Here is a 141,277-nt window from a genome sequence, read left to right as displayed (position 1 = left end):
TCAGGGCCCGGTGCTGTCCCGTAGCTTTATTTGTTCAAGGCTGGCATTCTATCACTTGAACCACAGATGCACTTGGGTGTTTTTTTGGGGTGATTCATTGGAGCTAAGAGTCTCACAGACTTTTCTGCCTGGGCTGGCTTTGAACTTGGATCCTCAGGTCTCAGAGGCTTCCTGAGTAGCCAAGATTATAGCTGTGAGCCATGGACACCCAGCGCCCAGTTGTCTTTTGCTCCCTCCTCTCCTGTGGGGGACGCAGTGGAGAGGTGCTGGAGACACAGGACAGACACTGGGAAGCCTTTGCAACGGAGCTAGAGCAATCCCTGCTTTGATAAGCAACCTCAGCGCAGGCCCTGCCTGGGATCCGGGGAGCTCATGCACAAGGCTCCTTCCAGCCAGGACCCCCTCAGCCCCAGGGACAGCGAGGGGAAGAGGCCGCAGCCACGCTGTCTGCCGCCTGGGCCGCCCCCAGGTCCCGGCGGACAGAACTAAACAGGCTGGCTTATCAGCTGCCGCCACCAGGTCCCACCCGGCTGAGCTGGGCTCCAGCTGCTGGGAAAGTGGCCCCCTGCCCTTTGCCAGGCCCAGGCTATGTGTGTGTGTGGGGGGTGTGGGGGGGATTAGCAAGGATGTGTTTTCCCAGGGGGTCAGGCTGCAGTGGGGGCATCTGATGGAGAGGAGGACAGGGGAGTCTGCTCCAGACTCTCTGGGTTCTAAAGCATTCCTTTGACATGTGAAAGTGACACAAGCCATCCCAGAATCTTGATCCCTTCAGGGGATCCTTGTCTGGAGCGTGTCTGTGGGATGCCAGGCCCAGGCTGCACTGTGGGCTGTGTGTGGTCTTGTCCTTCTGACCTTCACGAGCGGACGCTGTGCTTCGTGATCGCCTTACAGATGAGCAGGGTGGAGTTAGGGAGAGGTTTCATCCTGGGCCAGGGGCTCCAAGATACCTTCTTGCTCTGTTCATGAATCTCCTTGACAACTGGGGAAACTGAGGCCTGAGGTAATTTCAGTGAAAATGTGTGTGTGTGTGTGTGTGTGTGTCCCACTACTGAGGCTTAAACTTAGGGTCCTGGCTCTCCCTTGGCTTTTTCACTCATGGTTAACACTCTACAACTTGAGCCACTTCATCACTTTCATGGCTTTTTGCTAGTTCATTAGAAAAGGGGGTATCACAGACTTTCCTGCTTGGGTTGACTTTGACTTGGAACTGCGATCCTCAAGTCTCAGCCTCCCTGAGTAGCTAGGATTACAGGAGTGAGCCACGGGCACCTGCCAATTTAAGCCTCTCTAGCTTCTTCCACAAAAACCTCCTCTGGGAGGGAACAGATGTGGGTGGATTCAGGAGGACTCCTCTCCTCTTCCCCCCCCCAGGACTTCCACCCCTTTCATGCCCAACCCCAGTCCTGTTCCAAGGCCCTAGCATTCCTCCCAGGGGCCTGGACACCCCTAATTTCCCTGAGGATGGCTGTGGATCCCAGCGATGGTCTGGGGCTTGAGATGTGGGTGGACCTGAGTCTCAGGGGGGAGAGGGGGGAGTTGCTCTCCTCATGACTCCTGTCCTGGTCAGGAATGAAAGCATTCAGGGACTCTGACCCTGGACGGGACCTGCCAGGTAGTTCTGAAGGTGCATTCGCCACGCTGGTCCAGGCAGGAGGGCAACCATGCCTTGTCTTCATTGGTTTGATTGATCACTTTCTTTTTTTTTTTTTTTTTTTTTGTCGGTTGTGGGGCTTGAACTCTGGGCCTGGGCGCTGTCCCTCAGCTCTTCAGCTCAAGGCGAGCGCTCTACCACTTGAGCTACAGCGCCACTTCTGGTTTTCTGGTGATTTATTGGAGATAGGAGTCTCACGGTCTTTCCTGCCTGGGCTGGCTTTGAACCTTGATATTCAGATCTCAGTCTCCTGAGTAGCTAGGATTACAGTTGTGACTCACCAGTACCCAGCTGAAATTGTTTTACTACTACTACTAGTACTGCTAGTACTGCTAGTACTGGCCAATGTGGGTGTGAGTGATCTAGTAGGAAAGACATTAACTGAGCTCTTAGGTAGCTGCCTGTAGATGCTGAGTGGCTCAAAGGGAAGGCGTGGCAAAGCATGAGGGTGGGTCCAGGTGGTCATCTCTGCTGGGCGTGGCCGGGCAGGGGCATGGTCTTTGGGGTGAAGGTAGGAAGGAGAGGGTGTGGCATGAGGAGAGGCCTAAATTGGAGGGAGCAGACGGGACAGCCCTGATCTGACCCGAGAATCGCCTAGGTCCACCTCCTGACCCTTGACCTTGAGTGAGTGGCTACCTCCTGGCCTTCCTTCTGAGTTTCCTGACTCTACAGTGGAGTCTTTTGAGAGTGTTTCGGAAACTACAGGTGTTTGGCACAGAGCCCACACTAGCGAGGTGTGCGGGAAACCTTTCTGCCTGCGGGAAGAATCAAAGCATGGGTTTCTGTTAGCTTCCTGATCCTGAAAAGTTTTTTTATGCTGTAAAGCAATACATCACTTCTTGTCATTACCAGATTTTAGGTTATAGGCCTGGAGGAGACATAAGCTCAGGGGCAGAGCTCTTGCCTAGCACAGAAGAAACTTTGGGCTTGATCCCCAGCACCATAAACAAACAAGCAAATAAGTATATTTTACTTTTTTTAGTTTTTCAGTAATTGGGATTGAACTGAGCACAGCACTTTCAAGGCAAGTACTCTTCCGTTTGAGTCACACCCCGGCTGGTTTGATTTTATTTTCCAAATAGAGTCTTGGTGCTTTTGCTTGAGCCAGCCTCTAGCCATAATCCTCCTGCCTCAGTTTCCCAACTAGCTGAAATCACAGAGGTGAACCACAACTCTTACCTTGGTTTTGAGATGAGGCCTCTCTAACTTTGTCTCTAGGCTGACCTTGAATCCTCCCATCTCTCCTGAGTAGCTGGGATTACAGAAGTACACTACTATGCTCAGTGTAAGATTTTTTTTTTAAAGCTACTCAAAAACCCTTTGCCAATGATTATTTATGCTCACTAACTATTCATATGAAGTTTTCATGGTAGGATTGAATGCATGACATATGTCAAGGGATCTTTCTTTTCTTTCTTGTTTTTTTTTTCCAGTCCTGGAGCTTGAACTCAGGGCCTGGGCACTGTCCTTGAGTTTCATTTGCTTGAGCCTAGTATACTTTACCAGTTGAGCCACAGCGCCACTTCCAGCTTTTCATGTTTATGTGGTACTAAGTAATCGAACCCAGAACTTCATGCACGCTAGGCAAGCAGTCTATCACTAAGCCACATTCCCAGCCCTCAAGGATTCTCTTTTGTTTTTAATTATTATTTTTTGGGGGGGTCGGCTCTGGGCCTAGGTGCTGACCCTCAGCTCTTTAGCTCAAGGCTAGTGCTCTACCATTTGAGCCACAGTGCCACTTCCGGCTTTTTTTGTTTATGTGGTGCTGAGGAATCGAACCCAGGGCCTCATTCATTCAAGGCAGACACTCTACCACTGAGCCACCTTCCCAAGGGTTCTTAACAGTAGGTTATAATAATGCTAATTGCTGCTCTTTGCTTTCCTCTTATTTTAGTTTTTTGCTGGTCCTGGGGCTTGAACTCAAGGCCTGGGCTCTGCCCTTTACCTTTTCTGCTCAAAGCTAGCACTCTACCACTTTGAGCCACAGCGCCACCTCTGGCTTTCTGATAGCTAATTGGAGATAAGAGTCTCACAGACTTTCCTTCCCAGGCTGGCTTCGAACTATGATCCTCAGATCTCAGCCTCCTGAATAGCTAGGATGACAGGTGTGAGCCATCAGAACCTGGCTTCCTTTTTTATTTTTTTAATTTTTGTGTTTTGGTGGTGCTGTTGATTGAACTCAAGGCCTTGTGTTTACTAGATGCGTGTACTACCACTTGAGCCACACCTTTAGTACCTTTTTGCATTTATTTTGTTTGAACTGAGGGCCTTGTGCTTAGATTTTTTTGTTTTTGCTCAAAGCTGGTGCTCTATCACTTGAGCCACACCTTCCCTTCTAGCTTTTTGCTGGTTAATTGGAGGTAAGAGTCTTACTGACTTTCCTGCCAAGCTGACTTCAAACTTTGATCCTTAGATCTCAGCCTCCAGAGTATCAAGGATTATAAGCATAAGCCACCAGCTTGCACTGGTGAGTTTATTTTTACAGACATTGTTGTAAAAATAATGACATGAACTGGGTACTGGTGGCTCGTTCCTGTAATTCTAGCTACTCAGGAGGCTGTGATAGATAAGCGATAGGTCCCAGTTCAAAGCCAGCCCAGACAGGAAAGTTCATGAAACTCTTACGTCTAACTAACTACCAAAAAAAAAAGCCACAAGTGGAGCTGTGGCTGAAGCGGTAGAGTGATAGCTTTGAGCAAAAAATCAGGGACAGTGCCCAGGCCCTGCGTTCAGAGTTCTTAGAACTCTGGCTCTTGGTCTCCATGCCTCACTCTGGGTATAGCCTGCTGTCCCTGACTGTGCAAGGTATCTGCAACATTAGCATTCCCTCTCATTCCCTTGATTTTATGTTAATATGGAGAGTCAAGCAAGATGATCTGGTTGGAGAAATTCATACTAAAGTGTGAGTGGCTATGCTCTCTCTCTCTGAAATTTGAAGGCAGATATGCTAGCACTGGGCCACACTCAGCCCTTAGAAGAAGAAATGTGCAGACTTGTGCAGAGGGTTAGAGGGATACCTAGGAAGACACAAGGAAAGACAGTATCCACACATCATGGAGAAAAGTCTTAGTAGAAGCCTGCCTGGGCCCTCTGGTCCCCACAACTGTGAGAAATATCCCATGGTTGGGGGAGTTGGTGGTGGAAGCCTGAGCAGCCTGGCACTGTGAGCCACCTGGTTTTGTAAGAACTATTTTGAGCTGGGCGCTGGTGGCTCAGGCCTGTAATCCTAGCTACTCAGGAGGCTGAGATCTGAGGATTGCAATTTGAAGACAGCCTAAAGCAGGAAAGTCTGAGGGATTCCTATCTCTAATTAACTATCAAAAACTTTAGAAGTAGAGCTGTGGCTCAAGTGGTAGAGTGTTAGCCCTGAGCACAAAGGCTAAGAGAGGGGCTGGGAAGGTAGCTCAGTGGTAGAGCGCTTGCCTTGCATGCCTGAGGCCCTGGGTTGGATTCCTCAGCACCACATAAGCAAAAAGAAAAAAGCCGGAAGTGGCGCTGTGGCTCAAGCGGTAGAGCGCTAGCCTTGAGCTGAAGAGCTGAGGGACAGCGCCCAGACCCAGAGTTCAGGCCCCACGACTAGACCCAAAAAGTCTCTTAGCCAAGGCCCAGAGTGATTATTTAAAAAAAACAAAAGCAGTAACAACCCCAAGCCCTATTTTGATTCACAGATATGAGGATCTGTCCAGTACGGGCCTGTGTTCCTCTGGGGTCTCTAGCCCTCAGCACTGGGCCTGGCCCCTGTGTCTCTGAGATGGGAAACCAATGCTGAATGTGTTATGGCTGGTGACACATAAGACCCTGTTAAGCCTAGTGCTGTGCATCTCTTCTTTTGGCAAGGTGCCTGTTCAAAGCCACATTTCCTAGCTGGGGACTGGTGGCTCACGCCTGTAACCCTAGCTACTCATGAGACAGATCTCACAAGTGCAGTTTGACATTCAGCTGGAGGCAGAGAAGTCTATAAGACTCTTTATCTCCGATTAACCAGCAAAAGGCTAGAAGTGGAGGTCTGGTTCAAGTGGTAGACACCTCAGTACTGGCACACACACACACACACACACACACACACACACACACACACACACACCAATGAAACAAAGGTCAGTCACCTGTCTCTCTGAGAACAACTCCACCCTCTGCTGGGCAGCGATGGGGTCTCTGGTCTCGGGCCCCTTCACCCTGGAGAGCCAGGAAGGGCGGCTCTGTGTGGGAGTACCCTCCCCGGCTCTCCTAGCCTTTTTTTTTTTTTTGGTTGTTGTTGTTTCTTTGCTTGGCCGGCCCCGTTATCTTCCTCTGAGCCTGACGCCTGGTTCTTCCTGTTTAAAATTTAGACTCTGGCCTTTTCCTTTGGGGGTTGATTGTGTGTTTGTTTTCTGTGTTGGATTCTGCCTCAGTTCCTTTCTCTGGCACTTTTAGCGTCACACGGGCTCAGCATCCCCTTCGGTTTTCTTCTTTCTTTCCTTGCCCATCCTGGGGCTTGAACTCAGGGCCTGGGCACTTGTCCCTGAGCTTCTTTTGTTCAAGGATAGCACTCTACCACTTGAGCCACAGTGCCACTTCCGGCTTTTTCTGTGTATGTGGTACTGGGGAACTGAACTCAGGGCTTCATGCATGCTAGGCAAGTACTCTACCACTAAGCCACCTTCCCAGCTGCACCCCCAGGACCCCGCTCCCTTTTTTTTTTTTTTGAAGTTTGTTGGGGAGAGAAGAGTCTCACAGACTTTCCTGCCTGGGCTGGCTTTGAACTGCGATCCTCAGATCTCGGCCTTCTGAGTAGCTAGGATGACAGGCGTGAGCCACCAGTGCCCAACTTGGCCTCAGTTTTGTCACAAGAAGATGGACGAGGAGTAAGCCAGCCCTGAGAAGGCCTGACAGATTATGAGCTGTGATTCGAGGTCTCCATGGATGCTGTGTTTGGAGGTGACTAGTTCCCCCAGGGGCAGAATACATGTGGAGACTCCTCATGGCTATGGGCTCCTACAGGAGCAAGCCTCTGGGCACCAGAACTGCTGGGTGGGAAGGGACTGTAGGTGTGGGGCCTGCTGTCAGGCTCCCCTTGGGCCTGGACTCACACCCATCCGGGTAATTCTGCACTCCAGCTGCTAGTCTCAAGCAGCTGCTCTGCGCAGGCGCCAGCCCCAGCCCCGGCCTTGCTACCCCAGCCAGGAGATGCTACAGCTCACAGCTGGTTAAGGCCCTTAGGCTGCCTTTCCTTCCTCCTCGTTCCCTCTTCCCAGCCCCTCTGTTCTGAGGTTGGGGGCCATCTGGGAGAGAGGCAAGTCTTTGAGGAAGCACTCTGGGGATATTGGTGAGTGTGTGCGCAGCATGTCTGGAAACCTCAGGCTGGGGCTGGCTAGGCCCAAGGCCTTCACTGGCACCAGGCTCCTTTCAGAAGCCGAGGAACAGATTCTTATCCTGCCTGGGGTCTAAAGAGCTGAGGAATGAGAGGAACCGAACCGCAGATCCTCAGGTCTCTCGTTGTTGTTTGGTTGAGCTAGTACTAAGGCTTGAACTTGGGGTTTCATTTCTCACTTGGCTTTTTCATCCAAGGCTGGTGCTCTACCACTTGAGTCACAGCTCTACTTCTGGCTTTTTGCTGGTTAATTGGAGATAAGCTAACCCTGCCCGGGTTAGCTTTGAACCACAATCCTAAAATCTCAGCCTCCTGAGTAGCTGGGATTGTAGGCGTGAGCCACCAGCGCCAGGCAAAACTTTTTTTTTTTGGTCAGTCGTGGGGCTTGAACTCTGGGCCTGGCGCTGTCCCTGCACTCTTTGTTTCATGGTGAGTGCTCTACCACTTGAGCCACAGCGCTACTTCTGGTTTTCTAGTGGTTTATTGGAGATAAGAGTCTCACTGACTTTCCTGCTTGGGCTGGCTTTGAACCGTGATCCTCAGATCTCAGACTCCTGAATAGCTAGGATTACAGGCGTGAGCCACTGGCACCTGGCAAAATGTATTTTTTTAATTAACTCATTCATTTGTTAACACATATATTATCTGGCCTGTGTATCTTGCAGGGCCCCCAGAAAAGCCCCTAGCCAGAGCTGAGCCCTGCTTCACTTTTTCTTCTCTTATTGGCAGGTTATAGAATACCTTTCCCAATTATTCATTTTAGAAAAATTATCTAGCTGGGTGCTGGTAGTTCATGGCTCTTGGTTCAACCTCCTGGTTACCCAAGAGGCTGAGATCTGAGGATTGTGGTTTGAAACCAGCCTGGGCAGAGATGTCATTGTGAGACTCATCCCCCATAAACTTACTCAGAAAAAAACCTGAAGTGGCACTGTAGATCCAGGGGTACAGTGTTAGCATTGAGCACAAAGAGGCTCAGGGACAGTGCCTAGGCCTGAGTTCAAGCCCCAGGATCCTAGTTGAACAAAAAAAAGCTCTTCTTCACCTCACTACTCTCCCCCTTGTGAGCCCCAGGGAATCCCCACTGCTCAGGGACCAGGCTGAGCCTGTGAAGCCCTGCGGCTCCTCCAGGGAGAGGAAAGCAAGCATCTTTGGACAGCCTTCTGGGGCCCCACGGTGCTCTGATTCTAACCCACGTCCACTGACATATTTTTCGCTTCCCCAAGCTGATCAACCCAAGTCATGAAGCAGTCATCAAACATGGCTAACCTCCTAGGGTCCTAAGTCTTAATAGACTTAGCCCCTGGCATCTCTGATCTGTATTCTGCCTCATCAGAAAGTGGAATGGGGTCCTGGCAGACTTGGGTGGGAGAAAGCCTGGGATTTGGACCCCGTGAACCAGATCCCAGCCTGACTTTGCCACTGATTGGCTGTGAAACTTCCACCTTTCTCAATGTCGCCCACCCTGGACATACTGTGGGTGGACTCCTAGCAACATGGTGGGCTTGTGTGCCAGGGCCTGTTCCCATTGGCCTGACTTTGGGCAGCAGAAACAGTGGGCGCAGCCATGGGGCCAACCCCAGGGCTGCCCAATCCTGCCCCCCCCCCCTTTCCCTAGGCTGCCTGTCTGTGCACCCAGCCCAGCCCAGCCCAGCCCGCCAGGGTGGCTGAGGGCTGGAGCTGATGGAATCAGCCTGCCCTTCCCTCCTTTGTCTGCTGCTGCTTCCTCTCTTCATAGCCTGCCTGCTTTTCTTCCCCTGCTTTATCAGGCCCTGGGGAAAGCGAGGGCCCGCCAGGCTCCCAGACAAGCACCCCTGGGAGGTCGCCAGCTTGGCTGGGAGCAGACGCCACGCTGGGGCCCAGTCTCCAGCTGCTGGTGGCTCAGGCATCTCCTCCCTGCAGCTGACCCCAGCAGCTTCTGCCTGGGGACCCCCTAAGCCTGGGCATGTACCAACGATCTGGGCCTCACAGCCATCCCCCCCCTTCTCTCTTTCTTCTTCTCCTTCTTCCTGCATGTGTTTCTTCCTGCATGTGTTTGAGGGTACTGGGCTATTCTCACTTCGCTTTGTTACTCGTGGCAGGTGCTTTACCACTTAAGCCACAATTCAATGTCCAGCTTTTTGATTGTTAATTGGAGGTAACAGTCTCCCAGATTTTCCTGTCTGGGCTGGTTTTGTTTTTTGCCAGTCCTGGGGCTTGAACTCAGAGCCTGGGCACTGCCTCTGTGCTTCTGTTTCCTCAAGGTTAGTGTTCTACAACATGAACCACAGCGCCACTTCCAGCTTTTTCTGTGTATGTGGTACTGAGGAATCAAACTCGGCTTCATGCACGGTAGGAAAGCACTCTACCATTAAGCTACGATCCCCGCCTTCAGGGCTGGTTTTGAACTGCCATCCTCAGATCTCAGTCTCCTGAGGTAGTTAGGATTACACACATGAGCCACTGGTACCCAGCTTGGTTGTTCCTTTACTGATGCCAGCCCAAAGTCCCTAAGCCACCAGCCCAAAGTCCCAAAGCCAGTGGGTTGCCAGGCCCCTAGCCCCAGCTGTCAAGGGCCTGGAGATGAGGTGGGGTAGGCAAGGGGTAGTGGCAAACTCATCACCCAGTGAGTTCTCAGTGACAAAGGGTAGAAAGAAAAGAACTTGAGCAAAGGTACAGGGGTGAGCCTGGAAGCTGTTAAGTACCCCCCCCAACCTCAGCAGGGACAGCTGGGAGCCACCGACCCTGAGAGATCTATTTAGTTAGTTAGTTAGTTAGTTTTTGGGTCCGGTCGTGAGGCCTGAACTCTGGGCCTGGCTGCTGTCCCTCAGCTCTTCAGCTCAAGGCTAGCGCTCTACCACTTGAGCCACAGCGCCACTTCCGGCTTTTTTCATTTTGCCTTATGTGGTGCTGAGGAATCGAACCCAGGGCCTCAGGCATGCAAGGCAAGCGCTCTACCACTGAGCCACCTTCCCAGCCCTGACTGAGAGATCTAACCGCTCCCAAGTCTTCTTCCCTTCTCCCTCTCCCTGCCTTGTCTCTTCCAAATACAAGTCATTCCCTGCAGGAAAGTTGGGAAGTCTGGAGAAGCAAACAGAATATCCCAGAAAGCTTTGAAGATTTTTTTTTTCCCCCCACCACACCTGGATTGGAGAGAGGGCTCAGAGATCCAGAATCATCTGATAGGCAGGCGAGGTTGGGGCAGGTTGAGAATTTTCCTAGGACAGGATAAATGGTCTTCATTAAACTCCCCTGAGAGCCATGCCCCCAATCAGGACACTGTGGGCCTAGCTGGGTGCTGTGGCTCACGCCTGTAATCCCAGCGGCTCAGGGGGCTGAGATCTGAGGAGCGCAGTTCAAAGCCCTCCTGAGCAGGAAAGACTGTGAGGCTTTAATTTCCAATGAGCCATCCCAAAGCCAGAAGTGGAGCTGTGGCTCAAATGGTAGTGTAGTATGAGCAAAAAAAACCCCTCAAGACAGTACCCAGATGCTGAGTTTCAAGCCCCAGAGAAGAGAATGGTGTGGGGGGGTACTATGTGCCTTAGAATAACCCTTTCTGCTCCAGACTTTTCCACTAGCCCTCTGCTCTGAGAGCTGAGACCTGGAGGGCTTCTGCCCAGTGTGACCTACTCTTGCATAGTTCTTCTTCATATCTACCCTAAATCTCTCTCTTGCTGAAGCTCAAACACATTTTTCCTGCCTTCTGTGATACAGAGTAGAAAAGGGCTCTGGGTTCCTGGATGTTTATAATATTAGTAAAGATAACTAACCAAATAAAGGTGGACCTTAAAAACAAACACACCAATGTCTCCTGGCTGGCGCCTTGGGGTTCCCTTGCTTGGGAACCTGGTCTCTGGGCGCCCTTGAAGCTGGGGAATGTGGACACAATGAGCCTTTCTCTTCTATCACCTGTGGCAATGTTTCCTCTTGCAGGAGGAGATCCCTTCGGTCCTCAGTCTCTCTTGTGACACCGAAGTCTGGCAAGTTGACCTCTTTGACCTTTGCCAGGGCTTGCTCATGGGTGCAGTAACCATGTGCATGAGACCTCCTGGCCAATGCTCATGCTGGACCCTCTGTACAGATGCCCACTCCTGCCCTCCTTCCAACCCTGCTCCAAGAACATGGCCTCCTCTGGGAAGCAAGCTAGGCCTTACTTCCAGGGCATCTATTAGATTAAAAACTGAGGTGAGGGGCTGGGAAGGTGGCTCAGTGGTAGAGCGCTTGCCTTGCATGCATGAAGCTCTGGGTTTGATTCCTCAGCACCACATAAGCAGAAAAAGCCGGAAGTGGTGCTGTGGCTCAAGTGGTAGAGTGCTAGCCTTGAACTGAAGAGCTGAGGGACAGCGCCCAGGCCCAGAGTTCTGGCCCCACAACTGGCAAAAACGACAACAAAACAACACGAAACCGAGGTGACCAGAAGGTGGGAGCTATTAGGAAAATGGAGGAGACAGGGAGGAAACAGGCCGGATTCGATCTTCCACAGGCAAGGATTGTTTATTGAGACAGAGCGGGAAAGGGCCTAGCCTTGCTGTGTGCTTGGAGATTGTGCAAAGAGGTGGGGCAGGAGCTGGGTTTTTGTGAGGTCTGCAAGGAGGCAGAAGTTAATGAAAAAGCCATTAGGTCTAGGGAGGTGGGGGGGAGCTTTTTGGTTGGACCCACAATGGAATGTTTACAAGCAGGCTTAGGTAGATGGCCCTGCTGACGTCAGGAAGGCTTCACATCTCTCTGGTGACTTGCCTGATGTCTGTAGGCACCTGAGATAACAGGATGGGGGCCAGTCCTTCAGGAGCTGCTTTGCTCAGCCCTCATCCTCCAGCACCCACCACGCCGGGTGTGTAGAGAATGCTCAAGGATCTGTGATGGGTGCTTGGACGGATGTGTGGATGGCTGGATAAATGGATGGATGCAGGGATGCAGGGATACATGGGTGTATGATTGGTTGGAGAGTTGCACAGAAGGATGGATGGATGTGTGGGTGTGTGGATGCATGGATGGATGGATGGATAGCTGGATGGATGGATGGAGGAAGGGATGGATGAGTAGATGGGTGGATGGATAGGTCATTGATTAGGTAACTGTAAAGATCAGGGACCTGCTGCACTGAAGTCCGATTGGCTTACTGCTAGTAACTCAGCCTAGCTGGAAGGCTGGGTGAAGAGTCTGTGCCCATTTATTTGGCTTGCCTGGCCTAGTGCTGTGCATAATGCTGCCCCAGTCAGGGGAAGTTCACAGGGACTGAGGGAGGTGGTACAAGAAGGCATCAAAGGGTCTGGAGGCTCTGGCTTCTTGGGCCACTTTGTGGCCACATGGCCCAGTGACCCAGTGTGCAGAGATGGTCTAGCCAGTGCTGCAGGTCACCAGTCCTAGCTAGCCAACAGAAATGATTCCTGTCAGCACTGGGCCTGGGATCCAGCCAGGGAAACTGTGGCCCAAAGGGGAAAAGGCCCCGCCCCCAGAACCTTTCATCTCTATACCAGTCACAGGAGCTAAGTGGATGGGAGCGCCAGCACCACTCAGGCCTGAACCATCCTCAAGGCCACACACCAAGTGAACATGACCTTATCTGCCTTGTGTCTTGTGGTTACTGCCGGTGGGACAGGGGGCTACTATGTGTTTCCTTTCTAGAATAGCTGCTCAGAGAAGTTAGGCAACCTGCTGCAAGTCACATAGCTGCGTAAACAGTACAACCAGTACTGAACTTCTTTCAAGGCCGACTGTAGCCATTTTGGAAATATTGATTCTAGGTTGCCAGAGGTGGCTTGATGAATATATTACATTCTTTAATGTTAATTTGATTTTGTGCTGGTCCTGGGGCTTCAACTCAGGACCTAGACACTCAGGACCTAGAGCTTATTTTGCTCAAGACTTGCACTCTACCACTTGAACCAAAGCTCTACTTCTGGCTTTCTTTGGGGGTACGTTAGTGGAGATAAGAGGTTGCCCAGGCTGGCTTCAACTCACAGTCATCAGATCTCAGCCTTCAGAGTAGCTAGGATTATAGGCATCTGGCTTATTTTTCAATGTTTTACTTGGGGAACAGACTCTCATTGTATGGTCCAGGCTGGCCGCCTGCCTCAGCCTGGGATTAGAGACCTGTATCATCATTTCTTCTTTTTGTTTTGCCTGGCGCTTTCCCTCAAGGCTTGGGGCAGTGTCCCTGAGCTGCTTTTGCTCAAGGCTAGTGCTCTACTTCTGATTTTTTAAGTGGTATTTGGAGATAAAAGTCTCATGGACTTTTCCTGCTCCAGCTGGATTTGAACCGCGATCCTCAGATCTCAGCCTCCTGCGTGTCTAGGATGACAGGCGTGAGCCACCAGCTCTTTCTTCCTTCCTGTGCTGATGGATGACCATGCTCAGTAGAGAGGAGGTGGGTGGTCTTACCCTCCTCCTTCCTGATGTAATGTCTTCCCAGTGTTCCCTGGCCACAGTCCCCAGCTGTGCAGACTCCTGTCCCCCCCACTTAGTGGTCCAAGGTAGGGGCCTGGGATTCAGAATGCGTATCAAGCATCTTGGCCGGTCTGAGCCTGGGATCTGCATCTGGACATTTGGGGAGTATATCAACTTCTCCCAGATGCGCCCCCTCCTTCTGCCAGCATGTCCCTCTGCTTACCTACCAAGGGCAAGCACCCCACCCCCCCAGTCCCCTCCACTTCGGTGTCCCCCAGGCCTTTTATTTCCAAGTTCCCCTGAAGAAAAGTGAAAACACATGGTTTCCTAGGCAACGGCATCCCTCCTCCCAGCCTGCCCTGGGACCGCCCAGTGTTGCTGCACTGTGCAGAAGAATATTTGAAATACCAGCCTCGCCCGGTCCAAGCCTACAAAGGCTGATTTTCCTTCAACTCTTTTCTCTGAGGGCCCCTGAGCTCTGTTCCCCTCAAACCTGGAGGCCTGGGATTTGGGAAGAAAGTTCCAGATTATCACCTTGGTTACCGGGGTAGTTTTACTCTGCTCCCTCGCACTCAGTAGATCTTAGATGGAGACTAGAGACCAGAGAGGGAAAGGATTCACCCCAGATCACACTGTTCTGAGTAAGAGGCTGAAGAGTAGAGGAAGGATCCATTGAGTGGCAGACATAGCATCGGAATCTCTGCAAACACTGCTAGTCAGTTCTTATCCTAAGTTTTTTTTTTTTTTTTTGTCAGTCGTGGGGCTTGAACCCTGGGCCTGGGCGCTGTCCCTGTGCTCTTCAGCTCAAGGCGAGCGTTCTACTGCTTGAGCCACAGCGCCACTTCCGGTTTTCTAGTGGTTTATTGGAGATCTCAGGGACTTCTCTTCCCCAGGCTGGCTTTGAACCATGATCCTCAGATCTCAGCCTCCTGAGTAGCTAGGATGACAGGCATTGCTGCTTATTCTTTAGGGACTAGAACAATTTGGTATAGGCCCTGGGTCAGATGGGACCCACATCCTCTGGTGCACAGGGCCGGCAGGTGCGCTGGCTCTAACACTAGAAGTGGGGGGCAGTAGTCACTGTGGTACCAAGTTCCAAAAAGCCTGGTCCTTCCCTCATTCCTTTGTCTCCTCTGCTTGTGGCCCAGCCGCCAATGAATCACTATGATCACTTGCAGCTTTCTTTTGGGCCCAATGATGTCCCTTTGAGCCATAGCATACCAGGGGGCCCTGGGTGGTCACCTCCCCCCCTCCCCCCACTCTCAGGGACATGGGTATTTCTGCTTTCCATGGACACTAAGCCAGGTGTGAAGTCTCCCAAAGCCAGCTGTCCATAGGGTTGTTTCTGTAACTGTGGCCATGACCTTCTCAGTGACGCAATTAAAGACCTCAGGAAGTCGGGCGCTGGAGACTCACGTCTGTAATCCTAGCTACTCAGGAGGCTGAGATCTGAGGATCATGATTCCAAGTTGGCCCAGGTGGCAACGCTTGTGAGATTCCAATGAACCACCAGAAAACAGGAAATGGCACTGTGGCTCAAAGTGGTAGAGTGCTAGCCTTGAGCAAAAGAGCTCAGGGACAGTGCCCAGGCCTCTAGTTCAAGCCCCATGACTGACAAAGAAGGAAGGAAGGAAGGGAGGGAGGGAGGGAGGGAGGGAGGGAGGGAGGGAGGGAGGGAGGGAGGGAGGGAAGGCCAGTCCTCAGGAAGTAGGGCATGTCTACATGGGTAAGGTGAGGCTGGGCATTGGTGAGGGGCAGAAGAGCGTCATACTTTTTTCTGGATGCCCTTTCCTCCCCCCCCCCCCCAGAAAGCCAAATCCATCCTTTGCCTGGCCTGAGCGGGGTGATAGTCTCTGAGGATGAAAAGGGGGAGCAAATGCTTATCTGACAGCCAGTGATGCTGTGGACCGTCACTGGCATCTCCAGGCGCAGGAAGCCGAGCCCCTGGCTGGAGATGGCGGAGGGGCTTGGGCCCTTTGTTCGTTCGGCAGGGGGGAGGCCTTTCTGTGGAGCTGGGTGTGGACCCAGCCTGGACCCTCTGCCAGGAGGGTTCAGGGTATGGACAGATAAGGGCGTGAAGGCACCACGGGACATGGGCAGCCCCAGGAGAGCCCCCTAAATCCGAGTCGTGGTGTAGGTTTTCCTGGAGAGGGTAGAGGGGCTGGATCTGCTGATGATGCCCAGGGTGACGGGTAGAAACACAGAAGCTCTTACATGCCCGCATGCATGACAAGGCACACAATGCCCTCAGGACTCTGGCTGCTCCCCCAAACCATCTAGAAACTTTGATGGCCTCCCAGGGGGGCCCCCAGCCATCAGGATGGGTGAACACTAGGATGAGGGGGTGCCCACGGCTAGGCTGGCATCCTTGGCTGTTCTTCTTTCTGAGCCTCTGGCAGGGCTGAGGTTGGGGGGTGGGTCGGGGGGGACAGTGGCTGGAGCCTGGACTCCATGTGGGCCAGCAGGCCTTCTGTTTGACACGTCTCACTCCTTTGCATGTGGACTTCCTGCAAATCACCAGTTCCTGTTTCAGCGGCTCACAGTCGCCCAGCCCAGAGTCCCAGGGCCCAGAGAAACAAAAAAGAACGTGCCTGAATGCAGCCAGGCCCCGGGAACAATATGGGGTGGGTGGAGGAGGGTCACAGGAAGCCCAGCCGGGCCTGGGGGCTGGAGGTGACTCAGGGACTTGTGACTTGATAAGGTAAGATGACTCTGAAGGAAAACAGCCAGAGTCCAGGGAGGCGCCCAACAGAGGACATTTCCAGGACTTGGTTCCCAAATCACCATCTGGATCCCTGTAGCAAAGGGCAATTCTTGAAGCTGTCAGGTTGGCTGTCATGACCCTGAGTTCATAAACTGGGCATGGTAGTGCACTCCTACAATCCCAGCTCCTGAGGAAAGGGAGAAGGATGACCACAAGTTCAAGGGCAACCTGGGAAAAGGTACCTCAAAAAGCAAAATGCCAACGGCTCAAGTGATAGAGCACACGTGTAGAGAAAGTTGGAGGTCCTGGGCTCAATTCCTAGTATGGGGGTGGTGCTGGAGGAAGGGATAAAGAGAAACTGAGGCACAGAGAAGTGAGAACACATACCCCAAGTCACATGGGATCCAAGATATGCCCCAGACTATAGACTCTGGAACTATGTATTAAATCATGCATTATGGCTAGTGGCACTGCCCTCCCAACCAGAGACACCTGTGTTTAAACCCTGGGCCTTAGAGGGTATTCATACCTTTGCCCATGAAGCTAGGACCCACATCATTCCCTCTTAGAAGACCTGCAGAAAGTAGGACCATTGCCGGGCACCAGTGGCTCACACCTGTAATCCTAGCTACTCAGGAGGCTGAGATCTAAGGATCACAGTTCAAAGACAGCCCGAGCAGGAAAGTCCATGAGACTCTTTTTTTTTGGGGGGGGGTGGGCGGGAGGGGTCCGGTTTCCAACACCTGCCCCTTCTGTGTGTGTGGTGATAGAGCCTGGCTCCTGTCCCTGTGACCTCGGATCACCTGTGTCACTTTTCTGTGTGTGTGTGCATGCCAGTCATGGGCCTTACACTCAGGGCCTGGGCACTGTCTTTGAGCTTCTTTTGCTGAACATTAACACTCTAGCACTTGAACCACAGTTCCACTTTTGTCTCTTTTGAAGTTTATTGGAGATCAGAGTCTCACAGCCTTTCCTGCCTGTGCTGGCTGTGAACTGCAATCTTCAGATCTCAGCCTCCTGAGTAGCTAGGATTACAGGTGTGAGCCACAGGTGCCTGGCTGGTATTCAGTTTTTAAGTCCCAATATTTATTAGAACAGTAAGGGCCTTGATAAACAAGCTCATTCAGGTGCTCGAGACTCATATCTGTAATCCCTAGCTACTCTGGAGGCTGAGATCTGAAGATAGAGGTTCAAAGCCAGCCAGGGAAGGAAAGTCTTGAGACTCCTCTCTCTTTCTCTCTTTCTTTCTCTCTTTCTTTCTTTCTTTCTTTCTTTCTTTCTTTCTTTCTTTCTTTCTTTCTTTCTTTCTTTCTTTCTTTCTTTCTTTCTTTCTTTCTTTCTCTCTCCCTTCCTTCCTTTCTTTCCTTCTTTCTTTCTTTTTCTCCTTCTTTCTTTCTTTGTTGCCAGTCCTGGGCTGGAGCGCAGGGCCTCGGTACTGTCCTGCACTGTTTAGCTCAAGGCTAGCACTCTACCACTTGAGCCATAAACCCACTTCCAGCTTTTTCTGTGTATGTGGTACTGAGGGATGGAACCTAGGGCTTCATGCATGGTAGGCTAACATTCTACCACCAAGACACATTCCCAGCCCTCCTTGAGACTCTTCTATTTTCTTTTGGCGGGGGGGGGGGCGGGGGGGTCTGGTCGTGGGGCCTGAACTCCGGGCCTGGGCGCTGTCCCTCAGCTCTTCAGCTCAAGGCTAGCACTCTATCACTTGAGCCACAGCGCCACTTCCGGCTTTTTCTCTGCTTATGTGGTGCTGAGGAATCGAACCCAGGGCCTCAGGCATGCAAGGCAAGCGCTCTACCACTGAGCCACCTTCCCAGCCCATCCATGAGACTCTTATCTCCAATAAACCACCAGAAAACCGGAAGTGGCCTTGTGACTCAAGTGGTAGAGTGCTACCCTTGAGCAAAGAGCTGAGGGACAGCACCCAGGCCCAGAGTTCAAGTCCCATGACCGACAAAAAAAACAAAAAGAAAGAAAGCAGGACCATCTTGCCACTCACACACTCACAAACAATTTAAGAAAATGTTTGTCATGGTGGATTACACCTGCAATCCTAGTGTTGTAGGTAGAAAGATCTGGAAGATTGAGTTTAAGGCTAGCCGGGACAAAAAGTAAGCTGGGTGCCTGTCATCCTAGCTGGTCAGGAGGCTGAGCTCTGAGGATTGCAATTTGAAGCCAAGCAGGGTAAGAAAGTCTGTGAGACTCTTATTTCCAGTGAACCACCAGAAAATGGAAGTGGAACTCTGGTCCAAGTGGTAGAGAGACAGCCTGGAGCAAAAAAGTTTGGGGACAGCATCCAAGATCTGAGTTCAAGTTTAAGATCCAGGACGCATACACACCACACACACACACATACACACACACACACACACACACACACACACACACACACACCACACACACACACAAACACACACACACACAATTAGTAAAGTCCCTGGCTCAACCAATAAAGCCATTCATGGTAGAACATATCTATAATCCCCCACTATAGGAAGCGTAGGTAGGAAGAAAGTTCTGAGGTTTATCCTAGGCCAGATATTCCACGTGAAAAAACAACTAAAGCAAAAAGAAAAAACGGGGTGGGGGTAAGGATATGCTCAAGTGGTAGAGTACCCACCTAGCAAGTGCACGACCCCAAGTCCAAAGCTTAGTATGGCCAAAGAAACAGAACAGGTCCACGCTCCAAACAAGACAACTGCAAATCAAATTAAGAGTCACAGCAAAAAATAAAAAAACAAAAACAAAAATCCCATTTCCTAGAGGACCTGTGGGTTTAATGTATCTGCTCTGGCATGGGATAGGGTCTTCAAAATAAGACTCCCTGGGGGTAGAAAGGTTTCCAACACCTGCCCCTTCTGTGTGTGTGGTGATAGAGCCTGGCTCCTGTCCCTGTGACCTCGGATCACCTGTGTCACTTTTCTGTGTGTGTGTGTGCGCGCGTGCCAGTCATGGGCCTTACACTCAGGGCCTGGGCACTGTCTTTGAGCTTCTTTTGCTGAACATTAACACTCTCGCACTTGAACCACAGTTCCACTTTTGTCTCTTTTGAAGTTTATTGGAGATCAGAGTCTCACAGCCTTTCCTGCCTGTGCTGGCTTTGAACTGCAATCTTCAGATCTCAGCCTCCTGAGTAGCTAGGATTACAGGAGTGAGCCACAGGTGCCCAGCTGGTATTTCGTTTTTATTGGGGGGGGGGGGGGGCGTCTGGTGGTGGGGCCTGAACTCTGGGCCTGGGCGCTGTCCCTCAGCTCTTCAGCTCAAGGCTAGCACTCTACCACTTGAGACACAGCATTACTTCTGGCTTTTTTCTTTTTGCTTATGTGGTGCTAAGGAATCGAACCCAGGGCCTCATGCATGCAAGGCAAGCGCTCTACCACTGCGTCACCTTCCCAGCCCCTGGTATTCCTTTTTTAAGTCCCAGTCTTTATTAGAACAGTAAGGGCCTTGATAAACAAGCTCATGTCAGGTGCTGGAGACTCACATCTGTAATCCTAGCTACTCTGGAGGCTGAGATCTGAAGATCGAGGTTCAAAGACAGCCAGGGCAGGAAAGTCCTTCAGACTCCTCTCTCTCTCTCTCTGTCTCTCTCTTCCTTCCTCCCTCCCTTCTTCCCTTCTTCTTTCCCTCCCTCCCTCTCTTTCTTTCTTCCTTCTTTCTTTCCTTCCTTCCTTCCTTCTTCCCCCTTTCCTCCTTCCCTCCCCCCCTCTTTCTTTCTTTTTTGCCAGTCCTCTGCTGCTTTTGCTCAAGGCTAGCACTCTCCCACTTGAGCCACAGACCCACTTCCAGCTTTTTCTGTTTATGTGGTACTGAGGAATGGAACCCAGGGCTTCATGCGTGCTAGGCTAACACTCTACCACCAAGCCACATTCCCAGCCCTCCTTGAGACTCTTATCTCCAATTAACTACCAGAAAACCAAAAATGGAGCTATGTTTCCACATGGTACAGCACTAGCCTTCAGTAAAAGAGCTCAGGGAGCCAGGTGCCGGTGGCTCACGCCTGTAATTCTTAGGATCCTGGTTCAAAGCCAGCCCAGGGAAGAAAAGTCCATGAGACTCTGATCTCTAATAAACCACTAGAAAACCGGAAGTGGCACTGTGGCTTAAGAGGTAGAGCACTTGCCTTGAACTGAAGAGCGCAGGGACAGCACCCAGGCCCTGAATTCAAGACTCAAGACTGACAACCAAAACTAAGACCAAAACAAAACAAAAAACTAGCTCAAATTGGGTTGCTGGGAGGGTTAAGTATAAGAATGTGTGCTGGGGTCTGGGAAGGTGGCTTAATCGGTAGAGTGCTAGCCTTGAGCAAAAGTAGCTCAGGGACAGTGCCCAGGCCCTGAGTCCAAGCACCAGGACTGGCCAAACAAAAACAAAACCAAACCAAGTATATGTGTTGGGAGCCAGGCCCCTGAACCAGGCTCAGCTATTGTTTGGACCTCAGGCTGCCCTGCTCAATCTCAGGAAGTCCTTTCTGGCTGGAAAGTTCTTAGAATGAAAGAATGTTGGAGACAGCCTAAGAGATAAGGCCCAGCCAGTCTCTGGCTTTGAGCAGCTGACCTCTGGAACCAGAGTCTCTTGCCTTATGATCCATTCTTGCCCTGGTTCTGTCAAAGTCTGTGCCAGGCAAGCCAAGGTTACAGTACATACAACCCCTCCTTCATTCTTCAGGAGGGTTCTGGAAGCAGAGGCACAAGTCAGAGTTTATCTCTGGATTTCTCTCACTTCTTTATATTGAGGCGCAGTTGACATATAATAACTACATGTACTGAAAGTGTGCAATGTGATCAATTTCGACATATGTTTATGCTCAGGAAACCATTACCATAATCAAGAAAACGGACAGGCCCTTCACTGCCAAAAGTTTCCTCAAGCTTCTTTCTAATCCTTTCCCCATCTCTGCAAATTCTCCCCAGCCCAGCCCCCAGGCAAGCACTAGCTGCTTTACGTCACTCTGCAAGTAGTTATTTTCAAGAATGAATGTGGCTCCAGGAAATGTGTGTGTGTGTGTGTGTGTGTGTGTGTTTGTGTGTGTGTAGGGGGCGGAAATGAATGTGTATTTTACAGTGCAAATTAAGGTTAAGGTTTCTTAACCTTAAGGGTTAAGAGTTCTTCCATTCATCCATTCATTCAGGTTAGGCTTGTATCACTAGTCTATTTTCTTCACTTTTAATTTTTATATTTATTTGTTGGTTTATTTTTGTGCCATTCCTGGAGTTTAAACTCAGGGTCTGGATGCTGTCCTCCAGCTTTTTTGCTCAAGGCTAGTCTTCTACCACTTGAGTTGCAGCTCTACTTCTAGGTTTTTGTTGGTTCATTGGAGAGAAGAGCTGGGCACTGGTGGCTCACACCTGTAGTCCTCTACTCAAGATACTGAGGTCTGCGGATGGCGTTCAAAGTCAGCCCAGACAGGAAGGTCTGTGAGACGCTATCTCCAATGAACCATCAGAAATTTAGAGGTGGCACTGTGGCTCAAGCGGTAGAGTGCTAGCCTTGAGCTTTTTGCTCAGGGACAGTGCCCAGGTTTTGAGTTCAGGCCCTAGGATCCGCAAAAAGAAAAAAAAAAATAACAGCAATGAAATGATCTGAAGTCAGGAAAGACTTCCAATTGCTGAGAAGGAGCAGATTGAAGTACAGCTAGGACCCAGAATAAGTTCCATTCACTGGGCAGAATGGAAGCCATCAGAGTTCATGAACTTCAGGAAGGACTTGTCTCAGGGTGACAAACCTACACTAAATGCTATTCTCATCTTGCCCTAGTAAAGCTGGCTTTTGAACCAAGATCCTCAGATCTCAGCCTCCTGAGTAGCTAGGATTACAGGCGTGAGCCACCAGAGTCTGGTTATAGTTCTGGGGTATGCTTTCTTATACCTGGGATTATAGACATGTTCCACCAGGCATAGTTTCATTTGTTGAGCAAGGGAGTTCACTCTGTGTGTGTGTGTGTATGTGTGTGTGTGTGTGTGTGTGTGTGTGTGTGTGTCCTGTGTCTTAAACTTGAACTTGACCTAAAGAGGATCAAACTCTTCACAAGTGATACAGCCTCATTCTAGAATTTATCCCAAGCATAATTTTCGATATATAAAAAGACCTCAACAAGTGAAAATCCACAATGCCTAGCACCTAATCAAAGTCACCAGGCGTTCCAAGAAGAAAGAAAACTCCAAACACAAGAGGGTCATTAATGCATAACGGAGAGAAGGCCTTAGAACAGCTGTCATAATTGGATTCCACGTGTTTGAAAAACCTGTTACATGGACACATGTAAAGGTCCTGGCATGCTTGTTATCCCAGTTATAAGGAGTCACAGGTAGGAGGACTGTAATCTGAGGCCAGCCTCAGCAAAAAGTTTGAGACCCTCCCTGAAAAATAAACTAAACCCAGAAAGAATTGAACATGTGTCTTAAGTGGCTAAGCACCTGCCTAACAAGCAGGAACGCTGAAATTAAATCCTAGAACTATAGCTGGGCTCTGGTGGCTCTTGTCTGTAATTCTAGCTACTTAGAAGGCTGAGATCTGAGGATCTCAGTTCAAAGCCAGCTCAGCAGGAAGTCTTGGAGACTCATATCTCCAATAAACTACAGTCATCCCTTGATATATTTTGGTTCACTTACTGTGGCTCCACTGTACTCAGAAAGTGCTGGAAATGATGCTGTGGCTCAAGTGGTAGAGGACTAGCCTTGAATACAGAAAGGCTCAGGGACAGCTCCCAGACCCTGAGTTCAACTCCCACGATTGACACAAAAAAAGAAAAAAGAGAAGAATCCTAGAACTAGTACCCCAAAAAAGAGGGGAAAAAAAAGGTAAAAGTAAAAGCACAAAAGATATTACATTATGCTAACATACTAATCAAAAGAAAGCTAGAAGAGCTGCATGTTAGTATCATAGCAAAATGTATTGCTAGTAATAAACACTCTCATTTCATAAAGGATAGTCAATTAATCAAGTGATAGAATAATCTTAAATGTTTATACTCTTAGTAACCCCAAAGCAAATGTAATCTACGATTATATAGAAATTTTATTAGTCTTTTAATAATGCATACTACATTATTTCTTTTTCAAACCCTTTAGGTAGATATTGTGATAATAGATGGAAAGCATTTTTCTCTCCTTCTCTCTTCCTCCTCCTCCTCCTCCTTCTTCCTTTTTCTTTTTTGTGCCTGTTCTGGGGCTTATACTCAGGGGCTTCTTTTGCTCAAGGGTAGTGCTCTACCACTTGAACCACAGCACCACTTCGCACTTTTTTTGAGTAGTTTATTGGAGATAAGAGTCTCACTGGAGCTCATGGCTATAATCCTAGCTACTCAGGAGGCTGAGATCTGAGGATCATAGTTCAATGCCATCCTGGGCAGGAAAGTCCATGAGACTCTTATCTCCAATAAACCACCAGAAAACAGGAAGTGGCACTGTGGCTTAAGTGGTAAAGCGCTCACCTTGAGCTGTAAAGCTCAGGGACAGCGCCCAGGCCCAGAGTTCAAGCCCATGACTGACCAAAAAAAAAAAAAAAAGGAGTCTCACTGTCTTTGAACTGTGATCCCTTAGACTCATGAATAGCTAGGATTACAGGTGCCACCAGTGACAGGCCTTTTTTTATTTCTTTCATACCAACCTTAGGGCTTGAACTCAGGAGCTGGGCACTGTCCCTATGTTTTTTTTTTTTCCTCAAGGTTAGTGGTCTGTCACTTCAACCACTGTTCTACTTCCAGCCTTTCGGTGGTTAATTGGATGTAAGATTTTCATGGATTCTTTTTTTTTTTCCTGTCGGTCATGGGGCTTGAACTCTGGGCCTGGGCGCTGTCCCTCAGCTCTTCAGCTCAAGGCAAGCACTCTACCACTTGAGCCACAGCGCCACTTCCGGTTTTCTAGTGGTTTATTGGAGATAGGAGTCTCAGCACCACTTCCGGTTTTCTAGTGGTTTATTGGAGATAAGAGTCTCAGCATCACTTCCGGTTTTCTAGTGGTTTATTGGAGATAAGAGTCTCGGGGATTTTTCTGCGCATGCTGGCTTTGAACTGTGCTCCTCAGATCTCAACCTCCTGAGTAGCTTGGATTACAGGTGTGAGCCACTGGCGCCTGGCTAGATTGTTTTTTTTTTTGTTTTTTTTTTTCAGGTAAATTGGAGATGGAATCTCTTGGATTTTTCTTCCCAGACTGGAAGATCCTCTACATCCGACTCCTGAGTAGCCAGGATTGTATGTGCCAACAGCATACCCTGCTCTAACTGATATTTCTAGAACATCCATCTAGTAACTGTAGGATATACATTCTTTTTAGGTGCATAGAGGAAATTTATCAAGATAGCCCACAGTCTGAGACATTAGCTTTCAATAAATTTAAAATGATTCAAATCAGCCCAATGGAAGTAATTAGAAATCAACCACAGAAAGATTTCTGAGAAAACTCCAAATATTTGGAAACTAAGTAACATACCAAATAAACTATGGGTCAAAGAAGTTAAAAAAAAACACATTAAAAAGTAATTTGAAATCACTGTAAGTGAAAGCCCTAATTTAAGCTCTAGAACTGGTACACACACACACACACACACACACACACACACACACACACAATTAAAGGCAAAATGGGTGTATGTGGGGTGGCTCAAATGATAGCTCTTGTCTAACAAGATAGAGGGCCTAAGTTCAAGCCCAAATACAATAGCTAAACAAATAAAATATATAAAATAAAAAATAAAATCCAAACAGCACCTAGGAAAGAAATGGTAGTTGTCTATTAGCATTGTCCTAGCAAAATATTATAAGTTTTTTTTTTGTTGTTTGTTTGTTTTTGCCAGTCCTGGGGTCTGGGTTTTGTCCCTGAGCTTCTTGAGCCATAGCTCTACTTCCAACTTTTTGCTAGTTAATTGGAGGTAAGAGTGTCACAGACTTTCTTCTTTTTATTTTCCAGAGCTGAGGACCAAACTTAGGGCCTTGCACTCACCAGACAAGCTCTCTTCCACTGAGCTAAACCCCCAGCCCCAAGTGTCACAGGCTTTTCTACCCAGTCTGTCCTTGAACCATGATCCTCAGATCTTACCCTTCTGTTATTTTCTTTTTCTTTGCTGTTCCTGGAACTTGAACTCAGGGCCTGGGCACTGTCACTGAGCTTCTTTTGCTCAGGGCTAGCATTCTATCACTTGAGTCACAATGCCACTTCCAGCTTTTTCTGTGTATGTGGTACTGATGAATTGAACCCAGGGCATCATGCATGCTAGGCAAGCACTCTACCACTAAGCCACATTTCTAGCCCCCTTAGTCTTCTGTGTAGCTAGGATTACAGGCATGAGCCACCAGTGCCCAGCTAAATTGAGTGGTTTAAGAAGCAGAAGTTAAGCCAGGTGTTGGTGGCTTATGTCTGTAATCCTAGCTATTCAGGAGGCTGAGATCTGAAGATGCCAGTTCAAAGTCAGCTTGGACAGGAAACTCTGTGAGAGTCTAATCTCCAATAAACTACTCAAACAAGTTGGAAGCAGTGTTGTAGCTTAAGTGGTAGAGTGCTTGCCTTGAGCAAAAGAAGCTGAATTCAAGCCCTAGGACAGGGGTTGGGGAGGGGGGAGGGACACAGGGAGAGGAGAAGCAGAAGTTATTTTCTCATGGCACTGGAGGCTCACAGTTCATCCATCCAACTTCAAGGGGCCACAAGATTGATTTTTTTCAATCTTGGCTGAAGTCCAAGACGACTGTCCAACCTCTGTGTGTGTGTGTGTGTGTGTGTGTGTGTGTGTGTGTGTGTGTGTGTCTGTCTGTCTGTCTGTCTGTCTGAACTAAGGCTTCAACTCAGGTCTTCATGCTCTCAGCTTTTTTTTGTTCAAGGCTGGTGCTCTATCACTTTAGCCATACCTCCACTTCTTTTTTTTTTTTTTTTGCCAATAAATTGGAGAGAAGAGTTTCAGGATTTATCTTCCCAGGCTGGCTTCAAACTGGGATCCAAAGATCTCAGCCTCCAGAGTGGCTAGTATTACAGGCAGGAATGAACTACTGCTGCTGGCTGCTGGCAGCCCTCTTGCTACCATTCTCATAGTCTTTCCTTTATTCCTCCCTTTTCTTTTCTAACCCTTGGTATTCAACACTGTGCTCAAACTCCCAGTCTTGGATAAGGGCCAGGGTACTACTGGTCTTGTTTTGCTTCAAGAACCCCTTGGAAATCTCCATCTCTAAATATAGTTACATTCTGAGGAACTGAGGGGTCCCACATATGAACTTGGGGAAGGGTATAACATGACACAATTCAGCCTATCACGAAGTCAGACATAATCAGTGTTTAGCCCTAGTGGAGACAAATACAGACTTCTAAGAGGGTGGTGTCTTCATGGGCTGAAGGATTCTGGGAAAATTTTTCCATAAGGGAAATTGATTTTTTTTTTTGGTAGGAAGAACATTCCAGGCAGAGGGAACAGCATTTTTATGGGCCTGGAAACACATGCAGAATTCTTTGTGATTGTTTTGAATCCCAGGGATCAAACTCACCTAGTTGGTGAGCTGAAATTGTGAAAAGCCTCAGGTGTCAGGAGACGGATTTGGACTTGATTCCATAGCAGTAGGGAGCCACTGATGGGGCTTAAGCACAAGAAAGACAGGAATTGTACTTTGGGAAATTACCAGAAGCGTGAGGGTCTCAAGCGAGTACACAACAGAACCCCCAGCAGCTGGTTAAGCCAGATCATGGATCTGGTGGACCCCACGGCAGAGGTCGGAGAGCCTGGGTTGAGGCCTGAGTATCTTTCTTCCACTGGTTCTCAAGGCTGGCTGGACAAGGTAGAAACCAGCAGAAGCTTTGCTATGTCCACAGCCAGTGTGGGGGCAGAGCTGTGGCTTCTCTCCCAAGCCTAGAGAATGGAAGCAACCTATCTTGTCTTCTATTTTCAATAGAAGACTGACTGACTCTCATGGGTCTGGACTGCCATGATATTCTGCGCCAGGGCCAGGAGACTGCCTTGGTCCCAGGATCTTTCCATAGCATCAATTATGTTGGAGGGTGCTGGAAAACTGACACCAAATGGGAATGAGCAGAAGGATTTCCAAGGTACAGTAATACTTGGTAATAGCTGCTGGGCCCAGGCCCCGCCCACCGAAATTCCGTTCATAACAAGGCCACGCCCAGAAGCCCACGCTCATCTCATTGGGCTCCTTCCATACCTGCCACGCCCACATTGGCCACGCCCACAGGGTCGGGTCCTATCCCCTCCCCCGGCCTCCCCTCAGCTGCAGATTTCACACTGACTAGCTCCGCCTTCTTATTAGAGCAAGGGTCCTGCTCCCACCCAGCTGCCTGGGGACCAGAAAAAGATCTCAGTCTTAGCTGGGCACACACCTGTAATCCTAGATGCTCAGGAGGATGAGATCTGAGGATCGTGGTTCTAAGCCAGCCCAGGCAGGAAAGTCTGTGAGACTCTTATCTTCAGTTAACCAGCAGAAAACTGGAAGTGGCGCTGTGGCTCAAGTGGTAGAGTGCTGGCCTTGAGCAAAAGAAGCTCAGGGACAGTGCCGAGGCCCTGAGTTCAAGATCCACGACCTACAGAAAAAAAAAATCTCTGCCTCACTGTCTTCCTTTTCCTCATCTGTAATCCAAGAGTAAAACACTCATGTCCTAGGACATGATAAAATGTACACCCGGGGGGCTGGGAATGTGGCTTAATGGTAGAGTGCTTGCCTAGCATGCATGAAGACCTGGGTTCAATTCCTCAGTACCACATAAACAGAAAAGCCAGAAGTGGAGCTGTGGCGCAAGTGGTAGAGTGCTAGCCTTGAGCAAAAGAAGCTCAGGGTCAGTGCCCAGGCTCTGAGTTCAAGCCCCCGGGCTGGTTAAAAAAATAAAAAGTACACCCAGAAAGTCCTAGGAATCCCACCTATTAAGGAGTATCCAGGGCATAATAATAAAAATAATAAGCTTGGGGCTGGGAAGGTGGCTCAGTGGTAGAGTGCTTGCCTTGCATGCATGAGGCCCTGGGTTCGATTCCTCAGCACCACATAAGCAAACAGAAAAAAGCCGGAAGTGGCGCTGTGGCTCAAGTGCTAGAGCACTAGCCTTGAGCTGAAGAGCTGAGGGAAAGCGCCCAGGCCCAGAGTTCAGGCCCCATGACCGGACCCCCCCCCAAAAAAAGCTTCATTATTAACTATTATGGTTATATTTATTATTATTATTTATTATGGTTATATTTACTGTTTTGAAGATTCATTCACTGATTACATTTCCTTTATTTAAAAAATTCGCAGCAGTATCCCTGTGGCTCACCCCTGTAATCCTAGCTACTCAGGAGGCTGAGGTCTGAGGATCATGGTTCAAAGCCAGCCTGGGGAAAACTCTTATCTCCAATTAACTGTGGTGCTGTGGCTAAAAGTGGTAGAGTGCTCCTTGAATGACAGAGCTCAGGGACAGCATCCAGGTTCTGTGTTCAAGTCCCACAACCAACAAAAATTAATAATAATAACAACAATAATAAATTCACATGCCTGTACTTGCAGTACTTGTGAGACTGAGGGAAAAAGAAAGTTCAAGGTCAGCTTGGGCTGGAGAGTGAGATCCTGTCTCAAAAATAACAAAACAAAAAGCTCCCCACTTTTTTTTTTTGTTCTGATCTACTTCAGACATAAAAAAGAAAAAAAGTGTGTCTTTACCACTTGGTTGAAGAAATCGCATGTTGTACATGCTCTCTCTGTGCTCCATTTTTGTCCAAGTCTGATAGCCTATGTCCCAAAGCTTCTTGGATATCCTGCCTCCCACGGTCCTTTGCACACTTGCAGGAAGTGAGCCATCCAGATAAAACACCAGTGCAACCCATTACAACTCTGCTGGAAAAAAATCTCTGCCTGTATCATCAACCTAAGCATCTTCTACGTACCCACCTTTGACATACACTTGTCCCATCTTCCTGTCTACCTGCCACCTAAGACCAAACTTTCCCTAATGTTTTCTTTTCTTTTTTTTTGGGGGGGGGGGAGGAGGATCCGGTCGTGGGGCTTGTACTCTGGGCCTGGGCGCTATCCCTCAGCTCTTCAGCTCAATGCTCTACCACTTGAGCCACAGCGCCACTTCTGGCTTTTTTCTTTTTGCTTATGTGGTGCTGAGGAGTCGAACCCAGGGTCTCAGGCATGCAAGGCAAGCGCTCTACCACTGAGCCACCTTCCCAGCCCATTCCCTAACGTTTTCTTAACTGTCCCTTGCTCTTTACATACATCAGCCCTCTGTCTGAAACCTGGCATCCCATTTTTGTTTTTTGCTCATGCCAGGAGGAGTCCTATGAGTGCCCTGTATGTCTATATGTCCCAAGATATTTGTGTGTGTGTGTGTGTGTGTGTGTGTGTGTGTGTGTGTGTGTGTGTGTAACTGCTCTAGATCTCAAGCACCTAGCAGCAGGCCCACAGGTCACTCGGACTTACTAGCATCTGGTTCCTGTTCAGGTATACACTGCAGAGTTGTAGTCAATTGTTTTAGATCAGTGTCAAGGTCTAGCAGGTTATCATCCCATGCCTCTAATCCTCTCCTTTTCAAAGGGTGGGGAAGGACTTAGTATCTGCTACATAAGTACTAGGGAAGAATATAGGGATTACTGATGGAGTCCTCTAGATTCAAATTGGGATTTGAATCTGGGTCTTGCACTAGCTTGCTCACCTGGCTCTCTTCTCCAACTACACCTCCAACATCATGGTGATCCTCATTTTAGAAGCTCTTCAAAGTGTCATTCATTGTGTCATGCTGTTTTCCCTTCCTGCTCCTTCCTCTGCCTCCTTTGGAAAAGAGTCTTCTCTTTGAGGATGGTGAGCTCCTTAGGACCAGTGGATCTCACTAGGGATGTCTGTAGGGAACATCCCAGCTATCACTCAGACTCAAAGAGTGGGCACAAGGGAGACCGTAGGACAACAGACCGGGCTTGGCACACTTCTCTGTTCCTTACTCTTCAATCAGTTTATCTCAACAGACAACAACAGAGGTCTGTGTCAGTGGCCATAGTTGTGGGGCTTTGTGAATGAGCCTCTGTGTGTGTCCATACATGTCATGGTATTGCATGAGGAGTACCATGACAAAACCCCTAACAGATCTACTTGGATAATGCCCTCACTGCAGGCGGCTGTATCTGTGTGTGTGTGTGTGTGCACACGTGCACATACACGTTGATAGTGGAACTTGAACTCAGGGTCTAGGTGCTGAGGCTGAGGTACAACAGTGCTAAGGCTTTTTCATTCAAGGCTAGCACTCTACCACTCGAGCCATAGCTCCACATCTGGCTTCTTGCTAGTTAACTGGAGATAAGTTTCAAGGATTTTCCTGCTAAGGCTGGATTTCAACCTCCATCCTCAGATCTCAGCCTCCTGCTGAGATTGGACATAAGTGTCTCATGGACTTTTTTTGCATGGGCTGGTTCAAACTGTGACCCTTAGATCTTAGCCTTTTGTGTAGCTGAGATTAGAGGCATGAGCTACCAGCAGGCAGCCTGCAGGTAGCTTTGGAAAAGCCCCTACCTGGTCCAGCCATTAGTGCTCTATTGCCTTCATTCCATGGGAAGTGTTCTACTTCTTTCATTCATTTCATGATGGATGGACTGGAAAGCTTCAAAGTGGGGGTGGGGTGGGGAAGGGAGGAATACAACAAACACTCCTCCATACACAAGGATAATTCTGTGATAAACCAATAGACCAACAATCTCTGGGAGCAATCGGGGCTTTGCACACTATGACACTGCCCCCCTCCTCTTACCACTTTGGCACGACTCTGGTCTTTGCTTCTTTTGTCTATGTAGGGCACCCGGTCAGAGCACAGGCAGCCAGCTCCACCCGCCCCCCCCCCCCAACCCCTGCGTGAGATATATGGGCTTCAAGCCAGGGCAGCCCCAATTCCTATGGTCTGGGAGCTGGGCTATAGTCCCAGGAGAGAGGCCCACCAGGGGCCCCCAGGACTTATCACACTAGTAACTCCCTGACTCCTCTAGCAGGGCAGGCAGACTGTCTCCACGGCTAGGAGAAAAGCTGATAAAGAAGACAGCCCCTGTGTTTACTGTGGCTGTGTCTCAGGAGAGTTGGCCTCCCAGAGGCAGCCCTGTCTCCCCTAGGAACAGACTGTCTGTTTGTGGAGATATCAGTGCATTCCTGCAGCCACCACCACCCAGAGATAGATAGGAGGGTGAGGAAAGGAGGAAGAGGAGGAGGAGAAGGAGGAGGAGGAGGAGGAGGAGGAGAAGGAGGAGGAGGAGGAGGAGGCAGAGGAAACAGGATAGCAGAGTCTTCTGCTCCCTTGGGGTCTGCAGTGGGATTCTGGGTTCCCAGCCTGTCAGATCATCACACTTTATAAAGAGCATTCACAGCCAGCATGGGCCAGCAGCTTACAAAACGTGTGTGTGTGTGTGTGTGTGTGTGTGTGTGTGTGTGTGTGTGTGTGTGTGTGTGTGTGTGTGTGTGTGTGTGTGTGTGTGTGTGTGTACTGGGGCTACTTGCTTTCATTTGGCTTTTCCTTTCTACCACTTGAGACATAGATCTATTTCTGGCTTTTTGTTGGTTAATTGAAAATAGCTTTGAACCTCAGTCCCTGGATCTCAGCCTCCTTTGTTGCTAGGATTACAGGTGTGGGCCACTAGCTCCTGGCTCTGCTTTCCTTTTCTTTTTGGTCAGTCATGGGGCTTGTACTCTGGGCCTGGAGGCTGTCCCTAGCTCTTCAGCTAGGAAGGGCTTCATGCATGCTAGGCAAGCACTCTACCACTAAACCACATTCCTAGTCTCCCACCAGACTCTCTGAGCTCAGGAACTGTGGGGCTGGGCTTGCTGCTGAGTCCCAACCACCTAGCAGAGGGCAGGTACTCTGAATGTGAAGGAACACAAAGCTCCGGTCATGTGCATGCACATTTTTCTTTTTGATTTTTAAAAACTGAATTAAGGGGCTGGGAAGGTGGCTCAGTGGTAGAGCTCTTGCCTTGCATGCCTGAGCCCCTGGGTTCGATTCGTTAGCACCACATAAGCAAAAGGAAAAACAAGCCAGAAGTGGTGCTGTGGCTCAAGTGGTAGAGCACTAGCCTTGAGCTGAAGAGCTGAGGGACAGCGCCCAGGCCCAGAGTTCAGGCCCCACAACCAGACCAAAAAAAAAAAAAATTGAATTAAAATTTTTTTCAGTTGTAGGGCTTGAACTCTGGACCTGGGTGCTGTCCCTGAGTTCTTCAGCTCAAGGTGAGTGTTCTACCACTTGAGCCACAGCACCATTTCCCATTTTCTGGTAGTTAATTGGAGATGAGAGTCTTATGGATTCTCCTGTCAGGGCTGGCTTTGAACTGTGATTCTCAGATCTCAGCCTCCTGAGTAGCTAGGATTACAGGTATGAGCCACCAGTGCCTGGCTGAATTAACTTTATGTGCATTTTTCCAAGGAGAGGGGCCCACAGTATTAAGCTATTTCAGGAGGATTGTCTACCACACCCAAGGGTGCCCTAACTCTTCCACTGGGAGCCATGTTGACCAATAACTTTCAAAGAGGTACCACTTAGTTGACCTGATGATTAATCTGTACATTTGAGCCTCTAGGGGCACTCCATATTAAAAAACCTTTTTTTTGGGTACGTTACTGGGGCTTGAACTCAAAGGTGATGTCCCTTGTTCACTGAAGGCTGGCACCTCACCATTTGAGCCAGAGCTCTACGTCCTACTTTTTGCTGGTTATGGAGATGAGTGTCTCATGGATCCTTATCTTCCTACATGGGCTGACTTTGAACCCTGATCCTCAGATCTCAGTCTCCTGAATAGCTAGGATTACAGATATGAGTCACTGGTGCTTAGCTAGTCTCTTTATACTTAATGTAATAGGTGCTTAAAAACTGCCTTTTCAAAAAGCCCAGATTCCCTAGTGGGGCCCGTGGATTAAAGCTTGGTGTTCTCGTCTCCCTCTTCTACCTATAGGCTTTGCTTTTATTTTTATTTTTTTGCCAGTCCTGGGACTTGAACTCAGGGCCTTGGCACTGTCCCTATGCTTCTTTTGCTGAAGGCTAGCACTCTACTACTTGAGCCACAGCACCACTTTTTCTGTGTATATGGTACTGAGGAATCAAACCCAGGGCTTCATGCATGCTAGGCAAGCACTCTGCCACTAAGCCATACTCCCAGCCCTACTGTATGGCCTTTGCCTGAGCCATTTTCTCTTGCAGTCAATCATTTGGCAGACATTTGGAAGTAGGAAGTATGAAGTGGATAGGAGACCAGAACACCTGAAAGGTGTCAATGACTTATTTAACAAGGAGGACATGTAGCCTCTAGGTCCTCCCCTAGATCCAGAGGTGGCTCTCCCTTGTAGAATTTTTATTGTTTCATGACTCATACCTTCCCAGCTAGTGTGGAAACTTCCCAAGGGCCAAGGATGTTTTTTTTTTTTTTTCTAGAACCATATGTTAAAATATCAGGTGCCCTTAGGTTATGCCTGTAATCCTAACTACTCAGGAGGCTAGGAGATCTGAGGATTGAGGTTTGGAGCCAGTCTTGGCAGGAAAGTGTATAAAACACTTATCTCCAATCAACCATCTGGAATGGAGCTGTGGCTCAAGTGGCATAGTGCTAGCCTGGAATAAAACAACTAAGGGAGAAGACTTAGGCCTTGAGTTCAAGCCTTAGTGTGTATACACACACACACACACACACACACACACAGATGCAAGCTTCAGTTCTGGGCTCAAGTCTCAACTCTGCCACCTACTGGTTTTTATGACTAGAAACATTATTTAACTTCTATGCGGCTTCCTTTTAAAGGGGAGAATGAGATCTACATTGTGTGATTGGGAGGACAGCAAGAATCAATGTCTGTGAGTGATTGGCACAGGGTTGAGTGTGGAACTTAGCTACCCCACAAATACTAGCTGAGTGCCCTTTATATGGCAGGTGTTGTCTAGGGGCAAGAAGTAAGGTATTCTGTGGTTTTGTGTCTGTGGTAGCACAGAGCAAGGGCATTAAATATCCTGTTTGTGACTTTGTGTGGGGCTGCTGGGGTGGCCTGGCCTGTCAGGATCACGGTCTCTTCCTTTGTAGGGTCTTTAGGTAGAAAAAAGAGAACAGAGAAGAAATTGGGCTGAGCACTGGTGGCTTATCCCTGTCATCCTAGCTACTCAGGAAGCTGAGATCTGAAAATGGAGGTTTGAAGCCAGCCTAGGCAGACAAAACTGAGACACTCTTATTTCTAATGTAACAGCAAGAAGCTGGAAGTAGAGGTGTGGCTCTGGTGGTAGAGCCTCAGCCTTGAGCCTAAAAGTTAAGCAAGTGCAAGAGCTCCTGAGTTCAATTTCCAGTACTTGTACACATGCATGCATGTGCATGTACACACACACACATACACACACACACACACACACACAGATTAGAAATCGTGAGTTGTGATCAGTGCCCTTTAAGGGGATACAGAAAGGATGGAAGTGGGGCAGATATGAGTGGGAAGGGTCAGCCTTCTTGCTAAGGATGAACAGCTGAGATCTCCTTCCTCCTTTCTTCTCTCTCAGACAATAGGAGCCCCTTCTCTGGAATGGCCATCTGGGAGAGTAGGTGTTAGGCTGTGGCTCAGTGGCACTGCTCTGCTGGGCCCTACACACACCCCCTCTAGTGGCCACAATGCAGGCCAGGTACTAGGCTGTACAGATCCTAGGAAGCCAAAGACGATGATGACTATTATTATATTTCCTTTCCTAACGCTGTGTATGTGGATGCAGCTTTAAATGACTATTATTTGTGTTGGTACCAGGGCTTTAATGAACTCAGGGCGTGGGCACGGTCCCTTACCTTTTTTACTCAAGGCTGGCACTCCACCACTTGAACCACAGCTCCATTTCTGGCTTTTTTTTTTTTTTTTGCTGGTCTCACAAAGCCTCATAGACTATCCTACCCAAACTGGCTTTGAACTGTGATCCCCAGATCTCAGCCAACGGAATAGCTAGTATTACAAGCGTGAGCGAATGGTGCCTGACTCTCTCGCCACTTAATTCAGGCAGCCACCTCCCATGCCCCTTTCACAAGCTAGAGTCTGAAATAGGAGCATAGGCAGGATCATTACTGAACTGGGGATTCCATACCATTCAGGGATTCCCTTTCTTAGCTTCCCACCCTATCCCCACTGTCATGTTTCCCAGTCAGCAATAACTGAGGCTAATTTTGCCCAGGTTAGTGTGGGGACAGGGCAAGAAAGGAAGAGTAGCCCACCCAGCAAGCACTGCTTCTGGGGAGTACAGGCCCACTACATCTTGGGGAAATCTGACCCTGAATAAAGGGTTGTCACTGTAACTGGGGGGAAGGGTTGTGGGTGAAAGTAAGAACTAAACAGCTACAGCTCACACGTTTGCCCCCATGTCTGGGCTGCATATCTGTGGCAGCCATCCCTGCCCTTGGGGAGAACTTGCCTCTGGTTTTCTTTCCACAAGTACGGTCTTCCACCACAAGTTTGCATAAGTTCCTGTGCACAAAGCTTTGTGCCTCAGTGCCCCACTCATCTCCAAAGTGCTGTCTGTCATGGGGAGTTAAGGCCTGTCTCCCAGGTTTTTCTGCAGGGTCAAATGGGTCCCTCAGGTCACACTCTGTGTGTGTGTGTGTGTGTGTGTACCCGTATCTAGAGCCTTGAACTAACTAGGGCTGTAGGGCTGTCCCTTAGCTTTTTATTCTCAAGGCTGGTGCTCTATACCACTCGGGCCACAAATCCACTTTCAGCTTTATTGGTGGATAATTAGAAATAAGAATCTCATGGACTTCCCTGTCTGGGCTGGCTTTCAAACTCTGATGGTCAGATCTCAGCCTCCTGAGTAGCTAGAATTACAGGCGTGAGCCGCAGGCATCAGTCACGAGAGGCTTTTTTGGGGGGGGGGGTGTGCTTTCTGTTCACTTGGATTTGTGCATGTTACAAAGCATTATACCCTAGACTCTTCATGATTCTAGAAAGCACACAGGGCAGTCATCATCACTCACATCTTCATAGTGAAAAAAAAAAATGAGGTCAGGGCATTGATTACATTTTGGTCTCAGTAGGGCATGGGTGTGAGGTCGCGATCAATCGCCTCTTCCCAGAGAACGCAGCGTGTCCAGCCACTTACCAGGCTTCAGGTGAGGCTCGGCCCAGGTGCTGAGTCCTGGCGGCAGAAGTTCCCCTCCCCCCCTCTGCACCCCCCCTTCCCCCCCCCCCGCCCCCAGAGCACACCCAGGCCGGGGGCCAGGGTTTGCACCGTCCAACCCTCCAGCCGCCAACCCCAAACGTGAGCAACCCGGAGGTAGACGGTGCGCCCGGCGCCCCGCCGCCCGCGGGGAAAGGCGCCCAGCCCCGGGGCCAATGAGAGTAGCGGAATGTCTTTCATTCAGCTTGGGGCCCGACTCCTGCCCGGAAAGGGGCGGGGCGCCGCGCCGAGGGTGGAGCCGCCGCACGCCGGGGGAGGGCGGGGCGGACTCCGCGGCCCGGCCAATCGGCGCCACGCCCGGGAGGGGGAGGGGGAGCCAGGCCTCTTTTCCCCCCTCCCCTCCCCTCCGCGCGGGACCAATCCCGACTTTACAAGCTTGAACTTTTGCCACCCTCGGACGAGCGAGCGCGCCCGAGGAGGTACCCCGCCGCGCCGGCTCCAGGGCAGGAGCGGCCTTAACCCTTCCCCCGCCGGGCGTCGGGCTGCCGCCTCCGCAACCCCGACCTCACCCCCCCCAACCTCACCCTCCCTCCCCAACTCACTTCCATTTTCGTGGCGAAACCTTGCTCGGGGGGGAGCACGATCCCCTTACTCACACCCCTCTGGGAGGATCAGAGTAAATTGGAGGAGGAAGCACCCAGCGTTGACTCTCCCCGCCACCCCCCACAACCTCTGCGCAATCTTGCACGACCCCAGGGAGCTTTCGGGGAGACACTCCCCGCATCTACCCCACCCTCATCTCGGGCGAACCTGGAGGATCCCCCCTTTCCGAACCTGGAGGATCCACCCCCACTGCAAGAAGCATCCCGTACCCAACATTCGGTCCAGCAGGGCGGCCCCCAATTCCGCTCAGGATGGGGGTGGGGGTGGGCTAGAGTCTTTGTGCGGCCGCAGAGGATCTCCAAACCTATCAGCCCCCTCCCCCCCCCCATCCCCAGAGACGCAGGGCAGGAAGGCTCTCACGCACACCCAGTTTTTACTAGCTTGGACCAGGATGGGGGGGGGGATTGGGGCTGACCCTAAAGTATTTGCAAGTTTGTGATCGAGCCCGGGAAAGGCAAAAGCAGCCCCGAGTGTCGGGGGACAGTCGTGTCCGAGTGTGGTTTGTGCAGCCCTGTGTGTGCGTGAGAGAGACGGCTTCGCTCGCATCCGTGCCCGAGGCGCAACGTGAGCCACAGTTGAGCTGCGGGCGCTGTCAGGCCGAGGGCTGTGGGGGGGGGGGGAGAGGCGGGGAGGAGGGGGTGCTGGGGCGGGCTTGGGGCGTGGGTCCGGCGTCGGCCCGCCCCGGGAGCCAGCCCCCTTTGGAGCCACGGGCCCGGCCAAGGGACGTGTTCTCCTTTAAGAGTTAAGAAACTTGAAACCTTGTTTGCGCAACAATCAGCGCCGCGGAGCCGCCAAAGTGTCTAGACTGGCATATGATGGGAGGCAGCCAATGACTCCGCGGCGCTCCTCCGGGGGCCCTCCGTGTGCGTTTGAGGAGAACAAAAAAGAGAGCGAGCGAGCCGAGCGGGGGAGCGAGCGAGGGAGAGCCCAGCCGAGATAAAGAGCCGCCGGGCGCTGCCTCGCCCAAGCTCGCGGGGACCGCGGGCCACCGGCAGCCACTTTTGTGGCCGGGGGGGGGGAGGGGGCGACCTCCGCCGCCGCGGCGCCCCGCGCGTCCGAGCGCGGCGTGGGGGCGGGCTGCGACCTCTGCCTCGCTAGATTGCATTTTTAAATTCAGGATTCCCAGCAGCTCTTCGCGATTTTTTATTTTTTTCCCCCCAGCTTCGATTCCTTGGTGTGGTGTTGACACTCCAGGAGAAGCTTCACTCTCCAAAGTGTCTATCTGGAGACCTGAGACGGAGTTAGCCGAATTTTCGTGCATGCAAAAACCCAAGGATTTGGGTTTTGTGGGGGACTTTTTTTCTTCCTTTCCCCCCCCGCTTCCCTTCTTTTCTTCTTTTTGCAGGGACCCAAGGGTATCCAACCAGCCTGCTTTTTTTTTTTTTTTTTTCAGATCCTGCAGGGAAAGCCCATGTAATCAAGCGCTTGGGCTTTAAAGGGAGGTCCCGCCAGACCTTTGTGCTCATGGACCCGCCGCGCAACTTTTGAAGGCTCGCCGGCCCATGCGGGGTCTCTCCAGCCGCGCGCCGCCTGCAGCCCCCCCTAAGGCGCCGGGGCTGGAGCTGAGCCACCCCGGGCCACCGCGGTCCATGTAGCCGCGGGCCCCCTCGCGGACTGCGGCTCGGCGCGCGCGCGCGTGTCCCGCTCCCGGCGAGCTCACTCATGTGGCAGCCCTGCGGTGCCCCCTCGACGACAGGCTGTGCTCGGTGTGCACGGCGCCCTGCGGCGGAGCTTCATGTGGGGCTGCGGCCCGCGCAGCCGGCGCCTCGCTGAGGGAACGGACCCCCGGTAACCGGACACTGCCTCCCCCACCCCACCCCCCGTCCCCGGCGCCAAAGGATATCGTATGTTCAGGTCCAAACGCTCGGGGCTGGTGCGGCGACTTTGGCGAAGTCGTGTGGTCCCCGATCGGGAGGAAAGCGGCGGTGGCGGCGACGACGACGAGGATGGGAGCTTGGGCAGCAGCCGAGCTGAGCCGGCCCCGTGGGCACGAGAGGAAGGCGGAGGCTGCCGCCACCCCGAAGTCCGCTCGGTAACCCCACGCCGGCCCCGGGACGCGGTGGCAGCGCGGGGCGCCCCGATCGCGGGCAGGCGCCGTCGCGCGGGGGGCCCCCCGAGGCCCATGCCGGAGCCGGAGGCCGGCGCCGAGGGCTCCCCCCTAGACGTGGCCGAGCCGGGAAGCCCAGGCTGGCTGCCCGAGAGTGACTGCGAGACGGTGACCTGTTGTCTCTTCTCGGAGCGCGACGCCGCCGGTGCGCCCCGGGACGCGGGCGCCCCCCTGGCCGGGGCCGCCCCGGAGCCGGAGAGCAGCGGGCGGAGCCGCGAAGCCCGCTCGCGGCTGCTGCTGCTGGAGCAGGAGCTGAAGACCGTCACGTACTCGCTGCTGAAGCGGCTCAAGGAGCGCTCGCTGGACACGCTGCTGGAGGCGGTGGAGTCCCGCGGCGGCGTGCCGGGCGGCTGCGTGCTGGTGCCGCGCGCCGATCTCCGCCTGGGCGGCCAGCCCGCGCCGCCGCAGCTGCTGCTCGGTCGCCTTTTCCGCTGGCCCGATCTGCAACACGCCGTGGAGCTGAAGCCCCTGTGCGGCTGCCACAGCTTCGCCGCCGCCGCCGACGGCCCGGTCGTGTGCTGCAACCCCTACCACTTCAGCCGGCTCTGCGGGCCAGGTGAGCGCAACGCCGGGCCACCTCCGCGTCTCTTTCCTCGCGCCCCGCCGTGGCCTCCTTCCTGGAGGGTGAGGGAGGAGGGGGGGTACCCCTGAAAGGAAGGGGACCCCCTCCTCCCCAAGAGAGGCACCGCGATCCTGCGGGGGGGGGGGCGCGCGGGAAACTGAGCGCACGCTGCAAAAGGCAACTAACTTCATTTTAAGGCTCAAACAACGCCCAGACGGAGGGAGCACGTTGTTGTTGTTTTTAAGAGGTGTGATGGAGGCTTCAGTTTCGGGCTGAAAAAGGGAGGGCAGGTAAAGGGAAGGCCAAATAAGCGAGTGGCATTCCCTCCTAAGGTTTGGCAATTGATCCCCTCTCCTCTCCCTCCCCACTCCCAGTCTGCCCAGGTTTCCAGCCTTTGTATGCACATGCTCATTCCTTTCTGTGCCCAGGTAACTGTCCTTGTGAAAATTGTGAAGACTGATTGTGGGTGCAGTGTTGGTAAAGTGTTCACTTTGCTCCTTTGTGTACTTTGGAGCACAACATTTGCAGAACAATCCCTTCCTCATTTCCAACATCCCTCCACTATCCACCGTTTGAAGTTTTTATGTTCAGCTTGGCCACTTAGAGCCCTGGGGCATCTGAGCCTGGGAGAGGAAGCCAGGTAGTTTGTCACCTCTGAGAATGGGTCCCTCTTTGTTCTCTTCCAGGGATCTCCCGCATCCATTCACCCACCTCAGCCTGGCTTACCTAGGCAGCTTGTGCACTGTAGCAACCCAGGTAAGCCAGGCTGAGGTGAGGAGAGGCTGGGGTCTGTGTAGTAGAGGAGTTCTGATTCCTGCTTTACCCCCCTCTGGCAGGAACTGCTTACTTAGGAGTGCATGTAAATTCATTAGGTAGCATTGGGGACTTTGTAGGGACAGAACTGCAGTTACAGGCTGTTGGTCTGGGAAGTGGGGGTGGGGTGGGGAGGTGGTTTCCCAAGTTCCTTAGGCCTGTCTATCCTGGAGAGTCAATGCACCGAGGGGCAGATGATGGGTGAAAAGAGAAGGTGATTCTAAAAAGCCTGGAATTATCTCCTGTATCTTGTGAGGGCTTGTGTTAGTGGACAGAAGGGAAAATGTTTCCCTTTGGTGGTAGTTCGAGAAGTTTCCCTTTTGTGGTGGTTCCTGAAGATATGGCATTGGGTAAACTGCCCACTTTGTGTGGTCACTCCAGGGTCATTTTAGGGGCTTGGGTCAGGTCCTGAGTTGTGGCCCATACTGGACTTTGTCTGGCAGTTTGTTCCCTGGGCCTCCCCCAGAAGAGGCTTTCTTCCCTCTGCTTCTCTGGAGAAAGAACTCCTATTTGTGGTTGTCTTTGTGTAGTAGAAGATGGACAGACATGGGCCACAGACAGATATTTTCTCTTCTCATGTCAATGTACCAGCAAATGTTTGTTGAGCACTTGGTCTGTTCCAGGCACTGTGCCACCGAGCAGAGGGAAATGTGAGAGAATCTATGCCCTAGAGAAACAGAATCCTTAGGGGGGGGGGGAGGTGGGGACAGGGAGAGAATGGAAGAAGGGAAAGAGGCGGGGCCAGCAGTGCTTTGAACCACTGGGTGTTTTGAGTTTGTATTTAACTGGGTGGACTCTCTGAGCTCGACACCTCTTAATCTAGGGGAGCTGCCTTGCTAGATGATGGAAGAGGGTCTCTTGGTTAGCCTAGAGCCCAAATATCCAGGTTGGAGGCCCCAGACAGGACTCCCTGCTCTTCTTACTCCGGCATGACCTGGGAGCCCAACTGTTGGTTTGGGATTGGTGAACTTGGGCAGGAACAGGTTGAGGGAGACCCAGCAACTTGCAGTAACCATAGAACCAGGTCTTGATTGCCAGTAGCTTAACCTCTCCTCTTTCTTTCTTTCCCTCTTGCTTTCAATGGGGATGACTTTAGTCACATTCCTTCAATCAGCTGTGGACTGACACTGGGACTGGACTTTCTTCCTCCCTCCAGAAGGAGGCGCTATTGCGTGGGAGGGCAGCCTGGGAAGAAGGGGGGAGGAAGAATTTCCAGTTTGTCCTGGTGACCCTCTCTGATCTTTGCTGGGACCGAGGACGGGAAAGCCCTCTGCTGCTGGCTCCCCCCTCCCCCCTCTGGCCTCCAGCCTGGTTCCCATTGCTGGGCTGGCAGCAATGGGACCCTGCTCCTTCCAGCTCTCAGGGGTGAGGGCTGGGATATGGAGACAGACAGACACACCAAGCAGACATACAACTAGAGTTAAAGTCCACCGGAACGCCCCACACCAATCACCCATGCCCCACCCCCAGCTCACCCCTGTGACCCAGTAACAATCCTGGGGAAGTGTGTGTCACCCTGGTGTGTCTGTGCCAGATCTTCAACCACCAATTTGCTTTGCGACCTTGGTCTAGCTAGGTGGGCTTTTTCATCTTCACAGTTCTAGGGTTTAAGCTGGGTGCTGCTGGCTCAAGGCTTTAATCCTAGCTATTCAGGGAGGTTGTGAGATCTGAGAGTCTCCGGTTCGAAGCCCGCCTAGGCAGACAGATCTGAGACACTCTTATTTCCAATTAGCCCGCAAAAAAAAGCCAGAAATAGAGGTGAGTCTCAAGTGGGAGAGTACTAGCCTTAATTATTGATACCAAAAAAAGGGAAGGGGGAAGGGGGAGAAATTCTGCTGTTGGATGGAAGGGCGATTTCTAGTTCTCCCTGCCCTGTTTGCCCTCTCCAGAGGTCTTTGCCTGCGTGCCAGTCTCTGCCTTGGGCACCCTCTGGGGGCCTCTGGAATTGCTCTGCATGTGACTTCTGTGCCTTTTTACTGAGCGGGTGGGTGCCTATGTGGACGGAAATGTGGAGAAATACTTTAATCACAGTTCTGACCTGTGTTTATAGGGCTCCTTTCTCCAGAAAGTATCCATTAACTTTGGAAGAAATCTCCTGCTCTTTACTTCACCACTTCTTTTTTTTTTTTCTGTAATTATATTCAGTAAATTACTATTATCCAACTTGTGCCTGGGAAAAGAGAGACAGAGTGAGAGAGAAAACTTAAGAAAAACATTGGGTTCTCAAGCCAGGGGGAATTAGAATGGGCTAAAAAGTTCTGTCTCCCCCCCACCACCCTTTTCCTTGGCCTGGCATTATCCTTTGAAATGAGATCGATTTCAAGTTGGGCTTGTGAGCCCCCACCCCGCCCCACTGCGGGGCCCCTGGGCCTGTCTGCCGGTCCTGGAGGTGAGGAAGGGGTGATAATGTGCAGGGTGCCTCTTGCTGGCGCCAGCCGGCCGCGCTGTTTATCTGGCTGCCGGGGGAATCTGGGCAATTAGGCTCCGCCGGCCTTAAAGTGCCAGGAGCTCCTTTTCTGCTCTCCCATCCTGGAGTTTACAGTGGAACCTTTAGCTGGGGGTTGAGGGGGGGAAGAAGAGGGTAGGGGAGAGGCGCTTGGGAGGCCCCGCCTCAATACTCAGCCACCCCTGGGGAGGGGGTAGGGGCTGTAAAAGCTCTAGGAAGATGTGAATCCTTTCCTGAGCAAGATGCCAGGGTGCTCAAGATCCGAGGTGTGGAAGGTAGTGGCCTTGAATTGAAACTGTGCCCAGTACTGGGAGGGGCTGTGAACTGTCTTCTGGCTTAGAATGTGGGTCTAGATCCCAGAAGGCTAACTACCCCTTGAGGGCTGACCTGGGGGCAGCTGGGCTGGGCCAGAGACTAGCCACGCTGGGCTCCGGGTTCCTGGCCCTTGGCTATCCAATTGGTGCTCTTCTGAAGGAAGTTGGAGGGAACTCCTGGAGTCCATACCTAAGGCTGGAGTTTCAGATCTCTGATCTCTGTCTGACTCTCATCTCTCCTCCCACCACCCCCCAAAGTTTCTCTTCTGCTGCTTTGTCTCACTCTCCTACCTAAGCCTTACCTGAGTTCATATATTGGGGACTCATCTCAAATCTAGAGAAGCTTGGTCTAGGGGCAGTTGAGTTAGTACCTGTGGCTCCTGTATGTTATTCTAGCTCTTCAAGAGGCTTGAGATCTGAGGATTACCGTTTAAAGCCAGCTCAGGCTTCCAGGTCTGAGATTCTTCATTTAACCGCCAAAAAGCTGGAAGTAAGGGGTGGCTCAAGTGGTAGAGTGCTAGTCTTGAGCAAAAAAGCTCAGGGACAGCACCTAGGCCTTGAGTTCAAGCCCCAGTATTGGAATACAAAAAAGTATCCAGGATTATTCAAAGCACAATCATTTCATTGTACCCTGTTATAGTTGCCAATGTTTATTAGCTGATGAATGGGCAGACAAGATGTGATATATCTATCTGTAGAATGGAATATTCAGGCATAAAGAAGAGTAAAGTAATTGGGTGTGGTGGCTCATGCCTGTAATTCTAGCTACTCAAGATGGTGAGATCTGAGAATCACTGTTCAAAGCCAGCCGTGGCAGGAAAGTCCTTGAGACTATTATCTCCAATAAACAACAACAAAAAACAAAACTGGAAATGGCACTGTGGTTCAAAGTGGTAGAGCACTAACCTTGAGCACAAAGCTTAAGGCCAGTGCCTAGGCCCCCCCGCCCTGATCAGTACCCCCCCCCAAAAAAGTAAAGTACCCGCACATGCTATTACATAGATGAATCTTGAGGGGATCATGCCAAATGAAAGAAGTTTTAGGGTTTGGCAATTGGGGTATAGGAAGTGAAAGGGTGAATCTTGTCTGAATTATATCTCAATATTTTACAAAAGGATTATCAGGTATTGATTCCTAATTTGCTTTCTCCTTCGTTGAGTCAAAGTAGAATATTACATCTGCTACTGTCCTCTTCTGTGGCGTTGGGTGGGTACTTTACCTTGCTGGAGTTTGATGAGCCCCATGACCCCTTTTATTTCTCACATTCTATATCCTGTGTAATGGGGTGAAGGCCTTTGTACCTTCCATTTGCCTGTAGTGGTTTTGTGATTAGGTAAAGTTTCTCCCCAAACCTCTGGTGTCCTTCATTAGCTGGTATGTCTACAATCCGGGTTCATGGATTTTCTTTATGGCTCATTGATGACATTAGGAAATGCCAACTCTGATGTGGCTTGAGTGACTGTTACAACTCAAGGCCTAGGTTAACTCCTTCCCACCCTCCAGTGTTTTTTGTTTTTGCCAGTCCTGGGGCTTAAACTCAGGGCCTGGGCACTGTCCCTGAGCTTCTTTTGCTCAAGGCTAGTGCTCTACCACTTGAGCCACAGTGCTACTTCTGGCTTTTTTTGTTGATATGGTACTGAGGAATTGAACCCAGGGCTTCATGCATGCTAGGCAAGCACTCTACCACTAAGCCACATTCCCAGCCCCCTATGTTTATTTATTTATTTATTTTTGAGCTGGTACTGGAGGTTGAACTCAGGGCCTAATGTTCTTGGTTGGCTTTTTTTGCTCAAGGCTGGTGTTGTGCCACTTAAGCAACATCTCCATTTCTATGAAGATAAGAGTTTCTGACTTTTCCATCCCAGCTGGCTTTGAACTGCTATCCTCAGATCTCAGCCCCCTGAGTAGCTGGGATTCCAGGCGTGAGTCACCAGTTGGCCTGGCTAGCTTTTGGGTTGCCAGTAAAGTCTTTGTAGAGCTACTGGGAACAGTGGCTTAACTTCTGCTCCCACTTTCATTGTAGCTGAGTTTTATCTTCGGGAATAAATGTGGATGGCAGATGGCCAGAGCACCATGCTATGTTGCTGAGCCTCAGACAATCATATATATCATATATGTGTGTGTGCGTGTGTATATACATACGTGTGTACATATATATGTATTTGTGGTATATATATGTCTATATGTATTGCAAAAGTTACCCTAATCTTAGGATTCTTGCAGGCTTTCTGGTACATTTGTGGGGTTATGACCAGGGCATGAGGTTGGAAGTAAGAGACTTGGCTCTGATTCAGGCTCTCCAGCCAGTTCCTGACCATGTCAATTTCATTCTCCAGACAGTAGTCTCTTCTATAGTGGGGGCTCAGTTCCTTCTAATCCCTAAACCCAGGGCCAGCATCAGAAGTGACTTCTAGTCAGGTGCCTGTGGCTCACACCTGTAATCCTGGTTACTCAGGAGGCTGAGATCTGACAATTACAGTTCAGAGACAGCCAGGGCAGGAAAGTCCGTGAGATTCTTATTTCCAATTAACCACCATAACACTAGAAGTGGCGCTGTAGCTCAAGTGGTAAAGCACTAGCCTTGAGCTGAGGAGCACAGGGATAGCACCCGCACGCACCCATGCCCAGAGTTCAAGCCCCAAGACTGACCCCCCCCCAAAAAAAAGTGACTTCAATGGAAGGCAAATATTCCCCTTCCTTCCTTGATTTTCTTTTTTTCTTCATGCTGGTATTAAGGCTTGACATCATGGTTTGGGCACTGTTCCTTAGCTTTTTTTCTTGCTCAAGATTGGTTCTCTAGGGCTGGGAAGGTGGCTCAGTGGTAGAGCGCTTGCCTTGCATGCTCGAGGCCCTGGGTTCGATTCTTCAGCATCACATAAGCAAAAAGAAAAAAGCCGGAAGTGGCGCTATGGCTTAAGTGGTAGAGCACTAGCCTTGAGCTGAAGAGCTGAGGGACAGCGCCCAGGCCCAGAGTTCAGGCCCCATGACTGGGCCCCCCCCCCAAAAAAAAAGATTGGTTCTCTACCACTTGAGCCACAGCTCTACTTCTGTTTATTTGGTGGCTGCTTGAAGATAAGAGTCTCATGGACTCGGGCTGGGAAGGTGGCTCAGTGGTAGAGCGCTTGCCTTGCATGCATGAGGTCCTGGGTTCGATTCTTCAGCAGCACATAAGCAGAAAAAAAAGCCGGAAGTGGTGCTATGGCTCAAGTGGTAGAGCGCTAGCCTTGAGCTGAGGGACAGCACCCAAGCCCAGAGTTCAGGCCCCACGGCCGGACCCACCACCAAAAAAAAAAAAAAGTTTCATGGACTTTTCCTGCCTGGGCAGGCTTTGAACTGTGATCTTCAGATCTCAGCCTCCTGAGTAGCTAGGATTACTGCCCTTGAACCTTGTGGTTTAAAACCCCTGTGTCTTGTCACTGAGGTCCTGTCTCACACTTTTACCCTGTCTCCATTGTTATTATCCACTGACAGGAAGGCATGGAGGCCTTGCTGAGTAGTCATTGTGCTGAGCTCTGACATAAGCATTCCCCCAGTCTCATTAAACAGAGTCAGGTTTGGATGCAAACTCTAGCTCTACCGGATGGACAGGGCAGAGCAAGTCAGTTTCCTCATCTGTAAAATGGGGTCATAATGTCATCTTACTTTTATTTTTGAGAAAGTTTTTTTTTTTTTGGCAGTTGTGGGGCTTGAACTCTGGGCCTGGACCCTGTCCCTCAGCTCTTCAGCTCAAGGCAAAGTGCTCTACCACTTGAGCCACAGCACCACTTCCAGTTTTCTGGGAGATGAGAGGCTCACAGACTTTCCTGCCTGGCCTGGCTTTGAACCATGATCCTCAGATTTGAGCCTCCTTAGTAGCTAGGATTACAGGCGTGAGCCACCTGTGCCTGACAAGAAAGTATTAAACACAGAGAGGTGTCTGATGAACATGATTAACCACATAAAATTGAAAATGCTTGGCTTTTGTTTTTGGCTAATTGAAATCTCATGGAGTGTTGTTGTTGGTTTTTTGCTTTTGGCCAATCTTCTGGATCTCAGCTTTCCAAGTAACTAGGATTATAGGCAGGAGTCACTGGCGCCAGGCTTAGTAGTCACTTCAGATCGGAAAGGCCACGCTTGGGGAGAAGCCTCCTATGGAGGACAACAAATGCTCTTACAACTAATTGTGCCTTATTATAATTGCAAAAATACTCATTACCCCTGTGTCATTCCTGATACCCGCCTAATAATAGTTATTACCACTTTATTACCACAGATGGAGTTTGCTTTAACTTGCAACTTGATGGTGTTTAGTTTCATTTATAGAAAATGAAGGGTCATTTCATTCATGCAAATTGTTACTTAGTTTAGCAAATTGTTGCTTCCCATAAAGCAAGAACCTAAGACATTCTTCTGAAGGCAAAGTATATGTTTTTAAGGAGGAGTATTTTAGGCAAATGAAAGAAACTCATAGGAAAAACACCATAGATAGACAATAAGGAATCTCAAATGCCGGGTGTGGGACAGTGCTCCACCCCTGCTTTTATTTCCAGTAGAAAAGTAGGAAGGTAGATGTGGTTAATTTAGGGCCCCCTATCAAGATACCTGAGCCAGGTACCAGTGAGTCATGCCTGGAATCCTAGCTACTAAGAAGGCTCAGATCTGAGGATGGTGGTTCGAAGCCAGCCTGGGTGGGGAAGTTCATGAGACTCTTGTCTCTAACTAACCACTAGAAAACTGAGACGCACTCTTTAAGTGGAGGTGTAGCTCAAGCAGTAGAGCTTAAGAGACTGTAGTATCCAGGACCTGAGTTCAATCAAGCCCCACCACTATCACTACCAAACACCTACCACCACCAAAAACAAAAGATACCTGAGTTGGGTTTGGATTTCAAGGACCTAATTCTTATTCCCAGGAATGTTAGTTTGGTAAAAAAATTTTCCTGTCTCGGGGCTGGGAAGGTGGCTCAGTGGTAGAGCGCTTGCCTTGCATGCCTGAGGCCCTGGGTTTGATTCCTCAGCACCACATAAGCAAAAAGAAAAAAGCCGAAAGTGGTGGGTGGCTCAAGTGGTAGAGCGCTAGCCTTGAGCTGAAGAGCTGAGGGATAGATAGTGCCCAGGCCCAGAGTTCAGGCCCCACAACCGGACCCCCCCCCAAAAAATTTTCCTGTCTAGACCACTGTGTTCAACCTCAGCTCTGATCAGGCCTGCCAAATTTAGCAAATAAAATGCCGTAAGGCCGGGTTTAACTTAATTTCACCAGGGCAGCATAATCTAGTATAAGTATTTCCCATCTACTGTGCAGGGCTATACTTACATTACAAAAGCATGTTTACCCCGCATTCAAATTGAAAGGCTTCTGCTGTAGTGGATGGGTCTTAAGGCCTGACTCCCCACCCCCACCCACCCCCAGGCTCTCTTGTTATGATAATAATAGGTTCTCTTTGTAAAGATGTTTTTCCTCTGTGCCTGAGCTGTGCTAAGCATTTTACATACATTATCTTCTTTTTCCTCTTGGTAAAGCCAGGAGGTCTGTGATTATCATCTCCCGTTTAGAGCCGAGGAAAAGGACTGGAGAGGAGGGGTGCCTTGTCTGAGCTCACACCAGAGGAGGCACTGTTGGGGTTGAGCACCCCAGGTTCTGTTACTGTTCCATTAGGTTTGGGCAGTTAGGGTGATGGGAGAGGTTAGGGAGCTTCCTGAGACCTCAGATCATGATTTCAGGAAAACAGTTATAAAAGCACAACGAACCCCAGGTGTGCAGTCCGCTTCGCCCAGCAATGACAGTTTATCTTCTGTCTTCTAGAATCACCGCCACCCCCATATTCTCGGCTGTCTCCTCGGGACGAGTACAAGCCACTGGGTAAGTGCACCCCAACCCCCTTTCTGGGCTTGAAAGCCTTGATGCTTTGAAATGGGGGCAACGTGTTTTTTTTTTTTTTTTTTTTAACAAACATTCCCAGGATTGGCCTAACGCAGAGCCTATATTTACATCTTGAAATTCCTGCCTCATCGTTAACCTCCACGTGACCTTTAACCAAGGGCCTGTGAGAGGTGAATGGCTTAGAGGTGGGCTGGAATTCTTGGGATTTCTCTTTGCCCCTTTCCCTCCCCAGCCTGACACTCAAAGAGCAGGAAGGAGGGGAAAGGGGAGGGAGGAGAAGGGAGAGATGGAGAGAAAGAGAATATTGGTATTGGGAGCTTGAACTCGGGTTTTCACTAGCCCTTGTCTTTTTCTGCTCAAGGCTGGCACTCTACTACTTGAGCCATACCTCTACTTTTCAATTCTGCTGGTTAGTTTGGGTTAAAATCCGAATTTCTGCCTAGGCTGACTTGGAACCAGAATCCTTAGATCTCAGCCTGCTGAGGAGCTAGTGTTACAGGCAGAAGCCACTGGCACTGGCCAGTGTGTTTTTAATTGAGTGTAACACACCTATTGGGCACCAAATTTTTGTGTGTGTTGTGTCCCCATCATCTCTCCATCCCTCACCCTACCCCCCCCCCCCCTTTAAGTCAAGATGTTTACCTGGGCAGAAGTGACAATGGGAACAGGTAGGGAGAATGTGTCTTGCTACATAAGGGCCCGGCTTGGGCCTGTCCTGTCCCCTAGGGGAGCTTAGTGGTCTGGCAATGTCTTTTCAAACAAGTTCTCAAACAAGTCCTATTCTGAGGCAGGCCTTGTGTCCTGTGGAAGCTTGAAGCTCAGGAATGCATGGAGTTTCCAGGTGGAGCTACTTGTGCTTTTGTCTTTGGGGCTGTGATTTCAATGCGAATCAGTGTCCGGGCAGTGATGGAGCCTGTGGGATCCTGGCAGGAGAGCCAGGCACCATTGCTTAGCCCTATAACTAGCTACTCAGGAGACTGAGATCTGAGGATTGTAGTATAAAACCAGCTTGGTTGAAAAAGTCCCTGAGACACTTAGGTTCAGTGAACCACCTAAAGGCTGAAAGGAGAGGTGTGGCTCAAATGTGTCTTGGGTGAAAAAGCCAAATGAGAATGTAGAGGGCCTGAGTACCAGCCCCTGGAGAATGACCTTGTGACCTGGGCAGTTTCTCTGGGGGATGCTAGCTTCTAAAAGTCAGATGGTGTGGCATTGACTCCATTCCTGAGAAGACCCAGGGGCCTTGCTGTTAGTGTTGGTAAAGGGATTTTCCCAAGCCGGGTGCTGGTGGCTCACACTTGTAATCCTAGCTAGTTACTCAGGAGGCTGAGATCTGAGGATCGCAGTTCAGAGCCAGTCCAGCAGGAAAGTCTGTGAAAGTCTTTTCCAATTAACCATCAGAAAACCGGAAGTGACGCCACAGGCTCAAAATGATAGAGCACTAGCCTTGAGCAAGAGTGTTTAGGGATAGCACCCAGGCCCTGAGTTCAAGCCTCAAGTCCCATGACTGACCAAAATAAAGGGGGGGGGGTAATGGGGGGAATTTTCTCAAGAGGATACACACCATCTGTTCGAACTCTCAGGAATCCCAGGCCCTCACCCCAGGCTCCGTGAGATCAGAAGTGTCCATCATGACCCCCATAGGGAGGGTGGAGGCTGTGAATCAGTGATGTCTTTTGGATGGAGAGCTATATTCAGTTCAGCAATTACCTGGAGCACTCGGTCACCTGGCAAGATAGATTGGAAGCAGCTGAGTAAGGGGGTGGAAGCACCCAGTTAGGAAGCTGCAGGGCTGAGGCCCAAACCCAGGAGCTAGGTACCAGACCCTTAGTTCCGTTAGAGGAAAAATCCTAGCCCTAGACTGTCTAGCCAGTGAGATCATTAACCTGGGAGACTCATTTGGACCTAGTCTCCTGAGTAGCTAGGATCACAGGTGTGAGCCACTGGTGTCCAGCCTGGCTATTTTGGGGGGGGTGAGGGAGGGGAGGGGAAAAGGGGTACTGGGCTTGGGGCTTGAACTCAAGGTCTAGGCACTGCACTGTCCCTGAACTCTTTGTTCAAGGCTTGCGCTCTACCACTTGAGCCACACTCACAGCAAGCCTTTTTAGTGACTAATTAGAGATAAAAGAGTATGGACTTTCCTGCCTGAGCTGGCTTTGAACCATGATCCTCAGATCTCAGGCTCCTGGGTAGCTAGGATTACAGGTGTGAGCCACCGGTGCCAGGTCGCTTATGCTTTTAAAATGGCTCGGAAAAATTCCATGGAATTCAGGTTTTAGTGTCAGAAGTCAAGTTCCAGCCACGTGTCTGTCCACTTCCCCATTGCCCTGGCTCTCAGGATGAAGCAGCTCAAAGTTGAGTAGTTGCGACAGTGGTAGGACTCACAAGGCTAAATATAACTTATATATTCTCTGGTCCTTGATAAGAAAAATGATGTATCTTTAACTTACAAGAAATACTAGAGACAGGCTGGGAAGGTGGCTCAGTGGTAGAGTGCTTGCCTTGCATGCATGAGGTCTTGGGTTCGATTCCCCAGCACCACATAAGCAAAAAGAAAAAAAGCCGGAAGTGGCGCTGTGGCTCAAGTGGTAGAGCGCTAACCTTGAGCTGAAGAGCTGAGGGACCGCGCCCAGGCTCAGAGTTCAAGCCCCACGACCGGACCCCAAAAAAACCCAAAACAAAACAGAAATACTAGAGACTTGAATGGAATAGAATACAAAGGTAACTTAAACCCTTCCTCTAATGGAAAAACTTTAAAAAACTACTTGGAGTTGGAGGTGTGGCTCTTGTTGGAAGAGGGCAAGCTGATGAGCAAAACTGTCAGGTACCAAGTTCTAGTTCTGAAAAAATAAAAATGCGGTGGTCCCTAACATTACTGACTTCTTGGTGTTGAAACTTGAACCTGGGGATCCACCTTATATCCAGAAGCCTATCTGCCTGCACTTGGGCAGCCTGGGAAGTTGGGACTGCCTTAAGTAGGGTCCTTTTTGGATTAGCCTGGATGGTTTGGCCAGGGTGTAACAGGAGTTAGCAGCTATGAAGAAGGGCAAGGGGGAACATCGTGCCTTTCTGTCTCCCTCTGGATGCTTTGTAGCACTGTCTGTGGACATTGGCTGAGAAACAGCACTCAGTGCTGACTCTGCATGTCTCCATGCGAGAATGGCTGAAAAACCAGACGCCCTGAGCACTGGGGAGCATCAGGGTATCAAATGCTAAACCTAGCCCGGGTCTCACACCTGTAATCCTGGCTACTCAGGAGGCTGAGATCTGAAGACTTTTTCTGAGCAGCAAAGTCTGTGAGACTCTGATTAACCACCAAAAAGCCATAAATGGCTCAAGTGGTTGAGCACCAGCCTTGAGCAAAAAAGCTAATGGAGAACAGCACAAGTAATGATCCCTTCCACCACCACCCCCCCCCAAAAAAGACCAAGGGTTATTTTGTTTATTTTTCAAGATTTTTCCATGAGCCTTTATTTCCCCTTAGTTTGCCCCCAGCAGTTAATTTTTTTTGTGTGCCAGTGATACATAGTCCCAAGTGGTTTTCTTTTTCTTCTTTTTTTTGTTATTTTCTTTTACTTGTATTGTTACTTTTTCATAAACAAAAGTCCCCTTCACTTCTAAGCCTCTGTGATCACATGAGATTAAAAAAAAAAGAAAAAAGAAAATCCAAAATAAAACACAGAATATCCAGTCAGCATCTGGCAAGTGGAAAACCAGAGAGAGAGAGAGAAGAAAAAACAACAACAAAAAAACAGGCCAAATTGGTTACAATTTCATCTTCCTGCTCCCCAAGCCATGTGGTAAAAGTAAAAAAAAAATCCTGCAAGATGGAGTGGAATTCTCCTTAGCTGCAGGGGCCTAGGCTAACGATTCTCTCTGCATCCCAGTATGTCTGTATTGGGCCAGGTGGGGTCAGCTATTGCCAGATGTGGGTTCTGGATGAGGAGGAGCGGAAAAGCCCTGGGCCTCTGGGCATATATGTCTCCCACCTTCTGGACAAGCCTGTCCACCAGGAGACAACACATTTCCCCTCCAAACAGAGGCACAGACCAGGAAAAAGTTCCAGAAGGCAGAAAACAGGTTGTCAAGGCAGCAGCTCAGAGTAGAAGAAAAAAAAAATATGCCAAAGTATTTTTTGTTTTGTTTTTGCCGGTCGTGGGGCCTGAACTCTGGGCCTGGGCACTGTCCTTCAGCTCTTCAGCTCAAGGTGAGCACTCTACCACAGCGCGACTTCTGGCTTTTTCTGCTTATGTGGTGCTCAGGAATCGAACCCAGGGCCTCATGCGTGCAAGGCAAGTACTCTACCACCGAGCCACCTTCCCAGCCCTATGCCAAAGTATTTTGATTCTAATCGCAGCTAGTCAGAAGGCTTGAGATCTGAGTGAGGATCATGATTCAAAGCCAGTCCAGGCGTGAAAATCCATTAGATTCTTTTTGCTAATCACCCCAAAGCTGGAAGTAGAACTGTGGCTCAAGTGGTTAAGTGTCAGCATTGGGTGAAAAAGCTAAGAGACAATGCCCAGGCCCTGAGTTCAAGTCTCAATACTGTCACAAAAAATAAAGGAAAAGAAAAGAAAGAATTTACCTTCCCACCTCCCTGTGCTGCACACAGGGCAGAACAAATCTATTCATCACGTAAAATGCTCTCACTTTTGTGTGTATATGTGTGTGTGTGCCAGTACTAGGATTTGAACTCAAGGCCTTGTACTCTGGCTTGGCTTTTTCACTCAAGGCTGGTGCTTTATTATGTGAGCTATACCTCCACGACTTTCCTGATGAGAGTGGCTTTGAACCTTGATCCCTGGATGTCAGCCTCCTGAGTAGATAGGATTACCGGTCTGGCTTCTTACACCTGTTTTTAAAAACCAGTCCAGAGCTGGGAATGTGACTTAGTAGTAGAGTGCTTGCCTAGCATGCATGAAGCCCTGGATTCAATGCTGTGGCTCAAGTGGTAGAGCACTAGCCTTAAGTAGAAGAAGCTCAGGGACAGTGCCCAGGCCCTCAGTTCAGTCCCCAGGATTGGCCAAAAGAGAGAGAGAGAGAGCCAGGTGCTGGTGGCTCACACCTATAATCCTAGCTGCTCAGGAGGCTGAGATCTGAGGATCATGATTCAAAGTCAGCCCAGGCAGGCAAGTCCATGAGACTTATCTCCAATAAACCACTAGAAAACCGGAAGTGGTGCAGGGGCTCAAGTGGTAGGTAGAATGCTTGCCTTGAACTGAAGAGCGCAGGGATGGTGCCCAAGCCCAGAGTTCAAGCCTCATGACTGACATAGAGAGAGAAAGAGAAGAAGAGAGCGAAGGGGACCACAAAAAAGGGAATGAGGCTATTTCTCCTGCATCCCCACTGCACTTTTTTTTTTTTTTTTTTTTTTTTTGCGGGTTAGGGGCTTGAACTCTGGGCCTGGGAGCTGTCCCTCAGCTCTTCAGCTCAAGGTTAACACTCTACCACTTGAGCCACAGTGCCATTTCCAGTTTTTCTGGTGGTTCATTGGAGATAAGAGTTTCAGGGTCTTTCCTGCCTGGACTGGCTTTGAACCATAATCCTCAGATCTCAGCCTCCTGAGTAGCTAGGATTACAGGCGTGAGCCACCAGCGCCTGGCTTAGTGCACTGGTTTTGTGGGGGAGAGGGAGACTGTGGTCAGAACCCCAGTGTCCAGAGAAGATTGTCTACCCAACCCAGGATGCAATCTGATTGGATATGGAACATTTTAATCTAAAATAGTAACTTCCTAATGGAAATGTGATGATGACCAGACAGTTAGAAAGCCTTTGTGGAGTGTTGGTGGTATACTGTTTGGAGGTGCCTCATTTTGTCTTTGTGTTTTGGTTTTGATATCTAGTGATTAAACTAGAGCCTAAGCATTGTTTTTTAACCTTTTCAGGTCAAGGCCAGCAAGTGGTGGTAGTGACTTGGAAATAAGAGTCTCAATCTTAGCCAAATGCCCGTGGCTCATGCTTGTAATCCTAGCTACTCAGGAGGCTGAGATCTGAGGATTGCAGTTCAAAGCCAGCCCAGGCAGGAAAGTCTGTGAGACCCTTATCTCCAATTAATTACCAGAAAACTGGAAGTGGTGCTGTGGCTCAAGTAGAACACTTGCCTTGTGCTGAAGAGCTGGGGGACAGCACCCAGGCCCAGAGTTTAAGCCCCATGACAAAAAAAAAAAAAAAAAAAAAAAAGCTCAGGGACAGTGCCCAGGCCCTAAGTTCAAGCCCTAGCACTGGCAAACAAAAACACAACAATCCAGACATAGAAAGCTACGGTCAGAACTGGTTGGGATGTTGGAGATGGAGGGGAAGAGGGAGAGAAAAAAAAATGGTTCATTTGGTCATATTCATCTACTTGAGCCCTTGAGCCCTTAATGAGAGGGGTGTAGAGTAGAAAGGGTGAAGATGGTTGTGCTTGTGAAAAGTTTCCCAGCTCCAGTGGGAGGAGGAAGCAGGGAAGGAAGGAAGGAAGCAAGCAAGCAAGAACAACTTCAAGAATTTTAATGGTTGTAATTAAGTACAGCAACTATGAATTGTTTAGGAGCTTAATTTAACCTTACCCGACAAGGCTCCAAGTTGCTACTTGCTCCGGTCCCTTGAGCTTAGGTTATTTTTGAGGTGAGCCATTGAAAATTTTCCAGGTGCCAGGATGGTCACAGTCAACTATCTTCCAGAAGAGTTTTAGGGTGGTTAACGTAGTTATGTGGGGGTGATCCTGGATGGGATTACAAGGTGTGACACCCATAGGCGGTGAGGGGCAAGCAGCTCTTTGTGTGTGTGTACACACGCACACAGCCACCAGATGCATGAGCCACACCCCCAACTAAGTTCTCTCTCTTCTACCAACAGATCTGTCCGATTCCACATTGTCTTACACTGAAACGGAGGTCACCAACTCCCTCATCACTGCTCCGGGTGAATTCTCAGGTTGGCTTTTTTTTTTTTTCTTTCTCCTTACTTGTTGCTGTTGGGTTGATTGTATTACAGGACTGGGACACTTGATGGAGGTCTTTTCGATCTCTCTGCTCTCCTCCCTTCTTGCACATTTCTGATTCTTCTTTCTTCCCACCCCACTGGCTGGGAAGGTTGCCAGCATGTGGATCGCCATTGTTCCTGGGGTGACGAGCCATCTGTGCAGTTGGTTGTAGTAGCACATTTGTAATCCTAGTACTTGAGAGCCAGAGGCAGGAAGATCCCAAAGCTCAAGGTCAGCCTGAGTAAGAGTCTCACGTTCCTGCCTGGGCTGGCTTTGAGCTACAATTCTCCGATCTCAGCCTCCTGATTAGAGCTGTGAGCCGCCAGCACCCAGGGAGAGTGTGGCTATTTCAGAGATGGGAAGGATGGAGGGAGCCAAGGCAGACATGTGGGTGCTGGGCACCATGCAGGTCCAGGTCCCTGGTGCCCACTCCTTCTCAGCTTTGGAGGATGCTCCCTTCCCTTCTGTGCCCATTGGCCCTATTTGGATGTAATCTTTTCTCTCAAACACAGGCCAGATGAACACAAGATGCTGTGAACACCACCATCCTTTGTTCTATCTTTGTACCTTCAGAGGTATAGAAGTGCCACAGAGGATTTTGAAGCGAGGGGTTTAGAAAGATGTTCTAAAATGGATGATTCGCCTAACCTCACAATAGGTTTAGATGGGTTTTATTAGTGGCTGTCTGGACAGGACAGGTGTCTCTCCTGAAATTCTCTTCCTATTGTTAATGGTAGAAATTGTGTGTGTGTGTGTGTGTGTGAGAGAGAGGGGGGGGGAAGGGAGAGGAAGGGAGAGGGAGAGGGAGAAGGAGGAGGAGAGAAAGATTGTAGGCAATCTTACCTATTTCAGTTGTCCTAGAAGGGTCCTGGTTTGCCTCCAGCTGGAAGGAGTAGGTGCCAGAGCACCTGTAGGAGGCTCCTCCCCAATCTGGTTGGTAGGAAAGCGCCCCCTGGAGGTCAGGAGGCCTGTAGATTATCCACTGGACACAGAGCAGGTGTGGCTTCTCTGTGGGCCTAGGGGGCCTGTTTTGGGATTTGTGTTCACCTATCTCAGAAAAGGGTCTTTGGTGTTGGCCAGTAAAGAGAAGGTCACTGTTTTTGATTGTGTGGCTTTCATTAAAAAAATTTTTTTCCAGTGTCTTGGGATGCTAAAAGATTTTGGGGAAACATTTTGGGTTTGTCATGGCATGACCACTGACTGTGTGCGCACAGACGCGTGTCCTAGTACCAAGGCTTGAACTCAGGGCCTTGTGCTTTTCCTCACCTTTTTCAATTACGGCTAGTGCTTTATTACTTGAGTCACATTTCCAGTACATTGTTGGTTAATTGGGGTAAGAGTCTTGAGTTTGTCTGCCTGGGCTGGCTCTCAATCTCGATTCTCCGATCCCAGCTCCTCAAGTTGCTGGGATTTCAGGTTTGAGCCCCTGGTACCCTGCTTTGCCTGACGTCTTGATGGACTGTGGTCTGAGTTCCAGGTGGCCTTACTGGGAGAGCGAAGTGGTCCCCTCTGTAGCCATCCAGGTCTCTTCTAGGTAAGGCATTTGTCCTGTCCTTGGAGCTGCGTGGCTGTCACACCAGAAGGCAGAGAATAGAAGATGGGCCTTGGGGGTGACAGTTGGTGGTGGGTGGCAAACAGGATTCATGTTGCCAAGGTAGAGTGAAGATTGACTAGGAAGGTGAAGTCAGAAAAATGAGGGGCAGAGGTGGGTCTAGCCAGTACATTTGATGTTCAAAGGCAAATGATACTGATGATGGTGCTGATGGTGGGTGACATTTATGGAAACAGACACATGCCTGACATCTTAATAAGTGCCAGCTGCCCTCCTGCTCACTGACTCCCTGCTGTTGACACTGGGAGACAGGTGTGATCCTTCTGATGAGGAAACCTAGGTTTATGATTGAACTCGCTACACTGTCATTCTCAGATTGTGAATGGCAGCTTGGATTGTGAGCCTGGGTGGTCCAGCCTTCCTTAGCATGGGTTTCTGTCCCCTCTTTTAAGCCAGACCCCGGTGTTGAACTGCGGGCCAAGCATAGTGGCCAAAAGGAACCAGGGGAACTGGGAACTGGTGGCTTAGGCCTGTAATTCTAGCTACTCAGAAGGCTGAGTTCTGAGGACTGCAGCTCAAAGCCAGCCCAGGGAAGGAAAGGCCATGAGTGTCTTATAGCCAATCAACCACCAAAAGACCTGAAGTGGAGCTGTGGCTCAACGTGGTAGAGCACTAGCCGTGAGCATAAAAGCTCAGGGATCGAGCCCAGGACCTGAGTTTCAGGACTAGAACCCTTTCCCTAAAAAAGATTCATTGGGCCCAGCAGGCTCCTCTCAGATGTGCAATGAAAACACAGGCTAAGCTGCCTGATAGGGAGTTAGAGTTGGCCCTTCCAGTGGCCTTGGTTGTATGTGAGGATGTCTCAGTTCCCCAGTACACTGGCTTCCTTGGAGTGTCATCAGTGAGGCCACACCCCTCTGTTTCCAGAGGGAAATTCAAGGAAGAAGGGGGCAGCCACAGGACCACTGGACAGTGGGCACTAAGGTAGACCTGGTGTCCGTCCCCCAGCCAGGCACGACAAGGTATGGGTGCTCCTGTCCATGTTCATATTTCTACCACTTGAGCCATCCCCTTCACTTCTGGCTTTTTGGTAGTTAACTGGAGATAAGAGTCTCATAGACTTCACTTCCCTGGTTGGTTTTCGACTCTGACCCTCAGGCTTCAGCCTCCTGAGTAGCTAGGATTTCAGATGTGAGCCACCAGGGCCTGGCTTCCTGTGCTGTTCTTGCCAGCATCTGAACCTTGGGAAGAGGACGAGAGAGCTGAGCTTTCCTGTAACATCTTAACTACTCTTTTCCATTATTCCCTAAAGCATACTGGGACAAAGACTTGCCAGAAGGGACTGGTGTCCTGTATTTCTGATAGAGAGTCTCAAGGAAAGCTTTATAAGAAAAGGCAATTAGAGCTAGATGCCTGTGGCTCACACCTATAATCCTAACTACTCAGGAAGCCTAAGACTTAAGGATCATAGTTTAAAGTCCACATGATTCTTATTTCTAATTAACCAGCAAAAAACCAGAAATGGAGCTGTGGCTCAAGTGGTAAAATGCCAGCCTTGAGTGAAAAAGCTAAGAGATGGTGCTTAGGCCTTGAGCTAAAGTCTCAGTTCCAGTATCAAAAGAAAGGTGATTTTGAGTTGGGTTTTGTAGGATGTCTAGGAATGCACTAGAGATTGGCAGAAAAAGGAGGCTGCTGTAGCACCGTGTTCGAAAAGCTGTGACTAGAAAGCAAATAGGTGAGAGGTGGCAGGTCAAGGAAAGGTAGAGCCAGAATATTTGTCCCTCTGTTTGAGGGAATGGCTAGAGCAGAGGACTTGTGGCCACTGAGACCAGGGAATCCTGGGATAGAGTTGGTCCTGAAGGAGTTTGTCTGGCATTCAGCCATCCCTCCGCAGGGGGTCATTGTTGGAATAAATGAATGGATTTTTGTCTGGAACAGAGAGATCCAAAGAGAGTACATACAGATAAAGACAGAAAAATCACACGTAATATTTGATCATCACAGCCAATGCACAGCTGTGTGCCAGGCACGTTCTTGGACAATAACACCTATTCATGGAATTGCAGAAACTTTCTCTTATTGTGAGTGTGTGCTTGAACTTTTTTTTATCGTGAGTACTAAGGCTTGAACTCAGGGCCTAGGAGCTGTCTCTTAGCTTTTTCGCTTAAGGCTGGTGCTCTACCACTTGAGCTACAGCTCCATTTCCAGCTTTTTGCTGGTTAATTAGAGATAAGAGTCTCAGGGATTTTCCTGCCTGGCTGGCTTCAAACCTCACATTTCAGTCTCCTGAGTAGTTGGGATCACAGATGTGAGCTGTGCCGGAGTCCAGTTTGCAGGTATTTCCATTAGACAGATTAGAGGAAGAAGTAACTGGAACTCAAGAGAGGTTAAGTCACTTGCCCAGGGATTGGGAGCCAGGTATTGCTGGTATTGCTGTGTTCCCCTGGGTCTGAGTAACCATCTCTGCCCACTGGAAGGTGCCGGACACTAATACAAGCGAAACTTCTGGGCTACTGTTCCCAGGCATCCTGGATTTAGGGTCTCAGGGTAGCCCTGCCACGGGCTGGTACTGGTGACGTGAATCACACCATGGAGCTGGTGTAATAACAGTGAGGGGTGACAGGACGACTTTTTTTTTTTTGGTGGTAGTTAATTAGAGATAAACAGTCTCATGGTCTCCCCTGCCTGGGCTGGCTTTGAACCCTGATCCTCAGAGCTCAGCCTCCTGAACAGCTAGGATTATATGTGTGAGCCCCTGGCACCCAGCCTGGCTGTCTGGTTCTGAGTTGGGTAGATGGCTGATCCTCAGGATGACCGAGGACTCCAGGGAAGGACCTGGAGCAGACTGGCTACCAGTGGGTTTTCTGAGGACCAAAAGTTCCAGAAAATGTACTCGGTTCCTTCCTTCCAGCGTAATCACAACCATCTGTGCCTGCGGCCTGCTCTCCTCTGTCCCCCTGGCCCGCTCTGCCCAGGCATGGGTCACAATCGGGAGCAGGGCTTGAAGCTCCCTTGTTGGGGTACAGTGGCTGTTGGCAGGGGTTCCTTCTTTGATGCAGGAAATATATCCTGCAGGTACTTGGTCAGATGTTTTTATATTAAACATTTTCCCCTGTGGCCTTTGGCTGCTGAGAGGCGCTGAGAAGCGTGGCTTTTCCAGTCACCCTTTGTGGAAAGAATGCCTGATATTCGTGGGCTGTGTCCCCCCGAATCAGGCCTCTTCACCCCGCCAGTGAGGGCGAGGCCTGGCACTGGCACCTCTGCCAGGGGGCTGTTCACTCTCCCCCTCACCTCACGCTAGAAGTTTTTAGTGTGGAAAAACAAGTCTCATGCTTGGAGCAGACATCAAAGCTACCAGGTCCAGACGGCAAGGTGAATCATGGCGAGACTCTGGATGACCTTTCGAGTGGTGGGGAAGAAAGGGTGGTGTGGGGTGGGACTTGCAGGGGGGAGGTGGAGGGAGGGGAGCTAGAGATGGGGCTGGGGGAATTTACTCCCAAGAGGATTGGCGCCTTGCCTGTGTGACATGGAGAAGCCATTCCTGTCTGTGCCAAGGCTAGGCAATGGGCCCTTGTCACACCTGAAATTCGTGTGTGTGTGGGGGGGGTGGCTGGGGGCACCAGAATGGGGGGGGTGTCTTTACCTGCCCAGGAAGGTAGTTATAACTTGTCAAGGGGGGTGGTGGTGTCTGAATGGTCACAGCTGTCCTAGGCTGGTTCCTTTGGCAGAAAAGGGGGTACCAAGTAGCCATCTCTGGTTGGCGATGGCCATTATTAGGACATGTGGGCCTAGGAAGTCCCCAGTTTCTTCCCCTGTCTATCATTTCTGTGGGACTGAGGGGGAAATGCCCTCAGTTCAAGTATTGGGGTACAGCCCTGCCATGAGTCACAGGGAAGCTCTGAGCCTTTAGCTCCAGGATCCCCCCTGGGTTGGTAGAAAAGAGAGGAATTTCCAGAAGGAGTGGGGTTGGGGGTATAGCAAGGCCTCAGGCTTCTCCAGCTAGCACCAGCCAGGGCCCTTGTGTGTATGGGAGATGCCGGCAATTACGGTTGTGATTTTCAGAAGCGTTCTTGGTGTTTTGAAATAGGGTCTTGCTATGTAACCCAGGCTGATTTGGAACTCCTGCTCCTCCTGCCCCAGCCTCTCTAGCGCTGAGATTCCAGGCATGGCACCACTACACCCAACACAAAATAAACATTCTCACATAGCTAGCGACAACCCACATAGAGAAACTGCACGACTCAAAATGGCCTCTTGTGTTCCCTTCCTAAACTCTGTGTTGACTTCTTACATCATAGACAACTTTCCCGAATTTTCTCTGCCAGCAGAAGGTGTATACTGTAGGCTCTTGGAAAGCTAGCTTCTTCAACTCAGCATTTTTTTTTTCTCTCTTTGTGCTGGTATTGCAGCCTGAACTCAATGCCTAGGCGCTGTCTCATAGATTTTTCACTCAAGTCTGTTGCCAGAGGTAGACTCTGGCCTTTTTATGCTTAATTGGAGATAAGAGTCTTACAGACTCATGTTCAGGCTGTCTTTGAATCATGATCCTCAGGTCTCAGCCTCTTGAGTAGCTAGGATTACAGGCATGAGCTACTGGCAACCAACATTTAGTTTTCCTTCCTTCCTTCCTTCCTTCTTCCTTCCTTCTTCCTTCCTTCCTTCCTTCCTTCCTTCCTTCCTTCCTTCCTTCCTTCCTTCCTTCCTTCCTCTTTCTTCTCTTTCTTTTAATGTGATATTTGTTTTTTTTTTTGGGGGGGGGTGGTCCGGTCGTGGGGCTTGAACTCTGGGCCTGGGTGCTGTCCCTCAGCTCTTCAGCTCAAGGCTAGCGCTCTACCACTTGAGCCACAGCACCACTTCTGGCTTTTTTCTTTTTGCTTATGTGGTGCTGAGGAATCGAACCCAGGGCCTCATGCATGCAAGGCAAACACTCTACCACTGAGCCACTTTCCCAGCTCTTAATGTGATATTTGTAAAGACAAATTGAATCTAGCTTATTTTACTTACTATGATGATTTCAATTCCATTCATTTTTCTGCAAATGACATTCTGTTCTTTCTTATGGTTAAATAATATTCTAGTGTGTGTGTTGTGTACATATATGTGTATTATACATGCAGTTACTTATATATAATATAAATAAGTGTGCACCCATTGCTGGACATCTAGGCTGATTTCATGGTTTTGTGGACAAAGCCCTCCTGGGCACATACTTGAGAGTAGAATCACTGGCTCTTTGTTACAAGCACAGTCACCTTTATTAGATATGACATCTAATAAAGGTGATTTTTCCTCCAGCATTTTAGTCAGAAGCAGCTCCAGGGGTCATATTGGTTCAATTAGTTCAGTACCTGAAGAGCAGTATCCTTGGGCTCTCTCCTCTTTGTCCAGGATTGAAGCCCATGTGAAGTGGTACCCAGCCTGCCACTCAAGATAAAAGTAGGTCTTCCCTGAACATCACCATGTGGCAGGATTTACACACACCACACACACACACACACACACACACACACACACACACACACACACACATTTAGGTGTGGGTCCTAGGGCTTGAACTCAGGGCCTGTCCTTGGGCTGTTTTGCTCAAGGCTGCTGCTCTAGCATTGGAGCTATAGCTCCACTTTGAGCTTTTTTTCTGGTGCTTAATTGGAGATACTCGTCTCATGGACTTTTCTGCCTGGGGTGGCTTTGAACCGTGATCCTCAGATCTCAGCCTCCTGAGTAGCTAGGATTACAAGGCTTGAGCCGCCAGTGCCTGGCTCTGAAGCAGAATTTTTATTTTTATTTTGGACAGTCCACTCTGGGAAGAGAGAGAGAGAGAGAGAGAGAGAGAGGAGCGAAGAGTGAAAGGAAGCTAACACTGGAAAAGAAGTGTGTTTCCAATAAACTAGGCCTTTCACCAGTAGCCAAAACACTGCATTCCTGTACTTGGATCAGCGGCCGCGCGTTTGCGTCTCTGGGCCGTAAATCTTGCTGGGAGTTGGGACAGGCTTGTCCGCAGGACACACAGACAGGCAGTGTCCTCCAGCTGTGGCCAGATCCTTGGGTCTTGAGGCGACATCATCACCCTGTCTCCGGGGGATGGGGAAGGGGGTGCTGGCTGAGGTCCAGGCTGAGGGGTTCTTTACAGGCTACAGGGGTCCCAGGCCAGTGAGAAGCCGTATATGTGTCTCTGTAAGAGGTCCTATGCCAGTTCACCCTCCCTTTCTTGGGTGCTTTGATGGGTTGGAGGTGTTTATAGGCTTGATTCATGACTGAGTTACCAGGGTTTTCCACGGAAATAACTTATTAAAGGGGCCGTGCACACAGCGACCGTCAGGTCTGTGGCGTTGGTATGTATCAAAGGGGACACTATGGCAGTCACTGCCTTGTGGCGAGCTCCTGATGAGGACTAGGCGGCCCCCAGAGGTGGGCACGGGACAGTGGGGGGCTAGGGTGACACGCCCCAGACACACTAAAATTCAGGGTCATAGAAAATAGTGGGCAGAGTTAAGACCCAAGATCCCAGGCCGACCCTGTGCCAGCCCTGCTGCCAGCCATGGGGCCATTATGGGTGCCTGGGGTCTGCTGTCATCCTGTACTGCTTCTTGGCATGACACTCTTCCCTGGAAGGAAATACCAAGGACGAGGACTGCCCACGGCTTTGTGCCAGGACTGGCTGGATAGAAGGATAGGTTGAGGACAGGGGAGAGGTCTTTTAGTCTCCCTTAGGAGCTCCTCCCCTTTCATTGAAGTCCATGTGGTCAGTGAGGTTTCCTAGGAGCCTGCCTTTTCCAGGAAGCCCTCCCGGATTCCACAGCTGCTCTCTTGTGAACTTTCCATGGCTTTCCTCTCCGTCCAGCTCCCTTGAATTGCATTGGCTTTGCAATGATTGAGTATTTGGGCCAGACCTGGATCTGCTTGTGTCCCTTAAGTCTGTAACTTTGGAAATCTGTGGCCTGCTTTGTATCAGGGGATGTGGCTCGTAGGCCATCCCTGATCTTTTGTGGTCATAATGGCAGTAGTGGCCTAAGTGATATGTATGACAAGGGCTGAAATTTGAACCTGAACCATGTGGTCAACGCTGTACTGGGTGTCCCCTCCCCCCCTTTTTTTGTGTGTGTGCTGGTGTGCTGGGATTTAAATTCAGGGCATCTTGCTTTCACTTGCCTTTTTTGCTCAAGGCTGGTAGTGTTCTACCATTTGAGCCACAATTCCACTTCTGGCTTTTGGGTAACTTGCCCAGGCTAGCTTCAAATCTGGATCCTCAGATCTCAGCCTCCTGAATAGCTGGGATTACAGGTGCAAACCACGGGTATCTGGCTGCACATTTTTCTTTAATTCAGTATACTGCGCTGAGACTCAACCCTGTTCTACACATGGATATTTGGCTTAAAATTAGTCCATGGGCTGGGAAGGTGGCTCAGTGGTAGAGCGCTTGCCTTGCATGCATGAGGCCCTGGGTTCGATTCCTCAACACCACATAAGAAAAAAGCCGGAAGTGGCGCTGTGGCTCAAGTGATAGAGTGCTAGCCTTGAGTTGAAGAGCTGAGGGACAGTGCTCAGGCCCAGAGTACAGGCCCCACAACCGGACTCAAAAAAAAAAAAAAAAAAAAAAAAAGACTAGTCCTTTACCATTTGAGCTACAGCTCCATTTTCAGCTTCTTGGTTGTTAATTGGAGATTAGAGTCTCACAGACATTTCTGCTCAGGCTGACTTCAAACCACGATCCTCAGATCTCAACCTCTCGAGTAGCCAGGATTACAAGGTGTAAGCCACTGGCTCCTGGCTATAAATCTAATTTTTAAATTGCTTGTATAAGTACCCAATAGTATTAAAGATATGTGACTTTGATAAAAAACGGCCAGGCTATTTATTTATTTATTTATTTATTTATTTATTTATTTATTTATTTATTTATTTATTGGCGGTCGTGGGGCTTGAACTCTGGGTCTGAGCGCTGTCCTCAGCTCTTCAACTCAAGGCTAGCGCTCTACTACTTGAGCTACAGCACCACTTCCAGTTTTCTAGTGGTTTATTGGAGATAGAGTCTCACGGACTTCCCACCAGGGCTGGCTTTGAACTGCGATCCTCAGATCTCAGCCTCCTGAGTAGGTAGGATTACAGGCGTGGGCCACCGGTGCCCGGCTGCCAGGCTATTTTCTAGAGTGGTTGTATCATGTAATCCTAGCAGTGCTATGGGAGTTCTAGTTTCTCCCATGTTCTCTCCAGTACTTGTGGTCAGTTTATTTTTCTTCGAATTATCCCAGTTCATTGTGGCTTTGATTCAAAATTTTCCAGTGATGTTGAGCCTGCCTTTTTTTTTTTGGGGTCCGGTCATGGGGCCTGAAGTCAGGGCCTGGGTGCTGTCCCTCAGCTCTTCAGCTCAAGGCTAGCACTCTACCACTTGAGCCACAGCGCCATTTCCGGCTTTTTTCTTTTTGCTTATGTGGTGCTGAGGAATCGAACCCAGGGCCTCATGCATGCAAGGTAAGCGCTCTACCACTGAGCCACCTTCCCAGCCCTGAGCCTGCCTTTGTATAGCCCATTTGCTATCAATATATCTTTGGTGAACTGCTTTTTTTTTTTTTTTTTTTTTTTAATATTGGGTTGTTTGCTCTTTTATTATTGAATTTCATGAGCTTTTTGTTATTTTTTTTTTGCTAGTCCTAGGGTTTGAACTTAGGCCTGGGCACTGTCTCTGAGCTTCTTTTGCTCAAGGCTAGCACCCTACCACTTGAGCCACAGCACCACTACTGCCTTTTTCTGTTTATGTGATACTGAAGAATTGAACCCAGGGCTTCATGCATGCTAGGCAAGCACTCTACCACTAAGCCACATTCTCAGCATTCACCAGCTCTATATGTTTGGTTATCAGACATGTAAAAGATATGCATTTTGCAAATATTTTCTCCTAGTCTGTGGTTTGTCTTTTCATTCTCTAAATGGAGGAGTCTTTAGAAGAACAGAAGGTTTTAATTTTGCTTAAGTTCAGTGTACCCGTTGTTTCTTTTCATGCTTTTTCTGACGTACAAAAGGACACTGGCACTGCCAAGACGAAGGTCACAAAGATTTTCTTGTATGACTTCTCTTAGAAAAATTTATAGTTTTAGGCCTCATACTTGGGTTTATAATTCATGTTGGATTAATTTTATGTAAGGTGTGAATATGGGTCTGGATTTTTTTTTTTTTTTTTTTTTTTGGGTCCGGTCGTGGACCTGAACTCTGGGCCTGGGTGCTGTCCCCCAGCTCTTCAGCTCAAGGCTAGCACTCTACCACTTGAGCCACAGCGCCACTTCCGGCTTTTTTTCTTTTTGCTTATGTGGTGCTGAGGAATCGAACCCAGGGTCTTGAGCATGCAAGGCAAGCGCTCTACCACTGAGCCACCTTCCCAGCCCCTGGATTTTTTTTTAATATGAAAATCTAGTTTTATGTTCTTGCTTTAAAAACCTGCCCTATCGCTTTTGAATTGTATTGTCCCTTTGTCAGAAATCAGTTGATGAGCAGGAAGCATCGCTCAAGCAGTATAGCACCTGCTTAACATGTATGAGGCCTGGAGTTCAATCCCCAGGGCTGCTAGAACACCAGCTGACAGTCTGTGTATGATTTTTTTTTCTTTTTGAGTCTGTTCTGTTTTGTTGTCTGTCTGTCCTTATGCCAAGACTGCACAGTCCTAATTACTCTAGTTTTTATGGCAAAGGTTTGACTGTGATCTTCAGATCTCTCTGCCGTCTGAGTAACTAGGATTACAAAAGTGAGCCACCAGTGCCCTGCGTTTTATGACATGTTTTTGCAGTCAGTCAACCTTGTTCTTGGGCTGGGAAGGTGGCTCAGTGGTAGAGCGCTTGCTTTGCACGCATGAGGCCCTGGAGGTTTCATTCCTCAGCACCACATAAGTAAAAAGAAAAAAGCAGGAAGTGGCGCTGTGGCTCAAGTGGTAGAGTGCTAGCCTTGAGCTGAAGAGCTGAGGGACAGCGCCCAGGCCCAGAGTTCAGGCCCCACTACCGGACCCAAAAAAAAAACACAAAACAAAACAAAACAAAAAAAAAACCTTCTTCTTTTCCCAAGTTGTGTTGGTCATTCTAGTTGTTTCCATTTCTGTATCAGTTTTAGAATCAGTCTGCTAATTTGGTTAGTTAGTCGTGGGGCATGAACTCAGCTGTTCTGAGCCCTTTGCTCAAGGCTAGCACCCTACCATTTGAGCCACAGTTCTACTCCTAGCTTTTTGGGTAGTTAATTGACGATAAAAATCTCATGGACTTTCCTGCCCTGGCTGGCTTTGAACCACGATCCTCAGATCTCAGCCTCCTGAGTAGTTAGGATTACAGGTGTGAGCCATCAGTGCCCAGAGAGGTTTTTATTTTTTTTTATTCAATAGTTTAATTGCACGTTATTATGAAATTTATGTCTATGTAGTTTATATTTCTTGGTCCTTTTGTATTTTTGTGTGTATGTGCCAGTCCTTACAGCTTTGTGTGCTTGCTTAACTTTTCCACTCAAGGCTGGCACTCTACCAGTTGAGCCACAGTTCCACTTCTGCTGGTTAGATGGAGATTGTCTCACAGATTTGTATGGCAGAGCTGATATCAAACTATCTTGGGGCCATTGTAAATGCCAATTTTAAAACATTTTAAAAGTTACTGCTGGGGTTTAGCTGTACAGTTGCCTTTAAAATATTGGTCTTGTACATAGGATAATGATGACCCATTATTTTTCCAGTGCTGGGGTTGAATTCAGGTCCTTGTGTATGACAGGTAAATGCCATACCACTGTGCTACAGCCCCAGCTCCTGTTGTTTTGTGGGTTTTTTTGTTATTGTTGTTGTTTTTTCTTTTTTTGAGACAGAGTCTTGCTATATAGCCTAGACTGGCCTTGAACTCATGATTCTCCTCCTGTCTTAGCCTCCTGAATGTTGGGATTACAGGCATAGACCACTGTGCCCCTCTGTACAATGTTTTAATGGCTTGGATGTTTGATGTTATGCACCACGTTCAGAAAAAAGTTACAAAGTGAATAATTTTCTTCTAGATTCCCAAGGACCTGACCTCTGCCCCTGTGACGTGCCCTATGACAGTCAAGGGTGCATTTATCCTACTGAGATCGATGTGACCTTGGGGGTCCCTCAGCTGCTTGAGTTGTGTTTCCTGTCAATTATGTGGAGGGGGGTGGAAAATCAGATTGGATGACCCAGCGAGGCCCTGTCCAGCTGGGAGCTTGATGTTGACACACAGTGCAAGTTTGGAGGAGGGCTGAGGCCTTGTCATGGGGGATCCTGTCATCACAGAAAAGAGGAACAGGTCTGCCCTACCCTGCACCCCGATTGCCTGGTAAAATGGCAGCCAGGGTAGCAATTGGGAGGTGACTAAACAGCCAGGAGGAGGGGAGAAGCTGCAGGGGCTCCAGCCATCGGTGCTGAGAGCCAGCGGACCCAAGGTCCTTTTTGGAGCCCTGACCCTCAGAAAGCAGCTAGTTCATGTTTGGCTGTTTTCAAAGCATAAAGGCACTGAGCTTGGAAATACAGATGTTGGCTGACCTTACCCCGAGGTGCTGAGTGCAGTGTTTAAAGGCTTTTATAACGCTTTGGTTTGAATTGGGGTTCTGGGCACAGCTGGGGAAAACACTGGAACCCATTAGTGTTTGCTGTAGCACTCTCCCCCTCTGGGAAAGGAGTGTCTTCCTCTCACCGCCCAAGGCCTGCAGCAGTTGGAAGCATTTACCACCCAGAAGCTCTGATTTCCATGGCAGCACCAGTTATGATCCCATTTCACAGATGAACAAACGGGTTGAGAGGTTTCACTCACCTCCCAGAGTCACTCAGGGCAGTGGAGAGGGTGGGGTAGGGTGTGACTATTTGCTGAGATTTCATTCAGGATGGCGAGAGATTCTGGAACTGGATCGTGGTGATAATTGTATAATGTGAGCTTACTTAATACCCCTCGGCCAACACTTTACAATGGTTAGAATGGTTTGATGTTAGGTGCATTTTCACTCGCTGCTGGAACTGAGTCTCAGTGGCTCTCACACCTGTAATCTTAGCTACTCAGGAAGCTGAGAGCTGAAGATCAAGGTTTGATGCCAGCCTGGGCAGCCAAGTCGGAGACTCTTGTTGTTAATTAAGCACCAAAAAGCTGGAAGTGGTACTGTGGCTCAAGTGGTAGAATGCCAGCCTTGGGCAAAAGAACCAAGAGAAAGAACCTGAGCCCTGAATAGTCAAGCCTTGTTACAGGCACAAACAAAATGAAAAGATTAAAAATAAAGAGAGTTGCTGGGTGGCCTCCCCATCCACGCTGAGTCTGTCACCGTGGGGAGGAGAAGGATAATCTAGTGCCATGCTTCCTAGTTGGTAGTTCAGGCTACCTTTGCCTCTCCATACCATCCTTCTCTTTCAGAACACTGTCCCAAACCTCTAGATTCACATACAAGACGTTGCTGGCCACTAAAGCCACTCCATAGTTCAGAGCTGGGTTGCAGCCAGATGGCTTGATGTCCACATATTGGCCTCTGGTCTCTGTCCATTGGCATTGACTCTTTTGTCTGTTTCTTTTTCTTTTTTGGTCTGAGACCTAGACTTAGACTTGGTACTGGATGCTTTTGCTCATTGGTTAGCACGCTACCAATGCAGCCATGCATGTATGCATGCATGCATCCGGCCCTACGACTCCTTTCAACTTTCCCACCCTGTAGCCTGTCTTACTGGCAGGGAGGGAGGTCAAGGAAAGATGGACTCAGAGAAATAGAGTCAGGCATTTGAATGCCTGTGGTTTAGTGGGGTACTCTTAGGAGAGGAGTGAGGGAAGCGGGAAGGCCAGGAAAGGGGGGACTCAGGTAGAGTCTAGCTTTGGCCTGATGCGTTCCTCAAGGGAAATGTCCCTCACTGAGAGGCCAGCCCTTCCTTTCACGTCACACAGTGACTGGCTGTAGGCGGAAGCCCATGTGTGTTCAAGTGTATGCACACACACACACTGTGGTGGTGAGTAGTGGTTGCCTGATCCCAGACAATTCTGATGCAGGGACATGTTGAGCAAAAATAACTCAGGGAGAGCACCTAGGCTCTGAGTTCAAGCCCCAGTACCAACACACACATATACACATCTGTGTGCGTGTGTGCACACATACACACACATGCTGCTGCTGGTGGTGGTGGGGAATGAAAATTAAAATTCCTGCTCAAATGGGTCACACTGAAGCTTACTTTCCCCCTCATGGCCTCAGAAGGTCACCACACCAACCCCTTAGGCTTATCTGGTAGCTTTAAACACATCCTGGTGTCGGAACACATCTGGGTGCCCCACCCCCAGACAAGTGGGACCCTGGGACTCTGCTGGCCACCACCCATTGCTCTGTCTAGCCACGTGGAGCTCTGCAGGTGGGAAGGAGGAATCTAGAGATCCAGAGGCAAAACCTCTGCACCTAGACAGTGCCAGGCCCCTGCCTTGCCTGCGACTGTGCTGGGGAGAGGGGAGAGGTCCTCCTTAGGAGCACGTGTCCCTCCTCCACTCCGCATCCTTCCACATTCTCTGCCCCTGGCAGGTGGAGGGTCACCCAGGGCACAATACAGGCCCGGCCCCCACATGCTGCCAGTGTGTGAAGCCCAGCCTTTGTGGCTCCCTCTATCTGCTGGGCCTGCCATGTGTTCTGGTCCCCTTAGCCAGGCCCTCTTGTCACTTCTGCAGGCCCAGTTGTACATGACACCTCTCTTCTGGAGCCGGCTAGATCCCCCGGCAGGGCTGTGACTGCCCTGGATGGGCTCTGCTGCCACTTCCTGTAATAGCCCTTCCTTCTGGACAGAAAGGAGTCAGGGGAGGCCAGCGTATTCCTCAGTGTCTCCCGCCCTGCCTGGCATGGCAGGGTCACTTGGCAAGTGCATGTTGAGTTGGAGGGAGGAAGGCAAGATTTTGTTAGAGAGACATGGGGTCCCCTTTTCTTACCCCTTCTTTCCTTCTTGGCTAGCACTTAAGTTCTGTTTGCTTGGAATCTCAGCTTTTTTTTTTTTTTGCCAGCCTAAAAGTAAACAGGTTTATAAAAACTTGTGAAAAAGGAAAAAAGCATGCCAGCCAGGAAATCTCGTCGTGCCAACTCTCGGCCTGGGTAGGTGGAAAGAGGCCTTGGTGGCAAAGCAGAGTCTTAGAGCCCAGCTCTTGCTGGGCCTCTGCTTCCCACAGCCTCTATTCTGGGTGAACACGGAAGAGAGGCTGAAGAGAAGACCCGGTTAGGAGAGGAAGACCTGTGGTGCTTGCCTTTTAGCAGGAAGATAGGTGGAGTCCAGCTTTGGCCTGATGCCTCTGTCTGTCTGTCTGTCTGTCTGTCTGTCTGTCTGTCTGTCTGTCTGTCTGTCTGTCTGTCTGTCTGTCTGTCTGTCTGTCTGTCTGTCTACCTATATCTGTCTGTCTGCTGTCTGTCTATCTATCTGCCTGCCTGCCTGCCTGCTTGCCTGCCTGCCTGCCTGTCTGTCTGTCTGTCTGTCTGTCTACCTACCTACCTACCTACCTACCTATATCTGTCTGTCTGCTGTCTATCTTCTGCCTGCCTGCCTGCCTGCCTGCCTGCCTGTGTCTGTCTGTCTGTCTGTCTGTCTGTCTGTCTGTCTCTCTCTCTCTCTCTCTCTCTCTCCATCTATCTCTGTAGGATTAGCCAAGCACTCGTGGCTCAAGCCTGTAATCCTAGCTACTCTGGAGGCTGAGATCTGAAGATTGTGGTTCTTCGAAGTGGAGCTATGGCTCCAAGAGGTAGAACACTAGCTGTGAGCACAAAAAGTAAGGGACAGCACCTAGACCCTGAATTCAGGCCCCAGTATTCATTCACACACACAGTGATGAACTTTACTGTCTTGATTGTGTGTGTGTGTGTGTGTGTGTATGTGTGTGTGTGTGTGTGTGTGTGTGTGTGTGTGTGTGTGTGTAACCCATGGCTTGCAGGAAACTAGATGATCTCTACCACTGAGCAATACCCTGCCATTGATTTTTTTAAAAATTGTTTACTGTAAAGGTGATGTACAGAGAGGTTATGGTTACATAGGTCAGGTAATGAGGATATTTCTTTTTTTGCTCTCTCCCAGGAGAATGACTTTTGAAAGCCTCATTTTAACTTGTAGAAATGCTGCCCTTGGGGGTGATTCTGTTCTCAGGGTCCAATAGGACCATATTGTCAGGGTGAGGCAATGTGGAAGGTACAGGTTGAGGCAAGAATGAGTGACATTCTGGCTACAGGCTCTTGTTTTTTGGTTGGTTGTGTTGGGATGGAGATAGAACTCAGGGCTTCAGGCTTTTTTGCTCAAGGCTTGTGTCTACCACTTGAACCACAGCTCCACTTCCTTAACCTTAGGCTCTGAGTAGGACACTCTTATAATTACCCATCAGGAGTCATGGGAAGAGTACTAAGATATTGTAGTAATGCCAGAATTATGGAACAGAAAAAAAAAATCATGCCTCTTTTACATCCTCCGCCCAGTCTCCTATGTCTTTCAGTTTCTTAGGGCCACACGGTAGTGGTAGAGAAGGCGATATTTTTCTTTGTGCCCTCCTCATCTCACATCATATGAACACTTTCCATGTTGAGCTCCAGGCTTCCAAGTACCTATGTATTGTTCCAGGTCTGAATATGCCATGCAATCTCCTGAGAGACACTGTCCTGGGGCTGAAGGCATGTGCCAGGGCCTGCAGCAAGGGCACACTTTGGCAGCTCCCTTTTAGAGCTACCTCAGGAGCCAGGAAAGCAAAGAATATTTATTTACTTACTTGTGCCTGCCTTGGCTTGAACTCAGGGGCTGGGCACTGTCCTTGAGCCTTTGTGCTCAAGGCTAGCACTCTACCACTTTTGAGCCACAGCCCTATTTCCAGTTTTCAGGTGGTTCATTGGAGCTAAGAGTGTCATGGACCTGTCTGCTCAGGCTGTCTTTTTCAACCATGATCCTCAGATCCTGAGTAGCTAGGATTACAGGGGTGAGCCATCAGCGCCCAGCTCCATGAATCTTTATGTAGCATCTTTGCATCATTTATTAGCATCCGTCTCTGTATCCACACCTGGCTGCAAAATGGAATCTGGGTGTGGCACCACCTTCCATGCTGAAGCTCTCCACAAACTCAGGTCTACGGGAGAAGTATCGACTCAGTGACACAGATGTGCAATGTTTAGGGCCTTGGAGGAGGCCGGCCAGCAGACACACACTACATGCCTTTGTTCTTCACAGGAGCACAAGCTCATTATGGAAAAGTTATGAAAGCATAGAAAAGTGCTAAGAAGCTGGGCGTCATTGGCTCACGCCTGTAATCCTAGCTACTCAGGAGGCTGAGATCTGAGGATCACAGTTCAAAGCCAGCCCAGGCAGGAAAGTCCATGAGACTCTTATCTCCAATGAACCACCAGAAAACTAGAAGTGGCGCTGTAGCTCAAGTGGTAGAGCGCTAGCTTGCCTTGAGCTGAGGAGCTCAGGGACAGCGCCTAAGCCCAGAGTTCAAGCCCCATGACTGATCAAAAAGAAGATTCTAAGGTTTTTTTTTTTTTTTTTTTTTTTTTTGGGTCTGGTCGTGGGGCCTGAACTCTGGGCCTGGGCGCTATCCCTCAGCTCTTCAGCTCCAGGCTAGTGCTCTACCACTTGAGCCACAGTGCCACTTCCGGCTTTTTTTTCTACTTATGTGGTGCTGAGGAATCGAACCCAGGGCCTCTGGCATGCAAGGCAAGCGCTCTACCACTGAGCCACCTTCCCAGCCCTCTAAGGTTTTTTTTTGTGTGTGTGTTTTTGAGTTGTTTGTTTTTCTACCATTTGAACAATGGCACCAGTGGCTCATGCCTGTAATTATAACTACTCAGGAGGCAGAAATCTGAGGATTGAGGTTCAAAGCTATCCCAGACAGACAAATCTTGTGAATGTACCAACAAAAAGCTGAAAGTAGAGGTGTGGCTCAAGTGGTATAGTACCAGCCTTGAATGAAAAAGCAAATAAGAACATGAGGCCTAGAGCCCCAGTATTGGCACAAACAAAACAAAAGAACCCCAAGATAGACAGTTTGGGGTCTGGGATGTAGGTCAGAGGTAGAACCTTTGCCTAGCATGCCTAAAATCTCAGGTTTAATTGCCAGCTTGCAACATGGGCATGCGCGTGTGTGCATATGTGTATGTGTGTACGCATGTTACTGTGCAGCTGTACATATATGTGTATCCTATGTTACTGCATTCCTCGTGAACATTGTCTTTCATGCCTTCATTCAGTTCTGGGCTGTGGCTTTAACCAGTGCTGACTCTGTATTGTGAGATCTGAGCACTTGTTCTCAGGTGAGTGGCAGAGTTCCTGGCTGGGCCTAGGGATCTGCCCGTGGTCTTGGCTAGGCCCCTAGAGGTGTGGCATCACCACCTGGGCCTTTCCTTTCAGCTCTAGCTAGCCCCCGCTAGAGGGTCACCTGGTGAGTGTTTATTTACTGTCTGAACTCCGGGAAAGATGAGTCTGACCTCTGATCTTGATTGCTTGCAGCCTAAATGATGGGCTGGACATGGGTCCTGCCAGACTTAGCCTCCTTTTCTTGCCCCTCCCTTAACCTACCTTCCTTCCTTCCTTCCTTCCTTCCTTCCTTCCTTCCTTTCTTTCTTTCTTTCTTTCTTTCTTTCTTTCTTTCTTTCTTTCTTTCTTTCTTTCTTTCTTTCTTTCTCTCTCTCTCTTTCTCTCTCCCTCCCTTCCTTCTTTTCTTTCTTTCTTTCTTTCTCTCCTTTCTTTTTTCTTTTTCTTTTTTCTTTCTTTTCTTTCTCTCTTTCCTTTCTTTCTTTCTCTCTCCTTTCTTTCTTTCTTTCTCTCTCTCTCTTTCTCTCTCCCTCCCTTCCTTCTTTTCTTTCTTTCTTTCTTTCTCTCTCTTTCCTTCTTTCTTTCTTTCTCTTTCTTTTCTTTCTTTTTCTTTCTCTCTTTCTTTCTTTCTCTCTCTCTCTTTCTTTTTTCTCTTTTCTTTCTCTCTTTCCTTTCTTTCTTTCTCTCTCCTTTCTTTCTTTCTTTCTTTCTTTCTTTCTTTCTTTCTCTCTCTCTCTTTCTCTCTCCCTCCCTTCCTTCTTTTCTTTCTTTCTTTCTTTCTCTCCTTTCTTTTTTCTTTTTCTTTTTTCTTTCTTTTCTTTCTCTCTTTCCTTTCTTTCTTTCTCTCTCCTTTCTTTCTTTCTTTCTTTCTTTCTTTCTCTCTCTCTCTTTCTCTCTCCCTCCCTTCCTTCTTTTCTTTCTTTCTCTCTCTTTCTTTCTTTCTTTCTTTCTTTCTTTCTTTCTTTCTCTTTCTCTTTCTTTTCTTTCTTTTTCTTTCTTTCTCTCTTTCTTTCTTTCTCTCTCTCTCTTTCTTTCTTTTTTCTTTCTTTCTTTCTTTCTTTCTTTCTTTCTCTCTCCTTCCTTCCTTCCTTCCTTCCTTCCTTCCTTTCTTTCTTTCTTTCTTTCTTTCTTTCTTTCTTTCTTTCTTTCTTTCTTTCTTTCTTTCTTTCTTTCTTTCTTCTTCAGAGTGCTTACTTTCGTGTAAAGCCTTGTTTCTCATTAGCTGGATGACCTTGAGCAAGTTTCTTAACCTCTCTGGGCCTTGATTGCTCTTCTGTAAAATGAAGGGCAATCAATGATCTCCTGGTGCTGAGAATTATTTCCAGGACATGGTGGGTGCTAGGTAAGCAATAGGAGCTCTTCTGGTATCAGCAGTGGGAATCAGTGGTCGGTCACCTTCCTGCTCATCCACCCAAGGGACAAAGCCCCACGGGGAAGGGTTGACCCAAACTGTAGTTGCTTCTGTGCCTGTGAATATTCTCCGCTCCCTTTTCTTCTGCCCACACTTCAGTGGGTGGGTGGGGGGAGAAACTGAGGCCACCCTGAAGTTCCGCCCACACCAGATTCTCCCAGATCCCAGAGGGTGACAGAGGAAAAGTCTTGGGAGAGTGGGGAACACACTGGATGCATCAGCCGGTGAGCCAGGGAAATGAGTGGTAAGGAGCTCATTTCGAGCACAATGAGCTGCCTCTCCCCCAGCTGTCAGGCATTTACAAGGTTGAGGCTGGCGGCTGGCCGGCGGGCGGGCGGGAAGCTCCAATAGCTCTCATCCTTCTGCCTTCCGGCTGGAAATAATTCGTATTTGAAAAATAACAACAATAATAATATAAGAAAGTCCTCTGGTTGGTAGTATCCCATGCAGAGCTAGGGGAAAAAAATCTCCTGCATCTCATCCAGAACCTACCTATAGGTTCTTGTGTTCTGTGCCTTGGTTTTCCCATCCGTAAAATCCGAAGGAGGCCAGCTGGAAGGAGCTTCAGACTCAACTTCATAGAAAAGCCAGGTTCCTGGGCCTGGGTGTTTCCCACGCTTGGCCCCAGAGCCACCTTCCTTGGAAGCAGACTAGGACCTGCTGAACCAGTCTCCAAGGTACGGCCTATGAATGCACAGTTTTGTGGACAGGTTAAAAAGTTGAAACCAGGCGCTGGTGGCTCATACCTAGCTATTTGGGAGGTTAAGCTCTGAGGATCAAGGTTTTGTTTCCTCCTCCTCCTCCTCCGCCTCCTCCTCCCCCTCCTCCTCCTCCTCCTCCTCCTCCTCCTCCTCCTCCTCCTCCTCCTCCTCCTCCTTCCCCTCCCTCCTCCTTCTTTTTGTACTGGTCTTGGCACTTGAACTCAGAGCCTGGGAGCTATCCCTGAGCTTTTTATTTGTTCAAGGCTAGTACTGTACACTTGAGCCACAGTTCCACTTCTTGCTTTTTTTTTTTTTTTTTTTTTTTTTTTGCTTAATTGGATGTACGAGTCTCACAGACTTTCTTCCCTGTGCTGGCTTCAAACCACAATCCTCAGATCTCAGCCTCTTGAGTACCTAGGATTATAGACCTGAGCAGGAAAGTTCATGAGACTTTGATCTCACATTAACTTAAAAGCTGGATCTAGAGCTGTGGCTCCAGGGGTAGGGTGAACCCCTTGAACAAAACAAAACTAAGGAAGAGTAACTAGGCCCTGAGTTCAATTCCTAGTACTCCCCTCACCCCCCAAGAAGCTCACATATAGTTGTCATATTCATGACAACCATCATATTTTCTAATTCCAGAAGGAAAATGCATTCCAAACAAGGGTCCAAGAGATTCCTTTGTTGCCTAGCCTGGTAGGGCCTTTGGGGCTCCTGGGGCTCTCCATGATAATTCGGATCTTTGAGCACCCAGCCACTTTCCACATGGGGGTCTCTTGCTCCAAAAAGAGCCTGGACTGGGGAGAAGCTGCTGTTTCCCACAGTATACCAGGGTGGGTAGAGACTCTGGGGGCTGCCGGGTACGGGATGGGGTTGGGGGTGGGGATGCTGGGGCCTTGTTTTTGTAATCCCATCTGAGATGCTCTTGAGATCCCTGCAAACGTTGTCACTTAGACAGACACGCCTCTGTGGAGATCTGAGAGTCCTGGGCTACAGATAGTTACTCTGCTTCCTGTCCACGGCTTGGGTTTGGGGGGCCGGCTTTGAACTCTGGGCCTGGGTACTGTCCCTTAGCTTTCTCAGTCAAGGCTGGTCGGTGCTCTAAAACTTGAGCCACACAGCTCTACTTCCAGGTTTTTTTTTTTTTTTTTTTTTTTTTTGTCAGTCGTGGGGCTTGAACTCTGCCTGGGCGCTGTCCCTCAGCTCTTCAGCTCAAGGCGAGCACTCTACCACTTGAGCCACAGCACCACTTTCTGGTTTTCTGGTGGTTTACTGGAGATAGGAGTCTCAGGGTCCCTCCTGCCCGGGCTGGCTTTGAACCGCAATCCTCAGATCTCAGCCTCCTGAGTAGCTAGGATTACAGGCGTGAGCCACCAGCGCCCGGCATACTTCCAGGGTTTTTTGTTTTGTTTTGTTTTCTGGTTCAGTGGAGATAAGAGTCTTGCAGACTTTGCTACCCAGCCTGTCTCTGAATTGTGATCCTCACATCTCAGCCTCCTGAGCAGCTGTGGTTACAGGTGTGAACCCAGTGGCACCCGGCTTAATGGTGTGCTTTTCCATGGTCGATGGGTATTCCATCTCATGGATGTGGTATAGAATTTACAATATGTAATCCTCTGGTGTTGCATTCATTCATTCATTGGAACCCAGGGCCTTGTGCATGCTAGGCAAGCACTCTATGGCTGGTCTACATGCCTCCAGTCCCTGCAGTGAGTGATTTCCCCCCACCCCACCCCCTTTCAATGGATCATAAACATTGTCTGCTCGTGCATGTGTCTGCGTGTTTCATTGACTATTTCCTTAGGATGAATTACTAGGAGTGGGATTGCCAGGTCAAAGGCCATGTACATTGAAGGTCAAGGTGTCCTGCGGAAAGGCCGTATCCGTTTTCTGTCCCCGCGGCAGTGAGAGAGAAGGCCTGGTTCCTGTAACTTGCAACCCTTTGCTATTTCCAAACCACAAGCCCAGAAAGAGTTGAAAAATAAAATGAAAATAAAAACCACTGCTCTGGGAGCGACTTCCTGCCAGAGGAAGGAAAGCATTTGGGAAAGATCCACTCCCAGTTTCTGAGGGAAAGCTCTGTAGCTCTTGGGCTGGGCTTTGGGGAGCATACTGCAGCCTGTGTCCCCAGGTAGCTTCCCAGGGAGAGTATGAACGCCAGGGCAGGTGGCACCCACCACGCCCACCTCTCGCTATCTCTATTCCCAGCTTCATTCTTACCCCTTGGCTCCCTAAACCCGCTTACTTATTGATTTTTCCCTGTCCTGTTCTTTATTTGCCAGCCCCGGGGTTTGAACTCAGGGCCTTGGCACTGTCCCTTAGCTTTTTCCAGTCAAGACTGGTGCTTTACCATTTGAGCCACAACTCTTATTACTGGTGTTTTGGTGGTTCATGAGAGGTAAGAGTCTAACGGACTTTCCCAGGCTGGTTTTGAACTGCACTCTTCAGCTCTCAGCCTGAGTAGCTAGGATTACAGATGTGATCTGGTGCCCGGCTTACATTCCAAGTTTAGAGTCCAGTACTGACCCGTGGTAAAGGACGGCTCATACCTTCAGCAGATGAGATGAACGACTGCTACCTCCCTCTCCTGGGGGCTGGTTTTTGTCCTGTCTCTAACCCACCCTGCTCTACAGGGCTTCTGCCTTACTCAGCCTGTGTTGTGGTTTGGGGGGGGTGAGGGGAGGGGGAGGGGTGTCCGTCCATGTGTCCGTCTGTGTGTATCTGTGTGTCTGTCCATCCTTCTGTCCTGGGGCTTGAACTCAGGGTGCTGTCCCTGAGCCTCTTTGTGCTGTAGAATAGAGCTCTAGCACTTGAGCCACAATGCTATTTCCAGGTTTTTCTGGGTAGTTTGTTGGTAGCTAGGGTCACAGGCATGAGTCAGATTACTTTGTTGTTGTTGTTGGTCGTGGGGCTTGAACTCTGGACCTGAGCGCTGTCCCTCAGCTCTTCAGCTCAAGGCTAGTGCTCTACTACTTGAGCCACAGCGCCACTTCCGGTTTTCTGGTGGTTTATTGGTGATAAGAGTTTCACGGACTTTCCTGCTTGGGCTGATTTTGAACCTCGATCCTCAGATCTCAGCCTCCTGAGTCGCTAGGATTACAGCAGTGAGCCACCGGCACCCAGCTCCCTGAGCTTCTTTTGCTGAAGGCTAGCACTCTACCACTTGAGCCACAGTGCCACTTCCAGCTTTTTCTGTGTATGTGGTACTGAGGAATCAAACCCAGAGCTTCATGTATTCTAGACAAGCACTCTACCACTAAGCCACATTTCCAGCTTGGGGAGGGGGTGTCTCTTTTTGGTTCTTTCTGCCTTTGGTCAGGATGAAGGTCATGGGGAGTCATTTGGCAAGACTCTACCTCCCTCCAACCAGGTGACAACCTGGTGAAAATTGCTGCTGCCCAGGGGTCCTTCACTGGCCTTCCCCCTACTCCAGTGACCTCCAAAGGTGACAGGTGGCCCAGTCTCCTGTGTACCTTCTGTTTTGAAGGTTGTGGGTGGTTTTTTGGAGAACCAGAGGTCCCAGCCAAACATTCTGCTCTCTAGTCCCTGTACCCCTCTACCCCAGTCCCCCCCTCTTTTGTAATTCCTCAGCTCCAGATAACCCCATGTGAATCCCTTCTCCTTTCCCACATTAAAACAGTTTTCAGGAACCATTTGCCTTGGCTCAGGCCTGTAATCCTAATTACTCAAGAGGCAGAGATCTGAGGATTGCAGTTCAAAGCCAGCCCTGGTAGGAAAGTCCATGTGATCCAGAACTCGGGGGGAGGGGGGGGAGTGAAAGTGGAGCTGTGGCTCAAGTGGAAGAGCAGTAGCTTTGAACACAAAAGCTCAGGGACGGCATCCAGGCCCTAAGTTCAAGCCCCAGGATCGGAACAACAATAACAAAACCAAACCAAAAACAAAGCAGCTTTCCAGAATTCTCGCACCCCTCCACCCTCCTCCTTTCCCTTGATTTGCCTTCCCCTTAGGCTAAGGGAAGAAGGGTTTCCTGTTGCTGATGAACTCCTTCCCAACTTGGCATTTACTTTTTGTTTTGTTTTGCTGTGTTTTTGTTTTGTTTTGCTGTGTTCCAGTACTGAGGCTTGAACTCGGGATCTCACACTCCTGCTTAGCTTTTTCTGCTTGAGGCTGCACTGTACCACTTGAACCACTGGTCCACTTCTGGCTTTTTTTCTGCTTAATTGGAGTCTCAAAGACTTTCCTGGCCGGGATGGCTTTGAACTTTGATCCTCAACTCTCAGTTTCCTGACAGGCTTAGATTAGATTACAGGCATGAGCCACTGACTTAATTCTTCAGGATCTGAGCATGGGAATCATTTTGTTGGGAGACTTGAGTGTGATGAGTCTAAGACTAGTTGTTGAAGTCGTGGCCCGGCTACCAGGGCTGTATAGTGAGTTGGACCAGGAGAGATGGCTCTTTCCTAAATCCCATGTCCCACCGGGCCAAATTCTACCCCCTGCTGGACACAGTGTGGGGGCCACATGCTCTGAGATTTTTCCACCTCTGATTCTTGCTCCTGGATGATTCCTGCTCCTTCTGACATCCAGTGAGGAGGCCCCTTGAGGTCCTCCTGCAGCCCTGTGCACCCCCATCCCTCCCTTGCACCCCACTTCCTGCAGCCAGTTTGGAGCCGCCAACAAAGGCCTATGGGATGTATGCTGGTGCCAGCCTGGCGCTCTGATAAGAGCCTGAGGCTCTCTGAATCTGCTGGAGGGTGCTGGGGGCAGGCGGCACACGGGGCAAGCCGGCACTGGTCCTTGCCAGCCTTTGCCCCTTTCAGGATGACCTCCCCAGACCCTCTTCTTCCGAGGCTGTGTATACGAGGCTTGCCAGGAGAAAGGGACATGACTGTCGTGCAAGTGTGGTGACTCCTGACCTTATTCTGTTGTTTGTTAATGCTGGGGGGGGGGGGGGGGCGGTTCTGGCTTCAGCAAACCTGGGATCTTCCAAAGGCATGTAGCGGGGACTCTGTGAAATGGGGTGTGAGTAACTTCTGGGAGCTAAAGGTCTCCGCTGGCCAGCCAGATCTTTGTTCCACATCCTCAAGGGCCAGGCTGGCAGCTTGCTGACTTAGAGGCTCCAGTTCCTCTCTGGCTGGGCCTTGGAGATGGAGAGCCTGGGGCAGGGCTCTGAGTGTACCTGCTGACGGAACATCCTGGAACTCAGGCTGGGAGTGTAATGTATTCTGGGATACCCCTTGGTTTGAGGGAAGCTCAGAGGATGATTGCCTAGGTTTTCTGTCTTTCTTGGGTTTGGCAAACTGAGACTTGTCACTTCTGTCTAAGGCTGATTTGGAGGCTCCGTCCAGGGAGAGGCTGGGCTTGACTATATAGTTGATAGTATGTTCCCCTAGTATAGATTCCCAGAATGTTCAAATCAATGGAGTATGAGGAATTTCACCGCCATTCCCCCCTCCTGCCCCCCCTACCATGTTAAGCTTGATCCCCAATATACACACAACCATTTCCAAAGGGTTAATGCTCTTTTGAAGTCTAAGTAAAGGCAGGGCATGTCCAAGCTCCTTTCCAGGGATATTGTACATTTACTATGTCAATGATTGGTATAACAGCCCTCACATGCAAAATTCCTTCTGGCTTGATTTTCATCTTACAAAGAATAATCCAGTTAGTCTAATTGATCCATTCGGTCATTCCTGGGAGAATCCAGCCAAGATGGGAACCCTAATCTAGACTTGGCAGGTGGGGAGAAAGTGGCTGGGTCAAAGGAAAGGTTTGTGGAGTCACAGGGCAGGGCCAGTGGGGGGCAGGGGTAGCTGTGAGCCTCTGGTTGCCAAGGGCTGGTCTCTGCAGGCCCTGGCTTTCTTCTGCTTAGGGTATTCCATGGCAGACTTCTCCTGGAGCTGGATGGTGCCGTTTGTGAGGACCCCAAGACCAGATCATAAACAGGAATTTTGTGTGGTCTGTGTGTATGCGTGTATGAGCTTGCATGCATGCATGCATGTGCCAGTACTGGGCTTGAACTCAGGGCCTGGGCACTGTCTCTGAGCTATTTTTTTTTTTTTTTTTTTTTTTTTTTTTTTGTCGGTCGTGGGGCTTGAACTCTGGGCCTGAGCGCTGTCCCTCAGCTCTTCAGCTCAAGGCGAGCGCTCTACCACTTGAGCTACAGCGCCACTTCCGGCTTTCTGGTGGTTTATTGGAGATAGGAGTCTCACGGTCTCTCCTGCCCGGGCTGGCTTTGAACCGCGATCCTCAGATCTCAGCCTCCTGAGTAGCTAGGATTACAGGCGTGAGCCACCAGCGCCCGGCTGTCTCTGAGCTATTTTGCACAAGGTTAGTGCTCTATCATTGGAGCCACAGCTCCACTTCTGGCTTTATTGGTGGTTAATTGTAGATAAGTCTCACAGATGTTTCTGCCTGGGCTGGCTTCAAACTTCAATTCTCAGATCGCGGTCCCTTGAATAGCTAAGATTCCAGGAGTGCTTGACTCACAGGAATTTTATTTATTTATTTTTTGGCCAGGCCTGGGGCTTGAACTCAGGTCCATGGACACTGTCCCTGAGCTTCTTTTGCTCAATTTGTGTTGGAGGCTGAGATCTGAGGATCTTGATTTGCAATCAGCTTGGACCGAAAAGTCTGTGACGTTCTTATTTCCAGTTAGCTAACAAAAAGCTGTAAGTGGAATGATGGCAGAGCACTAGCCCTGAGTGAAAAAGCTAAACAAGATCAAGAGATGGACAGAGAGAGAGAGAGAGAGAGAGAGAGAGAGAGAGAGAGAGAGAGAGAGAGAGAGAGAGAGAGAGAGAGAGAGAGGAGAGAGAGAGAGTATTAATGTAAGAGTTAATCCAAGCAGAAGGATGGTATGTGTTTGGACTGGTCACCCTGCTCTGGCCAATTCCCTCAAGACACTGATTGCCGCCATTGACCCCCCTCCTTCCCCCAACCTCACCCAGCCCTGCAGATATGGCCTGCTCTTCCCTGAGAACTCTTGCCCCCTCTCCCAGTCATGTTTCTGGCTGTGGTTGGGGTACATACAACCTTACCCCATTATACCTCCCCCTACCAACACAAGCCTCCCTGGGCTCTATAAATCACCCTGAGAGCACATTCCTTGGGGGATTTGTAAAATAATCAAAATATTTGGGGGAAAAGACCTTAAGATTACTTATGGCTATTAGTGGGATCCATATATTTTGGCACCAAGCATAGCCTAATTGAAAAAATGTGCCTGGTGACTTCTTTCTTCCCCTTTTCCCCTCTCTTTTATAAGGAGTAGGCACAGAGAGACGAGTGGTTATGGGGAATAAAAACAAAACAAAACGCAAACCAGGGAGGAGTTGGATATCAAAAGCGTTTGTATGGAGGAGCTGTTTACAGAATGGTGGAAAATATAATGTTAAATGGGAGGTAAACCCTGCCCAAATCACCCAAGATTATTCGTAGGGCCCAGTTAGTTACCCGTACATAATGAGCCTTTTTAAGAGACCTGGGACAGTTTTTCCCCCCTTTGCAAAAACAAGTTTCCTGCGAATAGCACCATTCACGCTGCTAAGGGCATTGGGTTACAACAATAAATAAAAATGAACAGTGCCCTAAGAAATTCAAGGAATGCACAAAACGTTGCAGTGATTTAGTACGAGAAAACACTATTTCAACATTTAATTGAATTGCATACTTGCATCTTTCCAAGGCCAGCATTTGAACTACCACCTGACTCCCTGCTTTATTAGGTTGCAGGGCTCGGGTGGGGGAGGGGTGCTGTTCTCTGCCCTCCCTCCACCCCCTTCCCCAGCTTCTTCCCTTCCCTGCTGCTCGGCTCCTTAACTTGCCTTTTCAGAGGGATTATCAGGAAAAGGAGACTCCATGGGAGTTTCCTTGTAAAGCTGCAGGAAGAGGCTTGGCTGGGACGTACTTTTCCAAATGCTTTATTCTCTGGCACTTCATGTGGGGCTGTGCAATCTGGGGTCAGTTGCTGCATCTCTCTGAGACTCCTAACTTTGTCACAGGCTTGGTGCCTTGTTGTACTGATTCGAGGGCTCTCCAGCGCTTGTTCCCTCCTGTTTTTGTTTGTTTGTTTGTTTGTTTTAAAGACTAGCCAGATACACATGGCTAAAGCCTGTAATCCTTAGCTATTCAGGAGGCTGAGATCTGAGGATCATGGTTGGAAGGCAGCTCAGTCAGTGAAATAATAAATGAAATAAATAAAAGGCAGTGAGACTTTTATTTCCAATTAGCTAGCAAAAAGCCAGAAGTGGAGCTGTGGGTCAAGTGATAGAATCCCAAAGCTCAGGGATAGCTCCCAAGCCCTAATACACACACACACACACACACACACACACACACACACACACACTCTCTCTCTCTCTCTCTCTCTCTCTCTCTCTCTCTCTCTCTCTCTCTCTCTCTCTCTCTCTCTCTCTCTCTCTCCTCCCAGCCCTTGCAGGACTAGAAAAGAAGAGCCAAGACACACGAGTCATTTCTGGTGCCATAGTTGGAAAGTGCCTAGTGGGTCCTTTTGGGTCCAAGGACCCCTCAGGAGATAGGCAAAGAGGCCACCCACGTGGCACCCCTTCTACGAGCTGGAGTTAAGTGTCTGCGCGTGGACAGTGGTTCTAAGTTGCCAAGACAGCAGAGCTGGTGAGGGCCTGCTGACAGATGGTGCTTGGCTCTGAAGACAGAAAGGGGAGTGGATGATGGTAGCCAGCCTTGGCCAGCCTTGGTCCTTTGAGGTTAATGTGCACATGTGGCATGCACCCAGCCCTGCGCATATGTGTTCTTTTCTTTTTTTCTTTGGGGGGGGGGACGTCCAGTCGTGGGCCTGGACTCTGGGCCTGGGCGCTGTCCCTCAGCTCTTCAGCTCAAGGCTAGTGCTCTACCACTTGAGCCACAGCACCACTTCCGGCTTTTTTCCCCCTGCATATGTGGTGCTGAGGAATTGAACCCAGGGCCTCATGCATACAAGGCAAGCGCTCTACCACTGAGCCACCTTCCCAGCCCATGTGTGTCTTTTTCTTAAAACAACCTGTAGCCTTATGAGTGTGTGTGTGTGTGTGTGTGTGTGTGTGTGTGTGTGTGTGTGTGTGTGTGTGTGTGTGTGTGTGTGTGTGTGTGTGTGTGTGTGTGTGTGTGTGTGTGTGTGTGTGTGTGTGTGTGTGTGTGTGTGTTCGTTCGTGAGCCAGTGCCAGTTCTGGGGCTTGAACTCAAAGCCTGGGTGCTGTCCCTGAGCTTTTTTTTTTTTTGCTCTCAAGGCTAGTCCTCTACCCCTTGTGCCACAGCTCCATTTCTGGTCTTGTGGACTTTCCTGTACAGGCTGGCTTTGAACCACAATCCTCAGATCTCAGCTTCCTGAGTAGCTAGGATTATGGGTGTGAGCCACTGGTGCCCAGCCCCCCACCCTTTCCCCCCCCCCCTTCTTTTTTTTTTGTAATCTTTCTGAACTGGGTCTCTTGAACACACCCTGCCCCGAGATTGAAGTCTTGTTTTCTAATAGACAGCAAAATGTGTGATCTTGGGATAGTCACCTGTCAGTAAGACAAAAGTATCAGCTTTTGATTTAGGAAAAGTCCTGGGAGCTGGGCACCGATGGTACCTGCCTGTGTTCTCTGCTACTTAGGAGACTGAGATCTCAGGATCTCTGTTCAAAATCAGCTGGAGCAGAAAAGGCCATGAAATTCTTCAAGTAACCCACAAAAAGCTGGAAGTGGAGCTGAGGCTCAAATGGTAGAACATCAGCCCTGAGTGACAAAGGCAAGGCCCCAGGACCCACCCAGAAGCAAACACAGAAGAAAAAAAGTGTTTGTGGGGGACAAGTCAGATTTTTGACTTAGAAAGTGCCCCTGGGAGCAGTTATGTCTTTCTCCATAGCTTTTAGGATTTTTCCTTTTTTTTTTTTTTTTCTTTGGCCGGGGGCAGGGGTGGCAATTCCTGGGCCTTGAACTCAGGAACTGGGTGCTCTCCCTGAGCTTTTTCCCTTTGCCACTTGAGCCACTACTCCACGTCTGGCTCTAGCATTTTTTAAATGTTTGTATGCCCTGTCTCCCAGCTGAATTAGAGGTACCCTGGGGGCAGTGTGTCAGAAGGCTGGGGCGTGCTGTTGTGGCCAGTGAGTTTTCCCAGGATGACCCTTTCTTGAGCACCTCCTAAAACACCTGACCCCTGTGGCCTAGTGCAGGGGTACAGAGCAGGTAAGGCCAGGCCCTGGCCATTACCGCCCTCCCGTCTCTCAAGGAACTTAGACTTGGCTGTGACACGATGTGTTTGGTGCCAAGGGGAGGTTTTCTTTAATTTGGGTGCTCCTCAGAGCAGATCTTGCGATGAGAGAGAGGGGGGGGCAGTGGAGGGGAAAAGAGAGATTGCCCAGGAAGAGAGTGGGGAAAGAAGGAAGAGGGGAGGGGCAGTGCCAGAGCAATATGGAGCCATTTCCCTCTGTGATCACCGTGGAACTGAGTCCTGCTGGGGACTTCAGGGAACAATAGAGAATGCACCCCATTATCCTACCCAAAGGCAGGCCTCTGGGGTGCTGTTCACACTGTTCTGTGGTACCTGTCCCTGGCCTCTGGTGTGGAGTCTTGGCAGTGCAAGCCCCCAGTGGGGCCAGGCTGTGACAGATCAGACTGTTGAGGGCTGGGCAGAGGAGCAGAATGCCCACAGCACCACCCAGCTGGTGTGTATTGAGAGCCTGGATGTGGTGTCGAGAGTCCTGGTGGCACAGAGACTCTACCACCTGCTCCTAGCGCAGTGGAGAGCTGATCCGACCTGGGAAGAACCAAGGATGGAGACCATCTTCCCACTTCCGGTGGGGAGCTTGGGACTGCCCACCTTGTGGGGATGGTTCTGGGTCCCTTGGGGCTTTGTGTCCCTGCCCAGTCCCTGGCATTGCCCACAGAGGCTCTGAAAGGCTCAGATTCTGGGTTCAGATATCATCAGTGACATGTGGCGGGACGGGTGGACACAGCTCCGTGTCCTCTTTGTAAGAAAGCTGTCTTGGGGAGGAGCTAATGACCCCTCCCCATCTAATGCTCCACTAGAGACAAAGGGCATTCCTGCTGTCCTCCTGTATGCCCCATGCTGGTGTTCCACAGCCTCCAGGGCTGTCATCAGCCAGAGGACCTCTGCATTCATTCTCTCCTCCAATCAGAGGCAAGAGCACACCGCTTTTAACATGCGCATCCGTCTCAATGTTGGGAGTGGCTAACTCTTGTGAACTGGATTAGTATGTTCTATGTGCGCATGTGTGGTGCGTGCACCACCAATACTGGGGCTCGAACTCAGGGCCTGAGCGCTGTCCCTGAGCATTTTTGTTCAAGGCTAGCACTCTACCACTTGAGTCACAGCTCCACTTCTGGCTTTTGGGCGGTTGATTAGATAACTCATGGACTTTCCTGCCCCAGTTGTCTTTGAACGGCGATCATCAGATTGCAGCCACCTGAGTAGCTAGGATTACAGGTGTGAGCCACCAGTGCCTGGCACAACTGGGCATTTTGTAGAACGCGTCTCCTATCATCCTTATGGCCAGCCTGAGATTGGATATGAAGAATCCCAATCCCCACTTCACAGATGGGCTCATGGAGGCTCAGAGAGGCACATGTCAACTCTGGTAGTAGTGGAGGAGCTCATAGATGAGACTTGGGAGACTTGGGCTCCTGGCAGAAGCAGCAGAAGGGGTCTGAGAAAAGGGCTGGCTCTGCGGGTTCAGGGTGCAGTGTGCTTCGCTTCACCAAGAAGCAGTAAGACGGATTTATCTGTGTTCCTTTCCCTGCTATTTGTTTCCTGTGTGACCTTGGAAAAGTGCCTTCTGCTCTCTGGGCCTACAAATTACTGTGCACTCATACAGTACATCTTTCTTGCCCCGGCTGGCTTCAAACCACTGTCTTTAGGTCTCAGCCTCTTGAGTAGCTAGGATTGCAGGAGTGAGCCACTGGCTCCTAGATTTATTTATTTTTTTGTCAGTCGTGGGGCTTGAACTCTGGGCCTGGGTGCTGTCCCTCAGCTCTTCAGCTCAAGGTAGTGCTCTACCACTTGAGCTACAGCACCACTTCCAGTTTTTTGGTGGTTTATTGGAGATGAATCTCATGGACTTTACTGCCTGGGTTGGCTTTGAACTGTGATCCTCAGCTCTCAGCCTCCTGAGTAACTAGGATTACAGGCGTGAGCCACCGGCACCTGGCTTCTTTTTTTCCTTTTTAGCTTTGGCAGTTTTGAGTGATGGGTAGGAAGGTTCAATGCTCCTTACTTTTCAGTGATGCCCAGCTGAAAAAGGGTCATTGCTAAATTGAAGAGTTTTTTTTGTTTTTGTTGTTGTTCAAAGCTGGCACTCTACCACTTGAACCATGCCTCCACTTTTTCTTTCTTTTTTTTTTTGGTGGGGGGGTCCGGTCATGGGGCCTGAACTCTGGGCCTGGGCACTGTCCCTCAGCTCTTCAGCTCAAGGCTAGCGCTCTACCACTTGAGCCACAGCGCCACTTCCGGCTTTTTTCTTTTTGCTTATGTGGTGCTGAGGAATTGAACCCAGGGCCTCATGCATGCAAGGCAAGCGCTCTACCACTGAGCCACCTTCCCAGCCCATGCCTCCACTTTTTGCTAGTTAATTAGAGATAAGAGTGTCATACATTTTCCTTCCTGGGCTGGCTTGGTGTGTTGGTCCTCAGATCTCAGCATCCTGAGTTGCTAGGATGACAGACCATGTGCTACCAATGCCAGCTTCAACCCATTTTAGGACAGGAGCCAGCTGGGTCATCCCAGCCTATCCCTCTCCCTCCCTGGCTGGCTGAGCCGGGCCTGGCCCTCCACCAGGCTTCTACCTCCAGCAATGGGGCATTTGAGCCAGAGGTGCCCTCCGTGTAGTTGAGCATCAAGGCCTCTTGAAGGAAAGGAAGATTTCCATAGTTCTGTGCTTTAAGCCATTTTTGTTAGAAAAACAACAACAACCACCAAAAAAACACAGCCTAATTAGAGGTGACAGTGGTGACTTTGTGTGTTCACTTTTTCCTTTCCCCCCTCTCCCCCCCACTCTACCTCCTCTTCTCCCTTCCCTCATTTGTTAGGGATCCATGGGAAAGCTAGGTAACACTGTAATTACTGAAAATTTCCTGGGTCTCTGGGAGCTGGAGGGGGTAGGGGAGCACAGGAGGGCCCTTTTGGAAAGAAAAAAAAAAGTTTTTTTTTTTTAAGGTTTTTTATTTTTTTTTCCCCTTTTCGTTTGGAAAAGGAGCCCTGTGCAGTCACAGTTAAAATAAGGTTTAAATTACAGGCCAGCCCGTGGCTTTCCCCTTTTCCTTCAGAATTTTTGCCAACTTGCAATTTACTTAATGAAATCCTGCTATTCCGTTTAACGGGGATATTTTTTACAGATGTTGATTTAACTTAGCTTTGCAAAATATGTGAACTGTACCATTTCTTTGCCTATTTTTAACGGTTTCGGGATTCTAGTTCAGAAACTCCACTCTTCTTGCTCTGCCAACAGAGCTGTTTACCCACCCTGCAAAGGCTGCTTTTCCACGCTCGAGCCTCATTCAGCTGGTCCTCCCGCCCTGGTACCCACTGAGGGGAGGCCAGGGCAGGGGAAGGGAAGGCAATGCCCCTTCCACTGGGATCAGGCACTGGTGAGCCTGGCCTCATGAGCTGACGGCACACCAGACATCCCGACAGTCCCTTGGATTGAGGAGATCAGCCTAGGCTACGGGAAGTGACTTACCTAAAGCTACACAGTAAGTTAAAAGCTGGGAACCTGGTTGCTCATGCCTGTAATCCTAGCTACTCAGGAGGCTGAGATCTGAGGATTGTGGTTCGAAGCCAGCCTAGGCAGGAAAATCTGTGAACTGATTTTAATAGCCACTAGCTTGCAACAAAAGAGCTGGAAGTAGAGTTGTGGCTCAGGTGATGGGAGCATCAGCCTTGAACAGAAAAGCTGAGGGACAGCATCCTGGTCCTGAGTTCAAGCCTCGGTACTGGCACCCCAAAACAAAAGAGATAGAGGTGCTTTTTTCCCCATCCTGGGTTCCTCTTAGAGTTGTCCCTGAAGTATCATTCACCTACCCTGAGGAATGTGAGTTTGAGGGCAGTTTGAGCTACATAGATAAGAGACCCTGACTCAAAAATATTTTTAAATCCAGGTTTATACTAATCTGGAAGCCACACGTCTAAACCCAGTGATGTGAGAAGGTTAATAGTGTAAGAAACCCAGACACAGAGGCCCGGGCTACCTAATCCATAGGTACAAAATCTGAAATGCCCTTGAGTACTGATGAAATGTCAAGCGAAAGACTTTCACCCAGATCTTCTGGGATGAGTCACAGGACTCAGACAACACTCTACATTGTTCAAACCTGCTTGATAGGTGCAGTGGCTCATTCCAGCAAAGATTGGGAGGATGGAGGTTGGGGGCTGGCCCATGTAGAAAGTTAATGAAAGGGGGCTGGGAATGTGGCTTAGTGGTGCATGAATCCCTGGGTTTCATTCCTTAGTACCACATAAACAGAAAGGCCAGAAGTGGTACTGTAGCTCAAGTGGTAGAGTGCTGGTCTTGAGCAAAAGAAGCTTGAGGACAGTGCCCAGGCCCTGAGTTCAAGCCTTAATACTGGTTTAAAAGAAGAAGCCAGATGCCAGTGGCTCATGCCTGTACTACTAGCTACTCAGGAGGTTGAGATATGAGGATCGTGGTTTAAAGCCAGCCTGGGCAGAAAAGTCCCCGTGAGACTTTATCTCCAATAAACTACTCAAAAAAAGCTGAAAGTGGATCTTTAGCTCAAGTGGTAGAGGTGCTAGCCATGTGCACAAAAAGGCTGAGGGACAGCGCCCAGGCCCTGAGTTCAAGTCCCAGGTCCAGACACACACACAAAAAAGGAGAAGAAAATAGTCCTAGCTGTGTGTATTCCCATGATGCTTTATTTACAAAAACAAGTGGGAGGTCAGGTTTGGGTTTTGCTGATCTTGTACATAGACTGAAGCCAAAATAACCAGTGAGATGTAATAATCAAGAATCTTTGCACACCTAGCGTTGAAATACCAAAAAATGGACGGAAGTAAAAGAATTTGGAGCTGAAGCCTTAGCTCATTGGCATAATAGAGCACTTGTCTAGTGTGTGTTCAAGACCCTGGGTTCCCTCCTAGTTCTGCAAACAGTAAATAATACAGCAATAGAATTTGCCAGGCACTGTGGCTCATCCTTGTCATCACAGGCCATCAGTGGAAGAGAGGACAGTGGTTGAGGTCACCTAGACAAAAACAGAGCCAAGGGTAGCATGCCTGTCAAACAAATATAAAGCCTAGTTACCCTCCATCCCCCTAATAGGAGACTCCACCTAAAACAAAATAAAACAGAGCAAAAACAACAGGGACTGGAGCTAAGACTCAGCTGGTAGAGCACCCTACCTAGCAAGCACAGAGCTCTGAGTTCAAGCCCCAGTGCTACCAAAAATAAATAAATACATAGATTTTTGCAAACCCCTAGGGCTTTGGACTAGTATATTCAGCAGTTGCCAAATCCAGTAGACAAAAACGTGAGCCACGGTAAGCTTGTGGATTGGCATATGTGTGTATATGTGTGAGCTGTGTATGTTCTCACATGCTGTCCTTCTGAAATTGACCCAGGTATGTTATCTTCCTGCATTTTTTTAATGTTTGGTTTTGGCCAGTCCTGGGGCTTGAACTCAGGGCCTGGATGCTGTCTTTGGATGCTCTTTATGCTCAAGGCTAGCATTCTATCACTTGAGCCATGGCACCACTTCTGGCTTTTTTGGAGATAAGAGTCTCAAGGACTTTTCTTCCCCAGCTGGCTTCAAACTGTGATTCTCAGATCTCAGCTTCCTGAGTAGCTAGGATTATAGACAGGAGCCACTGGCATCCAGTTTAATTCTTTTTATTGTTATTATAAAGGTGATGTACAGAAGGGTTACAGTTACATAAGTCAAGTACAGAGAACATTTCTTTTTGGACAATATCTCTCCTTCCCTAGCTCAGATTTTATTTATTTATTTATACTTTTTTTTGTCGGTCATGGGGCCTGAACTCTGGGCCTGGGCGCTGTCCCTCAGCTCTTCAGCTCAAGGCTAGGGCTCTACAACTTGAGCCACAGCATCACTTCTGGCTTTTTCTGCTAATGTGGTGCTGAGGAATCAAACCCAGAGCCTCATGCATGCAAGGCAAGCGCTCTACCACTGAGCCGCCTTCCCAGCCCTTTTTTATTATTTTATTTTTATAATACCTCATGCTCTACCTTCAAGCCTAGCTGGACTTAATGTCCTCCTATCCCAGACCTTGTTGCTCCTCAGTTATAATTGTCTTTTGGAGCTGTGTTTTTGCAGGCAGAGATGGTCCTGGTCTTCTGGGGCCCTATGAGCAGGAGGCCCTGTGTGTTCAGGGGAGACTACTTGGCATGGATTAAGTTGGCAGGGCAGGTGTGAGAATTCTGGCTCCACCCCCTGGGTCATGAGCTTATTGGTCAGGAGGCTGTAGTTTCCTCCTCTATAAAATGGGACCATTAATACCACATCCCTCATAGGCTTGTTGTGAGACCTCACAGGAAAAGTCAGCTGCAAATACTTTGATCTTACCCTGGTGCTGTGACTCACGTTGTAATCCTAGCTACTCAGGAGACTGAGATCTGGGGATCGATGTTTGAACTTTGCCGCCAGCCTGGATAGGAAAGTCCCTGGGACTCCCAATTAACCAGCAAAAGCTAGACGTGGAGGTGTGGCTCAAGTGGTAGAGCAGAAAAAGCTAAGGGGAATGCTCTTTAGCTCTTGAGTTCCAAGCTCTGGTACTAGTGTGCACGTGTGTGCACACGTGCTTGCACACACATTCATAGCCATGAGTGTGTCATTTCACATGTGGGGAAAACTGAGACCCCAGAGAAACTAAGGACCCATCATCCCCTTCACAGCTAGGCAATGGCCAAGCTAAGGTTTGAACTGAGGTCCTGAATCCCAAATCCCAAGGGCCTGTCCTTAAACACACCCAGACACCCCGTGTCAGGGCCACCTCTGGTGGCTCCAGTGTGTCGCCTTTCCCTGCCTTCCCTGCCAGTGTCCCAGACCTGGCACTGGAATAGCCACGTCCGTCTCACACGAGGAAGTCGATCTGGTTTGATCTCTTTCCTGCCCCTATAGCCTCTGTCGAGGAAGCCAGCTCTTCCACCCCTGTGCCAGACTGCTGAACCCCCATTTATTGCCATCGTGACCCATCCTGGCCAGCAGAGAGTCTTGTGAAAAACAGAGGTTCTCGGACTCCACCCAGGACCCATGAATCAGAGTCTCCAGGGGTGGGGCCTGGGAATCTGGACTCTGGGTGCAAAGCAGGAGAAGCACTGGGTGTTTTTTTAACCCCTTTCTTTTAAGACAGGGGGGGCCCTCTGCATTGCTCTTGGGAGATCACTCTCCCCTCCCCTCCCAGTCCCCCCAAGCTTGGGAACATAGAAGGACCCCCCCCCCTGCATTCTTCCCTAGACTGGGGCTGCTGCCATTCCCAGAAGTGTCGCCCTCCTACGCTCCCCCCCCCCCCCACCAGCAGCCTCTGAAATCTCTAGAAACCCGGTACAATGGAAGTGGCCTCGAACGGGTGTACGGGAGAGGTCCACTGGAAACACAGGCTCTTCTCGCCGACTTCCTGTGTCTCACAATGTTATCTTCAGAAAAGGAAACTTTGCCCCATTTTTGCAACGCACATCCTTTTGCCTGAGAGCCTGAGAGTCGGTGTTGGTGCCGGCCAGCCCGGGCGGGTCACTTCTCAGGCACAAGCTGGGAGTTTTGTTCTGACAGCCATGTGAGGAAGCAGCCCACCCCCCCCCTTCACCCCCCCCCCCCCCACACACACACCCTGCTGCCCTCAAGAACAAACAGACCGTTTTGGAAAAAAAGAATTCACGTGGGCAGAATCCATCATGAAACCTCCATAGTACTGAGAACAGGGGTCCTTTAACACAGCTATCAGCAAGGCTCCGTGGTGGTGGATGACTTAGACAGGACTTTCCCACTTTCCAAACCTCAGTTTCCCCCTCCGTGTAGGGAGGGAGTGGGCCTAAAATTCAGCAGTTCTCTACCAATCCTTAAGATTCCTCTAATGCCCTCCAAGTTTTTCTTTGTTGTCATTGTTGTCTTGTCAGAGATGGGGCTTGAACTCAGGGTCTAGGTGCTGTCCCTCAGCCTTTTGGCACAAGGCTAGTACTCTACTGCTTGAACCACGCCTTCACTTCTGGTTTTTTACTGCCTAGTCTGGCTTTAAATCATAATCCTCGAATCTTAGCCTCCCGAGTAACAGATTACTGGCATAAGCCTCTGGCATCTGACCACTTGTAAGTTTTTTGTTTTTGTCAGTTTTGGGGCTTGAACTCAGGGCCTGGGCACTGTCTCTAAGCCTTTTCCCTCAAGGCTAGCATTCTGACACTTTAAGCCATAGTGCCACTTCTTGTTTTCTGGTGGTTCATTGGAGATAAGAGTCTCATAGCAACTTCTCTGCCCAGGCTGACTTTGAACCACTATCCTCAAATCTCAGCCTCCTGCGTGGCTAGGATTGTAGGCAGGAATCACTGGTGCCTGGCCCAAGCTTCTCTTTGAAAAGATCAGTTGTGTTCCTTTACGACCATAGATCCCACATCACCCTATATTTTTTAATTTCTGCCTACAAGGAATAGACTTGCTTTGCTCTAGCATGACCCACTGGGGCCATACAACCAACCTCCAAACCACAGAACACGTTCTGAGGGAGAATCAGGAAAGTAACCTTTGAATCCCCAGGAACAGGGCTCTGTGTGTCTGTGTGTCTGTGTCTGTGTGTCTGTGAGCATGCATGCACACGTGTGCGCATGTCTGCACTGGGGCTTAAACTCGGAGCGTAGATATGCTTTCCCTTACCTTTTTTACTCATGGGCAATGTTCTACCACTCTCACATCTGGATTTTCTTGATCAATTGCACTTAAGAGTCTCATGGACTGTCCTGCAAAAACAGAATCCCATCTGGGTGCCAGTTAACTCATTGTAGTTACTCAGGAGCCTGAGATTTGAGGATCAAAATTTGAAGCCAGCCTGGGCAGAAAAAAGTCTGTGAGACTTATCTTCAATTAATCACCAAAAACCCAGAAGTGGAGCTATATACCTCAAGGGATAGAGTGAAAAAGCTAAGGGACAGAGCCCAGGCCCTGGGTTTGATCCCCAGTTTCAGCACCCAAAGAAAAAGACTCCTTAGTTTTCTTGGAAAGCCCCCTGATTTCTTCCAATCTTAGCCTTCAGTGTTTTGTTCATCACAGGAAGGGAGATTTTGTTCCTTCTGTGAGCTCTGTTACCCAGCCCTGCACACAGTAGGCATTCCTGCACATAGTAGGCATTTATAGAGCCCAAGAGGCACACAGGCCCCTAAATACATGCTCTGGTTACATCTCAATCGTTCTTCTGCTGGCTGCCAACCAAACCCACAATGAGTGGTTCTTGAAAACATCCTACCCACTCTTTCCCTTCAGGGAATTTGGTTCCAGGGTTTCCGGGTGGAGCTCTACATGTTCGAAGCCGGGGCAGGGCAGGTCTCCAGGCTGTGTGGGAGCCAGTGGGAGGGGCCTTTGGAAGGTAAGAGAAGACTAGACTCCAATAGGAATAACCTGCTAGAAACTAGAAAGTGTTTTTTTGTTTTGTTTTGTTTTTGTCGGTTGTGAGGTTTGAACTTTGGGCCTGAGCGCTGTCCCTCAGCTCAAGGTGAGTGTGCTACCACTTGAGCCACACTGCCACTTCTGGCTTTTTGCTGGTTCATTGGAAATAAGAGTCGTACAGATCTTAGCCTCCTGAGTAGTAAGCATTGTAAGTGTGAGCCCCACTGCATGAGCTTAGGAAGTGATTCGTTTTTGTTGTTGTTATTTTTGATCATGGGGTTGAACTCTGGGCCTGGGCGCTGTCCCTGAGCTCTTCAGCTCAAGGCAAGTGTTCTACCACTTGAGCCACGGTGCCACTTCTGGTTTTCTGGTGGTTAATTGAGATAAGAGTCTCCCAGACTTTCCTGCCTGGGCTGGCTTTGAACCATGATCCTCAGATCTCAGCCTCCTGAGTAGCTAGGATGACAGGTGTGAACCACCTGTGCCCAGCTAGGAAGTGGTTCTTGATGGGTCTTTTTGCCACGACTATGTTGGTTTGCCTGTTTTAGGGCAAGTGCCCCAAGGAGAGGGAGAAGGTTGAATCAAGTTGATGTTCAGATGCCAAATGCATCCATGAAGATGCTTTCTGGGGTGAATTTCCAGAGTCCACACTGTCTGTTCAGATGTCTGTCCCATGCCAGAAGACATCCATTTTGGGAGGCCCCAACCTTGGTATTTTCATTGCTCTTATTGCTAGTAAATGTGTTTGTTTTATGGTGATGCTAGTGACGGAATCCAGGGCCTCATATATGCTAGGTAAGTATATTCTACCACTGAGCTGAGGAGTTGTTCAAGAGTGAGAGAAAGGGCTGGGAATGTGGCTTAGCAGTAGAGTGCTTGCTTAGCATGCATGAACCCCCGGGTTCCATTCCTTAGTACCCTATAAACAAAAGGCTGGAAGTGGTGCTGCGGCTCAAGTGGTAGAGTGCTAGATTTGAGTCACAGGAGAGGCTCAAGGACAGTGCCCAGGCCTTGACCTCCAGTTCCAGCACTGGCCAAAAAAAAAAAAAAAGTGAGAGGGTGCCGGTAGGTTACACCTGTCATACCTGTCATCCTAGCTAATTAGGAGATTTCAATCATTGGATGGTGGTTCAAAGCCAGTTTGGGAAGACAAAGCCGAGATAGTCTTCATCTCCTACTAACCAGCAGTGGTTAGTAGGCCGTGGAGGTGTGGTTCAAGTGATAGTACACTAGCCTTGAGTGAGAAAACCAAGCGAGAGCATGAATCCCTGAGTTCAAGCCTCAGTACTGGCACAAAAAAAGGAGGGGCCAGTACCCTCCAATACACCAGGCTTCTTGCCCTAGAAGATGAGCCTTCCCAAGGTCTGAAGCGGGGAGACTGCTGCCAGCTTTCAGATCCACTGTGAGTCTTGCCTCCGTCTCCTAGTAGGTACAATCAGGGTCTTAGAGATGGAGAATATTCTAAAATGCTCAGAGGGGAGGTAGAGCCAGAGAGTCTCCATTGGGCGTAGGGCTCTGCTGAGCATCCCTGGAAACAGAAAATGGAAGAAGAAGAAGAGCAATGTCCTGGCTGGGCTCCCTGCCCAGGTCAGCTGCCCCTTGAAGGGCCCTCACTCACGCTGGAGGGCTGCAGGACAGTGCCAGGTCTCGGGCACCCTGGGGAGACTTAGCGACTCCCGGTCTGCCTGGCTCAGCTCCAGCCCCCACGTGTCCTGAGACACAGGCGGTTGCTCTTGACTCTGTGCCCTTAGGGACATGCCCAGCCGGAACCTGCCAGTCCTCCGTCAGTGCCGTCTCCCCGACTTGGCAAGGCCTGTTCCCCAAGTTGGAGCAGCCTTTGGTATTTCCAGCTTGGCCCCCTGCCTGCCTCTCTTGGGACCTTGTAGTCTTGTCACTTTCCGGCCAAAACCAAGGCACCTCTCAGCCTTGATGGCTTTCCAGAGCCTGCCAGTGGCCTTGTCTGCCATTCCATGTCTCTTTCCCCCTCTCCCCACTTATCTGTGGGGCCCCTCACCACACCTGAATTGTTGTGACCACCCTGGACTTTGGCTACTTCCTAAGTCACCCACAAGAGACCTTGGTTGACCTTCCACAGTTGACGCCTGAGGGGTTTCCACACTGGGTGGGGGCCCCTCCCTGCCCTCTCATGTGGAAATGCCTCAGCTGGCACCATCCCCTGGCCCTCGGCCCTCACAAGCGAGGCTGGGCAGAGAGAGAACTAGGTGGCGTGCAGAGCCAAGCGCTGCTGCTCTTTCCCGGGCAGTTGGTAACGCTGAGAATGCTTGGGAGACTCAGCCATCCCGGGGCTGCGGCTTCAAATGCACAGGAGGATGGGGGGCGGCTGGGAAAGGAAATGTCTGAGAATCAGATTTGGGATTGTTCATACACCATCCTGCTAGGCTAACCCATCCTATTTCCTGGGAGAGAGGTCATTCGGAGATCAGCGTTAGTGAACAGATAAACGCAGCATGTCATTGGTTTGGACGTTGTTTATACTGCGTTAGGAGTGATAAACAGTTGTCCTGAACTTATTTATATTTTGCATGTGTTTATCAAAGCTTTTTTTTTTTAAACTACGATCCAGCTGCTTTGAGAATTATTACACACTCTGAGTTTAGGAGTCCTCATTAATGATACGTTATTGTATGTGCGCAATAATTTATCTTGGCAGTGTGCATGCTTTATCCAGAAGTCTTGGTGTATAGGGGGAAGGGAAGACAAGAGTGGCTGTTCTAGGACTTGGAATGTGGTAGAGTGCTTGCCTACCATGCTTGGAGCCCTGGGTTTGATTCCTCAGAACCATATAAATAGAAGAATTGGAAGTGGTGTTGTGGCTCAAGTGGTAGAGCACTAACCTTAAGCAAAAAGAAGCTCAGGGACAGTGCTTAGCCCTGAGACAAGCCCCAGGACTGGCCCCCAGAATATCAGTTTTAGAAAGATTTGTCTTCTGGTTGAGTGCTGGTAGCTCATACTTGTAATCCTAGCTACTCAGGAGACTAAGTTCTGAGGATGGAGGTTCAAAGCCAGCCTGGGCAGGGAAGTCTGGCAAAAAGCCAGAAGTAGAGCTGTTGCTCAAGTGGTAGAGCGCCAGCCTACCTGTGTGGTAACTGAAGACAAACCCCAGTACCCACACAAAAAAATTAAAAATTAAAATTTGTATATTCTGAGATGTGGAGTAGATCAAACATAAGAGCCATAGATCTTCCTTAGACTATACTCTTAAGATACTGGTCCTCAGCCTTCCCGTGGGGTAAGGTTGGAGTATTGTGGGCTATGTAGGAGGCCAAAGGAAAAGCTTCTTGGTGGCCATTAGCAGCAGTACCAACAGTGTTGGTTCTTGCGCAAGACCCTACACATTGTTTCTGTCATTTTTGTCCTCTATCTCATATTTGTTTGTTTGTTTTGTTTTGCTGGTCCTAGGGCTTGGACTCAGGAACTGGGCACTATCCCTGGGCTTCTTTTTTCTCTTTTCTTTTTTGATTGGTCATGGGGCTTGAACTCTGGGCCTGGGCACTGTCCCTCAGCTCTTCAGCTCAAAGCTAAAGCTCTACCACTTAAGCCACAGTGACACTTCCATCTTTTTCTGTGTGCGTGCGTGCGTGCGTGCGTGTGTGTGTGTGTGTGTGTGTGTGTGTGTGTGTGTGTGTGTGTGTGTTTAATTGGAGATGAGAACCTCTTGGATTTTCCTGCCTGGACAGGCTTTGAACCCTGATCCTCAGATCTTAGCCTCTTTGAGTATCTGGGATTACAAGTGTAGGCCACCAATGCCCAGCTTTCCAGCTAGTGGCAAGCACTGATGCTGATGTGAATTGCCTTGTCTAGCTTGTAGCTCAAAGGAGGTAAGAGCCTCTATTGCATTTAGAAATAGACATGGTTGTTGAGTAGAACGCCAGCCAATGAGCAGAAGCATCAGGTACCAAGTTTAAGTCCTAATCTTGTACCCCCCCCCCAAAAAAAAAAATGGCATGGCTCTGTCCCAGGTTTGTGTGTGTGTGCGCAAGCGGACATTGGGGCTTGAACTCTGGGTCTTGGGCACTTCGTTGACTTTTTAAATTAAGGCTGGCCCTCTACCATTTGAACCACAGCTCCACTTCTGGTTTTTTGTACTGGTGGTTTTCAAGATTAGAGTCTCATGGACTTTTCTGTCTGGCTAGCTTCAAACCAGGATCCTCAGAGACCAGCCTCCTGAGTGTCTGAGATTACAGATGTAAGCCACCAGTGTCTGGCATAATCAATCACCTTGTTTCTTCCATGTAGAGGCTTCCCAGACAAAGAGGAGTCACACTTTAATCCTCTTTTATCTATCTATCCTAGGTCCCCAATGCCTGCCTGATGCTTTGCTCTTCTCGAGGATAAACTGAGCAGATGTAGTTAGAAGGCCAGGATCACTTCTGGGCTTTCTTCTAAGGCTTGGTGTTACTCTTCTGGTCTCAGAGAATGAGCAGAGTCCTCCCTCATTGTCCCCGTGTCACAAACCCATAGATGCAGCCTTGCATGGCTGGTATCCCAACCCAGGCAGAGCCCAGCTTTAGGATGCTGGCGGTAACTGCACCCCGGTTGAGTTGGCACTGTGGGGTGAGTTGGGGAAAGAGAGGGTTCTAAGTGTTTGGGTTTTCTGCTGTTATTTTTAACTCTGGTTTGAAATGTCCTGACTTAGAGCAGTAGCCACACAGACAGGGCTGGGATGTTGGGAGCTGCTAGATGTAACCAAAAAAAAAAAAAAAAAAAAAAAAACCCCACCAAGGAGGAAGTGGTTAGGTAGCCAAGAATGTAACCTGCACCTCCCCAATTAATTAATAATTGAGAGCTGGCTCCCAGCCAGCCAGAGCTGGACAGATAAAGTGAACAAAGAAAGGTAGGTGGTTAACTGGTGTGGGGTTGACTTGGCCTGTGGCTAAAAGGGAAATTCACAATGGCTATGATTTATGGGCTGAATTACCCAGGATCCTTCTGTGAGCTAACTAGGGCCTTTGCTGTAGGAATGTAGATGCTGCTGCTGCTGCTGCTGCTGCTGCTGCTGCTGCTGCTGCTGTGGCTGAGGTCCAGGCCTCTGATGTCTGCAGGGACAGGGAGGGAGGGTGGCAGATGCCATCCTGGTGGAGAAGGTATCTGTCACACCTGTGACAGTCCTCTGGGACAAGGGATTCTACTGGCTGCCTGTTGGTTGGAACTTAGTACAGGCTAGAACTTGAATGGCTGGAAGTTATAGTCAGCTGCCCTGCATTTTGATTTTAGTCTGACTTGGGACAAGGGCTTCATTTTTCCTCATGTCTCTATTTTGTGTGTGTGTATGTGTGTGTGTGTGTCTGTGTCTGTGTGCGCGCGCTTGTGCTGGTTCTAGGGCTTGAACTCAGGGCTTGGGCATTATCCCTGAGCTTCTTTTGCGCAAGGCTAAGTGCTCTACCACTTGTTATAGCTCCTCTTCCAGATTTCTGGTAATTTATTGAAATTAAGAGTGTCACACATTTTCTTGCCTGAGCTGGGTTCAAACCCCAATCCTCAGATCTCAGCCTCCCCAGTAGCTAGGATGACTGGTGAGCCCCTACTATTACCTGGCTAGGTTTCTTCTATGGATTTATATGGATGAGTTCTTGGTGTTAAGTTAGCTGAGATGTGTGGATAGTGGGTACCCAGTGGGGACTGGATGCTCATGGGAGTGGCTGGAAATGAGGGCTTTGAAATGATTCTACCTCAACAGAGGACGCCTGTGGTCAGTGTCTGAGCCAATGCATGCCCAATACCTGCTGCTTGTTAAGGTGGACCTCACTGGACCCTGTGTAGGCTTCCCCCATGATTTTGGAAAATACCTCTTTCTTCCTGCCTGTCCCACAGCCCTGGGACCACAGGTGTCAGCAGAGGAGAGGCAGATCCGTGGTACTTGGAGACTGCCATCAGATGAATCTGCCTGCCATCTCCTTAGGCTTGCCTTTAGAAGTCAAGGTTGTTTGGGCTGGGAATGTGGCTTAGTGGTAGAGTGCTTGCCTAGCACGCATGAAGCCCTGGTTTCAATTACTCAGTACCATATAAACAGAAAAAACTGGAAGTGGCTCAAGTGGTAGAATGCTCACCTTGAGCAAATGAAGTTCAGGGACAGGGCCCAGACCCTGAGTTCAAGCCTCAAGACCAGCAAAAAAAAAAGAAGTCAAGGTTATTAACTAGATTGTGAAAGCAAGACAGATGGCACCCTCCACCTGGTGTGTGTGTGTGTGTGTGTGTGTGTGTGTGTGTGTGTGTGTGTGTACATATGTGCACATGCATATGTATGTACTAGGAGCTTTGGGGGGGGGGGCTATGGGGCTTGACCTCTGGGCCTGCGCGCTGTCCCTGAGCTCTTCAGCTCTTTTCCACTTGAGCCACAGCGCTACTTCCGATTTTCTGGTGGTTAATTGGAGATAAGAGTCTCACAGACTTTCCTGCCTGGGCTGGCTTTGAACCTCGATCCTCAGATCCTCAGCTTCTCCTGAGTAGCTATGATTACAGGTGTGAGCCACTGGCTTTGCACTAAGATCTTTAACTCAGGTCCTTGCCTTCTTGCTTGGCTTTTTCGCTCAAGGCTGGTACCCTACCACTTGAGCTATACCTCTACTGGCTTTTTGGTGGCTAGCTGGATATAAGAGGCTCACAGACTTTCCTGCCCAGGCTGGCTTTGAACCTTAGTCCTCAGATCTCAGCCTCCTGAATAGCAAAGATTACAGGAATGAGCCATGGTCACCTGGCTTCTGAGCCTTATAGTCTATAACCTCAGATTCCTCCCTAGATGTGGGGATGTGGGGGGGGTCACTATGGACTTCGCTGGTATAAGTGAGGAATTGATTGGCTCCCTCCGACCTGTGCAACCATACATGCCAGACCTGTCCAGGGAGTATGGAGTCTGGGCATGCTCAGTGCCCAGCAGTGTTGGGTCACCTGCCCAGTAGTCCTGCCACAAATAGTAGACAGGTAGACAGGTCACTTTTGCAGCCTTTTTAAAGGGAACGTTGAAATCTCATGTTACTACATTCTCTACAGCAAATACTAGTATTTAATTGTGGATTAATGATCTCTCCAGTCAATATTAGCTTTTTGCTTATTACAAAGCACTCCTGTTTGTTCCAGGAAAACTACATAAGAATGATTCAGGCAATGCTGGCTTGAAGAAAATCTAGCATGCTGGAATCTGCATTCACCAAGAGGCGTGGATCATGTATCGTTGTTACAAAAGTATATTTTTAAAGGCAAGGACTTCATGGAAGAACTATTTTAAAATGGAGTGCCCCACCTCTGGCATTGTTTGGGTGTTTAGCCCAAACTGCATCTTTAGTAAATCAAGGCAGGTGTATTTGACTTGCAAGCGTCCTCCAGCAAGCATAATCTAAGGATCAGTGACCCTGGGCAGTGAAGGGATGACTTGAATTCTGAACCTTCTCTCAGCTATTCTCAAAACTGGCACTCTACCATTTGAGCCAGGTCTCTGCTTCCAGGTTTGTTTTGTTTTGTTGGTCTATTGGAGATAAGTCTCTTAGCTTGATCTGCCTGGGCTGGCTTTGAACTATGATTTTCAGATCTCTGCCTCCTGAGCAGCTAGGATTACATAGGCGTGCACCACTGGTGCTCAGTGAAGCTTACTTTTGAGAGTTTTGTGAGGAGGAAAACCAGCTCTGCCACTTCATTCTTTGGCTCCTCCATGAAAGCCACACTTTCTGTTCCTTTTGGCCTCTGGGCTAAGCAACCTCAGCCTTCTGAGTAGCTAGGATGACAGGCATGAGCTTCCAACTCCAGGCTTTTTTTTCTTTTTGTTGTTGTTTTTTTCCAGGTACCAGTGTTTGAACTCAGTGCCTCACATTTGCTCGGTTGGCTTACCTTGCTTGGCTAGTGCTGTACTACCTGTGCCGTGCCTCCAGCCTGGCTTTGTGTTAGTTATTTTGGAAATGGTGCCCTGAGAACATTTTTTTTTCTGCAGGCTGACTTTGAACCACAATCCTCCAGGTCTTCCTGAGCAGCTTACAAGCAGACTTAAAAGCATTGAGTCTCTGGCACAAGCCTCTGTGCCTTTTTCAAGAACGTATTTTGGGAAATTTCCCATAGGCTCTTCCCAAGACTCTTTAACCCTTTCACTGACTCCTCAGCCCTCTAAACTGGGTGTTCTCTGAGGCAGCCAGCATCAGCAGGGCAGCTCCCTGTGGGTTCAGTGTGCACTGACACCCCGGGCCTGCTCAGAAGTGCCCCCCACTTTAAGCTTTGTTTCAACCATCTTGGTATTTATAATAATGGCACTTGAGATATGGTCACTGGTCACTACCTATGCTTCTGGGGCATGGACCTGGGGGTGGGGGACAAAGCACAGGGGTCAGGGGCAGCAGAGGTGAGTTTCTGTCCCTGAGAACCAAGATGGCCTGGTGGCGAGCAGCTCTTAGATCTTGGTGGCTTTTATAGCTTTATGTTGGGTCAATGGCTAAGGAAGTAAAACTCAAGATTGCTTTTGGGAAATAAAAGAAAAATGGAACTGTCCTTGATTCAGCTGAGGTGAAGGCAGTGTGGGGACTTGAAGCAAATGCTTTTCCCCTATATGAGCTTCCCTGAACCCCTTACTCGGGCTGTCCCCATCAAAACACCCAAGGCCCCTCTGTGGTCGGTTGAGCCTGTGAACATGGGCACTGAAAACATGGGATGAAAACCAGGCTTAGGGCTGGGAAGGTGGCTCAGTGGTAGGTAGAGCGCTTGCCTTGCATGCATGAGGCCCTGGGTTCGAGTCCTCAGCACCACATAAGCAAAAAGAAAAAAGCCGGAAGTGGCGCTGTGGCTCAAGTGGTAGAGTGCTAGCCTTGAGCTGAAGAGGTGAGGGACAGCGCCCAGGTCCTGAGTTCAGGCCCCACGACCGGACCCCCCCAAAAAAAGAAAAGAAAAGAAAACCAGGCTTAGCCTGATGGAGGAACAAAGAACCTGAAGACCAGCAAAAGGTCTCAGTTTACTGAGCATTCACTTCTAACGGCAATATAGCCATGACATAGGATTTGGAGGTTCCTTCTCTTCTAACAGCTTTGAACCGGGATCCTCAGATCTCAGCCTCCTGAATAGCTAGGATTATAGGCGTGAGCCACCACACCCGGCTTTAAAAAAAAAAAAAAGTTTTGTCTTACTTTTTTTTTTTTGGTGCCAGTACTGAGACTTGAACTCACTGTCCTTTGGCTTTTTGCTGGTGCTTTGGACGTAAGAGTCTCATAGACTTTCCTGCCTGAGCTGGCTTCGAACTCCATCCTCAGAGATCAGCCTCTTGAGTAGCTAGGATTACATGCATGAGCCACTCAAATAGGATTCTTTGAGAAAGTTAGGCCCCCCCCCCCCCCCCCCCCCCCCCCCCCCCCCCCGTCTCTGAGTAAGAAAACAAACAAACATACCCAAACATCTGACTGGGATAAGACAAAAAGAGGCCTTGGAATGGGAACAAAGTTCACAGCCTTTTGTTTTGGAAACTGTTTCTCCCCTCCCCCCACCCCTCCTCTAAACCTGGACTGATTTCCTAAAGCTGCTTAGCTTGCTTTTTCTCTTCCTTGCCCAGCTTACCTTTCCCTACCCTCCTGCCTTCTCCCACCTGACGATCGACCTCCTGCCCAATGTGCTAGGTGCTCTTTGGCTGTTTAGAGTCCTGCAGCCCTATCATGGGTGCGCATCAGAAGCTGTGGACCTTTTGCCTGGGTCCCAAGTCAACCTGGCTACCTTATTGGCAGGTGCTGTTCCAGGTGTAAGGCAGATTGGAGGGATGTGAAAGAAGCCGAAGCATCAGGGCCCCAGCTGTCCTGCTGCCTGGAGTGGTTGGGCTGGTGGGCCTTGGGAGAGACCTGCATCTGATGGCCTGGGTGAAATTTGTTCTATGTTAGAGCCAGATAGCACTGGGGTTGCTGCTGACTCTCATTGACTCTGTAATCTTAGCTACTCTGGAGAATGAGCTCTGAGGATCACAGTTCAAAACCAGCCTGGCAGGCAAGTATGAGAGGCTTTTTATCTCCAATTAACTACCAAAAAGCCAGAAGTAGAGTGTGGTTCAAGGGCTGGGACTGTGGCTCTGTGGTAGAGTGCTTGCCTAGCACGCATTAAGGCCCAGGTTCAATCCCTCAGTACCACATAAAAAGAAAAAAAAAATCCCGAAGTGATGCTGTGGCTCAAGTGGTAGAGCACTAGCCTTGAGCTAACGAAGCTCAGAGACAGTGCCAAGGCCCTGAGTTCAAGCCCCAGTACTAATCCACAATAATAAATAAATGAAAAGACTGTATGGTATCACTAGATAAGGGTAGCTGTCAAGTTATGGGGTGACTTGTTTCCAGCCCTACATCATTTGATGTACTAATTGATCCTGATGCCTTGATGAAATAACCACTCATTGCATCACCCCCCATTTTTATAGTTTCCCTGTCCTGAGGCCCAGGACAGGGAAAGGATTTTGTAGCGGGCGAGAAGGCAGAGCTGGAGTTCTTGCATAGGAAGCTTTGCTTCTGGACTCACCTCTCATTACCCATATGGACTGCATGCTCCCAAGCTTTTCTTTTCCCTTTCCTGCCCCCATCCATGTCCCCAGAAATGCAGCTCTCCCAAACGATGCTCACCCTCAGACAGTCCCCAGCCCTAGATCAGTCGCTCCCCTGAGCTAGGTGGCAGCCTCGGTGGCCAAGACCGCCCATGATATAATGACCGATGAGGAACTTCCTCTTGAAGCCTGGCTTTCTCTAGGAGCCAAAGGTGCTGGGCTGCGCGGTGGGGGCTGCAGAGGTGGGCGGGAGCGAATGGGGGCAGGGAGGGGGGCACTCCTGTCCCTCTGGGCCACTTCTGGATGGCGTTCAGCTCACGTTAAGCAGTTGTGGCTCGCTCTTAATGACCAACCAATCCGTTTGTTCGCACGGGCTGCGTGCATTCCATCCTCGCCCGGGCTGGCCTTCCCCTCCCCACCACAAGAAGCAAGCCCTGTAATTAACAAGGCCGCCCTAGACTGGCTGCAAAACTTGCAGCCATTTCTGTAGCCTGAAAGGACAAAAGGAGAGTTAAGTGGAAGTTTGATAACAGAAACTATTTAGCAAACCAGGTTTTAAGGGTGGAGGGGGACGCGGAGGGGGGAGGGCTTGGAGGTTAACCAGATGCAGGACCAGGACTAGGAGCCACAAAGGACAAGCCTCCAGTTGGATAGGGGAAACTTGAAGCCACTGGCATGACATGGGACTGAAGAAAGGAGTTTTCCAGGAGCAGAGAGGCTCAGCGCAGCTCTGTGAAAACTGTTAAGAGCAACTCAGGCACGAATGCTCACGCCTGTAATCCTAGCTACTCAAGAGGTTTGAAGCCAAGCCCAGGCAGAAAAGTCTTTAAGACTCTGATCTCCAATTAAACACTGAAATCCAGAAGTAGAGTTCAGGTGGTAGAGCATTAGCCTTGAGTGAAAACGCTAAGGGACAGTGCGCAAGGCCCTGAGTTCAAGCCCCAGGACCAGCACCCAAAAAAAGGGGGCGGGGTGAGGGGTCACTTTCAGCAAGTGCTAATAAGCTCCTCTCCAGCCCTGTCCCAGTTTGCTGAGTGGCCTTGAGAAAGTAGCTTCACCTTTCTGGTCTGTGAAAGCCCATATTTCTCTTGACTCTCTGTCTCTGGGGGGCTGGCCCCTTGGGTCTGGTCTCCAGCTCACTGCTGGGTGGCTGAACAGGTCCAGCCAGCCTGAGAATGCTGTGGCACTTTCTGAGTGTAAGGCCCAACAAAGAGAAAGAGGGTGATGGGCAGGAAGCCAGCCCCAGAGACTCTGAAGGGCTCAGGGCCCAGCTAGCCTTTGCTGAATGCTGTTTAAGCCTTTGTGTCTTAAGGCGTCTCTGGGTCCTACGGGGCATGACCAGGCCCAGGGTGGTTTGGCCAAAAGGCTGGGGGAGGCCCAGCAAAACAAGTTACAGGGAGGGCGGGGGGGGGGGGGGGGGATTGCGCTCAGGAGGAGGGGCACAGGAACTATCCTGCCCTTTGTTTTGACAGAAAACTGCTGATTCAGAGAAGTTTAAGGCTTTTCTTGGGATTTCAGTTCTCCCTGACTCCCCCAGGCTGCAGCCAGCTCCCGGGGCTTTGCGGGGAGGGGGGACAGCACCCCCACAAAATTACATGTTGGGCTCTGGACACCCTGGCTGGGAGGAAAGGCCAGGAGGAGGGCACACTAGCCTTGTTGGGCCCCTCTGTGCAGGAAGGAGGCCTTTGTTGGGGTTGTCCTGGATGGACAGCCACCACCCTCTGGTGGCAGGAATGTGGGTGCTTCTGGGAGGTAATACGGGCCACCTGGAGGCGTATTACAGCAACTGTGGGACCAAGTGACACCTAATTGCCCATTTCTTTCTTATTGTTTCAAAGTTCGCGTACCTATAGTGAAATACACCACTGAGTGATGATGGCGGTCCTGATTCTGTATTTATTTTTTCAGAACTACAGTTTGAATGCAGGGTCTCAAGCTTTTCTGTCACTTGAGCCAGGCTGCCAGCCCTTTTCGGGTTGGGATTTTTTTGGGGGGGTCCAGCGTGGGGCTTGAACTCTGGGCCTGGGCGCTGTCCCTCAGCTCTTCAGCTCAAGGCGAGCGCTTTACCATTCGAGCCACAGCACCACTTCCGGCTTTTTCTGCTTATAATGGTGTTGAGGAATCCAACCCAGGGCCTCATGCATGCAAGGCAAGCACTCTACCACTGAGCTACCTTCCCAGTCCTGTGTTGGTTATTTTTTTTGAGATTAAGGTCTCCCTTCCTGTCCAATCTTTGATCTCCTCCTTTTTTGTGCTTCCTGGGATTGCTGGGATGATAGGCATACACCTCTGTGCTCAGCAGCTGAGATTAAGTTTCTCAAACCAACTCCCCTCCCCGCACCCTGCCAAACACACATCTCAAACTGAGATCTCTTGTCTCCCAAGTAGCTAGGATTACAGGAATAAGCCACCCTACCCAGCATGTTTTGATCACTTATGCATTTCTGCTACCCAGGATGCTCACTGTTCTGATCTCTTGTCTCTCTATCCCATCCCTACTGAGGATGGAACCCAGGGCCTTGAACATGCTAAGCTAGCATGCTACCTTTGAATCATACCCAGCCTTTCCCATCTGTGCTATTTGTCGCCTTCCAAGGCTTTTGCTGCTAAGAAATCTGTCTCTTCCATTGCTGGTGGTTCACACCTATGATCCTAGTTATTCAGGAGACAGAGATCTGAGGCCCACAGTTCCAAACCAGCCCTGGCAGGAAAATCCTTGAGACTCTTATCTCCAATTAAGTAGCAGTAAGTTGGGCTGGGAATGTGGCTTAGTGGTAGATTGCTTGCCTAATACTCATGAAGCTCTGGGTTCAGTTCCTCAGTACCACATGAACAGAAAAAGCCAGAAGTGGCACTGTGGTTCAAATGGTAGAGTGATAGCCTTGAGCAAAAGAAGCTCGGCGATAGTGCCCAAACCCTGAGTTCGAGGTGACCTGCAGGCCAGCCTGGAAGGCAGGACTTCTTGACTTCCCAGATCCAGCGCCTCTCCTCCCCACCCCCCATCCTCCTGAAGTTTCAGGCAGGATCCAGAGTGTGGCTGGGAACTAGGCCAGACCCTGAGCAGAGGTTTGTGTGCAGGAGTTTCGGTCAGGGCTCGGTCATCTTTGATGTTGTTCACTCAAGTCTGACTCCCCAGTATTTATCTGCAATTAAAGAGCTGGTTCTTAATTAGGCTGATGGCTGTGGGAGATGGCGGGACCTCAGCCTTGGAGCCCTGAGGAGGAAAAGATCCTTCTACGAGAGACTGTCCCCTTGCATACAGATTGCCACCTGGGCTGTACAGGAGAGACGTAATGTAGGGTAGCGGGGCGGGGGGGGGGGGGGATCTTTGGACTCAGGGACTCAGGGATGCCGCTTTCCTCCTTCAGTGCTGTGTTACAGAGAGCGTGGCCACAATCAGAAAATCCAACTTGACATGCCTCTGTGTGTGTGTGTGTGTGTGTGTGTGTGCGCGCGCGTGTGTGTGCGCGCGCGCGCGTGTGTGCGTGTGCATGACAATGTGCCAATACTGGACTTGAATTCAAGGCCTTCATACTCTTTCTTGGCTTTTGTGCTCAAAGCTGGTGCTCTACCATTTGAGCCACACCTCCACTTCTGGCCTTTTGGTAGTTACTTTTTGTTTTGTTTTGTTTTTGTCGGTTGTGGGGCCTGAACTCTGGGCCTGGACGCTGTCCCTCAGTTCTTCAGCTCAAGGCGAGCACTCTACCACTTGAGCCACAGCGCCACTTCCGGCTTTTTCTGAATATGTGGTACTGAGGAAATAGAACCCAGGGCCTCATGCATGCAAGGCAAGCGCTCTACCACTGAGCCATCTTCGCAGCCCTGGTAGTTAATTGGAAACAAGAATCTTACAGACTTCCCTGCTTTGTTTGGTTTGGAACAAAGATGCTCAGATCTCAGTCCTCCTGAGTAGCTAGGACTACAGGCATACGCCAGTAGGGCTTGTTCCACTGACTCCATCCTTCCCTTCCTAAGCTCTTGTCACTGCAGGTACCAAGCTAGAAGGTAGCTAGGGTACTTTAGAGCTTGGGAAGGCCTTTGCCACCTGTACCCTGAGGATTCTTTGCCTGTGAAAGGCAAAGGAGACGATAACATTGCCTCATTAGATGCTGGGGGCTCACACCTGTGATCCTAGCTCATCAAGGAAGGCTGAGATCTGAAGACTCTGGTTCAAAGCCAGCCCAGGCAACAAATTCATGAGACGCGTATCTCCAATTAACCAGCAAAACTCTGGAAGTGGAGGTGTAACTCAAGTGGTAGAGCACCAGCCTTGAGTGCAAGCAAGCAAGATCACAAAGCTTGCCAGGTGCTGGTAACTCACGCCTGAAATCCTAGCTACTTAAGAGGCTGAGACCTGAGAATCACTGTTTGAATCCGCATGGGCAGCAAAGTCCTTATCTCCAGTTAACCACCAAAAAGCTGAAGTGGAGCTATGGCTCAAGTGGTACAGCACTATGCTTGAGCAAAACACACAAAAAATTTCAGTGGGCTGGGAAGGTGAATCAGTGGTAGAGCGCTTGCCTTGCATGCATGAGGCCCTGGGTTTGATTCCTCAGCACCACATAAGCAGAAAAAGGCAGAAGTGGTGCTGTGGCTCAAGTGGTAGAGCACTTGTCTTGAGCTGAAGAGCTGAGGGACAGTCCCCAGGCTGAGAGTTCAGGACCCACAACCAGGGCAGGGGGGTGGGGGTGGGTGGAATCAAGCCTCAGAAAAGAAAGGAAGGAAGGAAGGAAGGAAGGAAAGAAAGAGGTATGGGCTGAAGGTAGCTCAGTGGTAATACACTTTCTGATATTCTTGGACCCGGGGTTTTCCTCATTCTCTAGTATGCACCATAGGCCTCAGTTTCCTTACCTCTGACTTGAGCTGTGCGAGAAAGTGCCCAGCTTACAGACAGCACCCACTGATACCTGTTCCCATCCTGTCGCCAGGATCCTCACTCTGAGTACTTAGCCTGGCATGCTAAAGAACTTCGTGCCCTGCTGAGCAGTGCTGGGCTGGCCCTGTTCTCCTGGCCTCAGGTCTCCCAGACGTGTGCCAGATGGACAGTCTATTGGAGCTCAGGATGGTAAATGCCCATCTTGGGCAGGGAGCAGGACATCTTACTTTCTCCCCTGTCTACTCACTGGAACCTAAGGGCTGGGAGTGAAGTCCAGGATACAAATGATAGGAGCTTGGGGATGGTGTGAGGAATTATTTCCCCAGCAGATCTCTGCCATCTCAATGCCAAGCAGAGCGCGAGGGTGCGTTCCTAGGGCCTGGGCCCTGCCCACTGCTGCTCTTGGCTTTGAAGAGGGACAGGGCTAAAGGCCTAGGGCTGGCTCCCCAGGCTGACATGAATGAAGTGTCTCCCTCCACTTAGCTGGGCCTGCCATTCATTTCTCTTGAGGTAGCTGGAGTGTTAAGTTCTCACCAGGCCCCCAGCTCATGCATTCCTGGGTGCCCCCCTCTCCCAAGGTAAGTGGGGAAGTCACCTCACTGATGCCTGCCCATCTGCCCCTCAAAATCACAGGAGCCCAAAGAGAAGTTAGGGTATCACAGTCTTCTGTGTCTGAAAGGCCAGCCCCAAACAAGATCAGGGCGCACGGTCTCCAGGCATGCAGAGATGATCCAAGATGGAATTGGGATGGCATTTCGGAAATGACTGGGCCACTCCTTTGCCATACAGTGGGGAAACCGAGGCCCAAAGAGGAGCAACACACAAACCTTAGAGCTCGCAAGACCCACCTCCTTAGAGAAGCAGGGATTTTATTTTATTCTCAGAATACTGTGGGACCCTCAGCTGCTTACCTACAGGGTGTCTGTAGTTCCTGGAAAACCTATTTGCTGCCAGAAATCAGCTCAGGTAGAGTGGGGTAGCTGTAGTGTGTGTGTGTGCACGTGTGTGTGTGTGTGTGTACATGTGCGCATGTGCGCAGATACTGTGGTTTTAACTCAGGGCCTAGATGCTCTTCTTAGATTTCTTGCTCAAGGCTGGTGCTCTATCACTTGAGCACACCTCCACTTCCACCTTTTTGGTGGCTCTTTGGAGATATAAAGTCTCATGAACTTTCTTGCCAGGCTGGCTCAGAATTGAGATCCTCAGATCTCAGCTTCTTTAATAACTAGGATTACAAATGTGAGCCACCAGCACAGCTTTTCTTTCTTTCTTTCTTTCTTTCTTTCTTTCTTTCTTTCTTTCTTTCTTTCTTTCTTTCTTTCTTTCTTTCTTTCTTTTTCTTTCTTTCTCTCTCTCTCTCTCTCTTTCTTTCTTTCTTTCTTTCTTTCTTTCTTTCTTTCTTTCTTTCTTTCTTTCTTTCTTTCTTTCTTTCTTTCTTTCTTTCTTTCTTTCTTTCTTTCTTTCTTTCTTTCTTTCTTTCTTTCTTTCTTTGTTCAGAGATGGGATCTTAACTATGTTGCCTAGGCTGGTCCTGAGCACCTCCTGTCTCAGACTCCCTAGTAGTTGAACTCCAGTATACACCATCATACCCAGATGCTACAGCTCCAGACAGATTAAGAGGTAGCCTAGCCTGTGTGCTTACCTCTCCTGCTGGTATTTCAGTGCTTATTTATATCCGATGTGGTTCATGTCTGCACCTCAGATCCATGCACATCTTGTTTTTTGCTTTGCATGGATGTCTAGGGATTGGGGAGGAGAAATAAAAAAAAGGAGGTATCAGCCGGGCGCTGGTGGCTCACACCTGTAATCCTAGCTACTCAGGAGGCTGAGATCTGAGGATCGCGGTTCAAAGCCAGCCCGGGCAGGAGAGACCGTGAGACTCCTATCTCCAATAAACCACCAGAAAACCGGAAGTGGCGCTGTAGCTCAAGTGGTAGAGCGCTCGCCTTGAGCTGAAGAGCTGAGGGACAGCGCCCAGGCCCAGAGTTCAAGCCCCACGACCGACAAAAAAAAAAAAAAAAAGGAGGTGTCTTCCAATGCCCCCATTGTGTGCTAACTCTCTGGAGGATAAACTGACCCAGAGCAAGTATTTGCACACAGTTGCAAACCTTTTTTTTTTTTTTTTTTTTTTTTTGCAAACCTTTTTTTAGGTCAGTCATGGTGCTTGAACTCAGGACCTGGCACTGTCCCTGAGCTTTTTTTTTTTTTTTTTTTTTGGTCGGTCGTGGGGCCTGAACTCAGGACCTGGGTGCTGTCCCTCACCTCTTCAGCTCAAGGCTAGCACTCTACCACTTGAGCCACAGCGCCTCTTCCAGCTTTTTTCTTTTTGCTTATGTGGTGCTGAGGAATCAAACCCAGGGCCTCAAGCATGCAAGGCAAGCGCTCTACCACTGAGCCATCTTCCCAGCCCTGTCCCTGAGCTTTTATGCTTAAGACTAGCGCATTCTGCCACTTTGAACTACAGCACCACTTCTGCTTTTTGGGTGATTAATTGGAGATAAGAGTCTCCCAGGGACTTTTTTGCCCTGGCTGGCTTCAAACCACTGTCTTCAACCTCCTGAGTAGCTAGGATTACAGGTATGAATCACTTTTTGTGTTATTGGTCATGGGGCTTGAATTCAAGGCCTGGGCACTGTCCCTGAGCTCTTTTGCTCAAGGTTAGCACTCTACCACTTTGAGCCTCAGGACCACTTCCAATTTTCTGGTGGTTCATTGGAGATAATAAGAGTCTCAGGAACTTTGGTGCATGAGCTGGCTTGAAACTTCAGTCCTCTGATCTCAGCCTTCTAATAGCTAGGATTATAGGTGTGAGCCACAAGCACCCGGCTAGTTGCAAATTTTGGTCCCACGGTTGTCCCAATCCCCAGCAACCTGACTTACCTGTGCTCGCTTTCCACCTGCCCTGCAGACGCCAGCATGTCTCCAGATGCCAGCAAGCCAAGCCACTGGTGCAGCGTGGCGTACTGGGAGCACCGGACGCGGGTGGGCCGTCTCTACGCCGTGTGTGAGCAGGCCGTGAGCATCTTCTACGACCTACCTCAGGGCAGCGGCTTCTGTCTGGGCCAGCTCAACCTGGAGCAGCGCAGCGAGGCCGTGCGCCGCACCCGCAGCAAGATCGGCTTCGGCATCGTGCTCAGCAAAGAGCCCGATGGTGTGTGGGCTTACAATCGGGGCGAGCACCCCATCTTTGTCAACTCCCCAACATTGGATGCACCCGGAGGCCGCACCCTGGTTGTGCGCAAGGTACCGCCAGGCTATTCCATCAAGGTGTTTGACTTTGAGCGCTCCGGGGTGCTGCGCGCTGAGTTCGAGTCCACTGATGGCCCCTATGACCCCCACAGTGCCCGTATCAGCTTCGCCAAGGGCTGGGGACCCTGCTACTCAAGACAGTTCATCACCTCGTGTCCCTGCTGGCTGGAAGTCCTTCTCCACAATCACAGATAGAGCGAGCTGCCTGCCGCCACCACCACCACCGCCACCACCACCACCGTCCCCCAACTTCCAGACCCAGGGGTGCCCCATGGACGAACCCCTCACCCCTACCCCATATCATCTACCTAGATTTAATATAAAGTTTTATATATTATATGGAAAGATATATTATACTTGTAATTATGGAGTCATTTTTACAATGTAATTATTTATGTATGGTGCAATGTGTATATATGGACAAAACCAGAAAGACGCACTTTGGCTTATCATTCTCTCAATACAGATATATTTTCTTTCTTTTCTTCCTTCGTTGTCTTCGTTTTGTTTGTTTAAGAAAGGGATACACCAGCCGGGTGCCAGTGGCTCATGCCTGTAATCCTAGCTACTCAGGAGGCTGAGATCTGAGGATTGCAGTTCAAAGCCAACCTGGGCAAGAAAGTCCATGAGACTCCTATCTCCAATAAACCACCAGAAAAATGGAAGTGGCCCTGTGGCTCAACTGGGTAGAGCACTCGCCTTGAGCTGAATAGCTGAGGGACAGCGCCCAGGCCCAGAGTTCAAGCTCCACAACTGACCCCCCCCCCAAAAAAAAAAAAAAAAAAAAACTAATGCCAGTCACTCACTCATTGGGGATAAAGTATTCTCATTATAGTGTTTTTGTTTTTGTTTTCCAAACTCCTCTTTTCACATAGAAGAGCATTTGAGTGATTTGGTGGGCCTCACCTGACCCATCCAGGACTCTGCAACTTGACTTCAATATTTATTGAGAGGGAAACAAACGCGAAGGCCCCAGGTTCAAGTTCAGATCCTCAGATCTCAGCCTCCTGAGTAGCAGGGATTATGGACATGAGCCACCTGTGCCCTGCTTGGCTTCAGGGATGCTGTGTCTGGAGAAACTCCATGGAAAAGGAAACAGGGCCTTCTGCCCGTAGCCAGCTATGGGCTCAGAGTAGATCCCTAAGACCCAGCAGGCCTGTGATAACTACAGGCCTATACACCGCCAGACCAGACCTTCACAAGGGATGGTAGTCACAGGCCCTCCCAATGCCTGATGTACAGGGATTGTGGGAGTTGAGGGATGCTATGAGTGATGTTTGTTTTAAGCTGCTTGGTGTGTGGATCGTTTATTACACAGAGATGCTACACAGGACTTTCTAGAGCAAGCACTGCATGTTGATATAAATCTCTCAAGAAAGCACCCATGCCATGTATCATTCTTCTTTGCTATTTAGCTAATGAGTTCCCCCACCCTCCCTTAAAAAAGAAAAAAGGATATTCTAGCTGGGTGCTGGTAGGTCACCCCTGTAATCCTAGCTACTCAGGAGGCTGAGATCTGAGGATATCTCAGTTCAAAGCCAGCCTAGGCAGGAAAAGCCATAAGACTCTTATCTTCAATTACTCACAGAGAAAGCTGAAAGTGGTGCTATGGCTCAAGCAGTAGCACTAGCCTTGAAGAAAAGGAGCTTAGGGACAGTGCCCAGGCCCAAAGTTCAAGGCCCAGGACTGGCAAAAAAAAAATTCTTTTAATCTAGAGAAAACACTGGTCTAACAATATGGCTTTATTCCTGCAATTAGCTAGAGCCTCTAAACCGCCATTTGTCATTCATCCTCCCAGAAGCCCGACCCTGTTCCTAAAGTTGAATACTCTGCCCTTTGCTTAGGGTCACACCTGTAACCCTAGCTACTCAGGAGGCTGAGGTATGAGGATTGTGGTTCAAAGCCAGCCCAAGCAGGAAAGTCCATGAGACTCTTATCTCAGGGAACCAACAAAAAACCAGAAATAGAAGTAGAGCTGGGGCTCAAGTGGTGAGGCTCTAGCCTTGAGAAAAATAGCTCAGAGACACTGAGACACAGGGCTCTGAGTTCAAGCTCTCCTGCTGGCACAAGAGGAGGAGTAGGAGGTGGTGGTGGTGGTGGTGGTGGTGGCTAGCAGGAAGGAGATATTTCCCAAACAAGGTCATAGGTCCTTGCAGAGTGGTGGGTGGCTCTAGAGACAGGTAGACAGGTAGGTTGGGCTTCCTGTCACCAAACCCAAATTTGGATAGGGGGAAAAGGGGTCCTGGAGTTGACTAGGTTTGACAGGATGTTAATCTCCACATTTTCCTCTCCATCCACACCCCATCCCCATCCTTGGTTCCCCATTACCTATCTCTGTGTATGTACATACACCCAAACACCCAAGCAAGTATTGGGATTTGAACTCAGGCCCTCATGTTCTCATGTGTGTTTTTCACTCTAGGCTAATGACTTTCCACTTGAACCTCAGCTCCACTTCTGGTTTTTTGCTGGTTAATTGGAGGTAAGAGTCTCACAGAGGTTCCTACTTGGGGATCCTTTGAAGCTCTGTCCTTAGATCTCAGCTTCCTGAGTAGCTAGGATTTCAGGAGTAAGCAACTGGCACCTGGTTTTCCTTGACTTTTATTTTTATTTTTTTTCCTGTTGGTCGAGGGGCTTGTACTCTGAGCCTGGGCAATGTCCCTGAGCTCTTTTGCTCAAGGCTAGCACTCTACCACTTTGAGCCACTGCCATTTAACCAGCTGTGTGACTTGGGCAAGTTACTTAATTACTCAGAACTGTCATGCATTAAAAACTTTGTGTGTGTGTGTGTGTGTGTGTGTGTGTGTGTGTGTGTGTGTGTGTGTGTGTTACTTAATTACTCAGAACTGTCATGCATTAAAAACTTTGTGTGTGTGTGTGTGTGTGTGTGTGTGTGTGTGTGTGTGTAGCCGTATTGGGGCTTGAACTCAGGACCTCATACTCTTGCTTGGATTTTTTCCTCAAGGCTGATACTCTGCCATTTCAGCCACAACTCCACTCACGTTTTTTGCTGGTTAACTGGAGATGAAAGTCTCAATGGGCTTTTCTGCCTGGGCTGGCTTTGAACTGCAATCTTCAGATCTCAGCCTCCTGAGTAGCTAGGATTACAAGGCCTGAGCCACCAGCACCTGGCAAAGCTCTTTTTTTGTGGTAGCCCAACAAGGTGAGAAAGATTTGGTTTAGGGACCAGCAATTTTCTGAAGGCTCAAATTTGGCAGATTTGAGTAAATGAACTTCAGTTAGAGAAAGCAAGTGGACTATCTCCAGTGACATCTCATGGATGCCTGTCCCTCCAGACAGACTCAGGTGACAGTGGTCTCACACTGGTCTGCAGTCTCCTTAACACACACACACACACACACCAGCTCACCATCCCAACTCTTAACCACCATGCTGGACGCTAGTAGCTCACACTTGTAATCCTAGCTACTCAAGACTGAGAGCTAAGGCTCATGGTTCAAAGCCAGTTTGGACAGGAAAGTCTGTGAGACTCTTATCTCTAATGAACCAGCAAAAAAGCTGCAAGTGGCGCTGTGGATCAAGTGGTCGAGCACTAGTCTTGAGTGAAAAGATCTAAGAGACAATGACCAGGCCCCAAGTTCAAGTCCCAGTACGAGCACAAAACAAGAAATCAAGCCACCGTGATCCCTCATGTCCCACATGTGCTCATGGCCCTGGGCCAGCCCAGTGCCGGGCACAGAGGACAGACTCCCGGATGTTTGTGGAAAAAAGGGTCACAGAGGTAATGGTTGTGGGCGAGTTGTATAAACTCTAAGGAACGGTGCAGGCATCCAGAGGGTGTATTTATTAGTGTCATGGATCACCCTGACAGCCCCCAGCTGGTTTCTCCAGGCTCCTGGGAACACTCAACCCTCCCCCAGATTCAGGGACTCTGTGGCCTTATTCTCCTCACTCGGTGGGGGGGGGGGGATAAAGAGGAGGAGGGGAAGGTGCAGGAAGTCCATTGGATGGTTTAGAACACAGGTTCTGCTGACCACTGGTGGCTCATGCCTGAAATCCCAGCTACTCAAGAGAATAAGATCTGCGGATTACAGTTCAAAGCCAGCCCAGGCAAGAAGATCCTTGAGAGTTTTATGTCTCAACCACCAAACACTTGGAAGTGGAACAGTGGCTCAAGTGGTAGAGCACTATTTTTTTTTTTTTTTTGTCAGTCGTGGGGCTTGAACTCTGGGCCTGGGTGCTGTCCCTCAGCTCTTCAGCTCAAGACCAGCGCACTACCACTTGAGCCACAGCGCCACTTCCGGTTTTCTAGTGGTTTATTGGAGATAAGAGTCTCATGGACTTTCCTGACGGGGCTGGCTTTGAACCATGATCCTCACATCTCAGCCTCCTGAGTAGCTAGGATTACAGGCATGAGCCACCAGTACTCAGCTCCCTATTGGGTTCTTACTACATCAGTTTGAGTCATAATTTTAGCAGATCAATCTAGATCAATTATTGTCATCAGTTCACCTGTCTGGAAAAATCAAGAGACTACAGAGTCCTTGTACTGAGACCACACAGCATTAAAGGATATGGTAAAAGCTGGTCACTGGTGACTCAAAACTGTAATCCTAGCTACTCTGGAGGCTGATGAGTACCCATTTCCAAGCCCTGAGTTCCAGCCCTATATCTGAGGGGGGAAGGATGGGGGGGAGAATATAGTAGAAGTTGGAGACATGGCTCAAGTGGTAGAGAGCCAGCCAGTGAAAATACCATACTGAGTTCAAGTCCTGGTCTCAAAACAAACACAAACAAACAAAAAACCAAACTAATAAATATAGTCGGGGATGGGAGGAAGAACAGGTGTCCAGATGAAGGTGACCTGCTTTCAAAAGTTGCCACTGCTAGGCAGTGTTGGCTCACGCCTGTAAACCTAGCTACTCAAGAGACTGAGATCTGAGGATCATAGTTCAAAGCCAGCCCAGGCAGGAAAGTCCGTGAAACTCTTATCTCCAATAAACCACCAGAAAACCGGAAGTGGCACTGTGGCTCAAGTGGTACAGTGCTAGCCTTGAGCTGAATAGCTGAGGGACAGCACCCAGTCCCAGAGTTCTAGCCCTATGACCGAAAAATAAAAAGTTGCCACTGTCTTCCAATCTGGCCCAACTTAGCTTGTGTGTATAAATCCCATGTTCCCTTACCAGAAAGCGGTGTGTGGCTGCTGTGTCCACATAGCCCTACATCAAAAGTATCAAGCATGATGGCTCTCTATGCTAGGGCTTTGGGTAGACAGCTAGGTCAAGCCCTGAGGAACCACCATGCTTGTTGCTCCCCTGGAGACAGGCTGTCAATCACCATCTTATCGGTGGTAGGCGGGAAGGCAGGCTCAGCCAATGGGACTTGAGGATGACACAGAGTGGGGGAAGGGAAAGGACCCTACCCTCCAGGCCACCACAAGCAAGCTATTGCTGGCATGGCTTCTTACCTCTCACTGACTGGCAAGGAATGAATGGCTGTCCGTGCCTGAGATTCTCCTGATGGGAAAAGCCACACTGAGAGAAGTGTGGACACCTTTGCATCCCCAAATCCCTTGTAGCCCTTTGAGCTACAAGAGCTACAATTGGTTGTGACGTGGCTCAGTGACAGAGCATTTGCCTAGTATAAATAAGGCCCTGGGTTCAATACCCAGTACCATTAAATCCGTTAATAATTAAATAAAGGCCTCAAGTACCAGATGATCAATCTTGTTCTTAGCCTAGGGATGTAGACTAAGCCACCAACCTTGTTAAATTGTTTGAATGGAGATTCTCAGATCTCAGCCTCCTAAGCAGCTAGGATTACAGGCATGAGCCACCAGCACACAGCTTCTATTGATTTTATTTATTTTTGTTTTTATTTCATTGACAGTTCTGGGACTTGAACTCAGGGCCTGCACACAGTCCCTGAGCTTTTTTGCTCAAGGCTAGCACTCTACCTGAGTCACAGCTCTCCTTCCAGCTTTTTGGTGGTTAATTGAGAAAAGAGTCTCAGGGACTTTCCTGCCCAGACTTTGAAACACGATCCTCAGATCTCAGCCTCCTGAGTAGCTAGGATTACAGGTGTAAGCCATGGGTGCCTGACTTGCATGCGATGGTTTTGAAGTGTGCTCATGGACATTTCTGTGCTCCCAAGGGGAGGCTGACATCATGGCAAGTGCTCAGTAGACATAGATTAAAAGTATGACTGGAGTCGGGCGCTGGTGGCTCACGCCTGTAATCCTAGCTACTCAGGAGGCTGAGATCTGAGGATCGCGGTTCAAAGCCAGCCCAGGCAGGAGAGACCGTGAGACTCCTATCTCCAATAAATCACCAGAAAACCAGAAGTGGCGCTGTAGCTCAAGTGGTAGAGCGCTCGCCTTGAGCTGAAGAGCTGAGGGACAGTGCCCAGGCCCAGAGTTCAAGCCCCACGACCGACCAAAAAAAAAAAAAAAAAGTATGACTGGGCTGGGCGCTGGTGGCTCACACCTGTAATCCTCGCTACTCAGGAGGCTGAGATCTGAGGATTGTGGTTCAAAGCCAGCCTGGGCAGGAAAGTCTGTAAGACTCTTATCTCCAATAAACCACTAGAAAACCGGAAGTGGCGCTGTGATTCAAGTGGTAGAGCACTGGCCTTGAGCTGAAGAGCACAGGGACTGTGTGCAAGCCCAGAGTTCAAGTCCCACGACCAACCAAAAAAAAAAAGTATGACTGGCTAATCCCAGCATAGGTTTGAGGCCAGCCCTATGGGAAAAGTACAACAGCTGAAAAATAACTAAAGTAAAAACATTAATTCAGCTGGGCACTGGTGACTCATACCAGTCATCCGAGCTACTTAAGAGGCTAAGATCTGAAGATCACAGTTCAAAGCCAGCCTGGACAGAAAAATCTATAAGACTTATCTCCAATTAAACCTCCCCCCTGCCACACACACACACACACACACACACACACACAGAGCTGTGGTGGCCTTGCACAAGTCACAGCCCTCCAGGGCTCAGATCTCATTCAAACTGGATTTCAGCCTTAGCTGTGCAGTGATATTTCCGTCTTCTACCTGGGCTTCCTGGCCTGAGGCAGGGATGCTGGATTGGACCATCTCTTCCATCTCACCATCCCTGAGTGTGCTTCCTGTCCCTGGCTGTCCCCTCCCCCACTCCTGGCCTTCACTACTCTGAGCTTGGGTGGACAGCCCACAAAGGCTCTGGGGCCAAAGCAGATGCCTGCTGCTATGCCAGGGACTGCCCCATGGCCCTCTGTAAAGGGACCCTTTCAGTGCGTCCTTTGCAGCACATATACTACAATTGGAACAATACAGACAAGATTAGCACGGCCCCTGAGCAAGGATGACACGCAAATTCGCGAAGCGTTCCAAAATGTTTTTTTTTTTTAAGGGACCCTTTCAGCACACATAAGTGCCACACTCAGCCATCTTTGTCCCACAGCCCCTGGCAAAGGCCCTCCCACCCCAGCAGCAGACAGGGAAGTGACTCAGTCCCCCACAGCCCCCTCCTCAGACCCACACACCACAGGCCTGCTTTGGAAAAAGAGTGGTTTTCATTTCTCTCTTTCTTTCTTTCTTTCTCTCTCTCTTTTCCCCTCTCAAGAACTCTTAACCAGATCTACCCCTGGGCTGTCTCAGGGCCTCCAGGGTCAGGGCTGGAGGCCTTTGTCCAGCCCCTTCTCCATCCTGTCCTAGTGGAGGGTCTGGCCATTAGGACAGGCTGTGTGGCCCTACTGTGTGTGGGGGTAGAGATGGGCCCCCGGAGGCCCCTGCTGGCCCCCTATTATATTGGCTTCTATTAAATTGAAACACATAGCACATCTATTACACAATAAACCACAGCTATTTCATGGATCAAATTAAGTTTTATTTGGGCAAATTACAACCTTTCCTACAGTCGTGCCTTTGTGAGGCCGTTCCTTTTTAATAAAAGCAAGCATTTCTGAGACTGGTCCTCCTGGGCCAAAACTCGATGGCAGATTGGTGGTGGTGGTGGGGGGACTCAGCCAGGGCTGGCTGCTGTGTGTGTGTGTGTGTGTGTGAGAGAGAGAGAGAGAGAGAGGGAGAGAGAGAGAGAGAGAGAGAGAGAGAGAGAGAGAGAGAGAGAGAGAGAGAGCACGCACAGAATCCTTGGGGCCTCTCCTGGGATGGAACTGGTCTTCTCCTCCCCCTGCCTCCTTATCCTGACATTGCCAGAGAAGTCTGCAGAAAAGTTCTCATTACACAAGAAGTGAGCCACAGAGGCAGCAGGAAGGCATTTCCCGGAATCCGGGAGGAAGCATGACTCACTGACCTATGTTGTTCACCTTGGCTGGGCCCAGGAGGCCTGGAGTGCAGGGCCAGCCTTCAGGGCTAACGCCAGACCAGTCCTCACAGTCACGCCTGCTGTCCAGGCTGACGCAGGCTGCAGGAATGCAAACAAAGCTGGGTGGAGGGAGCCTTACTGAGGCTAGGGCACTGGGCCAGGGAGGAGGCAGCAAGCTTGCCAGAGAGGCCTGTAGAAGGGTCGTGGGGCTCAGAGAAGCCCCTTTTTGGTATCCTTGGAGCTCTGGCTGCTAGAATGGCTCCTATATCTTGGAGTAATCTGGCCTGGCTTGCCAGCTCTGGCCTCAGGCTGGAGTTGAGTCAGGGGTCGCTGAGATCAGAGCTTTGCAACATGGTCTGAACCACGGCTATGAGCAGCAGCAGCAGCAGCAGTGGCTGGCTGCTGGTTAGAAATGTGGATTTGCAATCTGAGTGCTGGCGTTTCAAGTCTGTAACCGTAGCTACTCAAGAGGCTGAAATCCGAGGATCATGGTTCAAAGCCAGCCCAGGTAAATCCAAGAGACTCTTCCAATTAACCAGCAAAAGGCCAGAAGTGAAGGTGTGGTTCAAATGGTAGAGCATCAGCCTTGAGTAAAAAAGCTAAGGGCCAGGTCTTGAGTTCAAGTCTCATCACACACACACACACACACACACACACACACACACACACACACACACACACACACACACACACACACACACACACACACACACACACACACACACACACACACACACACACACACACCCCTAAAGTACATATTCTCCAGTTCCCATCAGAGACCTGCTTCATGGGAATCCTATGGGCTGGGAACACAGCTCTAAGGCCAAGCACTTGTCTGAAACTAGCAGCATGTGTTTTAACAAGCCCTGAGTGATGCTGATAAACACTTGAGTTTGAGGCCCAATGTTTAATAATCGGGAAGTCAGCTTCAAGCCCACAGCTGCTGGTTATGCATTGAACACACAAAGACTTCCTGCACGCCAGGTACTCAGCTGCCTGCTTCTTCTGCACAATCTCAGTCTTCAAGTCAGCTTCCATGATTTAAGATCTACTCATAGCTTGGCATTCTGGGGCAACAGAGATGTTGAGTAGGCTTGACTTGTAGATTTTGTTCTGAATTTATTTTTTTTTTGGGGGGGGGTCCGGTCATGGGGCCCGAACTCTGGGCCTGGGCGCTGTCCCTCAGCATTTCAGCTCAAGGCTAGCGCTCTACCACTTGAGCCACAGCGCCACTTCCGGCTTTTTTCTTTTTGCTTATGTGGTGCTGAGGAATCAAACCCAGGGCCTCATGCATGCAAGGCAAGCGCTCTACCACTGAGCCACCTTCCCATCCCCTCTGAATTTATTTTTTATTTTTATTTATTTAATTTTTGGTTGTCCTGGGGCTTGAACTTGGGGCCTGGGTACTGTTCTTTTGCTCAAGGCTAGTGCTCTACCACTTTGAGCCATAGTGCCATTTCCAGCTTTTTAGGAGTGGTTTACTGGAGATAAGTCTCACAGACTTTCTTGCCTGGACCGGCTTCCAACTGTGATCCTCAGATCTCAGCCTCCTGAGTAGTTAGGATTATAAGCATGAGCCACCAGTGCCAGGCAGCAAGTTTTGTGTTATTGTTGTTAACCTGAACTCTGGGCCTGTGCAACTGTCCCTCAGCTCTTCAGCTCAAGGCTAGCGCCTTGAGCACAGCGCCACTTCTGGCTTTATCTGCTTACCTGGTGCTGAGGAATTGAACCCAGGACCTCATGCAAGCACTCTACCACTGAGCTATCTATCCAACTCGCCAGGCAGCAATTGTTTTAGATAGGGTCTCAATATTGTAGTCTGGTCTAAATTTTAGCCTTCTACCTCATGAATGCTGGGATTATAGACATGTACACCACACCTGGCTCCTACTGGTAGATTTAGCCTGTGTTGGCTAAAACTGCTTTGTATGCTTGATTGATCTTTCCCTAAGTAACTTTTCTTAAAATGACCTTTCATAGGCTGCCATCTTACAGGTGACTGGGGTGGACAGAGCTCTCAGAAGTTGGGAATAGGGCCTAGGAAGGTGGCTCAATGCTATGCAGAATGTTTGCCTTGCATGCATGAGGCCCTGGGTTCGATTCCTCAGCACCACAGAAACAGAAGAAGCCAGAAGTAGCACTGTGCCTCAAGTGGTAGAGCGCTAACCTTGAGCTGAAGAGCTGAGGGACAGCGCCCAGGACCAGAGTTCAGGTCCCAGGACTAGCCAATAAAAAATAAAAAAATAAAAAAAATAACCCCAAGCTGGGTGCAGGTGGCTCATGCCTGTAATCCTAGCTACTCCGGAGGCTGAGATCATGGTTCAAAGCCAGTCCAGAAAGTTCATGAGACTCTTATCTCCAATAAACAACTTAGAAAACTGGAAGTAGCACTGTGGTTCAAGTGGTAGAGTGCTAGCCTTGAGCTGAAGAGCTCAGGAACAGTGCTCAGGCCCACAGTTCAAGACCAATGACTGACAAAAAAAAAAAAAAATTGGGAATAGCTAGGCACTGGTGGCTCACACCTGTAATCCTAGTTACTCAGGAGGCTAAGATCTGAGGATCGAGCTTCAAAGCCAGCCTAGGCAGCAAAGTCCCTGTGAGACTCTTATCTCCAATTAACCACCATAAAACTGAAATGAAGCTATGGCTCAAAGTGGTAGAGCACTAGCCTTGAGCAAAAGAGCTCAACGACAGTGCCCAGGCCCTGAGTTCAAGCCCCACAACTGACAGAGGGGGGAAAAAAAGGAGAAAACTGGGAGTAAACTGGGTGCTGGTGTCTTGTCAATCCAAGCTACTCAAGAGGCTGAGATCTGATGATTCCAGTTTGGAGCCCATTCAGGCACAAAAATCCATGAGACTCTTAGTTCCAATTAATTAAGAAGGAGGAGGAGGAGGAAGATGAAGAGGAGGTAAGGGTAGTGGCAGCTGGAGAGACAGAATGTAGAGCTGTGGTTTAAGTAGTGGTTCAAGCACTAGTCTTGAGTTTGAAAAAGGGTCCCCATAGCCGGATGCCAGTGGCTCATGCCTGTAATCCTAACTACTCAGGAGGCTGAGATCTGAGGATCATGGTTCAAAGCTATCCTGGGCAGAAAGTCCATAAAACCCTTATCTCCAATAAACTACCAGAAAACCGGAAGTGGTGCTGTGGCTCAAGTGACAGAGCGCTCACCTTGAGCTGAAGAGCTGAGGGACAGCGCCCAGGCCCAGAGTTCAAGCACCACAACTGACAAAAAAAAAAAAAAGAAAGAAAGAAAAGAAAAGAAAAAAAAGAAAGAAAGAAAACGGGTCCCCAGGTCCTTTAAAAAGGAAGCTGGAGGGCTGGGAAGGTGGCTCAGTGGTAGAGCGCTTGCCTTGCAAGCCTGAGGCCCACATAAGCAAAAAGAAAAAAGCCAGAAGTGGCCCTCTGGCTCAAGTGGTAGAGCGCTAGCCTTGAGCTGAAGAGCTGAGGGACAGCGCCCAGGCCCAGAGTTCAGGCCCCACGACCGGACCCCCCCCAAAAAAAATAAAATAAAATAAAATAAAAAGGAAGCTGGGGGCTGAGAATGTGGCTTAGTGCTTACCTTGCATGCACAGAAAAAGCTGGAAGTGGCACTGTGGTTCAAGTGGTAGAGTGCTAGACTTGAGCAAAAGAAGCTCAGGGACGGTGCCCAGGCCCTGAGTTCAAGCCCAGGACTGGCAAAAGAAAAGAAAAGGACAAAAAAAAAAAAAAAAAAAGGAATCAGGGATGGAGGGAAAGAAAGAGAAAGAGAGAATACACAAAAAGCAGGAGGCCCAAGCCCTGTATAGCCTTATCTCTCAAACTTGGTCCTTGGGCTAGTTACACCAATAATAGTTGCAAGCTTGTTAAATGTAGACTCTTGGGCCCTACCCCAGATTTACAGACTCTGGATCTCAATCTGGATATCAATCTGCATGATTTCATCCATACTTCCCACCTTCTTCCCCCCTCCCCCCGCCCCACTATAGACCTTTCTTATTGTAGATATGGCCTCCATAGTGTGCACACTCAAATTAAAAAAGAATAAAGTAGCTAGGTGGCATTGGTGGCTCACACCAGTAATCCTAGCTACTCAGGAGGCTGAGATCTGAGGATCATGGTTTGAAGCCAGCCTGGGCAGCAAAGTCTATGAAACACTTATCTCCAAGTAACCAGCAAAAAGTCAGAGGTAGAGTTATGGCCTACATAGTAGAGTGCTAGCTTTGAGCAAAACAGCTCAGGAACAGCGCCCAATCCCTGAGTTCAAGCTCTGGACCAAGAAAATAATAATAATGATGATGATGATGATGTAGCTTGTGGCTCATGCATGTAATGCCAGCACACACACACACACACACACACACAGAGGTGACCACCACAGTGCAGCGGAGGGGGGGGCAGGGGTTGAGCTGCTCCTTGCACCGGGTGCCAATGCTCTGCAGGCCGAGCTGGGCCCAGCCAGGCCAGAAAAGGATGCACGCGGGTGGCTGCAGCACACACAGAGTGGGTTTGCAGAGGGTCTGCTGCATCCCAGCGCCCTCCTGCCCCTCATGGCCCTGCCCACCGCCCTGCGCGGGCAGCCGGGGGCTGGTGCGCCCCTCTCTGCAGGGCTGGGGCTGATGCACTGAGATTTGGGCTGCTCCCAGGTTCCTGGCCATGGGGTACCCTATGCGATCGCGCCTGTCTGTCACCAAGGGCTCCCGGCGCCTCATGGTGCACACATGGCATTGCTCATCTGCCCTGGGCAACGACCCCCAGAGAAAGGTGCCCAAAGCCGGGCGCTGGTGGCTCACACCTGTAATCCTAGCTACTCAGGAGACTGAGATCTGAGGATCACGGTTCAAAGCCAGCCCGGGCAGGAGAGACTGTGAGACTCCTATCTCCAATAAACCACCAGAAAACCGGAAGTGGCGCTGTAGCTCAAGTGGTAGAGCGCTCGCCTTGAGCTGAAGAGCTGAGAGACAGCGCCCAGGCCCAGAGTTCAAGTCCCACGACCGACAAAAAAAAAAAAAAGAAAGGTACCCAAGCCCTGAGTTCCTGCTGTCCCTTATTTTGAAGCTGTGCTGTCCACCTTTGAGAAGAAGATACCAGACGGGAAAAGCCAGGGATGAGGAAATCCCACTGAAAATCAGTTGACTCTAGGTCATCGGACCCAACCACAGCTGATGGTATCCTGTAGGTTGTTGGAGCTCCAGACCTTTGGCACCAAAAGCTTCCTGCCATTCCAGCTTACCATGAAGCTGCCTTCCATCAAGGTGGAGGATAAGCAGATGGTGGAGATCAGGGAATTATAATCTGCCTGTTGAGAGCGGGGCATGCCAGCCTCTGTCACCTGAAGCAAAGGCTGGGCCTGCATCAGTCAAGAGAGCCCTATCTCATTGCTTGTTTTGTCCTGAGCTTCCTCTTGTCCTGGACCAGCTTACCTCTACTGTGCAGATCCTTCCAGATGGCCTGGGGAAGACAGCCCCCGTCAAAGCAGCCAAGGGATGAAGGCAATCCCGTGGACCACAAGGCGAAATTGAAGTCTGGACTACAAAAGGAGATGGCTGTCCAGTGGAAGCGCAGACAGCAGGAGCTGCAGACTCTCAGCCAGGCAGGGAAGGCCATGGAGAAGCTGATGGCCAGAGAAAACATTGACATCTATGCCAGCCAAGCCAAGGTGGCCAAGATTGTAGAGATGCTGCAGAATGAGGAAGAGGTAGGAGTGGAGGTGAAGGCCAAGCATGGAAAGGGCTGAGAAAGAGGCCAAGGAGAGAAGTCGTAGGGCCCGCCCCCATCTCCTCAGCACATGGGTGGTTCTGTGCATGCCTGTTAATATCTGCTGGGCCAGATGGTGGAATGATCTGCATGGTGGCTGCCTTGAGGCGGTTCTTTGGAATTAATCAGTAACCTTGATTAAAACCCACATAGGGAAATGAGGAGATAGCCTATGTTCATAGATAGGACCATTCGACATTGTGAGGTTGTGGATTCTTTCCAATCTGTTCTAGGTATTCAATGCAATTCCAACTAGAACTTAATGAATTGTTTCATGGATAATGACCAAATTGTCAAAGAAGAACTGGGGGCTGTGATTATCTCACCTCAAAATCCTGCAGTAAAGCTACAGGAATCCACATCGCGTGATGGAGAAGGAATAAACACGCCAATAAACAAGAGGGCCAGATGACTCATACAAGCATCTTTGACAATTTTCTCAATGGGGAAGAAATTTTTTTGTTTTTTTGTTTTTGACGGTGCTGGAGCAACTGAGCATTCACATGTGAAATAACAAAGTCTAAACACTGACGTTTGTGAAAAAGAACTCAAAATACATCATAAGCTTAAATGTAAAGCACAAAATTACCAAATTTTCAGAAGATAACTCAGAAAACAAATCTAGTACCTTTGAATCAGGCACTGATTCATGAGGGAGACATTGGATAACTAAGACTTCATTAAAATTCACAACTGCTCTGCAAAAAGATACTATTATAAAAAGTGAAAAGCTGCCACAGTCTGGGAGAAAATATTTATAAAACACATGTCTGACAAAGGACTTGTGTTCAAAATATACAACGAGCTCTTTAAGCCCCGTAAGAAGCAATGAACTCAGTTTTTAAGAATGGCTACTGCCGAGCACTGTTGGCTCATGCCTGTAATCTTAGATACTCAGGAGGCTGAAATCTGAGGATCATGGTTCAAAGCCAACCTGGGCAGGAAAGTCCATGAAACTCTTATCTCCAATAAACCACTAGAAAACTGGAAGTGGTGCTGTGTCTCAAGTGGTAGAGTGCTCGCCTTGAGCTGAAGAACTGAGGGACAGTGCCCAGGCCTAGTTCAAGCCCCACAACCGACCCATAAAAAAGAATAGTTACTGCTGGGTGCCAATGGCTCAGGCCTGTCATCCTAGCTACTCAGCAGGCTAACACCTGAAGATCAAGGTTTGAAGCTAGCCTGGCTAAGGAAGAGTATTATGGAATACTCTTCTCTCCAAATAACCACCAAAAAAAAAAAAAAGCTGGAAGAACAGCCGTGGCTCAGGTGGTAGAGCAATAGCCTTGAACAGAAAAGCTCAGGGATAGCATCTAGGATCTGAGTTCAAGTCCCATGATAGGCACAAAAAAAATAAAATAAAATGGCTACTGCTGGAGGTATAGCACTTGCCTAACACACAGGAGGCTTTGAATTCCACCCCTGCTCCCCACCCCTGGACCAAAACAGATCATAACCAAAAAAGAATAGGGCAAAAGATGGAAGTAGACGCTTGACCAAAGAAGATAAGCAATGGAAGGTATGGATAAGAACAGTAAGGGACTAGTAAGGTTAAAGGTCAAGCAGACAGGGCCCAAATGTTCATGTAGAGGTGGGAACTCTTGCTTGTGCCAATGCAAAATAGTTCAGCCATTTGGAAGACACTTTGGCCTATTATTACAACTAAACACATTGGCCATATGAGCTGACCATCATACTCTTAGATATTTGCCCAGTTGAGTAGAAAACTAAGGTCCATACCAAAAAAAGTCATATGTAAATGTTTCATAGAGCAGCTTTATCCATGATTAGCCCAGATGAGTAGTAGTCAAGATGCACTAGAAGAGGTGAATAGGTAAGTAATGGCGTGTCCCATAATGGAATATCATTAAACAGAGGAGTGACGTAACCAGACACTGGTGGCTCACACCTGTAATCCTAGCTACTCAGAAGGCTGAGATCTGAGGACCACGGTTCAAAGCCAGCCCAGGCAGGAAAGTCCATGAGACTCTTATCTCCAGTTAACCATCAAAAAAGCTGGAAGTGGAACTATGACTCAAGAGGTAGAGCAGAGCACCAGCCTTGAGCAAAAAAAGCTCAAGGACAGTGCCCAGAACCTGAGTTCAAGCCTCAGGACCAGTACAAAGAGTGCTAGTGTGTATCAGGAGGCGTACCTCCCATCTGGTGACACTGTCCTGTAGGGCGGGGTGGTAAATATCTACAAAGGCACTGGCCCCATGTTGTCACAAGCTCTTGGCTGCTCCTTGAGGGTCTGCATGGCCCCACCCCAGTCTGGACAAGTCTTGTGGCTTCCTTTATATAGAGAACGCAGACAGCATGTGGTGTCATAGGGAAGAGGGCCTGGTTATCTAATTGGTTGATCCCATCATGGTTGTGGGGGCTTGTCACACAGTGGAGCAACTCCTGCCTGAGGGTCACCTAGGCCTTGGGACACCCTGAGACCTCTGACCTCCACCAGGGTTCACAGCTAGCTAGCCAGGTTGGGCCCTGTGTTTTTTCTCATGGCGGGGAGGGGTGTGGGTCCTCACATCCGGTCTGCATGGAGCACCTGGGAGAAGAAAGTTAAACTGAGAGTTTATACTCTGAGGTTAGAGTCCTGGGACTGAAGACCCCTCTGGGCCAAGTTGCCATCCTGAACACCTCTGTGCCTCAGTTTCCTCAAGTATAAAATGAGGCTAAAGGGTCCACCTGTCTCACAGAGAAGAAATGGGAGATGGTGGTGGGCGTGGGGCTGGTTTATTCTAGCTGAGAGGTGTTAGCTGATCTGGTCTTTGCAAGGTCGACAAGGAAGTGCGTGCATGTGTGTGTGCGTGAGTGTGTGTGTATGCTGGTCCTGCAGCTTGAATTCAGGGCCTGGGTGCTGTCCCTGAGCTTTTCAGCTCAAGGCTAGCAATCTAATCCTTGAGCTACAGCTCTACTTCTGGCTTTTTGGTGGTTTACTAAAGAGTCTCACAGACTTTCCTGTCTGAGCTGGCTTCCAACTTCAATTCTCAGATCTCAGCTTGCTGAGTAGCTAGGATAACAAGTGTGAGCCACTGGTACCCGGCTTTACCTTGCTTTTCTTGTTATAGCTAGTTTGAGTTTTTTCTGTGTACAATACCGTTAGGTGGTTGCTGCTCACAAAGCCTATCACTTCCTCTGCTTAGTTCATTAAACCTCATGATGACTCTGTGAGAGAGGTATTGTAATTCTGCCTGGCCGAGATCGCTGTGGCCCAGAGAGGTTGAGCTGTTTAAGGTAAGTCCTACAGCCAACATGGCATTTGAGTGGCGCTGGCTGAGGCCAGAAGTGTGTGTAACATTCTCTGTACTTACTTGTTGTGCTGGAAGGCGTCTCAGGGAATTCTGGGCCTTCCTCAGAGACAGAATCAATCAATGACTCTTTGTCCATCTTGAGAAGTTTTCAGCACTTGGCCAGGGGCAGCCTCTTGCAGGACCTCTTGCTGGGCCAGGCCTCAGACAAGCCCACCAGTAATAAGGGAGGCAACATCACCAACAACCACCACTCTGAAGTTGGGGGTTATGGCTCTAGAGGAGCCTGGGATACAAGTGGTTTTCCCCTGGATTCTCAGGTAAAGTCATTCTCCTGGTAGCTTCACTCTTAGATGGTCACTGTCACGGTCATGTGTCATGTCTCTGGAGTCCTTGGCTGGGTTCTGTTGCTAAAGAGCCAAGGGGGGGACCAACTGAGGATGGAGAGGTTCAGCCTCCCACCTGCATCTGGGTGGATAGTTGCCCCCTGGATGGTCATGTGGGGGGAGAAGACCAGCATGGGCTGGGAATCACTGGAAACTGTGGGAATCCCAGGGCCAGTAGTAGGGCTGAGTGGCTCAGGAAAGATTCACAATCTTCAGATCTCAGCCTCCTGAGTAGCTGGGATTACAAGCATGAGTCACCAGTGCCCACCTTATTATTATTATTATGTGTTGGTCGGTCGTGGGGCCTGAACTCTGGGCCTGGGCGCTGTCCCTCAGCTCTTCAGCTCAAGACTGGTGCTCTACCACTTGAGCCACAGTGCCACTTCCATTTTTTCCTGCTTATGCTGTGCTGAGGAATCGAACCCAGGGCCTCATGCATGCAAGGCAAGCACTCTACCACTGAGCCACCTTCCCAGCCCAACCCATCTTATATTAATACTTTTTTTTTTCCCCTGCCAGTCCTGGGGCTCGAACTCAGGTCTGGGAATTGTCCTTGAGCTTCTTTTGTTCAAGGCTAGCACTCTACCACTTGAGCCACAGCACCACTTCTGTGTATGTGGCACTGAGGAATCAAACCAAAGGCTTCCTGCATGCTAGGCAAGCACTCTACCACTAAGCCACACTCCCAGCCCTTAAATTAATACTCTTAATCCTTCAGATAGAAGGAGAAACAAACTGTGTTGTTCACAAGGTCACCAGAGGATTATAAATGGATGAATTTGCACCACAGATGAATAGCCCCACAGGTAGCCTGGTCCCATAACAGATATGGGGTCATCCATCTTCTCCTTCCAGTTGGAGGTAAAAGTCCGACAGATTTTCCTGCCAGGGCTGGCTTCATACTGTGATCCTCAGCTTGCTGGGCTTCCTAAGTAGCTAGGATTACAGGCCTAAGCCACAGTGCCCAGCTGTAATTCTGAGGGTCTGAATAAGCTCACCACAAGTCTCAATTAGAGTGCTTTTGGAAGTGACTGGTGAATCAAATGGTGCTGCTGGTCTTCTCAAGGCTTGGAGCCAGCCCCATGCCTTACAAGTCTAGGACTTGGCTCAGCAGGACAATCGGAATGCTGGGCTATGTGTCCTGGGTGGTTCGGGGCCTCACATAGAAAACTATGTGAGCTTTCATCTACAAAAATAAGTAACAAATAGTTGGGCCAGAAGTGTGCCTCAAATGATAACATAAGTGGTAGAGTGCCAGTAAAGCAAGCTGAGCAAGTGAGCAAGCACAGCCCTGAGTTCAAAACTCAATACAGCAAAAATAAAAAGTATTCTGACTCACGTTACAATATCAAGGAAGTCTTTCTTCTTCAGGACTGTTATAACGGGTGTCAAGGCTGTACCAACTGAGGAGCCAGTGAAAAGAAATCCCTAAGAGGAGACACAGTCAGATGGGTGTTGCTAAAACTGCTCAGGCAGGGGCTGGGATGGTGGCTCAGTGGTAGAGTGCTTGCCTTGCATGCCTGAGGCCCTGGGTTCAATTCCTCAGCACCACATAAGCAGAAAAAGCCAGAAGTGGCACTGTGGCTCAAGTGGTAGAGCACTAGCCTTGAGCTGAAGAGCTGTGGGACAGTACCCAGACCCAGAGTTCAGGCCCCACTACTGACAAAAAGCAAGCAAGCAAGCAAGCAAGCAAGAAAGTTTGGTTAGGGCTGGTGCTGCTGCTCATGCCTGTAATCCTAGCTACTGGGGAGGCTGAGATCTGAAGCATCCTGGTTTGAAGCCAGCCAGGGCAGGAACTCAGTGACACCCTTATCTTCAATTAGCCATCAAAAAGCTGGAAATGGAGCTGTGGTTCTAGTGGCAAATTGCTAGCCTTGAATAACAAAGTTTAGGGACAGTGCCAGGCCCTAAGTTCAAGCCCCATGACCTACCCATCCCCTCCACCACCACCCCCAATGAAAATTTACACAGGTAATGTGTTTTCTCACAAGGCTATGAGATCCTAGAAAAATTCTCGTGTTACGAGCAGCAAGTAGAGGCTCAGGGGAACAGCCATTGCCTGAAGTCCACTTTAGATCCCCTCCCGCCTTGGAGTGGGGCCTAGCACCAAAGTTGTGGGCACTGTCCCCTGTCCACAGCTTTGAATGAAGGAACCTATGTTCTAGCGCTGATTTTGCTACTGGGTGACCCTGGTTAAGTGGGGCCCAAACCACCAGGAGTGCCCTGGTGAAGACATGGGAGCTTAGGGGAGCTGAGGGGAGCTGGGACAGGCATTAATTAGCCAAGAGCACTTCTGGAATGTTAAGTACCCAGCCCTGGAATGCAGTCCCTGCTAACTACAAGGCTCCAGGCCTTCTCCGGCCTGCAGAGATAAAGATCTGGGGGTAGACAGACAGAGCCAGTCTTAGAAGCCCCACAGGGTGGTCCCAGGCCTTGTCCACCTTCCCTCTCTCCACTTAGAGCTCTGCCCAGACCAAGGCTGGCAGGCAGACCTGAGACTTAGCTTCTAAGATGGTGCCTGGCAGAATTCTCCTTTAGGGTGGGTGAAATCCAGTAGCTACTTCCAACAACACAGCAAAAGGATGGTGCTGGTGGCTCCTGGCTATTCAGGAGTCTGAGATCTAGAGGATCATGGTTTGAAGTCATTCAGAAAAGAAAAATGCATGGGACTCTATTTCCAAAAATAAAAAATCTCATGTCCTGTTTGTGCTGGCTTCAAAATGGATCCTTAGATCTCAGCCTCCTGAGTAGCTAGGATTACAGGCATGAGTCACCAGTGCTTATCAATGATGTAGATTTAGACAAAAATTCAGACTTGCCTATAGATGCAACTCTGTGTGTGTGTGTGTGTGTGTGTGTGTGTGTGTGTGTGTGTGTGTGGCCAGGGAGGGGGGTGTAGTCTGTCTAATATAGTATTGTGTCCTTTAGGACTTTGCTTCCCTCATCCTTGGGAACAGAGCCTTGTTCCTTTTCCAATAAAGAATTTACAAGCTTGGGGCTGGGAAGGTGGCTCAGTGGTAGAGCGCTTGCCTTACATGCATGAGGCCCTGGGTTCAATTCCTCAGCACCACATAAGCAGAAAAAGCCAGAAGTGGCGCTGTGGCTCAAGTGGTAGAGCGCTAGCCTTGAGCTGAAGAGCTGAGGGACAGTGCCCAGGCCCAGAGTTCAGGCCCCACGACCGGACCAAAACAAATAAACAAACAAAAAGAATTTACAAGCTTTGCCAGTGCCAGTGGCTCACACTGTAATCCTAGCTATTCAGGAGATTGAGATCTGAGGATCACAGTTCAAAACCAGCCTAAGCAGGAAAGCCCATGAGACTCTTATCTCCAATTAACCACCAAAAAAGCTGCAAGTGGAGCTGTGGCTCAAGTAGTAGAGCACTAGCCTTGAGCTAAAAAGCTAAGGGACAGTGCCCAGGCCCTGAGTTCAAACCCAAAAAACAAAAAACAAGAAAGGAATTTATGCACTTCCACTGGAAAGGTAAGTACACCCTATTTGACCATAGGAGTCTTGTGGGGATTTTTTTCAGTAAAGAGCTCAGGGCTAGGCAGTGATGAGTTTCAGGAGATCAGAGCAAGCTTCCTGGAGGAAGGGAGCCATTAGAATGACAGGAAATTAAATTCATGGACAGCAGATCAGGTCATCCGGGTCCTCACCTCATTTGTCTGGAGGATAGGCATGTTGGGCAAGATGGCAGACTGGGATGACTGGGGTAGTTGGCCTAAGACCTCCCACCCTGGAGAGGGAGCACTTTGGGCCCTCAGCCCTGGTGCCTTTCTCTGTTGCTTGATCTGACTTCTCCTCTAGGGAGCCCAATATTTCTCCAAGGATTTAGAGCCACCACATTTATTTATTTATTTATTTATTTATTTATTTATTTATTTATTTATTTATTTATTTATTTATTTATTTTTGCCGGTTGTGGACCTGAACTCTGGGCCTAGGTGGTGTCTCTCAGCCCTTCAGCTCAAGGCAAGCACTCTATCACTTGAGCCACAGCGCCACTTCTGGCTTTTTCTGTTTATGTGGTGCTGAGGAATCGAACCCAGGGCCTCATGCATGCAAGGCAAGCACTCTACCACTGAGCCACCTTCCCAGCCCCACCACATTTATTGCTGGGGTCCTGGGACGCCTGTAGATTTGTCCCTTGCCTAAATTCATATGGTAGACGCTGTTGGTGGTCCCTCAATCTCTGTCACTCCTTTCTTTTATAGAAGGGATCAACAAACCATTGGCCCGCTGGACAGATCTGACTTGCTGGCCGTAAGCACAAAAGTCATTTTTACTTTGATTTTACAGTGTTAGGGATGGAGCCCAGGGGCTTATGCTGTACCACTGAACGTTAGCCTCAGCCTCAATGCATTCTTTTTTATTTTTAATTTCTTTTGTCCATCGTGGGACTTGAACTCTGGGCCTGGGCACTGTTCCTCAGCTCTTCAGCTCAAGGCTAGCTCTCTACCACTTGAGCCACAGCGCCACTTCCAGTTTTCTGGTGGTAGTTATTTGGAGATAAGAGTCTCTCAGACTTTCTTGCCTGGGCTGGCTTTGAACTGTGATCCTCAGATCTCAGCCTCCTGCGTAGCTAAGATTACAGGCATGAGCCACCGGTGCCCGGCTTCTTTTTTAATTTTCAAAATTGTTATAACAAAGGTGATGTACAGAGGGGTTACAGTTATATAAATCAGGTAAAGAGTGCCTTTCTTCCCTCCCTTGCTCTCTTTCTGTTTTTTCTTCCCATCCTTACCCACAAGTTGGAAGGTTCATTTCTAACATAGTGGCCAGTGAGCACCACTGTAGCAATTTTTTTCATCCTTTGCTCTTTCACTTTAGTGCTCTTCCTCACCCCAATGTATTTTTAGATTACATTTGTATGTGTGTGTGTGTGTGTGCACGCGTGCATGCACACCTGTGCAACTGTCCTGGGGCTTGAACTCAGGGCCTGTTGCTGTCCCAGAACTTTTTTTCCCCTCAAGGCTAGTGCTCTACAGCAGGGCCACAGCTCCACTTGTGGACTCTAGTGGTTAAGTGAGGTAAAGGTCCCATGGACTGTCCTGCTCAGGCTGGCTTTGAATGGCACTCTTCAGATCTCAGCCTCCTGAGTAGCTTATAGGCATGAGTCACCGGTACCCAGCAATAGATTACATTTTTTTTTTTTTTGGTCAGCTGTGGGGCTTGAACTCTGGGCCTGGGTGCTGTCCCTCAGCTCTTTATCTCAAGGCTGGTACTCTTGAACCACAGCACCACTTCCAGCTTTTTCAGTTTTTTGTAGTGCTGAGGAATCGAACCCAGGGCCTCATTCATGTGAGGCAAGCACTCTACCACTGAGCCACCTTCCCAGACCCTTACATTTTTTAAATGGCTCAAAAGTGTGAATGGAAGATATCTTATTTTGAGAGCCATGGAAATTAGATCATATGCAAATTGCAGAATCTACAAATAAAATGTTCTTGGAAATCCTTCATATTATGTATTATGTATTATGTAGACTTCTGTACTAGATTGAACTCAGAGCCTTGGATCTTGCTTGTTGATAACTGCCACTTGAGTCTTACCTCCAGTCCAGCTTTTTGTTAGTTGCAGATGAAGTCGGAGATTTTTATGCTCAGGCTGGCCTCAAATGATGAGCCTCCAGATCAGCCTCCCTGATTATAAGTATGAGCCACCAGCAGCTGGCTTCTGCTGTCAGCTGCACTTTTGCTTTAGATTAGGCGATGCTGCAGGAGAGGCAAGGCCCATAAAACCTGAGATTATTATTATTTGTTGTTGTTGGTGGTGGTCATGGGAGGCTGAACTCTGGGCCTGGGCACTTTCCCTCAGCTCTTCAGCTTACCACTTGAGCCTCCAGCTTTTTTCCGCTTATGTGGTTCTGAGGAATCGAACCCAGGGCCTCATGCGTGTGAGGCAAGCACTCTACCACTGAGCCAACTTCCCAGCCCCTGAGATATTTATTCTCTGGTCCTTCAAAGAAAACAAAACAAAAAAAAAAAAAAAAAAAAAAAAAAGAAAACAAAACAAAACAAAAATTCAAACAACCACCAAAACCCAAACAACTTACCAGTTCCTGATCTATAGTGTTTGTTTGTTTGAATAGGGGGATAGAACCCAGGATCTCACTTGTGCTGGGCCAGCACTTACCACTGAATCATGCCCCTCAGTCCCAGTGGCTTCGTTTTTCTTCTACTAGGCATAGAGACTACATTACCCAAAATCCTTTGCACCTAAGTCGGGCCATGTGACTAAACTGCACCAATGGGCTGTGAGAAGCGTTATCCTCCAAGGCGAGAGGACACGCCCCACTCCAGCCCGTTCCTCTGGCCAGAATTGTAAGTGTGAAGCAGAGCCAGGATGGCAGAGATGCAAGACAGAAGCAGCCTGGATGCCTGGAGGAACTCACTGAGTAGGTGCGCTGCCCCAGGCCAAGCTAGCCTACCCCTGGGGAGGGTCTCAGGAGAGAGAAAGCGAAGCTGCACCGACAAGCGTGGCGTGCAGACCACAGGCTCCTGGATGGGGGGGGGACTGGTCCTGGCCCTTCTTACCACGTGGCCTGGTGCCCAATAGCCTCTCGGGCCTGCGTGCTCCTGGTCCAATGAGATTTGGCCGCGCCGTGGGACGGCTGTGTGCGAGCCCCAGGCCTGGGCCAGCGTACACCGTGCCGAGGCCCCTACAGAACCGCATCCGCTCCCTCTACCTTCATTCACACCGTGGCTCCTGGCTTCCTCCCTGCCTTGATCACCAGCCCGTTCCCGCCCCAGCCTTTCAACCCCACCCCCGCGGCATCCTCCCCGCCCCCCAAGGCCTCTGGTTGAGGGGGGCGCCCCCCAAGGCCTCTGGTTGAGGGGGGCGCCCCCCAAGGCCTCTGGTTGAGGGGGGGCCGTCAGAATGCAGGCAGAGGACTGTGCTAAGGCCACACGACCCCCTGGAGCAGAGGTTTTATCCCTCCGCAACACTCAGACCTAGTACCTCTCAGTCCACAGCACCGTTCCTCCAGCGTGGGGGGGAATGTGTGGCCCCATCTTCAGGCGAGAGCCAAATAAAGTATCATGGCTTGTGCTTAGGGACCACACGGGCACAAAAGCGCGTGTTTTTATTCAGAGGAGCCGCACCGGGTTGACCAAAACCCAGCGATGCTCCTCTTGCTGGGCTCCCGGGCTTGGCACCTCCAGCCTCGCCGCACCTGCCAGGAACCCCGGCCTGCTTCCACAGCGCCTTGGCCTGCAGAGCTGGGTCCTCTCCCAGCCCTCCGTGCCGGTGGCGCCCCGGCCTTCCCGCCCTGTCCCACCCGGGGCCCTGCACGGCCCCTGCTTCCCGCATGGTGGCTCGTGTGGCTCCGTTTTGTTTCTTCATCAGGGCCCCGCGCTTTGCTCGTGGCCGATCCCGCCCCCAGCGCCTGGCCCCAGTCGGGGCCGAAGCGATGCCCGGGGAGCGCAGGGCGGGCCGGCCTGCCTTCCACCCGGGCGCCCCGGGGGTAGGGTGGGGGCCGCGCAGACCCCCTTCCCGGCCCACCCGGGCGCCACCGGCCGGTCCCACACCCTCGCTGCCGCCCGCCCAGTGACCTAATTATTGTTTTTTTTTTCTTCCAGCCCCTGCCGAGGGGAGAGGGGGGAAATTCCTGGCGGATGACTCCCGGCGGGGATGTCCGCCCCGCGTCCCCGCCCCGCGCCCGCCACGCCTTCGGGGCCGCGGAACCCATCTTCGGGCTTAATTGCCGGTTCTCCTTCCCCCGCGAGGCCCGCGGCTGCGTCCGGGCCCAGGGCTCCCCGGGGTGGGGAGGGGTGGGTGGTGGTCAGCGCGGCCCAGGCCCGGGAACGCTTGGCCTGGGCGCTGACGCCTGCGCGCGGGCGATCGGGGTGCGCGGGAGAGGAGGCACGGGGGGGGGGGTAACCCCGATCCCGCAGGCGCCGCTCGGCCGCCCGGGGCCACGTGGGTACCTTGCCATCTCGTATCCGAGCCAGGCATGCAGAAGAGTATTGACTGAGCACTGATTGAGTACCACAGTGCATGCACTGTGTGTGCTAGGGAGGTGTGTGTGTGTGTGTGTGTGTGTGCACGTGCTCACACTAGGCCTGGGCTTGAACTCAGGGCCTGGGCACTGCCCCTGAGCTTCTTTTGCTCAAGGCTAGCTAGCATCTACCACTTGATCCACAGCACCACTTCATCTTTTTCTGTTTCTGTGGTACTGAGGAATGGAACCCAGGGCTTCATGCATGCTAGGCAAGCACTCTACCACTAAGCCACATTCTCAGCCATGTTTTTTGTTTTTGTTTTATAGGTCGTGGGGCTTGAACTTAAGGTCGAAGTGTCATACCTGAGCTCTTTTGCTCAAGGACTGCGCTTTACCACTTTGAGCCACCGTTAATTGGAGATGAGTTTCATGAAGACTTTTCTGCTGGGGCCTGCCTGTGAGCTGGGATCCTCAGATCTCAGCCTCCTGAGTAGCTAGGATTACAGGTGTGAGGCACCCTGCTGCCTGTGACTTTTTTTTTTGTTGTTGGTCATGGGGCTTGGACTCTGGGCCTGGGCGCTGTCCCTCAGCTCTTCAGCTCAAGGCGAGCGCTCTACCACTTGAGCTACAGCGCCACTTCCGGTTTTCTGGTGGTTTATTGGAGATAGGAGTCTCACAGTCTCTCCTGCCCGGGCTGGCTTTGAACTGTGATCCTCAGATCTCAGCCTCCTGAGTAGCTAGGATTACAGGCGTGAGCCACCAGCGCCCGGCTTGCCTGTGATTTTTGACT

The 141,277-nt window shown here is 49.6% G+C and overlaps 1 protein-coding gene and 1 non-coding gene across 2 annotated transcripts; both read left to right on the top strand.

Moving 5' to 3' along the window:
• The first annotated feature begins 37,535 nt into the window (after positions 1–37,535).
• Positions 37,536–115,393, top strand: Smad6 (SMAD family member 6). The gene is made up of 5 exons (XM_069995076.1): positions 37,536–37,642; positions 38,173–39,442; positions 48,803–48,859; positions 55,715–55,792; positions 114,565–115,393. Exons 2-5 carry the CDS (start codon positions 38,626–38,628, stop codon positions 115,098–115,100), a joined length of 1,488 nt encoding a protein of 495 aa, XP_069851177.1. The 5' UTR covers positions 37,536–37,642; positions 38,173–38,625; the 3' UTR covers positions 115,101–115,393.
• Positions 115,394–122,137: 6,744 nt separating this feature from the next.
• On the top strand, positions 122,138–122,243 carry LOC138809052 (U6 spliceosomal RNA). The gene has a single exon (XR_011366679.1). It is a non-coding gene; the product is annotated as a U6 spliceosomal RNA (small nuclear RNA).
• Positions 122,244–141,277: the final 19,034 nt, after the last annotated feature.

The sequence above is a fragment of the Dipodomys merriami genome, unplaced genomic scaffold (assembly GCF_024711535.1).
Source record: "Dipodomys merriami isolate MVZ:Mamm:240054 unplaced genomic scaffold, mDipMer1.0.p SCAF_48, whole genome shotgun sequence".
NCBI lineage: Eukaryota > Metazoa > Chordata > Mammalia > Rodentia > Heteromyidae > Dipodomys > Dipodomys merriami.
Note: the sequence above shows the minus strand (reverse complement) of the source record. Positions and strands in the feature narration are given on the sequence as shown.

Bases quoted from the DNA above. Each gene is read 5' to 3' on its own strand.
- Smad6 (XM_069995076.1), top strand. From the start codon at position 38,626: ATGTTCAGGTCCAAACGCTCGGGGCTGGTGCGGCGACTTTGGCGAAGT. The intron at 39,443-48,802 runs GTGAGCGCAACG...TCTGTCTTCTAG, and splicing joins CAGCCGGCTCTGCGGGCCAG to AATCACCGCCACCCCCATAT. The intron at 48,860-55,714 runs GTAAGTGCACCC...TTCTACCAACAG, and splicing joins GGACGAGTACAAGCCACTGG to ATCTGTCCGATTCCACATTG.